This window comes from Argopecten irradians, chromosome 1 (assembly GCF_041381155.1).
Source record: "Argopecten irradians isolate NY chromosome 1, Ai_NY, whole genome shotgun sequence".
Classification (NCBI taxonomy): domain Eukaryota; kingdom Metazoa; phylum Mollusca; class Bivalvia; order Pectinida; family Pectinidae; genus Argopecten; species Argopecten irradians.
In genome coordinates, this window is record NC_091134.1 from 1,317,216 (window position 1) to 1,461,394 (window position 144,179).

At 36.6% G+C, this 144,179-nt stretch overlaps 12 protein-coding genes across 21 annotated transcripts in view; 4 read left to right on the forward strand and 8 right to left on the reverse strand.

Annotated features, from left to right (window-relative positions):
• LOC138314639 (forkhead box protein J3-like) overlaps positions 1-5,621 on the reverse strand; it is a 27,436-nt gene extending 21,815 nt beyond the window's left edge. For 3 of the 4 annotated variants that reach the window (XM_069255098.1, XM_069255087.1, XM_069255079.1), the window contains exons 1-2: positions 5,211-5,621; positions 488-562 (exon numbers count right to left, since the gene is read on the reverse strand). In XM_069255098.1, the coding sequence (XP_069111199.1) occupies positions 488-562; positions 5,211-5,567 (432 nt within the window). In that variant the 5' untranslated portion in view covers positions 5,568-5,621. The remainder of the gene's footprint in view (positions 1-487; positions 563-5,210) is intronic. The other variant, XM_069255107.1, reaches the window with a different exon arrangement.
• Positions 5,622-18,752: 13,131 nt separating this feature from the next.
• Positions 18,753-39,445, reverse strand: LOC138314659 (protein mono-ADP-ribosyltransferase PARP12-like). 5 transcript variants are annotated; one of them, XM_069255116.1, is made up of 12 exons: positions 39,117-39,445; positions 36,659-36,812; positions 34,149-34,236; positions 33,608-33,780; positions 31,731-32,496; positions 31,112-31,259; positions 30,384-30,671; positions 29,061-29,244; positions 27,791-28,008; positions 27,259-27,421; positions 26,789-26,928; positions 18,753-25,970 (listed from the first exon to the last, which is right to left on the reverse strand). In XM_069255116.1, exons 2-12 carry the CDS (start codon positions 36,683-36,685, stop codon positions 25,559-25,561), a joined length of 2,607 nt encoding a protein of 868 aa, XP_069111217.1. In that variant the 5' UTR covers positions 36,686-36,812; positions 39,117-39,445; the 3' UTR covers positions 18,753-25,558. The 5 variants fall into 5 exon arrangements, with proteins under 5 accessions (XP_069111217.1, XP_069111224.1, XP_069111232.1 ...); XM_069255123.1 differs by lacking the exon at positions 39,117-39,445 and adding an exon at positions 37,126-39,059; XM_069255131.1 differs by lacking the exon at positions 36,659-36,812.
• On the reverse strand, positions 37,526-37,909 carry LOC138308585 (uncharacterized). Its single transcript, XM_069249632.1, has one exon. It carries the CDS (start codon positions 37,907-37,909, stop codon positions 37,526-37,528), a length of 384 nt encoding a protein of 127 aa, XP_069105733.1.
• Positions 39,446-40,407: 962 nt separating the features above from the next.
• LOC138314686 (uncharacterized) lies at positions 40,408-57,476 on the reverse strand. Of its 2 annotated transcripts, none has more exons than XM_069255170.1 (7): positions 57,293-57,476; positions 55,178-55,210; positions 54,828-54,927; positions 51,774-53,933; positions 48,051-48,083; positions 47,766-47,861; positions 40,408-40,715 (listed from the first exon to the last, which is right to left on the reverse strand). In XM_069255170.1, exons 1-4 carry the CDS (start codon positions 57,348-57,350, stop codon positions 53,729-53,731), a joined length of 396 nt encoding a protein of 131 aa, XP_069111271.1. In that variant the 5' UTR covers positions 57,351-57,476; the 3' UTR covers positions 40,408-40,715; positions 47,766-47,861; positions 48,051-48,083; positions 51,774-53,728. The 2 variants fall into 2 exon arrangements, with proteins under 2 accessions (XP_069111271.1, XP_069111261.1); XM_069255160.1 differs by having other exon boundaries at positions 47,762-47,861.
• A 553-nt stretch (positions 57,477-58,029) lies between these two features.
• Positions 58,030-59,815, forward strand: LOC138308594 (proteoglycan 4-like). Its single transcript, XM_069249643.1, has 2 exons — positions 58,030-58,150; positions 58,254-59,815. Exons 1-2 carry the CDS (start codon positions 58,030-58,032, stop codon positions 59,813-59,815), a joined length of 1,683 nt encoding a protein of 560 aa, XP_069105744.1.
• An 814-nt stretch (positions 59,816-60,629) lies between these two features.
• Positions 60,630-65,894, forward strand: LOC138314700 (cocaine esterase-like). Its single transcript, XM_069255181.1, has 3 exons — positions 60,630-60,704; positions 63,646-65,187; positions 65,471-65,894. The coding sequence occupies exons 1-3, from the start codon at positions 60,697-60,699 to the stop codon at positions 65,652-65,654; spliced, it is 1,734 nt and encodes a 577-aa protein (XP_069111282.1). The 5' UTR covers positions 60,630-60,696; the 3' UTR covers positions 65,655-65,894.
• Positions 65,895-65,984: 90 nt separating this feature from the next.
• Positions 65,985-67,709, reverse strand: LOC138308605 (amelogenin-like). Its single transcript, XM_069249652.1, has 2 exons — positions 67,695-67,709; positions 65,985-66,863 (listed from the first exon to the last, which is right to left on the reverse strand). The coding sequence occupies exons 1-2, from the start codon at positions 67,707-67,709 to the stop codon at positions 65,985-65,987; spliced, it is 894 nt and encodes a 297-aa protein (XP_069105753.1).
• Positions 67,710-68,896: 1,187 nt separating this feature from the next.
• Positions 68,897-73,566, reverse strand: LOC138314707 (2-phosphoxylose phosphatase 1-like). The gene is made up of 3 exons (XM_069255194.1): positions 73,408-73,566; positions 70,838-71,110; positions 68,897-70,141 (listed from the first exon to the last, which is right to left on the reverse strand). Exons 1-3 carry the CDS (start codon positions 73,484-73,486, stop codon positions 68,925-68,927), a joined length of 1,569 nt encoding a protein of 522 aa, XP_069111295.1. The 5' UTR covers positions 73,487-73,566; the 3' UTR covers positions 68,897-68,924.
• Positions 73,567-106,962: 33,396 nt separating this feature from the next.
• Positions 106,963-108,925, forward strand: LOC138314725 (uncharacterized). The gene is made up of 2 exons (XM_069255215.1): positions 106,963-107,880; positions 108,239-108,925. Exons 1-2 carry the CDS (start codon positions 106,963-106,965, stop codon positions 108,647-108,649), a joined length of 1,329 nt encoding a protein of 442 aa, XP_069111316.1. The 3' UTR covers positions 108,650-108,925.
• Positions 108,926-110,013: 1,088 nt separating this feature from the next.
• LOC138314715 (uncharacterized) lies at positions 110,014-118,305 on the reverse strand. Its single transcript, XM_069255203.1, has 12 exons — positions 118,187-118,305; positions 116,788-116,973; positions 116,324-116,627; positions 115,606-115,773; positions 115,157-115,344; positions 114,487-114,646; positions 112,816-112,927; positions 112,426-112,576; positions 111,902-112,046; positions 111,060-111,231; positions 110,478-110,662; positions 110,014-110,115 (listed from the first exon to the last, which is right to left on the reverse strand). Exons 2-12 carry the CDS (start codon positions 116,965-116,967, stop codon positions 110,057-110,059), a joined length of 1,824 nt encoding a protein of 607 aa, XP_069111304.1. The 5' UTR covers positions 116,968-116,973; positions 118,187-118,305; the 3' UTR covers positions 110,014-110,056.
• A 4,021-nt stretch (positions 118,306-122,326) lies between these two features.
• LOC138314735 (endoglucanase E-4-like) lies at positions 122,327-131,492 on the reverse strand. The gene is made up of 12 exons (XM_069255227.1): positions 131,402-131,492; positions 130,730-130,934; positions 130,022-130,226; positions 129,571-129,741; positions 128,979-129,163; positions 127,849-128,008; positions 127,473-127,584; positions 126,953-127,109; positions 126,348-126,492; positions 125,527-125,692; positions 124,836-125,026; positions 122,327-122,407 (listed from the first exon to the last, which is right to left on the reverse strand). The coding sequence occupies exons 2-12, from the start codon at positions 130,919-130,921 to the stop codon at positions 122,370-122,372; spliced, it is 1,722 nt and encodes a 573-aa protein (XP_069111328.1). The 5' UTR covers positions 130,922-130,934; positions 131,402-131,492; the 3' UTR covers positions 122,327-122,369.
• A 7,556-nt stretch (positions 131,493-139,048) lies between these two features.
• LOC138314742 (uncharacterized) overlaps positions 139,049-144,179 on the forward strand; it is a 21,209-nt gene continuing 16,078 nt past the window's right edge. For both annotated transcript variants that reach the window (XM_069255248.1, XM_069255254.1), the window contains exon 1: positions 139,049-139,298. The gene's annotated coding sequence lies outside the window, so the exon portion shown is untranslated. The remainder of the gene's footprint in view (positions 139,299-144,179) is intronic.

Sequence of the window (144,179 nt, forward strand, 5' to 3'; positions counted from 1 at the left end):
GACTTCAAATGGTTAATTACTGGATGAATGAATAAACATTACACAACAAGTACAGAGTGGATCATGCAAGTCATGTGTGTAATATTCTTACACTTGTACGAACCAGGTAATTGATCAATAAATGAAAGAAATATCAACTGTGAAATGAAAACCACATAATTATTTAATTATCCAGATTATATTTCTTGGTTATAAGTTATTCTTGCAAATTACTGTGTACATCAATATACATATTCATTATCCATATGATATATATTTAATTGAATACATGTATATATTCACATAAACAAAATGTCAACACAATCATTTGAACTAGATATTTAGATTTCATAGATATTGACCAAATTTTGCTCGTCCATATTCAGAGAACATAATACTTAACATACATGGACACATGATTACCATAATTTAAGCCTTTATCAAACATGTTATAGAGAACCAGTACTATTAGAAAACAACAAAATGGAAAACACATCAAAATACTCACTTTTCCTGGATCGTCTTTAGATCTGGGTACTTTTAAAAAGCATTTGTTTAGAGATAAATTATGTCGTATTGAATTCTGAAAAGAAACAAAAAATCACTTTCAGATTTTTCTCACAGGATTGTTATTTATTTGTATACATGTAGTGATGTACGTATACTCATGTAGCAATTCAATTAAAAAGCCAGTGATTGATTGGGTCAGATATTTTATCATTTACATTTTTGTGACAGTGTTATTGCAACTCATTGGCCATATCATTATATATATATTGATTATGTCCCTGGTACAGAGTTAATTACATAGAAAGAAAAATATTTCTAATTTGAAAGTCTGATGTAAATTAAATAAATTCCTGTGTATAAACAGCTAGTGTACAGTCACCTTTGTTTTTGTTATAGTTTCTCTATATATATACAATAATGTTTCTCTTAATCATGTTTGCACTGTCCATATAAAACATTATATATCATCTAATGTCCAAAGCATTTGTGGAGTTTGTGTATTATGTTCCTTTTTATTACAGTCAGGGCTAGCGCTCTGGTGAACAACAAGACTGGCCTCAACCTCTTGATCTTTGCTGTATGATGTAATAATTGACCCCAAGTTGACCTTTCTACTTAGGCTGCAGTAAGTGAACTGTCATAATAATATTGCTGAAGGCTACCGACAAGGTTCTGTAATAGGCCCACTACTCTTTCCTGATTATTAACACCAAAGGTCAACAAGTACATGTGTGTATTAAACGAGTTCGAATGCATGTACATATGTTCATAGAATGACCAGTAACATTTATCATCTTCAAAGATACATACACAAAATGACAACTGTACATGCAATGGTCTGCTTAATTTATTATTACTCAGAAGTATAATTCATGAAAATCTGACAGAGCAGACTCTTTTTGCATTAATGAGGTTTTTCTCTTTTCAAGTTTTGAAATATTCTGGCTAGAGAAGCATCAAATGAATGATGACCTTATATATAATTACCGGTAAATACTGCAACACAAACAGGTTACCCCCCCCCCCCCCACTATGTTTGGAATGGGGTCCAGGCCTTGATTTGCTATATAGATTGGGGCCAATGAATTAAACTTAATCAGCCCAGGCTAATACCAGTAATACAGATAATTACAAAACAGATTGCCTTGACTATGATAGTCCTGTGCTCTACCTGTGACTTCTCAAAGTTTTGAGAAACCATAGCTTTGTAAGTGAAAATTAGTGTTCTGGTGTCAACTTATCTGCATATACTATATGTACGGGACTCGTCAAAATTGAGAATTCTCTGTATCCCTTGGCCTTTGTACATATCCCTTGGACTTAAAAATTTGAAAATCAAGTGTTCTGAGGTTGATCCTACAATGATGATATTGAAGACTGACATATATTGCATTAAATTGCTGTGGATAACCTGGTACCATACACGAAAATTCTACATTGAAGAAGTCCAAAATGTATTTTAAGATGGCAGTATTAGTGCACGAGGCCATCTTGGATGTTTGAATGAAATTGACCCAAAAAATTAAGAACACTGACATGGTTGGGGCCATATATATCAGGATCATCATAGCTAAATCTCACAGATAAAACAAGAGAAGAAGGAACTTCAAAATGTGAAAAGCTTATATATGTACGATGAACACAAATTACAGACGAATCGAGTCCGATCACCAAGTAATGTGCTATATATATGTCTATAATGATACATATGACGTCATGATGTTGTTCATTAGAATAAATCATTTAAGAGCATGAATTTTCATCGTTTTTGTTACGTTACATAAAGAATTTTATACGGATCTAGACGTGAATTTACTTAAGTCTATATATTTGATTATTCTTAAAAGGTGGATAAATAAACAATACTGACATTGATAAATTCAAGAAAATTTGTATTTTCTAACTTAATAAGTGAAACTAATTTACATCAATACAACTTGTACTAGGTGTATGTTTTTTTCTGAATCCCTTGGTCGTAATCCCTCTGTGGCAATATAGTTTGTTACAGTGAACAGATACTTATAATATGGGTTATATGTATACCGTATTCGACCCAATAAGCGCCCAGGGCGCTTAAAAAATTGATAAAAATGAAAAGGTGCTAATAAATCAAAATTATTGCAAATTATTGTGCCTGGGCAATTGAAATTGAGGCTTCAAAAAGGGGGAGGGGCGCTTATAGGGACATGGGCACTTATTGGGTCGAATACGGTATATGATTATGTCCATTGTCAAAGTACATGAACAATTATCACTCAAAGTTAGTGTTGGGGATCAGTTAAGATTTCATCATCATTGATCAGATAAAATTGGTGTGTGTCAACCAATCAATTTTTTTTTTATTAATCGGTTACTCTTCTGTTACATAATTTCTTAGAAATGTTAGTTATTTTTAATGATGGCATGAATTTTATTGAATTGAAATCAATTATTACAATTTCATATTTGGACATACCCTTAACAGTTTGTTTCAGTTTTTTTCCCCAATCTTTTAAAACGAACTATTAAAGAAAATTCTTGACAAAAAGCAAAAATACAATAATTTTCAAATTCAGTTTACAAACTTTGATAAAGTTGACTTCTAAAATTCAATATGAGTGAAACAATATGTGAAATAAAAAAGTTTCACAATATCTATGGCCGCCATTATAAAAGGCATTTTGTTTTCATACTGGCTTTATCCTGCATAGTTTTGTATCCTAATTTGTTACCAGATTGACTCAAGTTAATGAAATGATCTTTATTGATGACCCAATTAGGCCTATATGTATGTTTATTTTGTTATCATATTCTTTTAATTCTTGGTAAAGAAGGCATTGCTAAAGAGAAACGGCATAATTTCATATAAACTCTGTATTTTATAGGGAAAATGAAAGTAAAATCCCCACTTCCTGTTTTTAATACCGATCATCGATGTTGATACACCATAATCGATCAGTTGAAATTGGTTGTCTTTTCGATTAGACATTGGTTAAAATCAATCATCAGGACACTAGTTTGAGCCCAAAAAAAAAAGTTGCCATAGGTGATCAATTGACCAATAATCCATGACCAGCATTCATCTTTTATCTGTTGTGTAATTATATTATAACATACGATACAGTACGTCCAACAAAAATTTTAAAAAAATGTAGCGATCAGGACCCGAGAAAAACAATCACTTATCATGATGTTGTCCTGAAATGTTATTCCAACTTTGAACATATTCAAAACCTTCTATTGGATAATAAAATGACCATCACCTGATGGAAATATATATGTAGGGACATATGACAGTAATAAAGCATATAACACAATTAACAAGTGGATGGCCATCAGTATTAGTGTTATACGGTCTAGAGCCACAGATACCTACAACAGTACAAGTGCTATTGTATATGTGTGTAGAAGGAATATTCAGGGGTGTTAATTCATATTGGGAGAACATATTTGTAAATAAGTCTAGCACGAGATACTCTGGCCCTGACACCAGACTTGGACATTTAATATGACAGATAATGTCTGTGTGTAGAACCAATATATTGGGCCAGGTCATCTCCTATTCAGACTGAGCATCGAATAAAGCCACCTACTTTGAGAAAACGACGATGAAGAGGAGGGAAATTTTAAGTTGCGAAAAAGAAACTACTGTATTGACATAATATTAAACACAAACATGTGTATTTGTGATAAAATTGATTGCTTTTCATTTGTTGAAAATATCAAGGTTAGCGATGCTTTTCAGTTGTAATGTTTTGTAAGCAGTTTGAATCAGAGAGGACCTGGCCTGATATCAAATATTGTCAAAGAATTCCATGTTTTGATATAGAAGCCAGCTAGTGCGCTCTGGCCCTACACCCGACATATTTCTGTCATAATGTTGATGCCGGGTGTCAGGGCCAGAGGGCTATGCAAAGTCATTAGTTGTACACCATATAACATATCACAAAAAACTGATATTGTGTTAAGACAAAAAAAAAACACCCTGAAATCAAATGTGTTGATTGTCATTGAAGTATTTGTAGAAGTTTAGTAGAAGATGCGGAGCCAGGCTGAAAACATGACATGCTTTAATAGTGTGTCAACTTCCATAAGCTCTAAGGGTAATACTAACATACAGAGTCTGATACAGAGAATCTGGATATTATCAACAAAATGATTCATTATTTCCAAGAAATGTAGATATGTTGATTGGTTTAACATCCAGGATCATTAAGGGCATATGCCAGGTTTATTAATGGAGGATAGCTGGCCCAGAGAACCAAGCGAAAAACCACCAACCTGCAGTCAAAGGCTTGTGGTAATTAAATGTAGGGATGTAGATTCCAGGTAAATGACATTTGTAAAATAAACTGTACTTAAATTAACATTACATAGTTTTAATTTGAAACTGGTAAAATAAAATATGACATTTCGTGTGTTAATGTATATTGATTGAGTTGACAATATGAGCCTTTGGATCAAAATCAAAACACCTTATTGCTGTTGGAATATTTGACATCGTTCCAAATAAATATGGTGACCCAGCAAAACCATATTTTATTTTCTAGTACGAGGTGATGTCACAATCTATATTCTTCACAAATTATATGTACAGTGTTACTGTGACATCTTTATTTCGATTCCAATTAGGAGCATACCAGTAGCCTGTCTATAATCTACATAATCACCCCTTACCTGATTACCCTATTTTTTTACTAATCAGCACATTGCACAATACACATGGGCCCACCGTCACTCACCTTCCAACCATTCCCCGCCTCTTTATAATAAGGAAAGTTATCACATATCCATTGATATATTTCACTTAATGTCATTTTCTTTCTTGGCGAACTATTCACAGCAAATGTTATTAAATTAGCGTAGCTGTAGGGTGGCTTTCCATCCCTTTGCCCAGTCACTTCATTTTGGTCTAAAGTTGCACTCGTATCTAAAGGCGAGTTCGGCCCCTTTCTCAGAGCCACATGTCCACAACTTCCTTTTGCAAGTGCACCGTTTGTTGCTCCTTCTTTCCCGACGGCAGCTCCAGCCATCGCGCCTCCAACAGTTAATCTTGGAAGCCAGTCCATGGCCGTGAGAGAACTCTCCAGGTCCGCCATCTTGGTTATTTGGATTCCGTCGACCGCTTCACCAATGACGAAATCGCGTATGAATATCTATTTCATATATCGATAGATTACTATTATATTTTTGCTACATTCTATCACTTTCACATAGCTCATTACATTGAATTCAACCAAATTCGCTATTAATGCTATTTACAGTTAAATATGCTCCCAAAATACAAATGACTATTTTGTCCGATTTTCGATCGCGCAAGCGTGAGACTCTTTGCCGTCGAATGGCTTCATTACCCCCAGCAATGTTGCATAGCAGCGCAAAGTGCCCTCTATGTCATTTTCGCGGGAGATTCATCTGGTTGAAAATGAAAGTAGAGTATTTTACGGATTACGTAACGTTACATAGGCTACATGTATATATACGGCATGTCGTGCGAACCAAAAATAAATTGCAAATCAAATATTGACTAATATAATTATTATTTTTGTAACTGTCGACAATATTTGGATCGAAGAGACTAATACGCAACACAAGACTGGCTAGTTACAATTTTAGTATCATATACGTATTAGATCTATTGATTTCCTATACTAACACACAATTAATAAACAGATTTATCCTAAACCCCAAGACAGTTTCTGTATTCACATTGTATTTTGAAAAAAGAACATCTATATGAAATGTATTTTTGTATGCTACTTTTTAATTAGTCTATTGAATATTCATATGACATCAACAACTGCAGCAAATATATATTTAATAGATTTAATTAGATACGATTTATATCAATCTATATAGAGAAAAGGACATATAGATTGTGTGATATAGGAACTTATTCCATGTAAAAATATTAAAAAAATAAGGAGATAAGTTTTTATTCAGTGTTTTAAAAACATTTATGAATGTGAGTTTAAAAGTACGAAAATTATTTTAGATCTGATCAGGTAATATCTCAGTATATCACAATTTTCTGTACCATGTGATAATTTTTTTCTTGTAGATATATACATAATGCACGTTTTTTTTTTTTTTTTTAATAAATACACTGTAGAATGTCTCATACATAAACACGACACTCCTGTGCATGTCTTAGGTATACAGGTACAATACTATCTTCAATTTAACTATGACGTAACAATGACGACTTGGTAACCGACTGTTTATTTATGCTGTATCGGACGAGGTATTTTATTTTTACCGTCCGGGGTTCTCCACCGCCCCCGCATACACCTGTGTATATCTGACTGACCCAGATCCGCTGGACGTGAATTAAAGCACGCGGCAGTTCAAATACGAGGACCTACTTTTTTAAACTTCACTGCAAGTAAGGACAGGAATACGTATATACGCTGCGTCATCCCAGAATTCGACAGAACGTGTTTTAATTGTGTGTATTTCCGGTTGACAAAATGACATACTACTCAAATTCAATTACAACGCATACCCGCACAATTTTACAAATGTTACACAATTATTAATGATTAAAATGTTTTCCACATATACGTTCAGATACATTATATGTATAATCATATGCACAGCATTATAGTTACGACCCAGAAAGACTTTTTACATATTCCGATACCATGGATACCGCCCAAAATTTGCTATGGAGTATATTTGAAAGAAAAAAACTTGAATACAAAGAAACTTGTATGGTTTGAAAACCTCGATTGTAGAAAAAAAATAATTGCTCGATCTGTATTTTTTTTATTACTTGATGTATTTACATTTTTTGACTCATATGTTAAATCAAAGATAAATAGTGCTAGGGCTTATCTTCGTATTTCCTCAAAATCAAAATCATTTTTTAAGTTACCAAAAATTATATCGGCACAGTATTTCCAGCAATTCATACACTGGTAAACTCCAAATCTCTTAATCTTGCCAGAATAACGGCAGAATAGTTAATTTTTAACAAGTTTCGTCAGAATTAGCATATGTGCTTTTTTATTCAGTGTTAACCCTTAATATTAGGACTTTTCCTCAGAATTCCAATTCGATCAGAAAAATTAACTATTCTGCCGTAAAATCAACACTTTTTTCCGTCCGTCGTCGGCGCCGTGACATTCCGAGTATACGTAACAAACCACAAGTACAAGTCACAAGTTTCAGTCACAAATATAATAATCAATAAGATATTTTTTACAATATTAGTAATATCATATATCATTATAATATAAAAAAATATTATAAAGTGATATTATATTATTAATTTTTTACTTACTAAATAACTAACCATTATTTATTTATATTATTTACTTTACTTTTTATTCGTATATAGAATTACAAATGTATCCTAAATTCATGTACAATCTATACACAAATAAGTACTATTATCCTCCAAGTTTCATTACAGACATTTTGTCCGTTTTATTATGAACGTATAAACAATGTGTCTGAAAAATAAAAAATAAAAATAGTCCCAAAAACCAATAAACAAATGGCAGAGATTGCCACAAAGAAACGTCGTCAGGACCAATTACAGACTTTTAAACCAGTTTTAAATAAAATAAATTTTATTAATATATGTCATACTTTGGAACCAGTCCCGATTCTATTTTCCGTCATTTTGCTGACAAAAAGGTAAGAAAATAACATTTTCTGTGCATAAATTAAATGTTCACAGCGGATATCTAATACAATATTGATATATTAGGCAGGGGCATGGTTTATTATTTAATTACATATATGTATATATATATTATATATATATATATATATATATATCCGGGCGGGAAATGAGTGAGGGCAGACTACTCTACATTGATATGTACATTTGTTTACATTATACACCCTATTGTTGACAAATAAACTTTAACTCGCCCGCGACTCTGCCATAGCTAGTTTACCCTTCACACTGAAGGCTTGTTTGTATTGTACATGTAGTCGTGACCTATACATCAACGTTATCAGCAGGGGTCTGTCTGTATTAGTTTTTTTTCTTTACTTTTTTTTTGTGATTTAAAATGTGTTTGATAATGTTTCCGGATTTCAGCTTTATGCGAGTATCCTCGAAAGTTGTACTAGTTATACAGACATGCAAATGACACGTGGTTTAAGGATTTAAAGATTTTAAGGTTAAAATATGAAAATTCATTTTTAGTATAATTTGATCAACGTAACTGGCTTTCCCTGAATTTAGAAAACAATGGTCATAGATGACCGTATTCTTTAAGATACAATTAAAAAAAAATGTTAAAAAAAAAGGTGCCATTTAGTCGCTTTAAGAAGTTTTTGCATGATCTACCATTTGTAAAATAGTTAACACCAAAATAGGCCATGCTGATACATCTGTAGGGTATATCAAATATATTTTAGTTTCGTAATGTCAGGGGGAATGAATTCATTTTGAAACATCATTTCACGTAAGTACATTATCTTTAATGATAAGTGTTCAATGAATATGCGATTATACTGACTTGGAAGATATGCAATTTATCCCATCTGTTAGCAAGATCTGTTCGTTATTTAGAATTAGCAAAGTTCAAATCTTCCCCCAATATATAGGTAACATCTTTATTTCTTACTTTCATATTGTTCATGCTATGATTTCACCAGAGAATTTTTTTACGAAACGTATGCGAGTATAAAACACATATCCGCAATAGACTGAATCATATGTCTCTTTAAAATGAGCTAATTTTATTTGTTGTCGTTTATTGATACGCTCATCTCATTTTAAGAGACAGATGATTCAGTACATGTAGGTGTAGACTATTGGGACAGAGATAAAGTATCCACATGTAGGTGTAGACTATTGGGACAGAGATAAAGTATCTACGTATAGGTGTAGACTATTGGGACAGAGATAAAAGCATCTACATGTAGGTGTAGACTATTGGGACAGAGATAAAGCATCTACATGTAGGTGTAGACTATTGGGACAGAGATAGGCATGTACATGTAGTTGAGACTTTGGACATGCACTAATGTGGTTAAGACTATTGGGACAGAGATAAAGCATCTACATGTAGGTGTAGACTATTGGGACAGAGATAAAACATCTACATGTAGGTGTAGACTATTGGGACAGAGATAAAGTATCTACATGTAGGTGTAGACTATTGGGACAGAGATAAAACATCTACATGTAGGTGTAGACTATTGGGACAGAGATAAAACATCTACATGTAGGTGTAGACTATTGGGACAGAGATAAAACATCTACATGTAGGTGTAGACTATTGGGACAGAGATAAAACATCTACATGTAGGTGTAGACTATTGGGACAGAGATAAAACATCTACATGTAGGTGTAGACTATTGGGACAGAGATAAAACATCTACATGTAGGTGTAGACTATTGGGACAGAGATAAAGTATCTACATGTAGGTGTAGACTATTGGGACAGAGATAAAACATCTACATGTAGGTGTAGACTATTGGGACAGAGATAAAACATCTACATGTAGGTGTAGACTATAGGGACAGAGATAAAACATCTACATGTAGGTGTAGACTATTGGGACAGAGATAAAACATCTACATGTAGGTGTAGACTATTGGGACAGAGATAAAACATCTACATGTAGGTGTAGACTATTGGGACAGAGATAAAACATCTACATGTAGGTGTAGACTATTGGGACAGAGATAAAACATCTACATGTAGGTGTAGACTATTGGGACAGAGATAAAACATCTACATGTAGGTGTAGACTATTGGGACAGAGATAAAACATCTACATGTAGGTGTAGACTATTGGGACAGAGATAAAACATCTACATGTAGGTGTAGACTATTGGGACAGAGATAAAACATCTACATGTAGGTGTAGACTATTTGGACAGAGATAAAACATCTACATGTAGGTGTAGACTATTGGGACAGAGATAAAACATCTACATGTAGGTGTAGATTATAGGGACTGAGATAAAACATCTACATGTAGGTGTAGACTATTGGGACAGAGATAAAACATCTACATGTAGGTGTAGACTATTGGGACAGAGATAAAACATCTACATGTAGGTGTAGACTATTGGGACAGAGATAAAACATCTACATGTAGGTGTAGACTATTGGGACAGAGATAAAACATCTACATGTAGGTGTAGACTATTGGGACAGAGATAAAACATCTACATGTAGGTGTAGACTATTGGGACAGAGATAAAACATCTACATGTAGGTGTAGACTATTGGGACAGAGATAAAACATCTACATGTAGGTGTAGACTATTGGGACAGAGATAAAACATCTACATGTAGGTGTAGACTATTGGGACAGAGATAAAACATCTACATGTAGGTGTAGACTATTGGGACAGAGATAAAACATCTACATGTAGGTGTAGACTATTGGGACAGAGATAAAACATCTACATGTAGGTGTAGACTATTGGGACAGAGATAAAACATCTACATGTAGGTGTAGACTATTGGGACAGAGATAAAACATCTACATGTAGGTGTAGACTATTGGGACAGAGATAAAACATCTACATGTAGGTGTAGACTATTGGGACAGAGATAAAACATCTACATGTAGGTGTAGACTATTGGGACAGAGATAAACATCTACATGTAGGTGTAGACTATTGGGACAGAGATAAAACATCTACATGTAGGTGTAGACTATTGGGACAGAGATAAAACATCTACATGTAGGTGTAGACTATTGGGACAGAGATAAAACATCTACATGTAGGTGTAGACTATTGGGACAGAGATAAAACATCTACATGTAGGTGTAGACTATTGGGACAGAGATAAAACATCTACATGTAGGTGTAGACTATTGGGACAGAGATAAAACATCTACATGTAGGTGTAGACTATTGGGACAGAGATAAAACATCTACATGTAGGTGTAGACTATTGGGACAGAGATAAAACATCTACATGTAGGTGTAGACTATTGGGACAGAGATAAAACATCTACATGTAGGTGTAGACTATTGGGACAGAGATAAAACATCTACATGTAGGTGTAGACTATTGGGACAGAGATAAAACATCTACATGTAGGTGTAGACTATTGGGACAGAGATAAAACATCTACATGTAGGTGTAGACTATTGGGACAGAGATAAAACATCTACATGTAGGTGTAGACTATTGGGACAGAGATAAAACATCTACATGTAGGTGTAGACTATTGGGACAGAGATAAAACATCTACATGTAGGTGTAGACTATTGGGACAGAGATAAAACATCTACATGTAGGTGTAGACTATTGGGACAGAGATAAAACATCTACATGTAGGTGTAGACTATTGGGACAGAGATAAAAAAACATCTACATGTAGGTGTAGACTATTGGGACAGAGATAAAACATCTACATGTAGGTGTAGACTATTGGGACAGAGATAAAACATCTACATGTAGGTGTAGACTATTGGGACAGAGATAAAACATCTACATGTAGGTGTAGACTATTGGGACAGAGATAAAACATCTACATGTAGGTGTAGACTATTGGGACAGAGATAAAACATCTACATGTAGGTGTAGACTATTGGGACAGAGATAAAACATCTACATGTAGGTTTAGACTATTGGGACAGAGATAAAACATCTACATGTAGGTGTAGACTATTTGGACAGAGATAAAACATCTACATGTAGGTTTAGACTATTGGGACAGAGATAAAACATCTACATGTAGGTTTAGACTATTGGGACAGAGATAAAACATCTACATGTAGGTGTAGACTATTGGGACAGAGATAAAACATCTACATGTAGGTGTAGACTATTGGGACAGAGATAAAACATCTACATGTAGGTGTAGACTATTGGGACAGAGATAAAACATCTACATGTAGGTGTAGACTATTGGGACAGAGATAAAACATCTACATGTAGGTGTAGACTATTGGGACAGAGATAAAACATCTACATGTAGGTGTAGACTATTGGGACAGAGATAAAACATCTACATGTAGGTGTAGACTATTGGGACAGAGATAAAACATCTACATGTAGGTGTAGACTATTGGGACAGAGATAAAACATCTACATGTAGGTGTAGACTATTGGGACAGAGATAAAACATCTACATGTAGGTGTAGACTATTGGGACAGAGATAAAACATCTACATGTAGGTGTAGACTATTGGGACAGAGATAAAACATCTACATGTAGGTGTAGACTATTGGGACAGAGATAAAACATCTACATGTAGGTGTAGACTATTGGGACAGAGATAAAACATCTACATGTAGGTGTAGACTATTGGGACAGAGATAAAACATCTACATGTAGGTGTAGACTATTGGGACAGAGATAAAGCATCTACATGTAGGTGTAGACTATTGGGACAGAGATAAAGCATCTACATGTAGGTGTAGACTATTGGGACAGAGATAAAACATCTACATGTAGGTGTAGACTATTGGGACAGAGATAAAAACATCTACATGTAGGTGTAGACTATTGGGACAGAGATAAACATCTACATGTAGGTGTAGACTATTGGGACAGAGATAAACATCTACATGTAGGTGTAGACTATTGGGACAGAGATAAAACATCTACATGTAGGTGTAGACTATTGGGACAGAGATAAAACATCTACATGTAGGTGTAGACTATTGGGACAGAGATAAAACATCTACATGTAGGTGTAGACTATTGGGACAGAGATAAAACATCTACATGTAGGTGTAGACTATTGGGACAGAGATAAAACATCTACATGTAGGTGTAGACTATTGGGACAGAGATAAAACATCTACATGTAGGTGTAGACTATTGGGACAGAGATAAAACATCTACATGTAGGTGTAGACTATTGGGACAGAGATAAAACATCTACATGTAGGTGTAGACTATTGGGACAGAGATAAAACATCTACATGTAGTTGTAGACTATTGGGACAGAGATAAAACATCTACATGTAGGTGTAGACTATTGGGACAGAGATAAAACATCTACATGTAGGTGTAGACTATTGGGACAGAGATAAAACATCTACATGTAGGTGTAGACTATTGGGACAGAGATAAAACATCTACATGTAGGTGTAGACTATTGGGACAGAGATAAAACATCTACATGTAGGTGTAGACTATTGGGACAGAGATAAAACATCTACATGTAGGTGTAGACTATTGGGACAGAGATAAAACATCTACATGTAGGTGTAGACTATTGGGACAGAGATAAAACATCTACATGTAGGTGTAGACTATTGGGACAGAGATAAAACATCTACATGTAGGTGTAGACTATTGGGACAGAGATAAAACATCTACATGTAGGTGTAGACTATTGGGACAGAGATAAAACATCTACATGTAGGTGTAGACTATTGGGACAGAGATAAAACATCTACATGTAGGTGTAGACTATTGGGACAGAGATAAAACATCTACATGTAGGTGTAGACTATTGGGACAGAGATAAAACATCTACATGTAGGTGTATATTGGACAGAGATAAAACATCTACATGTAGGTGTAGACTATTGGGACAGAGATAAAACATCTACATGTAGGTGTAGACTATTGGGACAGAGATAAAACATCTACATGTAGGTGTAGACTATTGGGACAGAGATAAAACATCTACATGTAGGTGTAGACTATTGGGACAGAGATAAAACATCTACATGTAGGTGTAGACTATTGGGACAGAGATAAAACATCTACATGTAGGTGTAGACTATTGGGACAGAGATAAAACATCTACATGTAGGTGTAGACTATTGGGACAGAGATAAAACATCTACATGTAGGTGTAGACTATTGGGACAGAGATAAAACATCTACATGTAGGTGTAGACTATTGGGACAGAGATAAAACATCTACATGTAGGTGTAGACTATTGGGACAGAGATAAAACATCTACATGTAGGTGTAGACTATTGGGACAGAGATAAAACATCTACATGTAGGTGTAGACTATTGGGACAGAGATAAAACATCTACATGTAGGTGTAGACTATTGGGACAGAGATAAAACATCTACATGTAGGTGTAGACTATTGGGACAGAGATAAAACATCTACATGTAGGTGTAGACTATTGGGACAGAGATAAAACATCTACATGTAGGTGTAGACTATTGGGACAGAGATAAAACATCTACATGTAGGTGTAGACTATTGGGACAGAGATAAAACATCTACATGTAGGTGTAGACTATTGGGACAGAGATAAAACATCTACATGTAGGTGTAGACTATTGGGACAGAGATAAAACATCTACATGTAGGTGTAGACTATTGGGACAGAGATAAAACATCTACATGTAGGTGTAGACTATTGGGACAGAGATAAAACATCTACATGTAGGTGTAGACTATTGGGACAGAGATAAAACATCTACATGTAGGTGTAGACTATTGGGACAGAGATAAAACATCTACATGTAGGTGTAGAGTATTGGGACAGGGATAAAACATCTACATGTAGGTGTAGACTATTGGGACAGAGATAAAACATCTACATGTAGGTGTAGACTATTGGGACAGAGATAAAACATCTACATGTAGGTGTAGACTATTGGGACAGAGATAAAACATCTACATGTAGGTGTAGACTATTGGGACAGAGATAAAACATCTACATGTAGGTGTAGACTATTGGGACAGAGATAAAACATCTACATGTAGGTGTAGACTATTGGGACAGAGATAAAACATCTACATGTAGGTGTAGACTATTGGGACAGAGATAAGATCATGTACATGTAGGTGTAGACTATTGGGACAGAGATAAAACATCTACATGTAGGTGTAGACTATTGGGACAGAGATAAAACATCTACATGTAGGTGTAGACTATTGGGACAGAGATAAAACATCTACATGTAGGTGTAGACTATTGGGACAGAGATATAAAACATCTACATGTAGGTTTAGACTATTGGGACAGAGATAAAACATCTACATGTAGGTGTAGACTATTGGGACAGAGATAAAACATCTACATGTAGGTGTAGACTATTGGGACAGAGATAAAACATCTACATGTAGGTGTAGACTATTGGGACAGAGATAAAACATCTACATGTAGGTGTAGACTATTGGGACAGAGATAAAACATCTACATGTAGGTGTAGACTATTGGGACAGAGATAAAACATCTACATGTAGGTGTAGACTATTGGGACAGAGATAAAACATCTACATGTAGGTGTAGACTATTGGGACAGAGATAAAACATCTACATGTAGGTGTAGACTATTGGGACAGAGATAAAACATCTACATGTAGGTGTAGACTATTGGGACAGAGATAAAACATCTACATGTAGGTGTAGACTATTGGGACAGAGATAAAACATCTACATGTAGGTGTAGACTATTGGGACAGAGATAAAACATCTACATGTAGGTGTAGACTATTGGGACAGAGATAAAACATCTACATGTAGGTGTAGACTATTGGGACAGAGATAAAACATCTACATGTAGGTGTAGACTATTGGGACAGAGATAAAACATCTACATGTAGGTGTAGACTATTGGGACAGAGATAAAACATCTACATGTAGGTGTAGACTATTGGGACAGAGATAAAGCATCTACATGTAGGTGTAGACTATTGGGACAGCGATAAAGCATCTACATGTAGGTTAAGACTATTGGGACAGAGATAAAACATCTACATGTAGGTGTAGACTATTGGGACAGAGATAAAACATCTACATGTAGGTGTAGACTATTGGGACAGAGATAAAACATCTACATGTAGGTGTAGACTATTGGGACAGAGATAAAACATCTACATGTAGGTGTAGACTATTGGGACAGAGATAAAACATCTACATGTAGGTGTAGACTATTGGGACAGAGATAAAACATCTACATGTAGGTGTAGACTATTGGGACAGAGATAAAACATCTACATGTAGGTGTAGACTATTGGGACAGGGATTAAAACATCTACATGTAGGTGTAGACTATTGGGACAGAGATAAAACATCTACATGTAGGTGTAGACTATTGGGACAGAGATAAAACATCTACATGTAGGTGTAGACTATTGGGACAGAGATAAAACATCTACATGTAGGTGTAGACTATTGGGACAGAGATAAAACATCTACATGTAGGTGTAGACTATTGGGACAGAGATAAAACATCTACATGTAGGTGTAGACTATTGGGACAGAGATAAAACATCTACATGTAGGTGTAGACTATTGGGACAGAGATAAAACATCTACATGTAGGTGTAGACTATTGGGACAGAGATAAAACATCTACATGTAGGTGTAGACTATTGGGACAGAGATAAAACATCTACATGTAGGTGTAGACTATTGGGACAGAGATAAAACATCTACATGTAGGTGTAGACTATTGGGACAGGAGATAAAACATCTACATGTAGGTGTAGACTATTGGGACAGAGATAAAACATCTACATGTAGGTGTAGACTATTGGGACAGAGATAAAACATCTACATGTAGGTGTAGACTATTGGGACAGAGATAAAACATCTACATGTAGGTGTAGACTATTGGGACAGAGATAAAACATCTACATGTAGGTGTAGACTATTGGGACAGAGATAAAACATCTACATGTAGGTGTAGACTATTGGGACAGAGATAAAACATCTACATGTAGGTGTAGACTATTGGGACAGAGATAAAACATCTACATGTAGGTGTAGACTATTGGGACAGAGATAAAACATCTACATGTAGGTGTAGACTATTGGGACAGAGATAAACATCTACATGTAGGTGTAGACTATTGGACAGAGATAAAACATCTACATGTAGTGTAGACTATTGGGACAGAGATAAAACATCTACATGTAGGTGTAGACTATTGGGACAGAGATAAAACATCTACATGTAGGTGTAGACTATTGGGACAGAGATAAAACATCTACATGTAGGTGTAGACTATTGGGACAGAGATAAAACATCTACATGTAGGTGTAGACTATTGGGACAGAGATAAAACATCTACATGTAGGTGTAGACTATTGGGACAGAGATAAAGCATCTACATGTAGGTGTAGACTATTGGGACAGAGATAAAACATCTACATGTAGGTGTAGACTATTGGGACAGAGATAAAACATCTACATGTAGGTGTAGACTATTGGGACAGAGATAAAGCATCTACATGTAGGTGTAGACTATTGGGACAGAGATAAAACATCTACATGTAGGTGTAGACTATTGGGACAGAGATAAAAAACAATGTAGGTGTAGACTGGACTATGTATTGGGACAGAGATAAAATCTACATGTAGGTGTAGACTATTGGACAGGATAAAACATCTACATGTAGGTGTAGACTATTGGGACAGAGATAAACATCTACATGTAGGTGTAGACTATTGGGACAGAGATAAAACATCTACATGTAGGTGTAGACTATTGGGACAGAGATAAAACATCTACATGTAGGTGTAGACTATTGGGACAGAGATAAAACATCTACATGTAGGTGTAGACTATTGGGACAGAGATAAAACATCTACATGTAGGTGTAGACTATTGGGACAGAGATAAAACATCTACATGTAGGTGTAGACTATTGGGACAGAGATAAAACATCTACATGTAGGTGTAGACTATTGGGACAGAGATAAAACATCTACATGTAGGTGTAGACTATTGGGACAGAGATAAAACATCTACATGTAGGTGTAGACTATTGGGACAGAGATAAAACATCTACATGTAGGTGTAGACTATTTTGACAGAGATAAAACATCTACGTGTAGGTTTAGACTATTGGGACAGAGATAAAACATCTACATGTAGGTGTAGACTATTGGGACAGAGATAAAACATCTACATGTAGGTGTAGACTATTGGGACAGAGATAAAACATCTACATGTAGGTGTAGATTATTGGAACAGGGATAAAACAGTTACACGTAGAATTATTTTGTATGTCACTTTAACTAAAACTATATATTATTTTTATTTAAACGCAGACCTAAGTTTTATGTCAATATCACTTGATTTGATTTGGATTTACAATGTATAAGTATACAGCATGTTTCATCACCAGCTATTTGTCAGTAATGATCTGGGCATGAAATAAAAGAGACAATCAGGATCACATCCACATTAGTACAGATATATAACTCTGGTTACCTTGATGGTTCTTAGGTTTCCTACTGTGCAGTATGTATAAATTAACCATTTTACATGTCTTCATATTGTAAAAGAGAAGACATGTAGAGAAATTTGAAATGTTGACTGAAATGTTTGACAGCTTGTTGTTAATCAGTAGTGATTTCTTCAATCACAAAGAAACATGTTTAAAAAAGAATATACACAAAAAGTATTCTAAATCAATTTTATTTACTTAGAAAACTTTAAATAATACATCACTCAATTATTAAAAGACCAGTGGAATTTCGTTTCACTAAAAAAAAAGAAGAAAATAAAGAAGAAGAAAAAACCCTTCACAAAGACACAAGGAGCCTAGCTACCAGGCCGTCATAACAAAAGAAAAGTGTGGTTATAAAGAAGGCTAAAATTCAATTTACCGTGCATAATCAGACTTCAATAACATATCAAGCTGAAGATAATTAACCCTAGAAACAAATGGTAAAATCTTGGATATTCCTAAATAACCTCTTTTTCAACACAATATCTATAAGATATCCTCTAACATCCTTACATAACCTCAAAGCTTGATACCATTTTTGTTCTCAGATAACTTTATATATTTCCAAAATTTTCAGGGTATATGCTTAGAACTACAGCGTATATTCACTTTTGATTAATCACTTCTACAAGAAAACAAAACTTTGCTAGTACAGTTTCTATTCTAAAATAAAATCAATATTTTTTTGAGTTACATAGATACATGTAAATGTTTGTATGTTAGTTCTGTTGATATATTATATTTTACTCTATCAATGTCAGAATACATTTGTATACACTTTTATCATACAATAACAATTATTATGACATAAATCATAAATCTGCATAATGATTTCTCACAAAAGCACACAACTCTGCATAATGCCTTCACACCTCTGCAAAATAAATGTATCTACTTACAAAATTAATACAGATAACTGCATGATGCAATATATGTACCTACTCACAAGGGCAGACAACTCTGCATAATATCTCCTCACAAGGGCAGATAACTCTGCATAATATCTCCTCACAAGGGCAGATAACTCTACATAATATCTCCTTAAAATGGCAGATAACTCTGCATAATATCTCCTCACAAAGGCAGACAACTCTGCATGATACCTACTCACAAGGGCAGATAACTCTGCATAATATCTCCTAAAAATGGCAGATAACTCTGCATAACATCTCCTCACAAGGGCAGACAACTCTGCATGCTACCTACTCACAAAACAAATAACTGAATAAAGATCAGAAACAGTAAAGTTTGGTTCTGTTTGCAATATTTTATCATTTTTATGGTTCATTTGATTAGTCCTATTGGTATACATAAGCCAACACAATTACCTCAGTTATACTCTTACATACTTAACAATTTTTGCACTGTTTAACAACAGTGATTTGATGTTTTTCATGTTGGACAGGCAGTACCGAAAGCCTAGCTCATTTCTTTACAGACCCTGAGGTCGGGGTCTAATATACAGTGGATTGATACAAAGCCAGCTTTACAATTAAGAGTGTATGCTAGGTCAGGGAGGCATCCTTCCTAGACAAACTTATCAGCACAGGGACAGCATGTCTCCCATCAATGACACACATTCTTTGATTTTAAAGTCTGATCAAGGAAGCAATTCGTCCAATGTAAAGGTATTACATTACCGACAAAACACATAAACTTACTTCAGGGACTATAATATAGAAGTGGCCAAAGTCCTCTTAGAATATTGGTTGTATCAGCATGTTTGTAACCTACATATCAATTCACTGTCCAGCATTCCTATTGGTTAAATGGTCAAGTGGTCAAATATCAAATAATATGAAAATAGGGGTATGTATCTGACACGAGAATCTCCCTAACAGATAAAAGTGACCCTCCAGATCCTGTGACTGTCGACATTTTCATCTCATATCTCAACACAATTTCATTATTCTGAGTAATGCACTAGAAACCTAAATATGATGGTGAAGGCGATATTGAGAATGCCCAGTACATATAATAGGTAACCCCGTGATATTGAGAATGCCCAGTACATATGGCAGGTTAGCCCTATAGTGATCACCCAGTACATATAATAGGTAATCTCGTGATATTGAGAATGCCCAATACATATAGAAGGTTAGCCCTATAGTGATCACCCAGTACATATAATAGGTAATCCCGTGATATTGAGAATGCCCAGTACATATAAGCAGGTTAGCCCTATAGTGATCACCCAGTACATATAATAGGTAACCCCGTGATATTGAGAATGCCCAGTACATATAAGCAGGTTAGCCCTGTAGTGATCAAAATGTTGAAGAATGACCACTTGACTTTTTCGACCAATTCTTTCTATATTTTTTGTTTTTATTTCTTTTTCTATTGTTATTTTTTTATTTTAGGTGGCATTTCGACCATCCCAAAAACTAGACCAGTGTTTATATGTACATACAAAACAAAGATCAGTGAATATGTGTTTATCACTTGTTTACAACACTTATTATGATAGAAAGGTCCAGTGTTTGGGATGACTGACTGCCTTAGGTATTTTTTGGCGAAAAAAGTTAGGTATTGAAAATGGCCATGATTTTTAGGAATAAGATGAGTTTTTATATGCGATACGATTAAAATGATAAGAAATGACATAATCATCCTAAACGCACAATTATCATAACTACACAATAATTGTAATTTTTGATGAATTTCAATTCTCTAAAGAACTGCAATACAATACCTGTTGCTTGTCTTTTTTTTAAATAATTTGACAATAAAAAATATGAATTCTCTGAATTATGACTTGTTCCGTCTTTGCATATTACAGTTAAAGGACAAATATTGTGATGTCATGATTTCATGAGCGAAAATAAGGTTGTTTAAAAAAAAAATATCTAAAAATATGACATGTCACTCACAGAATGATGACTTGCAAACAGTATCTATCTGCAAGGGCAGACAACTCTGTAATATGCAAATACTGCATACAAGTTCAAGCTAACATTGATTTTTAGGTTGGAATATATATTTAGTAGACCAAATATCAAAGAAACACAATTTAACAAAGCATGACAATTCACTGACTCGTGCCCTATCTGGGCCTCAAACCCAAGATCTACGGCACCCAATCGCCAAGCCAAACATACCGGCGCCTTCTACCACTGCGCCACATCCATGTCCCCAAAAAAGGATGTTTCTATGATTAAGTGACAACACTAAAGTGACACACTTAAGTGATAGTCGGTTCGTTATACTGACATGATCACTGTGGAAATTGTCAAATTAGACTAAGGTAGACTAAGGTAAAATCAATTATCCTTTAAAGATATGACAATAATTGATGATGATGATGATATTAGTCAATTCTTGTTTTGACCAGTAGATTTACATCACATGGATATATGGTCATAATCACCATCATCGAGACTTTAATTACCATGAAGTTGTTTATGCCATGAAGTTGTGAAGATATGTGTGTATCAATATCATGGTGTTAGTTTGGTATAGGATAGGGTAATAAAGTGTATAAACAAATCCTGTTTGATTCAAAAATATTTTTACCTAGATTATCAGTTTTGGGAGAAACATGATTAAATCTTTCAGACGAACAGGAAATACAACTTTACAGTTTGAGAAGAAACAGTAAAGCACTGTTTTACTTCTCCCCTCACTGTTTTACTTCTCCCCTCACTGTTTTACTTCTCCCCTCACTGTTTTACTTCTCCCCTCACTGTTTTACTTCTCCCCTCACTGTTTTACTTCTCCCCTCACTGTTTTACTTCTCCCCTCACTGTTTTACTTCTCCCCTCACTGTTTTACTTCTCCCCTAAGTATAAAATACAAAGATTTTCTCCACACAATAGTAGAAGTAGCCTTTATCTTTGGTGAAACCAACAGGAGTTTTATTAGATTTCTGGACACCTGAATGATACAAATTAAGTTTAATGTATTACATAACCTACGTGTATTAAAAGTGATTATACAGAAAAAACTCGGACATATATATGGTTCACAGTTATACATATATTAATAATTAATATGATACAACACTATATGATCATGTTATCAAGACTTACCGGGAAAATATTCACTTCTATTGCTTTTATGTACAGCCTAGTTGATTCATTTAACATATGCTGAATAGCCTTAAAACTATTTAATATAATAAATAAGCAAATTCATGATTAATTCTTACCTTCACCGAATTATATATTAAATAAAAATTGGAATCATACTTTTTCTTCAATAATCAAGTTTATAGCAGTTTTAGCTGGAATATTTTCCAATTGGCTTCTTAGCGTCAGCGTGTCTAAATGTGTCTAATGTGTAAAATATACAACTATAAAACAAAAGAAACTTATTATTGAGATTTTTCTCTCTATATATAGCTACACAGTCACATGGTTAGTTATATCCCCATTAAAACCACCTCATCAAGTTACATTAAAGATATCCACCCAGTGAACAGCCATCAAAACGGCGGTGGTCCTATTATATTCACAAATTATCCCCCTTTGTCACTTTAATGTACAAAATATAATACATATTTAGTCAAAAACAGCAAATTTAAACACATTTATGATATTATTTACAATATATACAGCACATTATTGAGTCACATATCAATATATTTTATCAAACATCATACAATGAATATCTAGAATTTTTAAGCCTTTTTGTTGTGCAGATGGAGTTATGTTCTTTTTGAATTAGTTTGTATTCAGTATTACACCTTTGTGAATGAACCATTCCACACAGTGAAGATATTGATGAGAAAACAACATATGTACCATATAGTCTGTTATCATGTATGGATATATTTTCAAATCTTAATTTTACCAACACAAATGTAACAGACAATATTTCTGTACAACAGAAAGACTTGATAAATCGCAGACATTATATACATAGTAAAACAAACTATCACCAATAATATATATATACCTCTATGTTATATGTAGTTCTGGGCAAGGTAATGATATATACAACTTATCTAACTATCTATAAATACATGTATAAACAATATTGCTACATACAATATTTACAGCAAACAAACAAAAAACACATTTAGTCCCTTCTAATTTGTTCCACATTCATAGCGATAAAATTTATGGTATGGAGCGCTCGTCCACTCAAATTTAACGTTCTACATTTAACACATGATCAATTACCATCTACCATAAAAAGGCGAGCAGGGATCAATGTATCCTCCATCTGTATGCTCTAGGTCACTATAGCCCAGTGGTCAATGCATCCTACATTTCACCATTTATACATCCTCCATTCCAAGGCATGATAGCCAGTGGTCAAGGTATCTGATTCTTCACATCTTGACCATAGTGACCAGAGGTGAAATAATTTGACATTCTAACACTAGTTGATTTAGTAATTTATACAAAATCTCCAAAATCATTAATGTTTGATAAAGAACGGTAAAAAATCTACTGAAATCTAGAATTAATAAATCACAATTGCACAACAACCTGATATTTCAAACAGACCTTTTTTCTCTTAAATTTAAAAAAAATCTGAGGTACACTTAAATGGGACACAACTCAATTAAAATATAACCCAATATACAGATCAAATGTAGTCAAATGGATGTAGGAATATTGATAAACAAAGATTACTAGTAGCTGAGACTTGACTTAAACATAGGATTTTTTTTTATATAGAATCAGATATTACTAACAAATGACAATTGCATATGGAAATTTTGCATGATTACAAGATATTATAGAAAGTTTTACATATGAATCAAACTTATACAGGGTGATTTAAATTGTGATCATTTAAACCATCAATCATGGTTTAATATTACAAAAAGAAAGAATAATTAATATATAAATAGTTAAATAAGTAATATGGATATATCTTCAAGTCAAAATACTTAGTATATGAAATAGCCTTCAAATAACAATTAATGATAATAAACAGACTTTACTACACTTGTAAGTTTAATACATGAACAGACAAATTCTGACATTTCTGACATGTTTTAGATGTATATGGTGTACATATAATTTAAAGGATGATTATGAAGGGGCCATAACTCTATCCAAAAATATCAGATCAATGTAGATGTAATTAAAGTTTGCATTTTTCCACAAGCTTTCAGAGAAAAAGTCTGAAAAGTCTGAATATTTGCAGTTCTAGCTGGATGTGAAGCATAATTGAGAGACAGACAGATGGATGGAAAGACAGATAGATAGAAGAACATAGGGACAATCCCAGCATTGTCATGAAGCAAGGAATATTAAACCAAGTGCAAGAATAAATAGTGGGTTAAATTGTTCAAACATCTTTATTAAAAAAACCCTAATACTTTGGATAAAAGTATAAAAAAAAACCAACAAAATATAAATGTGTAAAAGTAAAAAAGAGGGAGTTTAAAGCTTTATATTCATTTCCGTTACTTTCTATACAGACATATGATAAAGATGTACAGAAAGAAAAAAGAAACTGAGAAAATTTTGTATTCTAAAACAAGCTTGATTAAGAATATCAATAAATATTTTAATTTCAATATATGTATGAACAAAGTCTATAATAATTAATAAGAGGAAACACTGATTAGTATTGATTCATTTTCCCCGGTGAATTCATAATAAATTGTTCCAAGCTTAGAAACAGGTCATCAGGGCTGAAGGTGTTCACTAGAAATCCATCAGCACAAATATATTTCCATGATGTTGGTGCTCACACCATCCATGGATGTACTAGTAGCATCGTCGGAAACCAACGAATCACAAACGATAGCTCTGTGACTTGCAGTTTCCAAGGATGTGGTAACACATGTACCAATGTAATTCCATAATGGCATATAAAATCTTAACTTACTAGTTACATCTGATCATATATGTACATTTTTCCTCAGCATAACCGTCCGTCTTGAAATTTTAAATATCAGAGTTACACCTATAATTTCAAAACTTTTTTTTGTGGTTTAATATCAAAGCTTTTAAAACATGAAGCTGATCTTACAAACTATCTACACATTACCTTTAGAGACTGTCAGACATTCAAGGCATACTGGCCTTCCTGTATTTAATCACATACTCAGGATAAACCTGGTCAAACGTGAACATGACGAAAATTCCGGGATTGGAATCGCTGTCTACACAGGAGTCATACAGTTCGAATGGATCCTTAGGATTAACCGGTGGTGGTCGGACAAATGATGACTGACCCTTGGCGTACTGACCAACAAGGACTCGGGCCAGGAACATTTCCCCTTCATTACTGTAATGATCCGCGTAGGCCGCAGATTTGGCAAAGTAACTGCCACGACCATATTTGGTGCCTGATGTCTTTCCTGAGAAGCGGAAGTCGAAGCCCTGTCGGCAGATGGCATCCACATACTGTCCGGTTGTACCATGGAATAGCTGTTTTTCATTTGGGTCCTTCTTCTTACGTTTCATTTTTTCCTTTTTGCTAAAAATGAAAACATGGTATGGTGAAAACTTCAAATGACTGAAATAAATAGAAATGCTCCCACCTCGATATATCCAACCTATACTAGTTACAGATTGTGTAAAATGCCAACCACTGTATGACAGAGGCATAACAGTGAAACTTTTGACGGCTATACATGATGCTGATATAGATCATTTTAGTAAAACTTATCAACCTAGGTGGTCTAGTACTTTCCCAATGATAACTGAACAAAAAACAATAAATAAATATTGCTGTATGATAAATGTGTATATTATGGAATGAAGTTTGTTACAGTGGTCGGTGATGATTGAGAGGCCCAGTGAGGGGACATTGTTTATATTTGTCAGTGATGTGATGGGTAAGAGGCCCCATGAGGGGATATTGTTTATATTTGTTTATATTTGTCAGTGATGTGATGAGTGAGAGGCCCTGTGAGGGGACATTGTTTATATTGTCAGTGATGTGATGGGTGAGAGGCCCCAAGAGGGGACATTGTTTATATTTGTCAGTGATTTGAAGAGTGAGAGGCCCTGTGAGGGGACATTGTTTATATTTGTCAGTGATGTGATGGGTGAGAGGCCCTGTGAGGGGACATTGTTTATATTTGTCAGTGATGTGAAGTGTGAGAGGCCTCATGTGGGGACATTGTTTATATTTGTCAGTTGTGTGATGGGTGAGAGGCCCCTGTGAGGGGACATTGTTTATATTCTTGAAGGCTGACCACAAGGCCCCAACCTTGGCGTTCTTGGAATGTTTACTGGGGTAAATGATGAATTTTTCCGTATTTCTAACTGTAGTATAGATAAGAACCCTACCTAACAAAATTCATCCAGAGCTCTCCGTTCTCCACCCGGTCTATCCCCAGGATCTGTGTACTCTGTGACATTGTCATGTAGAACAGGTCCTTGATTTTCCGACACTCATCCTTCACTGATGGTAACGCTGATTCGAGGATCTGGAGGAGAAAATTCATCTGATTGTTATCAAGATAAAATCTGAAATGTATGCAAGTTATATATAATTGGACTTTACTCCAGAAACAAGGAGAAAAGTCAGCATAACCATTTGTACAATTTTGAGTCACCACCCAATAAGGATGTTACAAGTCAAATTTTGTTAAATTCCGGCCAGTTGACATTGCAGTATCACATCAGCTCGCCTTGGTCATTTTGACCATGTGAGCTAAAAATTTGGTCCACAATTTCTTGAATTTTTTTTTTTTTTTTTAACTCAAAACGTCACCTAATTATACGTGTAAACAATCTGAATATTAATAATAACTTACCGAAACCCTACTAAAGTGTGAGCTGATACGATTGGAGAGATCAGTGTTTTGGGTACGATCAAACGCCCACTCCATGGGTACATATGACATCAGGGGCTGAGTCAACGGTCCGGTCACTATCATAGCAGAGCTGGCTCCCTGCTGGCTCTTACTCTGAGGATTTCTGGAGGATAACAAGTTTTAAACACTGAAGTAGGTTATCTGTCCGATTTAGTTTGGTTTATCTTGTTTTCTAATGTAGATTAACCAAAGTCATTTAAAGATGTCCATCTAATGCCAAAACAGAAGTCATACACTACTGTATCCAGTATAATCCAAATGTTGTACTGTTGTATCATATAGCGGTGGTATGCATGCTTAAAATGATATTTTACGCTGCTAGTCTTCACTGGTTCAGTAGGAAAGTTCAGTACTTGGCACTATATAAAGAAAGGGGTAGGTAATGATGATTTTTAGAGTACATATGAAATTGATAGCTAAAACAGTAATCTCTGCAGAAAACTTTGGTTCAAAATTTTATCTAATTACAAACCTTTTCTTTCGCTCTGCTACATCTTTCGGAGCTACAAACACAGGTCTCCGTCGAACGACCCTTTCAGTTTGATAGAAGAGATTCTGTTGTACCATCTTGTCGAAATCCATGAGATACTCGTGACCAAGGGTAGCGAAGCGGAGCTGTCCTGTGGGGTTCTCAAGGTATCTCTGTTCCATTTCTTCACTGCTGATTATAGCTTTGTATCCAGTCACATTCTGTATAATTATATCAGTTTATAATACATGTACAGCTCCGATGTTTTATGATGACTATCTGACATTTCTCTTTTTTGTTGTTTCTTGATAAAAGAGTGTGACTTTAAAAGCAACCAAACCACAAAAGTTCTAATTAACAAGAGATCCCAGAGGGATCTTGGCGCCCATCAAAGAATGATCTATGTCTGAAAATGGAAAGAGGGATCTTTTCCCTGCTTTTCAAACTTTTTCAAACTTTTTCAAACAGTCTCCATGCGAAATTTAAGACAGGTCGCTTCATTACTTTCTGAGAAACAGTGGTAAAATCTAAGATGGCAGCCGGTTAGCCATCTTGTTGACTGATGAGACCCAAAGGTTCTATGCACAACTTGGGACAAAGGGGAACCTATGCATGGAATTTGAGAGATATCCCTTCAGTAATTTCTGACAGTAGCGGTAACTATTAAAATCAAAGATGGCTGTCAGTTGGCCATCTTGTTGACCGACAGATCTCAAAATGCAATTTGCACAACTAGGGTCCTAGGGGAACCTATATATGAAATTTGAGAAAGATCCCTTCAGTACTTTCTGTGAAATAGCGGTAACTAATTTTAACTATCAAATCCAATATTGCCGCCAGGCGACCATCTTGTTGACAGATAAGTCCCAAAATGCAATATGCACAACTAGGTTCCTTAGGGGGACCTACATATGAAATTTGAAAATGATCCCTTCAGTACTTTCTGAGAAATGGCGGTAACAAGAATTTTTGAAATCGGGAAGGACAGAAGAACGGAAGGACGGACAGACGATGGACCACGGATGAAAAGTGGATTGAATAGCCCACCACCTGATGATGGTGGGCTAAAAAAGAATTGAGTCAAATAAATCAAAACCACCAATCTTAGATTTTACAATCTGAATCAAAGCAGAATGTTTTTTAAATGCTTTCAACTAAATGCTTACTGGCTCGGGAATAAAAAAATATTTTTGCTTCTTATTTTTGATATTTTTTTCATGAATGTAAATCTCCTTGATTCCATGTATGTCCTAGTCCCTGTCTCGATCTATACCTGTTCTCCATACTCGCGCCAAGCCTGACCCTCGTCTAGCCAGAACCACTTCCACTGTGTTGCTAGTGAGGTAAACTTCTCTGCTCCTGATGACGCTGTAGACAATCTCCGTACCTGACGAGACATGTTATTTTTGTCGACCCCAGTCATAGTGTCAAAGTTGAGCTGAACTACCACTGGAGGCCTGAGTGAGAGACAAAAATGAGAAAGACTTTGTAAATACAAGAGTATAGATTTCTTATTGGTCAGGAAACAGTCATACTGAAACAATAGGTATACTGAAACAATAGTTATAATAAAACAATAACAATCTATTTTTAAACATACATGGTATTTGTCAAGGCATGTAGAATAATAGTTACTGGAGAACTTTTCAGTCTGGAGGTTCCTCACCAACCATTTCAATTTTTTATGATCTTTGTTCGTAAATATTGATTACATCACCTTGTAACCATGGTGAATACTAGCCACAGTATATCTCTCGGCAGTCCAATTTAGAGAGAACTTCTCTAGCTAAATTGGTCAAGCATAAGAATACTTATTATACAGTAAACCATATTAATAACAAACCTCTGGAGCCTAGTTTGTTATACAAATATTACAGACATCTCATAGGAACCTTGACGAAGAATGACAATTACAATGTTATAAGTATGAATCTGTTGTAACCGTGTTTGTTATTACGTGTTTTACAGTACTAACGTGTCAGGAGTTCTTAATTTGATTTCTAGCACAGACAATGATTGTCATGTAAATCATTTATATAAAATCATACGCTGTATCATACTTATATCACAGGCGTCTGCTTCTGGTTTGATAAAAATATAATAATTAACCTACCCCTACTATATGAATAAGGTGAGACACTCCGATACTTTAACTGTGGAACGGAAGTGGAACTCTTCAAGCGAGCAGTTGCACAAAGCAATCTGATTGGTCAATTAATTTAATTAACCATTTAACCAATCAGATTAACTGCTTGCATGAAAGATCAACTTCCGTTCCATAGTTGATACATCGTTCGCTACTTGGATACTTTGTGTCCTAGCTGTTTTATATTAAAAAAACGTAACTTCGCGACAAAAAACTGGCATACATTGCAAAAAGAGGATTCTTAATTAAGGTACACTGATTAAATGAGCGGACACTCAATATTTTCATGAAATTTGGTTTAATTTCAAAGTGAATTGGAGCGTACCCTCAACTTCCGGTTCATGGAGTGTCTCACCTTGTTTATATAGTAGGGGTAGGATATTTTATTTTTCCAAAACCAGATGCAGACGCCCGTGCTTATATCAAGTGAGAAAGAAAATAGTTACTCACGTAACAGTCGTAAGTTTTACAAAACATTCATTCTTGTTTACATCACTGTAATTTATTTCCAGATCTACATTTAAATTCGGAGGAAGATCGACCCATTTCTGTCCAGCCTCGCGATATTGCCACTGGTATGGAAGGTTTTTGTGGGACTTGTGACAGCCTCGGCCGAATCCACATCGCCCTCGTAGATGGAAGATACAGATCTCCTTGTTAGGGTGGGCCTGTGGGGGACCTTCCATCTCTTCATCAGAACTCTCATCCTGGCTCTGTAAGCTCAACTGGGACATTTGTCTGAATGGAATAAATGACACATGCATAATTTATTATGTGTTTATAATAAGATATTTCTGGTATTTTCTTGAGATATGTTTTATGTGGAGAATTATGAATAACAAAACAGTTTTTTATATTTGATATATCCTAAAAGTACCCCTTGCTTAATTTTCTATGAAGGCATATTAATACCTCTAGCCTATAAACAGTAACAAACTTAGAAACATTCAAACGATCATGATCCATATCACTACAAAGATATTTTTCTTTCTATTTCAAAATATTTAATGTCAAGTCACTTGAAATTTAACTATGAAGCTAAAACATTGATGCTTTTACAGATGGACACCAAATCATTTTTGTCAAGAATTCATTATTTGTTAAAAGAAGTGCCTCCATTGTGACTTTGGTCACTTAGTTATTACCCTTTCTACAGCACATTCAGGCTTTATGTTTACCTTTGTGTTTGAGCAGTGGTGGAGGAACTCTGACTGCTCTGGCTCACGTTGTCTTGCAGATCTTTAGAACTCAATACAGACTCTCTTAAATCTGCTAAAATCTCTTTGGGCGCTCGTTTCAAGTTGATGCCATGTTTAGCAAGGATTTCTGTAAATTGATGAGTACTTCAAATTTCAACTTCAAGTGAATAAAACCAGAAACATGTAAAGGCATACTAAACAGGTATAACATAATGAACAGAACTTCAGCTGTATTTTGACTTAATTTATTCCAGGTTTAAATCTTAACGTTAAAGCATTTGGTCCTAAGATCCGTACCGTTACATGATGGTAAACTACTGATAATACAGACACTGCATGATTCAAAATCTGAAGTTTGGACTCAATAGATAGATTGTATTTTCAATGCATGCTATCTGATGTCTAATCTGGAACTGACCAGTACTATCTCCAACAAGTTTTTGGATAAAAATCAACAATTGATTTTTTACAAATTGAAACTTTTGCCCGTCAATATTTCCTTTTAGTAGAATACAAATTTAGTTATATGTTATAAATAGAAGATTTTACACGAATAGCCATGATACACAAAGAAAACAAAAGAGTTACCGCAACGCACCTCTGACATGTGTATTATTAATATCATGGTTCCTTTTGCATCCCTGACCAAATTTACACTGGCTCATCACGTAGTGTCGACAGATGTGGAGATACGGACAGGGTATACCTTGGGTGATATTTCTACATCCTGCTGCTCCTACATTATAAAACTTACAGATGTGGGGTAGTGTGGACTCCGTCCTGCTCTCTGAGGACTGAAACAAGTATCTTAGTTCCTGTACTGTTAGATGAGACAGCCACTGTTGCTGTAGAACAGATCTGTTATGCTGTGTAGTCAGATCATGACCAAACATACAAGTACCTTCCTGGATTTTTGAAAACCTACATGAATTTGATAACAGGTAAAATTTGCAGATATGTAACTTGTCGCAAACAGGAAAGCCCATGCATGCAGTTTTCCTTGTACAATGTTCACTACACAAACCAAGCTTAGACACAGCCTGGATAACGTCTAAGTTTGTACCCTCCTTCCTTGTGATGAGAAAATTGTTTGGATAACTTCTAAATAGCATGTGTAATTGTGGTTCATTCATCCGGGGCAAATCCCTGGCATAGTTGTAAATCTCCACTGCCAAATCGCGTACGTAGAGGGGCCCGCCTACATGACATAATAACTTGATGGCGGCCTGTACGATGGCTCCAGCTTGAATGTCATTCTGAGGGTTCGTCATTTGTGGAGGTATCGCCTGCATTTGGTGATAATAGGGGTGCGCCATCATAGCACCGTTGGGTGGAACTTCGGGCACCCCCGGGTTACCGGTAAACTGAAAGTAGCTCATGTCATTAGTGACGTCACTTCCGGAAAGGTTAATACTATCAACAGGAATCAGGAAAGTAGTACTGTCAGGATTGCTACCCGACTACATATACATGGGTAACATCTCTTAAGACAGTAGTTTAGATACAAGTTAGTGATTTTTTTTTTAATATATTTCTAAGCATATTGATCAATATTGTTGCACTTATCTTTTTCAAGCTATTAGCCAAGAATTTCTTGACAAACTCAGATTTTTTTAAACACTTGCCAGGAATGAGTCGAGTTGAATGATATACATTTTAAATTTGTATTTATATATATGCCAAATGCATTACATTGCCCACAGTTTATATCACCAAGATAATATTGAAAACAAGCAGAATGATGTATTAAAATAATCAAAATTGAAAAAGAAAAGGCGATGAAGATTTTTTTTTTAAGTTGTGATTGATACCCACTGCTGCAAAAACCCCACGTAAAATAACGAAATAAAGTTCCTCTAATAGTTGTAAAACAAGGTTATATTTCCTTTTTTTTTATCTTATAGCTATACGTTACTCTGATGGACTCGGTATTGCAATTTGAACAAATGTAATTTCGCTCCACTACGACACACTCCAATGCTGGATCGGAAATTCGTTCACCTATATTTTGGTACACGTATGTACATGTACATGTAGCTCGAGATACTCTGGCACTGACACCAGACTTAGGCCGTTTTCGATTATACGGTTTGACTTGTTGGACCTAGTTGTTCGTTTTATTAATTAAAGACGGACCTGGGGAATTTTCATTGTTTTCAGACGAGTCTAAGCAAAGCCCTCAGAGGCCTGTATCAAAATCTGCAGGTCCATCAAGATTCATACTTGAAATAATGACTTTAATCAATGGTCGAACCGGTTGTTCCGAATAAACGAAAACGGCCTTAGTCATTATGACAGATGTCGGCAGTTAAAGTCCAGATATCTCGGGCTAATGTACATGTATCAAATACTTATTAAAGGTAGAAATCATACTTATCAATTTGAAACAAAGAAAGAGAAAAAAGAATTTTAAAGTGTTATTTTAAATATTTAAATTTCACACAAACATTCATTGACTACGTTTGACCATCGTACCTCCAAAGAATGGCCGAAGTTATCCCGTATGAGCATACGTCTCCTGGAGCCTGGATGTTTTTTGAGAGTAAATCTGTCTTTTTCGTCGTTTTCGACAACTCTTTTAACGTCGGCGTATTTGAAATCTTCCAAGGAGGAAAGTTCCAAAATGTCGTCTACAAACAAATATCCTTCTGCAACGCAAGGACAATGAATGTTGTTATAATTAAATTAAGTAATTTTATATCAAAGACTGAGTTGAAATACATGAAACGATCCAATTTTGATACAAGACATACCGCCCCCGAACTTTTTAGCTAAGTTCTAGTAACCATGTGGCAAGTAGTTCGAGAGTACGAATGCATATAGTTACATATAAATGATACAATAGTGTTATGGAGACGTGCATTCCGATCAGACTGGCCAGACAATACCTAGTAGGCAAGATTTCTGTCCTCGGGTTAATGGAGAATATTATACCAACAAATTGCAGATAAGGATCTACACTTATAAGAAACAAGTGACGCAATATTACAATTTTGGGTGTCTTAAATGTACAAACCTTCCATCAACGTGAGTCCCTCATTTTCCGCCCCGTGACGTAAAAGTTTTGCCAGTGTCCTCGAGAGATACTCATCTGGGTTATCGTGCTGTCAGAGATAAATGTCAGGGTTGTAAGCTTCTAAGGTTTTTTTTTAATCTATTGGTTTTTCAGCCTACGGATATTCAGAGAAGCTAGAGTAACAAGAAAAAAAAGCATCGACCTGCTCCAATTCTTCAATGCCTCTGCAATAGGCAATCGCGAACCGTGGTTAGAAATCTCGCAATAGATTGTCAAACATACCCAGCCCCGTCCCCCACCGGAATGATATCCCAATAGATGCAAATAAAATATAGTTCCTCAAGGATAGTCTGAACCAATTCTCATTATTCCACTATCTTATAAATGAAATTCATTTTAAAGATGCTCCACCGCCGTCAGGGCATATATGATATTCATCATTCGAACAATAATTGGTGTTTAATCTTGTATATATATGCCTAAACACAAAAAATAACATAAAATAATTTATTTCGCCTTTGGTGCAATCATCACTTCATTCCATATAAGATACAGTACCACGGATTTTTTTCGGGATGCAATTAATTCTTTTTCATATTTTTAACTTGAAGTAAAATTAGAAGCTCAAACTTTTCAATGGTGGTAATGGTGTAAAGTAAGTAACTTTTGTAACTGTAGAAAAATACTAAACGTCTGCTCCTATTTTTGATAGTGAAAAGCGGTGGAGCATCTTTAAAGATTTGGTGTTGTAATAATAAACCCATCCTCAAGCTAAAATATTTTAGCTTGAGGTTGGCGTTTCTGTATAGTAATTGATGGAAAAGATACAGAAGAACAATATGATCTTTCCATACCTGTAGGACTGAGAAATATCTACCCGAGGAGGAGATTCACGACTGTCTAACCCGAGGCTTGGTGGGACAGAGTAATCTCTACTCGAGGAGGAGATTCATGACTGTCTAACCCGAGGCTTGGTAGGACAGAGAAATCTCTACCCGAGGAGGAGATTCACGACTGTCTAACCCGAGGCTTGGTAGGACAGAGTAATCTCTACTCGAGGAGGAGATTCATGACTGTCTAACCCGAGGTTGGTAGGACAGAGAAATCTCTACTCGAGGAGGAGATTCACGACTGTCTAACCCGAGGCTTGGTAGGACAGAGAAATCTCTACCCGAGGAGGAGATTCACGACTGTCTAACCCGAGGCTTGGTAGGACAGAGTAATCTCTACTCGAGGAGGAGATTCACGACTGTCTAACCCGAGGCTTGGTAGGACAGAGAAATCTCTACCCGAGGAGGAGATTCACGACTGTCTAACCCGAGGCTTGGTAGGACAGAGAAATCTCTACCCGAGGAGGAGATTCACGACTGTCTAACCCGAGGCTAATCAGTATTTCTAAGACTGTGAATATTTCAAAATGATTTAGATTCTTGTTTGTCACAGTTTAACAAGTTTAACAAAGTTTTTGACGAAGTAAAATAGAAATCTCCATTGATTATTCTTGTTTTATTAATCGTATTTGTGGTTTTTCACATTTTTGGGGAAAATTCAGAAGCAGAAAAAGGGTCATTCCCCACCTAGATACATAGTCGTAGGACAGGGAAATCTCTATCCTCGGCAAGCCTCTGGTTAGACAGTTCTGACTCTCTTCCTTGGGTAGAGATTTACCCTAGGGAGAGATAGAAAAATCTCACACCGGTAAAACTGTGAATATCCCTGTCTGGGGTTAGAGAAAAAAATCATCTGACATGTGTCTGTGAAGTGGACAAGGATATCCCCACCCTCGTGAAAGATTTTGGCCATCAACCCTCGGCAAGCCTCGGGTTGGCCAATCAAAATCTTTCTCTCGGGTTGAGATATCCCTGTCCACTTCACAGACTCATGTAAGATTCTATAAATCTCCTCCTAGGATGAAGACAAGCTAAACGAGATCTTCGTACCTGCTCAACAATAGTATGACTTCACGACAACAGTATCATGACGTCGCGGTAATAGTATGATAAGGTCACGACAACAATGAAATGACGTCACAAAGACCACAACTCTTTGAGGTCACGTCTTACTCGCTTGCATAAGTGACACGTTTATTATAGACACAAAGTGGTGCACGGGGTAAGAGAAAAAGAATCATTCACCCTCTTTTCGATATGACAGGAGATCTCAACCCTCGGGATAAGATTTTTAAGCTGTAAAACACTCGACACAGCCTCGTGTTTGACAACTCAAGAATCTTACCCATCGGGTTGAGATTCTCCTGTCTCACCCAAATAGGGGTGAAATGTTTCTTTTAATCTTTTCCCTAGCAACCACGGGATAAATCCGTGCCAAGTATGGGAGAAATCCCTGTCCTACCCTCTAGGTAGGGGAGAGATCCTATTAATCTTACCATTGATGTTTACCAAGAACATACAAGTGGGCATCTTTCCAACTATTACTTTGCACTCATACCTCATATAGATCTTTCCGACCCTTGCTTTCCCTTTAAGTAGAAGAATACAATCTGTACTTACTTGACTGCGCTGACGTCGTGCTGCCATTACTATCTCCGGTAACTACAAACTGACGTGTTAGGTGATTATCTAAAGGTCCTCATTCCATGTCCATGTCTCTTCAATAGGCAAACGAATTCGAAATGCCCATGTCTGTTCTTCAACTAGCCGTGTCCTATTAGCAGAAGAAGATTACCAATGCAATATTTTGCAAGTGCTATTAAAATCAGTGACTGCAACAAAGGTGACCCATCTTTTTGTGATGCTGTTATGATGAGACTTATACATATATTTTGTTTTTGTTTGAGAGCGAACAACACCAGAAGTAATTTTGAACTAGAAGTAGGTAATATAGCGTTATCCAGTTTGTATAGCCACAAACAGTCGGTCATCATTGAGCCTTATTTAGGCTATATTCTTTACTAGACAGTCCATCGAAGTAAATGCAGCACAAGGCCATAGGGATTAAAACAAAATCCAATACTAACCATGTTTATCCGAAGATGTCATTCAAATAAGCACGTGGCTTCAATTTACATCGACGTTCGTTGGTTGATTGTGTTTAATGTCCTTTGAGCAAATGTCATCGACGGTCTGACCTGTTTGGGTTAAGTTCAATGCTTTGCGAGGTTTTGTTATATTTGTGTTGTGTTTCATTCTGATGACGGAACTCCTGCACTTTTTCTAGTGCTATCTCACCATACCGGTAACATATAATGACAACTAGAGAACCATTATGCTGTCCGCTAAGCAAGAGCTGAAACTATACCAGTTTTATAAACTATGGTGTGTCTCGGCCAGGGAACAAAATCCAGAGCCTTCTCCACAGGGGTGAGCGTTAAACTGAAGGACAACCATGGGGCGGTGTCATGGTGTCATGGGGCGGTGTCACGGCGGTAGTTGGCGGTGGGCGTTGTCAGGGGGCGGTATCATGGTGTCATGGGGCGGTGTCATGGTGGCATGGGCGGTGTCATGGGGCGGTGTGGCGGTGTCATGGGGCGGTGTGCCATTGGGCGATGTCATGTCATGGGGCGGTGTGTCATGGGGCGGTGTCATGTCATGGGGCGGTGTCATGTCATGGGGCGGTGTCTTGTCATGGGGCGGTGTCATGTCATTGGGCGGTGTCATGTCATGGGGCGGTGTCTTGTCATGGGGCGGTGTCATGTCATGGGGCAGTGTGTCATGGGGCGATGTCATGTCATGAGGTGGTGTCATGTCATCGGGTGGTGTTTGGGCGGTGACATTGGGCGGTGTGTCATAGGGCGGTGTCATGTGGCGGTTTGTCATGGGGCGGTGTCATGGGATATGTAAAGGTTTGCTCTAACGTAAGTTATTAACAGCAAAGGTCATTTAAGGATGGTCCCTATGTGTGCGATGTGTTTCGATGGCTAATTGTATGTTTTGGGAGACTGCGGTATACCAGTGTTCAGTCTTCTTATAATACTGTAACTTTCTGTCCCTTTTCCAGCGCTATTTCACTGAAGCATGCCGCCGAAAACATCGAACAAGCACACTCGTCCAGTCACAATATACTGACAAGCGACACACCAATTGTCCCAATCCGCTGAGCGGTAAGAAGCAGGAACAGAATCTACCACTTTTATATATTTTAGTATTTTTCGCCCAGGAGACAGGGGCTTCCACACAGGTGTGAGCTCCCAAACGAAGGAAAAACTTAAGGTGGTATCATTAGGGAGAGGTTTGGAAAACGAAAGTCAGATAGCAAGAAGATAAAAGATCCTAAATTTAGTCAACGATCATGCAATAGGAACAGCAAGTACAATTCTAACACCCTACTTGAACATGTGAGGAAAAATAGAAAAGAATCTTATTCGAATAGCGTTTTCATATTCAAATACAAATCTACCGAACGAATATTCGTTGACATCCCTAGATCAGATCCTAAAGGTGGGGTTGCAAAATCCGCCCTTTGACCTATTACGATGATGTAATGAAGGCTTCAGGTGACACCAACACTCAAGCATTAACGTCCTAATAACAGCCAAACTAACAGATAATGCACTATATGGATGTAGAAAAAACCATCAAACTGAATCCATCGGTTCAACGTTCGCTTACCACACACCCGAGATAACAAGTAAGGTTATGTAGTTATCGAGTTCCAGCTGGATGGTTAACATACACCCAACACTGTTACGCTATATTGTACAATTGTTTACAGAATATGCACACTTCCGTGTTTGATATTGATTAATTGGCAGATTGATGACAGAGAGTCCTACATCTTACACTAGCGGTTTAAGTACTGACGTATATCATTAATTAGAATGCGAGTTTGGAAGAGGAAGATAGCACGAGTATCGAAGAAAACAAACGATGATCTCATTTTACTTGCCATCCGGAGGACTAGAATATCTGTGTACCTTCCCGTCACAGTCACCTGTTACAGAAGTCGTGGGAGCGAGGCGTTTACACGTCATGGACTGAGACGTTATCAGTCACTATATAAATTACTTACCTGTATCAACCATTTATCGGTGTAGCTATAGTTATGCACACCTTGCTGATGTGGCGTGGTGAGAACGTTATCACAGAGATACGGCTCCGCATATACTGTTATTAATACTGAGAGCTATTGAAACTCCCTGACCACATGACCCATTTCTCGGAAACATTCGGTAAAACGAAAGAAGGATTTTCTAAATAGCTTTTCATTCATATCACTCAGGATCATTAACACACGGAAATACATGAATTCATGTGCAGATGTACAGGTGAACAAGCGAATGTATTATCGACAGGAAGAAGGCGTTGTAGGTAGTTGTTCTAATCTGATTAAAATACATATCCCTATTATCACTACGTTTGATAAGAGGATCTGACAACATTCCATTAGGGGTCACGTTATGGTGACCTTTAAAAATGGCCAATCAAATTGCTGCTACCAAAATCTTGACTGGGGACGAAACTGTTTGATAAAGCTGTCAGACGTGTTTTCGTGTACGTAGTCATCTCGCCCAAAGAGCACAAGAAAGCTTATTGCATATATATATTGGGCCGAAATGCCAATAACAGTTGACGTAGCAAGGTGCAGAAAATGCATATAATCTGAGGTAAACGTGAAACAAAGTTCATCCGAACATGACCCCTTATAGAATGTTGTCAGATCCTCTATTGAACGGAGTAGTTATTAGGATCTTAATTTTAATCAGATTGGTAGTTGTTCGTGCATAAAGGGTACCACAATGGCAGAATGCACCCATCAACATCAATTAGTTATTTTAACGTATGCTTGAAACATAATGCTAAGACCATTCCTCGATGTTACGGAGTTAGAATACATAAAATTGTATATGTAAAGATATATGTAAAGATGCTCCACCGCCGAGAAATTGTATTTTTTCACTATCAGAAGCAGGATCAGGCGATTTAGTATTTTTCTTCAGTTACAAAAATTACTTACTTTACACCATTACCACCATTGAAAAGCTTGAGCTTCTAATTTTATTTCGAGTTAAAAATATGAAAAATAATTAACTGCATCCCGAAAAAATTCTGTGGCACTATATCCTATATAGAATGATTTACTGATTGCACATGCACCAAAGGCAAAATAATAAAAATATATTATTTTCTGTGTTAATTAAACATACATATACACGATTGAACACCAATTATTGTTTAAATAATTAATAACATTTATGCTCTGTCGGCGGTGGAGCATCTTTAAGAATGTTTGTAGGATTGAAGGCTGGTATAAGAATATCACACATTTAAACACTTGAATAAAAAGAAAATAAAAACTCAAACACATCCATCATATTTTAATATCAAACCAGGATAGTACTGTATCTCAAAACTTTGTTTGGCTTTACTGTTTTATGAAGCAAGACTAACGACTTAACCATTTGTTCATATTCACAGGCGAGCAAATACAAACATGCTTATCTGAAGTGTCCTTATTCACCGTAACAGAAGCCAGATAGCCGAAAAAACAACAGCGTGTTAGTCCAGTTTTTTCTTATCGCGTCCATTGTCCAAGCTTTCAGTACACGGGACTCTGTTGTTATCGGTGTCGTAGAACTCAACAACATCACATCCTCGACAGTAGTTAGGTCTGTAACAATGTAAAGGGGATAATATTGTCAGACATCACATTGTAGACAGTGGTTAGGTCTGTAACAATGTAAAGAGGATAATATTGTCAGACATCACATCGTAGACAGTGGTTAGGTCCGTAACAATGTAAAGAGGATAATATTGTCAGACATCACATCGTAGACAGTGGTTAGGTCCGTAACAATGTAAAGAGGATAATATTGTCAGACATCACATCGTAGACAGTGGTTAGGTCTGTAACAATGTAAAGGGGATATTATTGTCAGACATCACATCGTAGACAGTGGTTAGGTCTGTAACAATGTAAAGAGGATAATATTGTCAGACATCACATCGTAGACAGTGGTTAGGTCTGTAACAATGTAAAGAGGATAATATTGTCAGACATCACATCGTAGACAGTGGTTAGGTCTGTAACAATGTAAAGGGGATATTATTGTCAGACATCACATCGTAGACAGTGGTTAGGTCTGTAACAATGTAAAGAGGATATTATTGTCAGACATCACATCGTAGACAGTGGTTAGGTCTGTAACAATGTAAAGGGGATATTATTGTCAGACATCACATCGTAGACAGTGGTTAGGTCTGTAACAATGTAAAGAGGATTTTGTTGTCAGACATCACATCGTAGACAGTGGTTAGGTCCGTAACAATGTAAAGAGGATAATATTGTCAGACATCACATCGTAGACAGTGGTTAGGTCTGTAACAATGTAAAGAGGATAATATTGTCAGACATCACATCGTAGACAGTGGTTAGGTCTGTAACAATGTAAAGAGGATAATATTGTCAGACATCACATCGTAGACCGTGGTTAGGTCTGTAACAATGTAAAGAGGATAATATTGTCAGACATCACATCGTAGACCGTGGTTAGGTCTGTAACAATGTAAAGAGGAGAATATTATCAGACATCACATCGTAGACAGTGGTTAAGTCTGTAACAATGTAAAGAGGATATTGTTGTCAGACATCACATCGTAGACAGTGGTTTGGTCTGTAACAATGTAAAGAGGATAATATTATCAGACATCACATCGTAGACAGTGGTTAAGTCTGTAACAATGTAAAGAGGATATTGTTGTCAGACATCACATCGTAGACAGTGGTTAGGTCTGTAACAATGTAAAGAGGATAATATTGTCAGACATCACATCGTAGACCGTGGTTAGGTCTGTAACAATGTAAAGAGGATAATATTGTCAGACATCACATCGTAGACCGTGGTTAGGTCCGTAACAATGGAAAGAGGATAATATTGTCAGACATCACATCGTAGACCGTGGTTAGGTCCGTAACAATGGAAAGAGGATAATATTGTCAGACATCACATCGTAGACCGTGGTTAGGTCTGTAACAAAGTAAAGAGGATAACATTGTCAGACATCACATCGTTGACAGTGGTTAGGTCCGTAACAATAGAAAGAGGAGAATATTATCAGACATCACATCGTAGACAGTGGTTAGGTCTGTAACAATGTAAAGAGGATAATATTATCAGACATCACATCGTAGACCGTGGTTAGGTCTGTAACAATGTAAAGAGGATATTGTTGTCAGACATCACATCGTAGACAGTGGTTAGGTCTGTAACAATGTAAAGGGGATATTATTGTCAGACATCACATCGTAGACAGTGGTTAGGTCTGTAACAATAGAAAGGGGATATTATTGTCAGACATCACATCGTAGACCGTGGTTAGGTCTGTAACAATGTAAAGAGGATATTATTGTCAGACATCACATCGTAGACAGTGGTTAGGTCTGCAACAATGTAAAGAGGAGAATATTATCAGACATCACATCGTAGACAGTGGTTAGGTCTGTAACAATAGAAAGAGGAGAATATTATCAGACATCACATCGTAGACCGTGGTTAGGTCTGTAACAATGTAAAGAGGATAATATTGTCAGACATCACATCCTCGACAGTGGTTAGGTCTGTAACAATAGAAAGAGGATAATATTGTCAGACATCACATCGTAGACCGTGGTTAGGTCTGTAACAATGTAAAGAGGATAATATTGTCAGACATCACATCGTAGACCGTGGTTAGGTCTGACAGTAGTTAGGTCTGTAACAATAGAAAGAGGAGAATATTATCAGACATCACATCGTAGACCGTGGTTAGGTCTGTAACAATAGAAAGAGGATAATATTATCAGACATCACATCGTAGACCGTGGTTAGGTCTGTAACAATAGAAAGGGGATATTATTGTCAGACATCACATCGTAGACCGTGGTTAGGTCTGTAACAATGTAAAGGGGATATTATTGTCAGACATCACATCGTAGACCGTGGTTAGGTCTGTAACAATAGAAAGAGGAGAATATTATCAGACATCACATCGTAGACAGTGGTTAGGTCTGTAACAATAGAAAGAGGAGAATATTATCAGACATCACATCGTAGACCGTGGTTAGGTCTGTAACAATGTAAAGAGGATAATATTGTCAGACATCACATCCTCGACAGTAGTTAGGTCTGTAACAATAGAAAGAGGATAATATTGTCAGACATCACATCGTAGACCGTGGTTAGGTCTGTAACAAAGTAAAGAGGATAATATTGTCAGACATCACATCCTCGACAGTAGTTAGGTCTGTAACAATAGAAAGAGGAGAATATTATCAGACATCACATCGTAGACCGTGGTTAGGTCTGTAACAATAGAAAGAGGATAATATTGTCAGACATCACATCGTAGACCGTGGTTAGGTCTGTAACAATAGAAAGAGGATATTATTGTCAGACATCACATCGTAGACCGTGGTTAGGTCTGTAACAATGTAAAGGGGATATTATTGTCAGACATCACATCGTAGACCGTGGTTAGGTCTGTAACAATAGAAAGAGGAGAATATTATCAGACATCACATCGTAGACAGTAGTTAGGTCTGTTACAACATCGTAGACAGTGGTTAGGTCTGTAACAATAGAAAGGGGATATTATTGTCAGACATCACATCGTAGACCGTGGTTAGGTCTGTAACAATGTAAAGAGGATATTATTGTCAGACATCACATCGTAGACAGTGGTTAGGTCTGCAATAATGTAAAGAGGAGAATATTGTCAGACATCACATCGTAGACCGTGGTTAGGTCTGTAACAATGTAAAGAGGAGAATATTATCAGACATCACATCGTAGACCGTGGTTAGGTCTGTAACAATGTAAAGAGGATAATATTGTCAGACATCACATCGTAGACAGTGGTTAGGTCTGTAACAATAGAAAGAGGATAATATTGTCAGACATCACATCGTAGACCGTGGTTAGGTCTGTAACAATGTAAAGAGGATAATATTGTCAGACATCACATCGTAGACCGTGGTTAGGTCTGTAACAATGTAAAGAGGATAATATTGTCAGACATCACATCGTAGACCGTGGTTAGGTCCGTAACAATGGAAAGAGGATAATATTGTCAGACATCACATCGTAGACAGTGGTTAGGTCCGTAACAATGTAAAGAGGATAATATTATCAGACATCACATCGTAGACCGTGGTTAGGTCCGTAACAATGTAAAGGGATAATATTGTCAGACATCACATCGTAGACAGTGGTTAGGTCCGTAACAATGTAAAGAGGATAATATTGTCAGACATCACATCGTAGACCGTGGTTAGGTCCGTAACAATGGAAAGAGGATAATATTGTCAGACATCACATCGTAGACCGTGGTTAGGTCTGTAACAATGTAAAGAGGATAATATTATCAGACATCACATCGTAGACCGTGGTTAGGTCTGTAACAATGTAAAGAGGATAATATTGTCAGACATCACATCGTTGACAGTGGTTAGGTCCGTAACAATAGAAAGAGGAGAATATTATCAGACATCACATCGTAGACCGTGGTTAGGTCTGTAACAATGTAAAGAGGATAATATTATCAGACATCACATCGTAGACCGTGGTTAGGTCTGTAACAATGTAAAGAGGATAATATTGTCAGACATCACATCGTAGACAGTGGTTAGGTCTGTAACAATGTAAAGAGGATAATATTGTCAGACATCACATCGTAGACAGTGGTTAGGTCTGTAACAATGTAAAGAGGATAATATTGTCAGACATCACATCGTAGACAGTGGTTAGGTCCGTAACAATGTAAAGAGGATAATATTGTCAGACATCACATCGTAGACAGTGGTTAGGTCTGTAACAATGTAAAGGGGATATTATTGTCAGACATCACATCGTAGACCGTGGTTAGGTCCGTAACAATGGAAAGAGGATAATATTGTCAGACATCACATCGTAGACCGTGGTTAGGTCTGTAACAAAGTAAAGAGGATAACATTGTCAGACATCACATCGTTGACAGTGGTTAGGTCCGTAACAATAGAAAGAGGAGAATATTATCAGACATCACATCGTAGACAGTGGTTAGGTCTGTAACAATGTAAAGAGGATAATATTATCAGACATCACATCGTAGACCGTGGTTAGGTCTGTAACAATGTAAAGAGGATATTGTTGTCAGACATCACATCGTAGACAGTGGTTAGGTCTGTAACAATGTAAAGGGGATATTATTGTCAGACATCACATCGTAGACAGTGGTTAGGTCTGTAACAATAGAAAGGGGATATTATTGTCAGACATCACATCGTAGACCGTGGTTAGGTCTGTAACAATGTAAAGAGGATATTATTGTCAGACATCACATCGTAGACAGTGGTTAGGTCTGCAACAATGTAAAGAGGAGAATATTATCAGACATCACATCGTAGACAGTGGTTAGGTCTGTAACAATAGAAAGAGGAGAATATTATCAGACATCACATCGTAGACCGTGGTTAGGTCTGTAACAAAGTAAAGAGGATAATATTGTCAGACATCACATCCTCGACAGTAGTTAGGTCTGTAACAATAGAAAGAGGAGAATATTATCAGACATCACATCGTAGACCGTGGTTAGGTCTGTAACAATAGAAAGAGGATAATATTATCAGACATCACATCGTAGACCGTGGTTAGGTCTGTAACAATAGAAAGGGGATATTATTGTCAGACATCACATCGTAGACCGTGGTTAGGTCTGTAACAATGTAAAGGGGATATTATTGTCAGACATCACATCGTAGACCGTGGTTAGGTCTGTAACAATAGAAAGAGGAGAATATTATCAGACATCACATCGTAGACAGTAGTTAGGTCTGTTACAACATCGTAGACAGTGGTTAGGTCTGTAACAATAGAAAGGGGATATTATTGTCAGACATCACATCGTAGACCGTGGTTAGGTCTGTAACAATGTAAAGAGGATTTTATTGTCAGACATCACATCGTAGACAGTGGTTAGGTCTGCAACAATGTAAAGAGGAGAATATTATCAGACATCACATCGTAGACAGTGGTTAGGTCTGTAACAATAGAAAGAGGAGAATATTATCAGACATCACATCGTAGACCGTGGTTAGGTTTGTAACAAAGTAAAGAGGATAATATTGTCAGACATCACATCCTCGACAGTAGTTAGGTCTGTAACAATAGAAAGAGGAGAATATTATCAGACATCACATCGTAGACCGTGGTTAGGTCTGTAACAATGTAAAGGGGATATTATTGTCAGACATCACATCGTAGACAGTGGTTGGGTCTGTAACAATGTAAAGAGGATAATATTGTCAGACATCACATCGTAGACAGTGGTTAGGTCTGTAACAAAGTAAAGAGGATAATATTGTCAGAGATCACATCGTAGACCGTGGTTAGGTCTGTAACAATGTAAAGGGGATATTATTGTCAGACATCACATCATAGACAGTGGTTAGGTCTGTAACAATGTAAAGAGGATAATATTGTCAGACATCACATCGTAGACCGTGGTTAGGTCTGTAACAATGTAAAGAGGATATTATTGTCAGACATCACATCGTAGACCGTGGTTAGGTCTGTAACAATGTAAAGAGGATATTATTGTCAGACATCACATCGTAGACAGTGGTTAGGTCCGTAACAATGGAAAGATGATAATATTGTCAGACATCACATAGTAGACCGTGGTTAGGTCTGTAACAATGTAAAGGGGATATTATTGTCAGACATCACATAGTAGACAGTGGTTAGGTCCGTAACAAAGTAAAGGGGATATTATTGTCAGACATCACATCGTAGACAGTGGTTAGGTCCGTAAAAATGGAAAGATGATAATATTGTCAGACATCACATCGTAGACCGTGGTTAGGTCTTCTGTAACAATGTAAAGAGGATAATATTATCAGACATCACATCGTAGACCGTGGTTAGGTCTGTAACAAAGTAAAGAGGATATTATTGTCAGACATCACATCGTAGACAGTGGTTAGGTCCGTAAAAATGGAAAGATGATAATATTGTCAGACATCACATCGTAGACCGTGGTTAGGTCTGTAACAATGTAAAGAGGATAATATTATCAGACATCACATCGTAGACCGTGGTTAGGTCTGTAACAAAGTAAAGAGGATATTATTGTCAGACATCACATCCTCGACAGTAGTTAGGTCTGTAACAATGTAAAGAGGATAATATTGTCAGACATCACATCGTAGACCGTGGTTAGGTCTGTAACAATGTAAAGAGGATAATATTATCAGACATCACATCGTAGACCGTGGTTAGGTCTGTCACAATGGAAAGAGGATATTATTGTCAGACATCACATCGTAGACAGTGGTTAGGTCTGTAACAATAGAAAGAGGATATTATTGTCAGACATCACATCGTAGACAGTGGTTAGGTCCGTAACAATGTAAAGAGGATAATATTGTCAGACATCACATCCTCGACAGTAGTTAGGTCTGTAACAATGTAAAGAGGATATTATTGTCAGACATCACATCGTAGACAGTGGTTAGGTCCGTAACAATGAAAAGATGATGATATTGTCAGGCTTATTATCTTAAACCTGTTGGTATTAGACTGGACTGTACACTTTTACAGGCACTTGTCATCATATATATAAAGGCATCGTCAGAACAGTAGTAATTTTATTATACCATATATAGCAAATTTCTTCAGAATAGTAAGACACTTCACTTACCTACATTGTAAAGCTGTATTGTGAACACATGTCCTCATTCCGGCCACGTCACAAGGGTTGACATAGCAACGATACTGTCGTCTACCATCGGGACAGCCATCTATGTAGTCATCATAAAATAGTTATCAACATGCGAAATTACAGATAGCTCAACTGTTTTCGCTTCATTAAGATACAATCTTTTTTTCTATTTCTCGTTATTTCTCGAAAACATATGACAGTGTGAACTGAATTAACTTCACATAAAATATTTATTTTCATTAGTTGATTGTTAAAAAAATATACTTACCGATATAGCTTCCAATTGCCAACGATATTGAAACTGAAGTGAAAAGATTTACATAAAAATACTCTCCGAGATATATATTTATATGACTGAATTATAGATTTTAAGTTAGAAATATAATTTCCATTGCTTGTGTACAAAATGTATAATTTTGATTGGTCCGATCTTTATTTCCTTAGAAGTTGAATCATAAGAGAAGACAAAATTGTTTGGTTTATTGCATTGACCTCCTATTAAAAGCCATGGTCATTTAAAGATGCTCCACCGCCGACAGAGCATAAATGATATTCATCATTTAAGCAATAATTGGTGTTTAATCGTGTATACATATGTCTATTTAACACAAAAAATAACGTAAAATAATTTATTTCGCCTTTGGTGCATGCGCAATCATTATTTCATTCCATATAAGATACAGTGCCACGGATAGTTTCGGGATGCAATTATTTTTTTCATATTTTTAGCTTGAAGTAAAATTAAAAGCTCAAGCTTTTCAATGGTAGTAATGGTGTAAATTAGTAACTTTTGTAACTGAAGAACAATTCTTAATCGTCTGCTCCTGTTTTTGATAGTGAAAAAATATCATTTTATGAGCGGTGAAGCATTTTTAAGGACGGCGGTCCGGTAGGTGTGATATCTTGCGTGTGTGAAGTGCGAGGTGTGTGTTCTGGGAGACTGCGGTACATTCGCGTTGTATCTTCTTGTATAGTGGAACTCTTTCCCTTTGTATAGAGCTTATAAATTTATAACTGAAGCATGCCGCTGAATGAAGACACCAAGCAATACACCCCATCGGACCACATTTTACAGACAACGTGTGAACGAGTCGTCTCATTTCCTGTATCCTGAGCACTAAGCAGAAGCAGAAACTACCACTTTAATATTCTATGGTGTGTCGCTGTCAGGGGACAAAACTCAAGCGAATGCCAAATGTGAGAGACGTTAGGAAGAAGAGAACGATAATATTCTATATGTAGTCGCCTTTCACGAATCATGCAATAGGGACGACAGACATAATTCTTACGTCCTTCTTGCTCTACTTGACATAGATGACTAAAACTGAACGAAACTTTACAGATAGAAATAAAACAATGTTATGAGACCGTTCATATGTTCCATCAGTAAAGCATTAGAGAAACAATAGATAGAGGAGGGAAGCAATGTTTAACTTGGTACATTCCCTATAAGCCATCCAGGTAGGACGTGTGAATTGTAGCTGTTGTCCGTATTGCATGCTTTCATAAAATTGACTAAATGAAGGATTTTTATATTTTCTATTTATCTTAACTGGTTTTTTTTAACTGAACGGTTCCTTAAATACTGCTCACATTTGGCCTTCGGTTGAGCGCTCGCCCTGTGAGGATGACTCTGGATTCTATCACCTGGCCGAGACACACTATAGTCTATAAAAGTGGTAACTTCTTCTTCTGCTTGCCGCTCAACAAAAAGAAGTGGAACGATTGTTTTGTCAATTGACTTTAGACTATGGCGTGTTTCGGCCACGGGATATAACCCATAGACTGCTCCATAAGGGCGTGCGCTCAACTTCAATTTTGATATAAATAATGAGGTGTCAACAGAGACGTTAGGTAGAAAAAGTAATTTAGGTTAGAAAACGTTAGACTGCCGTAGTGTGTGAAACAGTCTTCAAAACTTATTGCGGACAATAAGAAACAAAAAGATCTTCCGCTGAATGTTTCACGTTTCGGATAGTCAATTATATTTCTATTTGTTTGAGCTTAGTTTTTGTGCCGACCTCAATTGAACTAAGTGTTAAAGGCTTTAAGCACTATATGGTGCGACATGGAACATGTATACATATTTGTCTTGGCTGACTTCATATACTTGAAATATAACTTTGTGTTATTTGTTTAATTGCATAAGGCATCGCGCACTTCATACACGCTACATACCACATACATAGGAGGCCCTCTTACATCACCCTGGCTTTTAATAGGACGTTAATTAAATAATAAAAAAAACCAAATGATGTAACTTGATATATGTCATTTGATAGTCATACCATTGATATAATTGTTGTGCATTGTGCCTCTTACACTGTTTTACATTATCCATTGCAAGTCTATGAAATAAATCTTCCTGCATTTTGGTATTGCGAACTTACACTAGAATTGATCACAAGTGTAATTTAAAATGAATGCATTTGAGTCTACCAGGTAAATCAACTATTTGTTATCATTCCGCCTAATTCTAACAAACATATTAATGATGGTTAAAGATGCTCCACCGCCGACAGAGCATAAATGATATCCATTATTTGAACAATAATTGGTGTTTAATCGTGTAACTATATGTCTAATTAACACAAAACATGATATAAAATAATTTACTTCTCCTTTGGTGCATGCGCAATCAGTACTTTATTCCATATAGGATATAGAGTCACGGATTTTTTTTCGGGATGCATCTAATTATTTTTTCATATTCTTAACTTGAAGTAAAATTAGAAGCTCAAACTTTTCAATGGTGGTAATGGTTTAAATTAAGTAACTTTTGTAACTGAAGAAAAATACTAAAACCCCTGTTCCTGTTTTTGATAGTGGAAAAATAATATTTGTCAGCGGTGGAGCATCTTTAACAAACCTACATAGAACAGAAAGAACATCACCTATGGTTAAATATAATTTTCATCTCAAATTTGAATTTATGACGTATGGTAAAAAGGATTTCACCAGCCCCGCCATATGCAAGACAAAGTTACATGAACCGGGAAACATTAAAACTGTTATATTTTATGACTGTTATTGATAGAACATTAATTTTATAATACACATTTGTATAGTATTCTATACACACGTCTTTTTACAGGATTTGAATTGTTCTGATATCGAATTATCGATTAATGATATATTTATTGATTATTTATTTAATCATTAAAATCGAAACTCAAAAGGGTGGAAATAGATGATAATCCATGATTCATATGTTAAGTACCATCTTGTTTACTTAGACTATAGTTAGATTCAATATTACTCTTAGGCGTTTTATATGCGTTTTTTAACTAATTCATCCGTTGTCAATATAATGACCGGTGTGGGTGTGTTGCTTGGTGTTTTTATCGGCATGATTTAGTGATATAGCACTATAAAAAGGCAACAGTTTCACTATACAAGAAGACACAACACGAATATACCACAGTCTCCCATAACACACACCACCCACTACATACACGCAGGATACCACAGACACACCATCGTCTACAAAAGTGGTAGTCTCTGCTCCTGCTTAGCGCTCAGTATACAGGGAGTGGGACGACTGGTTCGCCCGTTGTCAATATAATGTCACCGGTTGGAATGTGCTTGTTCGGTGTATTTGACAACATTTTTCAGTTATATAATACTATTGAAAGGATAATGAACTCACTATTACAACAATAATAAAAAAAACCAGAAATATACCGCTGACAATCACAACATAGACATTCATACATGCTACACAATGCTTAAATTATTTTAGCTCTAAATAGGCTGTTAACCAATTATGTCTGAGGCTATGGTGACCAGTATAAGAATCCTGTAATTTTACGGTAAGTAAGCTCCGCTATAAACTGACAATATGTAATTTTATTTTCACTTTCAAGTACTTACTGTACAACGCAGTACATTTTTGTAGTTATAATTGAAGAATAAAATATATGAGAAACCCTAGATTTAAGAAAATATATATTTGGAAAACTATTCCTGCTAGTCGGATGTTTTTACTTACCTAGCACCACGCAGCATTGTAGTACAAAACCTTTCATGATTAAACAGAGAGGAGAGGAGTTGTTGCTGGCGTCGGATGTTGTAGATATACTGACCTCTTAACACGTGATTGATAAAAATATTCCCTACTTAAACTTCTCATATTAAACCGGAAACGTAAATAGGCACAGAGACTCAAGTAGATGTTACTTATCTGTTCTCCTTATACGTATATATTACATTTATACACATGGTAGTGGTGTTTATCGAAATATGATGGTGGTCTGGCCAAATTAAAAAGAATTTTCTCTTTATTTGATATTTATACATCTTCATATAGACTTCATTCTATCCTACATGTATAAAACGTGTTGAGTTATCAGAAATAGTTTTCTTTCAATTGTAACTTCCAAATCAAGCTCCAGAATGAAAAGTACCGACGAACTTACGATATTGGTCTCTTTCTCGCGATTTGATGGTAAGTTAATATGTATTGTGTGATGCCTGTAAGAAATCCATATGTTAACCAAATTTTTCATTCTGTTCTGCTTGATTTTTTAATTCTGTTTTACATCTATCATCACAATGACGTGGCGGTACCATAATTTCATTGAGGAGGAAAACCGTTATACCCAGAGGACAACCATCGACCTACGACCTGTACCTATAACAACAACCTCAAGTAGGCATTATACCCCGGAAATAAAGATCGGGGGTTGGTGATGAAATTCAAGACTTTATGTTGATGAATGACGTAGACAGAGGTCGGCACTGTCTCCAGTATACTCATGTCTTTACATGTGTATCATAAGCATGTCACTTGTTATATACATAGGAGTGGTTTGTTCACATGTTAGAACTGACATAGTAAAGACATTCACATAAGATACAGCGTCATGAATTTGATGTGAAGCACCATTTCGGTGTATTGACAGAAACACTACGTATTCACAGTAACTATTAATTTGGCTGTGGTAGTAATAACAAGTTAAAGTTATATTTTCCATAACCGGGCAAAATTTTTATTACATATTTATTCTTCATTAATCTATTGAAAACAATAAGGTTAAATTATTTAAGCTATGAAAATCATTCAAATGGCTTCATATGGCGTATAAACGTAAGTTATAACACAGAAATTATGTACTATAAAATTGTTGTCTTTTATGCCATGTGTTTGTTTAAATTGAAACATACCTGCAGAAATCAATTTACAATTACCAATAACTGTAAACATTTTAAATGAAATTGTAGACCACAATTTAGCTTCATGGTCTGACCGTATGTACTCATTTTACTTCACTATAGAAGCAAATATAATGATTTTAGCAGTACTGCCAATAATCATTTTCAGCTCTTATTTGTATGTGTAAAATTAAAACCAATACATTGAAAGTACTGTAATTCTCAAAATGTTGGTAACTTTTGATGGTGAACCACATATCAAAAACTCATCTCGATCCGTGAGTATGAAAAATATGGCACATATAACTTTAACTAAACTAATATTCAAAGATTTAAACATAAGCGTTTGGTAATACAGTAAAATGCTCCGTCATAAAAGATTAAACAAACGATAAATCATATTAAAATACACTTACACAAAATGTAATCCCTGCAAATGCCTTAAGGTGAAAGGTATTAGATTCTAAGAAGCAAGCGGGCTTTTCTTTAACACGTAAGCTTCTTCAAACTAGAATCGGGTTGTGGCTTCTGAGCATTTAATATAGTATAGATCAAAGTTGATTTCAAAACAGATAAATAACAAATACATAACAAAGATGCTTTCCATTTGCATTTTTATTACATGTATAAGAATTCCCATGACACCATCTCCTAGAATACAATATTAACTTCTTTCAGCTTTTGATATAAGTTCTTTTGCATACCGCACCTATTATGGTGGTCTCGATCAAGGAAGCCTATAATATTTTAAATGACATGGTCAAAGCTAGATAGAAAAACATAATATATAGATTAAGTCAATTTTTTGAAAGACAATAACGATTTGATTCTAGTATACAGGTCACTGAATGGCCAGAGATTATGTGCTTTGAAGACAACTGCAGGCTTTGGTTGGTCTTTTTGTATTTCTTGTATTTCCGGACCTTCCTTACAGATGACCTTGACCCCGGTTACATCATAATAGTCCACCTGTTCACATCCATGACAGTAGTTAGCACTGAAGGCAAAAGAAAATAATTTCATAGTTAAAGTAATTAGTGTGGATGATGCTCTTGTGATGCTCTTCATCATTTTTGTCAGAAAAATATTTGTATACTTTCATTAATTTGGCCTCCTTTTAAGAAACTCAAAATCATTTATTTGAAATAATTCAAAATAACGATACAAATATTGATAACAAAATCAATCTTTTTGAACTTTTGAAAAGCAAATAAAAATAACAGATTGATACAACAAATAAAAATTGCTTTTAATGCATTTTATTTCGAGTTTCGAGTTTAATCTATAGAAAGTTCGAGTTCATAACGAAACTAGGAATTCTTTCAAATTGAACCGTTAAAACGTCAATGAGGCTACCAAAATTGTAGTCACGTTTATATCATTTTGATGTAACTATAACCTTGTTCGAGGACTGGTAGTGTGTCAAGCAATTTGATATCTCTCTTCTTTCACAAAATACACAATATGCAATTTAAGGCTTAAGGTTTCCATATCTTCATATTTACATGGAATGATTTCTCTAATTAATACGTACAAGAATACATGTCTATTAAAGTATACTCAATCCACACTTACCTAATTCATCTATCACTTAGGCCCAAGGGACAAACTTGCTTATAGCACGAACACATATTGAATCAATTAATATCACTATTTCCCTTTGTTTTTAACAAAGTTCCGGGAATCAAGACTATCTGTATGCAACAAATATATGGGGAGAATATGTTGGGAGATTGTGGTATGTAGTATCTCATTATGATATATATTTGTTCAGTGATCTATTACTTGAAACACGCTACCGAACACGGCGAATCCTGAATGACTGGAAATCATTCAATAATTTACTTACTTGTACATGTTTCATAAACTCTAATTTAAAACCTAGACTCACCGACATTCAAGTGATGGATTACTATGACAGGTTTTCCATTTAGGCAAATCACATGGACTTATAAAACAGCGAACAGGTCTTCGTCCTCCGGGACATACCGCTTTACAGAACAAACAGAAACAAATCACTGTGCTATATTCTTACATATGGGATTTAAACAAATCAATACTTGATCTTGAAATCATCTAAACTCACACTTAGTTTATAGTTTTGTTTTCTGGAAAAAGCGACCGAAAGACAGATACTTCATATGGAGATAAAGCGCATATCATTTATATTATTGATGAAAAATGATTCATTACACACTGTATTTTTCGAAAACGATATACAGAAACTTGCTTTATACTTACACACAGGTTCTCCAACGACGAACGGAATGGAAACTACCAAAAAAAGTAAAATAAATTTACAATAAAATACAGTCAAAATAATGAAACAAATGATTTATTGCAAGTTGACTTTAATACATGTAGATGTACTGGAAAAGTAAGGCCAATGATTTCTTTGATTGTAGTGCTTGCCCCTAGACGAAAAAAATATATTAAATTAAGAATAATCGTCGTTTAACATGATAAAGAAACTTAAATAAGGAAAAATGTTCTTTCTATTCTAAGGATAGTGACATATGGGACCACTCCTCGACCGACCACTGTGGGCTACATTTCAGGAAGATACCATTGGGAAAACGATTAAACCACGGGATAGGTACTAAAACGTCAACCAGCAGACACGTTATTGTAACATTGGAGGTCAAAGGAGGAATTAAGAGAGTTTTAAGATACAGGGGTCATTTAGAAAGACTAGCTTGATAATAGGAATGATTAAAACCTAAATTTAAACCTGGAAAAACAGCATGTTTTGTGTAATATTTATTTGATTTTGGTATAGCTATATCGTCTTGATGTACCGCGTTTTATAACCTTTTGTCAAGTGTTATCAACACAGAAACACGCTTCCGTCAAGAGAACGAACTGGACATTCTATTGGGAAAGTTATACAAATAACCCAAATAAGTGTTGTTGTTTTTCTCAAATACGTAGTAATTAATTGTTTACGTTTATACTCTCATCAGGAGGTTAGAACCCAAAGTCTTCAACCTTGGGAAGAATTCCGAAAGACCTTATCAATATGTTAACCTTATGTTGTTTGATTTATTAAGTTTAACGTCTGATTAACAACTAGGATAGGCCTCATATTATGTGCAGTGTATCGCTGTGTGTGTCTGTCTGTATGGTATGGGAGCCTGTGGTATAATCGTGCGATGTTTCCTTGTAATAGTAGAGGAACTATCTGCCTTTTTGTTGTGCTATCTCACCGAAGCATGAGGTCAAAGATATCGAACAAGCAACCCCACCGGTTAGAAAGAATAGAAATTATAAGACCCATTTCCTCTCACTTTACGATATTCCCGCAGTACAGGTCTAATCGTGGCTACAACTTGGGATCCTCTTTAACGTGTTTCGAACATCATGCACTCTATACACAGACTTATACTGTGTAATGAGGGACGTTTATAAACGTCACTGCGGGTTTTACACTGAAGTCATGGTAATACATGGATTGCACGTTACAATTCTATAGAAGGTACTACCAGCGATTTTTGTTTGAATTTTATTTTACAAAAGCATACAAATTGTATTTTTTTTAAAAACTTAGAATGCAAATTGTATGACAAAAAGGAGCATATAGGAAGGCCTTTGAATCATCAAAAATTATATTATATACCTTTGGCAACACTGAATTGGAATGGTTTTTGGGGCAAGAAATGGGAGAATTGTTGGAATTTTTTTTTATCTTAAAGCAGTCTTCCCTGTTCTCAGATTACATTATATAAATAGGTACATTAGTATCATGTATATTAACAGGATATAATCTAAATTATGCGTGTGTGAAGTCGAAACCAGTCAAATACACACTCGTAGTATCTGCTATAGACACTAGTAAACATAATGGCATGGTTTGTTGGTGACAGAAATATGTTCTGAAGAACCTTGTAGACTTTATTCCTGAACTGTACGTTTGTTGCGCATTATTGCCAACATGTACAAGCTAGAAATTTAATTACTCAACAGTAATATTTAAAGATTTGCCATGATGCTAGTCCGCTAAACCTGCCTATATTATTAGGCTTTTTGTCTAATAATATAGGCAGGTTTAGCGGACTACCATGATGCATACACATGTTTGATCAATTTCCTTCTGCTTAAAAGTATGATTTAAAAAAATGAGTTATAGGCTTGCAAAATATCAGTTGTTTAAAGGCTACATTAGATGGAAAATAGTGAAAATAAATAATGTTTTAAAATTATGTATTTTCTACAGATTATAGCTAACCTTAGGTATTACTACATACACCGACTTTAAATAATCGATTTAACAAAGACACATACTTTAGTATACAAGTCAGATATAGGTTTGTCATAAAACTAAAGACGAAACATTTATGGTTTTAAAAAGCTACTCACCGTATACAATAGCACAGAATAACACGAGGTCCTTCATGTTGTCCAGACGACCAGACATCAGACTAGGCAGAAAAAATCAGACGTGGCTAAATTTGAGTTTCCTAGATGAGGAAAACAGACGCAGCCAATCTTGTGATTCCCTGCATGTGTTCGTGATTGAAACTCGTTTGAGGCATGCGCAGATTAATTACTTTCAAACGTGATAGAGACATTTGTGTCAGACACACGCGAATTAGTTCTATAATTGGACTGAACGGGAAGTGGAGGAAGGTCAATCCAAGTGGGAGCTTTTTGGTCCTCTATATTTCTGTTTGACTTGTCTATAGTGTGTCTTTGTTTGCTATATTCATTATTGTATGACATATTGACGGTATTTAAGGTCAGTGTGTAAATTGTGTATCAATGATAATAGATATATCTATTATACATTTTCATCTTAATGTGTGGTTCACTTCATCCCGATGTGTAGTATAGGGGAGGTTTGTCATAAAAAACATCACCACTGAATAAGTCCTATCTTGTGGTGAAGTAAACTGAATCACGATAAAGATTGAGCGAAGCTTTGCGTGCAGATCAGATGAGGAAACAATGATTGACGTTCAGACGATTGGAAAATATTGAACGCTGTACTAATGTTACGTAGACCCGTCAGAAAGTCTGAAATAAGAAAATGCAGATATGTTTATTTAATAATGCATGTATTTAACATTTGGAATGTGGAATGTCTGGGGAAAACAATGACCGGATCGTGTTGTTGGCTGTATAAAGTAACAATAATCCTATCATGGGATACACAGCCCAAACATACCACAGCCTCCCCGACCTCTCACAACGTAGCCTACACCGACCTCACACAAGGTAGCCTACACAGACCTCACACAAGGCAGCCTACACCGACCTCACACAAGGTAGCCTACACAGACCTCACCAAGGCAGCCTACACCGACCTCACACAAGGTAGCCTACACCGACCTCACACAAGGCAGCCTACACCGACCTCACACAAGGCAGCCTACACCGACCTCACACAAGGTAGCCTACACCGACCTCACACAAGGCAGCCTACACCGACCTCACACAAAACAGCCTACACCGACCTCACACAAGGTAGCCTACACCGACCTCACACAAGGCAGCCTACACCGACCTCACACAAGACAGCCTACACCGACCTCACACAAAGCCTACACGACCTCAACAAGTAGCCTACACCGACCTCACACAAGGTCAGCCTACACAAGCCTCACACAAGCAGCCTACACCGACCTCACACAAGGCAGCCTACACGGGCCTCACATCAAAGGTAGCCTACACCGACCTCACACAAGGCAGCCTACACGGACCTCACACAAGGTAGCCTACACCGACCTCACACAAGGCAGCCTACACCGACCTCACACAAGGCAGCCTACACCGACCTCACACAAGGTAGCCTACACCGACCTCACACAAGGTAGCCTACACCGACCTCACACAAGGCAGCCTACACCGACCTCACACAAGGCAGCCTACACCGACCTCACACAAGGCAGCCTACACCGACCTCACACAAGGCAGCCTACACCGACCTCACACAAGGCAGCCTACACCGACCTCACACAAGGCAGCCTCCCGACCTCACACAGGCAGGACCTCACAAGGCAGCCTTCACCGACCTCACACAAGGCAGCCTACACCGACCTCACCGACCTCAACAAGGCAGCCTACACCGACCTCACACAAGGCAGCCTACACGGACCTCACACAAGGCAGCCTCCCGACCTCACAAAGGCAGCCTCACCGACCTCAACAAGGCAGCCTACACGACCTCACACAAAGCCTACACCGCCTACAGCCTTCACCGACCTCACTCAGGCAGCCTCCACCGACCTCACACAACAGGACCTCACACAAGCAGCCTACACGACACCTCACACACAAGACTCACACAAGGCAGCCTACACCGACCTCACACATAAGCAGGCAGCCTACACCGACCTCACACAAGAGCTACACCGACCACAAAGGTACCAGACCTTACACAAGGCGCCTCACACTCACAGGCAACCTACACCGACCTCACACATGGCAGCCTACACCGACCTCACCCAAGGCAGCCTCCCCGACCTCACACAAGGTAGCCTACAACGGCCTCACACAAGGCAGCCTACACCGACCTTACACAAGGCAGCCTCCCCGACCTCACACAAGGCAGCCTACACCGACCTCACACAAGGTAGCCTACACCGACCTCACACAAGGCAGCCTACACCGACCTCACACAAGGCAGCCTCACCGACCTCACACAAGGCAGCCTACACCGACCTCACACAAGGCAGCCTACACCGACCTTACACAAGGCAGTCTACACCACTCACACAAGGCAGCCTACACCGACCTCACACAAGGCAGACCCCGACCTCATACAAGGTAGCCTACACCGACCTCACACAAGCAGCTACACCGGCCTCACACAAGGCAGCCTACACCGACCTTACACAATGCAGCCTACACCGACCTATATTAACAGTTAGGGTCATTTAACAGCGATCTCCACGATGGTCATTTGCAGTCTAAAAATAATCGAACAGCATGTTTTGTTAATGATATAATATCAGAGAATAACACCAAGGCATTTATCATATGATCTTTTTTTAAACAAAATTTAAAAAAGCGCAATGCATTGCAGTGTGGATATATGTAGTGTTTAAGAGGCTGTGGTATATTCTTGCTGTGTCTTCTTATAATAGTCGAACCTTTATCCATTTTTATAATGACATTTCAGTGAATCATGCCGACGAAGATACGGAACAACACATCCTACCCATCACAGAACAATCTAATAAACTAGTCGTCCCACTTCCTTCCTGCGGAGCGCTAACCAGAAGCAGAAACTACCACCTAAGACTTTGGTGTATTTCGGCCAGAGGACAGAACGCATAGCCTTCTTCTCAAGGGCGAACGCCCACCTCCAGACCAAGGGCATTTAATTCCGCGCAAAAATTAATAACAGAGTATGATGAATCCCAAGTACATATCCTCTTCGAGTTGGGTATAGAATACTCGCAAGTAAGACTATTTTAGTTCTTAGATTGTGAAGGTGCTCAGTTGTGGAAAGTTGTTAATTTGTATTTGTTAAAACTTATCTCATAGCTACGGAACAATTAATGTTACTTATTACAAGAATACCTCGCGAAAAAAATCGAAACACGCAAAAATTAAAACAAAGAAAAAAACACCGATCGTCAGTTAGCGTGTAATACATTTATCTAAAACTAGGACAGATACTGTCTTATCAGATCCGGTTCACAAAGTCTATTACAACAAAGAGGAAAACCACACAATCATACTCAGATAACAGAAAGTATAATACTAATAATATTTGTCTCTAGGTGGCGCTGAACAGACTGGTAAACACACGAAGCATGAGGATGTATGTATTTGTTTAGATTCATTGTTTTATTGTAACATTTAGCACTAAGAGTGATGAGACGAATGCTTTTGGGGTTTTAATTTTTTAAACGGACAAGTTAGACGTCTGGTGTTTTGGTATGATTAACAGTTATCAATATATCCTAATTGTCCTCCGCAGGTGTCTTACTGGCGATCAGGTGTCTAACTGGCGATCAGGTGTCTAACTGACGATCAGGTGTCTAACTGGCGATCAGGTGTCTAACTGGCGATCAGGTGTCTAACTGGCGATCAGGTGTCTAACTGGCGATCAGGTGTTTAACTGGCGATCAGGTGTTTAACTGGCGATTCAGGTGTTTAACTGGCGATCAGGTGTGCGATTAACTCGCAATCAGGTATTAACTGGCGATCGATCAGGGTGTCTCACTAGCGATCTGGTGTTTAACTGGCGATCCTGTGTTTAACTGGCGATCAGGTGTTTAACTTGCGATCGGGTGTCTAACTAGCGATCAGGTGTTTAACTGGCGATCAGATGTCTAACTGACGATCAGGTGTCTAACTGGCGATCAGGTGTTTAACTGGCGATCAGGTGTCTAACTGGCGATCAGGTGTCTAACTGGCGACCATGTGTTCAACTGGCGATCAGGTGTTTAAACTATATTTCAGGTGTCTAACTAGCGATCAGGTGTCTAACTGACGATCAGGTGTCTAACTGGCGACCATGTGTTCAACCTGGCGATTCGGTGTTTAACTGGCGATCAGGTGTTTAACTTGCGATCGGTTGTCTAACTGCGATCAGGTATTTAATTGGCGATCAGGTGTTTAACTAGCTATCAGTTGTCTAACTAGCGATCTGGTGTTTAACTGACGATCAGGTGTTAACTTGCGTTCAGGTGCTTAACTGGCGATCAGGTGTTTAACTAGCGATCAGGTGTCTAACTTGGTAATCAGGTGTTTAACTAGCGTTCAGGTGTTTAACTAGCGATCAGGTGTTTAACTTGCGTTCAGGTGTTAACTAGCGTTCAGGTGTTTAACTGGCGATCAGGTGTTTAACTAGCGATCAGGTGTCTAACTTGCAATCAGGTGTTTAACTAGGGTTCAGGTGTTTAACTAGCAATCAGGTGTTAACTTGCGTTCAGGTGTTAACTAGCGTTCAGGTGTTTAACTAGCGATCAGGTGTCTAACAGGCGATCAGGTGTTTAACTGGCAATCAGGTGTTCAACTGGCGATCAAATGTTTAACTGGTGATCAGGTGTTTAACTTGCGATCCGGTGTTTAACTAGCGTTCAGGTTTTAACTGGCGATCAGGTGTTTAACTAGCGATCAGGTGTTCAACTGGCGATCAGGTGTCTAACTGGCGATCAGGTGTTTAACTGGCAATCAGGTGTTCAACTGGCGATCAGGTGTCTAACTGGCAATCAGGTGTTTAACTGGCGATCAGGTGTTAACTGGCAATCAGTGTTTAACTGGCGATCAGGTGTTTAACTAGCGATCAGGTGTTCAACTGGCGATCCGGTGTCTAACTGGCAATCAGGTGTTCAACTGGCGATCAAATGTTTAACTGGTGATCAGGTGTTTAACTGGCAATCAGGTGTTCAACTGGCGATCAGTAAATGAACATGTGATCAAGTTAAAGGCAGGTGTCTAACTGGTGATCAGTGTTCAAGTGTTAAAGTGATATAACGCGAGTTTAAGATACTTTTGCATTGTTATATGTGTATGTGTTTCTCTTTGTTGACAGCAATTCAGGTTGTAAAGATAAGACACCCTCATTCAAGTGTTATTTGATATGGCTGTTTGAATTCCTTTATTGAATTACTAAAACATCATCATAAACAATCGCCAGCGGTCAAACACTTTAATGTAGTAGGGAAATAGTCTGTTGATGTTAAGCGTTTTGGTGCTTCCTGGTATGTCAATATATATCACTGTAACCTTTTGTTTGTTTGTTTGTTTGATTTATTAACGTCCTATTAACAGCTATGGTCATGTAAGGACGGCCTCCCATGTATGCGATGTGTTGCGTGTATGTTGTGGGAGGTGCGTTTTTGGGGGACTGCGGTATATTCATGTTGTGTCTTCTTGTATAGTGGAACTATTGCCCTTTTTATAGTGCTATAACACTGAAGCATGCCGCCAAAGACACCAAGCAACACACCCCACCCGGTCACATTATACTGACAACGGGCGAACCAGTCGTCCCACTCCCGTTATGCTGAGCGCTAAGCAGGAGCAGAAACTACCACTTTTATAGACTTTGGTGTGTCTCGGCCAGGGGACAAATCCCAGAGCCTTTCTCACAGGGGCGAGCTCTCAACCAAAGGCCAAAAGTGAGGTGATGTCAAGGGAGACATTAGGAAGAATTAAAGTAATTTAGGAAGAAAGAAAAGATAAGATCCTAAATTTAGTCGCTTTTTACGATCATGCAATAGGGGCAGCAGGTACAATTCATTGTAACCATCCGATTATCTATGAAACCTTATCCGGCTGGACCTAGGTTCGTATTGCAGATGTCGTTCGTAAGGGGAAGGACGCTTTGTCTTCCGGAATCATAGGTTCGACATCATCAATGTATAGATAGATGAAATAGACATGTTGAATCCTTCCTAGTGTATTACATGCAATATATGGCCACCGAGAAATTATAGTGCTCCTTTAATATCGGAGTTCCTTTACTCAAAGGACCTGCATACTTTTGAGAATTTGATATCGTTTTACGAAATTTTATGAAAAATTTATATGAAATTTTACAGGTTCTCTGTCAAAGTACTTAAATTGGTTCATGTTATGTATATTGGTAGCTGTAAAGGTTCTTTCCACAGTTATAATCATATGTGCCGTTATACTGTAAACCAACTATCTTTATTGATTATGTTGTTTGCTAATATGAATCGCACGCGACAGAATTTTGCTTTACAGTATATGCTTTATATAGGTACTCATTTTAGTCTGTTGTATTTCAGAATATCCTTTCAATATGCTCAGCTCATCTCAGTGGTGTCCATCTTCCTACTGTCCACCATATCCTGTCAACAGACCACAAGAGTCAATACTCTTCTCGGACAAATAGAAGGTATAGTAAAAATCGTCAGAAATGAAACAGTGTACCAGTTTAGGAAAATCCCGTACGCCAAACCTCCCACTGGCGACCTTAGATTCGCCAAACCTGTGCCGCATGGCTCATGGTCCGGGGTACTAAATGGGACCAGATTTGGGCCGTCGTGTATGCAACCGCCTTATGAGAACTATATATATGACAAATTCAAACCAGATCTAGCCTTGTCGGAGGATTGCTTAACTTTAAATATATATGTGCCCAGGAATATTTCCTTGGACGCTAGTCGATCTGTGATGGTATGGATACATGGAGGGAGTTTCTATGTCGGCCAGGGATCCATGTATGATGGGTCCTACCTCGCCCTCACCGGGGATGTGGTTGTTGTAACGATCAACTACAGGCTGGGAGCTTTCGGGTTCCTTGCATCTCCTGAACATGGTATCCACGGAAACTACGGTCTGTGGGATCAACGACTTGCTTTACAATGGGTCAAGTCAAATATCGCATCATTTAGTGGAAATCCTAGCTCTGTCACATTATTTGGGCAATCTGCGGGCGGGTTTTCTGTTTCGCTGCATGCAATCCTTCCAGAAAGCAAAGGGTTGTTTCATCGCGTCATATCTGAGAGTGGAAGTTCAGAGGGTCCATTTACGATATGGCATGCTGCCATTCCTACATCTGATGCACTCATTGGACTCGGTGACTGTAATAGCAGTGAATCTTATCTAGTCTGTATGAGAAATAGGTCGGCAACAGATATAGTTGAAGGTCATCAATATCTTGTTTCACAACTACTTTTCAATACTCGCTTCGAGCTGCCATCTGGTCCTGTGGTTGACAAAGACTTTCTCCCTTCGGACCCTCATAACATACTAATGAACAAAAGTTCTGATAATTATCGTTTCTTTCAGTCTCTTGATTTTATAACTGGGAATGTGGATTCAGAAGGCTCAATATCTATTGGCATATTATCCTATTTCGATGGAGGGTTTACTACTGGTTTTAATCGCATGAATTTGGTTACATTGTGTGACTATTTCTTACCCGACTTTACAAAGTTTATCTTTCGTGAGAAGAATAGACCAGCCCTGTCCAAGATTTTGTGTTCTTTCTATGCAGCTTCGAATTCGTCTCATCAGGAGCAAAACGCTATGCATGCATATGCAGACGCCACTTTGATAGCTCCAGCGGTGAAAACTCTTTTGGAGCATTCGAATGATAATAATTTAACAAATTCATTTCAGTATTTATTTCATCGTCGTGATATTGATCCGATACCCCAAAATTTGTATAGTATCTGGACAAATGGATCTACCCATGGCGCAGAAATGGCTTACCTGTTTGGTCTTGAGGATTATCCAGCGATGTATAACATATCGGTTACACCTGCTGATGTGGATTTGTCGAGAACCATGATGAAATATTGGACAAATTTTGCTAAAACAGGGTAAGGTTTCATCTTTGTATTTTATAATGCATTTATTACTTCAGCATCATGCAATAACTAACATGCTAGTAACTGAGGATTGCTAAGAATTGTGCAATCTTATCAACAGAGATCATCTTCCTCGCGTAATTTATAGAAGCAAAATCCACTTAATGTAAAACCAGAGATACCTGAGTATACCCTATGAAATAACATACAATGCATGCCAGATCAAATTATATTTTGTTACATACAGTATATTGCAGTAGCTTTAGATCTAATTATAAAGTTTTGTTTATATCAGTGATCCGAACTCTGATGGTGTGCCGAGATGGGAAACGTATAACGTCACCAGAACGAACTACATCAACCTTGATCTAAACATCACACAGGGACAACAGCTGTACAGTTCTAGAGTCAACCTTTGGCTAAACATTCTTCCCAGGTTACTTCAGGAACACGCCCCCGGGATTATTGTTGGAAAGTGATTCAGATTAATAAAAAAACAAATGTCTTCAAATAATGCAAAAAGGAATCTTTTATTTTAAGAAATATCCTCAAAGTCATGTTTTACGCAAGCACCTTAGGGTTCATGTCTGATCCGCCTCTTCGTCAGTTCTGTGTGTTCGTGATTCAATAAAAAAGTAGATTTTACTTCGATAAGTAGCATCACATAGATTTGGATCAGCCTGGTGGCATCATCTAGATTTGGCCATGACTACAGGTATCCTCCGATATTGCCTACGCTGAAAGCATCACTTGAATTGACCTAGACATTTAATATGGTATGGGTTCTACCTAGACAAGTAGTATCACATTCATTTGGTGAATGTATTGGCTGGATTCGGCATGGCTGGTGACATTTGCTGGATTGGATAAGGCTGGTGACATTTGCTGGATTGGATAAGGCTGGTGGCATTGGCTGGATTGGATAAGGCTGGTGGCATTGGCTGGATTGGATAAGACTGGTGGCATTGGCTGGATTGGATAAGGCTGGTGGCATTGGCTGGATTGGATAAGGCTGGTGACATTGGCTGGATTGGATAAGACTGGTGGCATTGGCTGGATTGGATAAGGCTGGTGGCATTGGCTGGATTGGATAAGACTGGTGGCATTGGCTGGATTGGATAAGGCTGGTGGCATTGGCTGGATTGGATAAGACTGGTGGCATTGGCTGGATTGGATAAGGCTGGTGACATTGGCTGGATTGGATAAGGCTGGTGACATTGGCTGGATTGGATAAGGCTGGTGGCATTGGCTGGATTGGATAAGGCTGGTGACATTGGCTGGATTGGATAAGGCTGGTGACATGGCTGGATTGGATAAGGCTGGTGACATTTGCTGGATTGGATAAGGCTGGTGGCATTGGCTGGATTGGATAAGGCTGGTGGCATTGGCTGGATTGGATAAGGCTGGGACATTGGCTGGATTGGATAAGGCTGGTGCATTGGCTGGATTGGATAAGCTGGTGCATGGCTGGATTGGATAAGGCTGGTGACATTGGCTGATTGGATGTAAGGCTGGATTGGATAAGACTGGTGGCATTGCAGGCTGGGATGGGCCAGGCTGGTGACAGACGGGATTGAATTGGTAATGCGGGCTGGATTGGCGCAGGCTAGTGGCATGGGGAGGATTGTGCCTGCCTGGTGGCATTGCGGCGTGGGTTTGGACTGGATTGCGGCGTGGGTAGGACTAGACTGGATTAGAATTAGACTATTGACATTAGCCGAACCTTTGCTACAATTGTTATCACGATCGTTTTGACAAGTTAAGTCACTCTTTAAACTTTTAAACTACAGTACAAGCATCCCTTTATTTGATTTGTACTAGTAACGTATTGCTTATATGCATATGATACATGCAGCTTTGGCACACAATTAAGGTATTTTATATAATTAACTAGATAAGCAGCATGACAGAGATTTCCATGTACACAGTATTTATTTCCATTTTATCGGATGTACCTTTAACAGCCTGATCCATTGAAGTATACAGATGTATGTCAGGTGTAAGCAGATTCAAGCCAGATAATGTAAGCGGTGGTCGTATTAAAAAATGACCCAATTATGTCATCAACTATATTTAAAAATTGCCCTAAAAAGTTTCCTTTTGTTGTATTCTTGATGTTTCATGGTTTTATGAGGCTTAGAATTTGGCCAAATCTGCTGGATAAGAGTACCTAGGGAAAGAATACTGATCTTCAGTCAGTAACTGGCAAACTACTTCATGTGGCCTGGTCAAAATGTTCAAACATACTACCATAAGTCCACCATCTCTTGGCTTTCATTTCAAATCCCATCCAAGTAGGACAGTTACCAAGTACTGACCATTGGTCAGCGGTTGTTGTCCACCTTCTATACCCACCGTGCCCTTAAATGGCTATAGCTAGTTACAGTATCTACATGATGTCAGACAAAGGGAAAAGACCATTCACTTCCCATAGATCATTAATTTTTTACAACATCCATTAAGAATGAAACGTTTAGGAAAAGTAATTATTTCAATTTCATTTGAAATCTAATTCTTACGATTGCATCTGCCATTGCGCAGCGTGCGTTCGTTGTCAGCTATTCTCTTTAATCATGTTCTAAAGAACCAAGTGACCCAGAGGTTTGAAATTGATTATGTAACGTTAGCATGCGGAGATGTTACCAAATTTGTTCAAATGAATGACATTGACCTTCATTCAATATCACAGGGGTTGATTAGGCTAAAATATGTAAACAACTTCTTGACAATAACTAAGAGACCAACAGACCTGTTATTGGCCAATTAGAATACTGGCATGAAGGGCTACCAAGTTTGTTCGAATTCATTTTAATAATCAAGGGCTACCAAGTTTGTTTAAATGAATGACCTTGACCTTCATTCAAGGTCACGGGGTCAGTTGCAAGTAGGCTAAAATCTTTCAATGACTTATTCTCAACAATCAATTCAAGAGTCCAAGAGACCAAGAGTTATTAGGCCTGTGACATGCTGAGATGAAGGGCTGCAATGTTTGTTTAAATGAATGACCTTGACCTTCATTAAGTGCACAGGAGTTAAATAGGCTAATATCAACGAAATCAAGAGGCCAGGACACCTTATACATTGCATTAGGCCAAATAAAAAATATTCTTGTTTCTGGTAACACCCTTTAAAAATGAAGGGTAGGTTAGGTATGCATTTAAAAAAAAAATTTCCTCTTCATCCCAGTCTTGCAGTGAAAAACTGAAGTAGACTTCATTTAACCTTATATAAACCATGGATTTGATTCCCTGGAGACTATTTGTGTCTTAGATTCAGAGAATTTGTACCAAAATCATGGATTTTGTAAAAAACCAAAGAAATTTAGGTTATTTGTTTGCTTGAGGAAAAAACTGATAAAAAGTTTTTGAGTAGGTACTGATTTAGTAGGGTCGGTCGGGTTGCCGGTAACAGAAATATTCTTTTGTTTGGCCTTACCTGGGTCATACATAGAGCTTATGTCTGAAGTATGCACCATGATTACCAGTTAGCAGAGGAGCGTGAGGTGGCCCTTTGTTTTTTTCCCTTTCGTTAACATTGAATTATACTGAAGATGAATATTCATGCTACACGTATTGAAAATGCCTCATTGTTTACAAACCTGTGTTTAATCAATATGGCTATTTATTTCTACCAGTTACTCTATTGAACAAATTTTAATAGCAAGAGTTACTTATTACATCTTATGATGAAGTTTGATGTAATACAACACCAAATACATATAAACTTGACTTTGTTATATAAAAATATATTTATTCAGTTGTATTCAGACATTGAGTATTAAAATCAACAATATTATACCATTTCAAATGATTATCTAGAAAATATTTTAAATGATGCAGGTGACACAAACCTCTGTGAAGTTTCCTACAAAACATCAGTTCGTTTGTTCTATCCTTTCCATTATATAGAACACGAAAGAATCCCTGTGCTGGATTGGTATTTACACGTTTTGTATAAAGTTCAAACACAAACCTTGAGGCATATGGAGGCCACTTCCCGTCTGAATGAAATCCAAATATAGAAAGTAATGGTGTTAATGATATATCATGCCCTGAATATAAGAAAAATTTTGGAGAGATTTTTAGAAGAACAGTATTCTTCATTCGAATAAATATTTCAGATAATAATGGATGTAATGATAAATGAGCAAATTTTAAATATGGTTCATTTTGTGTTTTGAATTTCACGCCGTCTAAATCAACAGTTTCCCACACTTTGTCAATTAACTTTTTGTTGATACATGCAGCATTTCTTCTGTTGCATGGTAATTCCACCTGGTGACAAACTTGAGTCATCACAATATCCAAGACAGCGGCCAACCAGGGCACTTGGTGCGGCTTAATATCGTAAATATCAGCTAATTGTCGCACCAATAGCCTGTGTCCAGTATCATTACGATTGTGACTTCCTGCCATACCGTTGGATTGGAGTTTAAAAATCTGAGCTAATGGACATCTACATGTAAGTCCTGTAATCTCGGGTGAACAAAATAATAAATCTGGGGAAAGATGTACTTGAATTTTCTGTAAATCAAAATCGGGAAGAAAACCATATAAAAAGGCAATAGCACTTTGGAATGTTCTTGAGTATTCTGTACTTCTAATGTGTATATCTTCATATGAAAAACTGTCCTTGAATAGTTTTGTGAAATACTTTTCTTGGAGAAATTCTCCAATGTTCAAGTGTTGATGTGCCCCAATAGGTGTAAGTTGAGCTCCATCACAGATATTTTTATTCGGGTATAACTCCCAATTTCTGAAATCACTTTGTGGATGAAAATTGGTTTCTGTTTTCTGTAAATTATTCAGATAGCTAGTGAGCTTTTGGTTCTTCTCCAAGAATCCCGAGTCAAACTTGCATGATAACTTTGAGTTTGGGTGATTGATGATACTATGTATTGGTGAACGGTCGCCATGACGAATAATAATGTGAACAGATCTTAACTGGAACTCTTCTCCAACATTTCCTGTAAAAACAAAGAAAAAAAACCCAAGTCACTTAATAATTCTTTTGATAACATATTCACTTGTAAAATCATTCACTTGTGTATAATTATTGTTAGAGTTATTTCCCTTTACAGCTTTTCACATGAATTTCAGGAAAAATTGTTGTGTTTCTGGTAATATTGTTTTCATATCTCTGAGAATGGTGAACTGTTGTTTGAATGATGGTTCATGATTGTTTCTGATGATTACCATATTGGACAACCAACAAACTTGTCTTTAATATTTATTTATTTCCCATATATAAAACTCATTGTTTTGTGTATGATATGTGTTAAAAATGTTAGAGTTACTTCCCTTACAACTAACATATCTTATAAATCTTAGAATCATTACCAATATATTCTCTGAATAATTTTTAACATGTTCTAATTGAAATGTTATACAGGTACATGTACCCGCACTACATCAAAAATTAATTATGATATGCCTCCAAAATATATTAAATGCAGTAATGGAAGCCATAACAGTACTCATTTATTTAGACCTGTTCCATAGTAAGATATAAATGCCCCCTTCATATGAAATCAGCAAGGGACAGAATAAGTCAGATTGACATGGAAATGAAAATAAACGCTTTATATCATTACATTTCCCATCCACACAGTGACAGGGCGTAAGAGTTTCGAGTCCCCAGGCTTAATTCTCTATCATTTTACCTTCCTCACTCCTCCACAAGTCCTCAGAAGGAGGGTTACAGTACTCCTTTACTCTCCCCTCCACAGCTATAAAATTCCTCTGTGACCTAGGCAGTGTTTTCCCTGCTGTAGGCCTGTCAGTAAACTGTGTTCCTCTGTCCCTGGGGTCAGGCCGATAGTGTACTCCAGTAACATCTTCAAGCGTGGATGGAGGGATTATTCCTCTGTCGGTTTGAAACAGGTGAGGTGTCAGACGAGTCTTAGGGGTCTGTGGTAGGTCATTCAGGTAGACATCTGAAAACAAAGGAACATTCTTCACATGATATTGGTGTGTATATAATGCACAATTCATAAGGCAAATAAACTTATTGGAGATTTATCTACATCCATGGTGTACGTGTGTAATAATCAATCTAAGTAAAATCATCTGTTTATGGCTTTTGTCAGGCTATATACAGATATATTCACTCTTGGAGTGGAGGCGCAACGTCCTTTGATGTCGAAATTGTTGACATTCTCGATATTCTAATATTTTACAAAAAACACAGATATATTATTGTATTCAGATTGATGTAATAATTAACTTCATCAATTTCTATGTATTGTTGATATTATACACATATACATGTAAGCACTGGTACTACAAATTAAAATGTGGATCACTTTAGTTTTTAGCCACACATCTAAAACATTTAGAAGAAGTAACTAATAATAATTGTTATAATTTAAGTGTACCTGGTAGCATACACAGGTACATTTGTACGTCATGTATGCATGTATCTGTGAAACAAAAGACATACACTTCATCAATTTCTGCACATGATGATGATAAAGGTATGTAGGCCTATATGCTTTCCCAACTGGCGAGAATGTCTAGGTCTTTTTGCGGAGCGATGGCATCACAAGTGGATGTAACTGCTAAATAGTACATTATCTTATCGTCTGTGAAAAGCCTGACAGAGGAGGAGATACCGTCAGCAATATCATTTATATAGAATAAAAATAAGCTGGGTCCTAGAACTGACCCTTGAGGTACACCAGAATTAACAGGTACAGTGTCAGATGATTCATTTCACCATCTAGTACATGTACAACAGTTTGTGATCTGCCAATAAGGAAGTTTTTGATCCATGTATTGGTCTTAACTTGGATACCATACTGATATAGCTTATGGACCAGGAGATGGTGACTTACCTTATCAAAGGCTTTACTGAAATTCATGATCAGTACATCAGTTTGTTTAACAAAATCTACATTTTTGGAAACATCATCAACAAATTCTAAAAGTTGGGATTCACATGAGCGTTTTTGGCGGAAGCCATGCTGTAGAGGATAGAGTATGATATGTACAGGTTGGGCACAACCCTGCACATGGGTAATAGTTACCCATTTGAGTAACAGTTACCTGTTTGTAGTAATTTAATTACCCAAATGAGTAATTCTGTGAAAAGAAAACACATAATGTTGTTTTAAAAATCATTATCAAAAAAGGGCGTCATAATTTTTAGAATGTCCTACAACTGATCTAAGACTCTATGTTTCTGTGGGTGAAATATCAAATTCTGTTGTCTAACTTTGTTGTAAGATGACAATTTAGGTGCTCTCAATTGACTACAGTGTATATAGCCATCAGGGAGATTCAGTGCAAATGCCATGGTTGAATGAATGTTACCTGTGTTCTATTTTTAGCACCATAGTAAGCAATGGAGGTGGTTTAGTTTGTGACTTTTACCAAAATTGAGACAGTGAAGTTTGTCACATTTTGATTGATAATGTACTAAGTTATGTTAGTAATGGTGTCATGTCAAATTTATTATGCCCTTTTTTGATAAAAAAAAAGTTTAAAACAGCTTCATGCATTTTTCTTGCACAAAATTCTTCATTTAGGTAACTTATTGATTACTCAAACAGGTAACTGTTGTAGCGGGATTGGACTGGGGTTGATCATCGGTGACCAGGTAGCTCAGTCGGTAGAGCACTCGGCTAGTATTCTGAGGGTCCCGGGTTCGAATCCCGGTCTGGCCGCTGCATTTTCTCCTCTCCTATTACAGAATTGGCGCCCAACTAGATAACCCACGGTGGTGGTGTTTGGAAGGGTCTCGTGTGTCTTCGAGGGCGAAGACTTCGAGAAAGGAGGGAGGAGTGTAGCGGGATTGGACTGGGGTTGATCATCGGTGACCAGGTAGCTCAGTCGGTAGAGCACTCGGCTAGTATTCTGAGGGTCCCGGGTTCGAATCCCGGTCTGGCCGCTACATTTTCTCCTCTCCTGTTACACTGTTACTCAAATGGCCCATGGGTAACTGTTACTCATGTGCAGGGTTGTGCCCAACCTGATGTATGTCGTAAAGTTGTTATCATCTGTATATATGTGCATATACGGGGTACAATACATGCGTAGTTCATTTATGATTACTCGAGAATGTCCTTTACACTACGTACGGATAACGTAGCCTACAGTAGTCTATGGTGTATGCGAAAAGGTAACAGGTAGGTCTGACTTATGCTAGTTATGGCTCAACCAGTGGTGCATGACATCAACATACAACTGGCTAATCTAACGTTGCTTTTATCTTCCTTTTCGAGACACTTACTAAAATACCAATAAAGAAGGATAAATCCAGTTCCTCCAAAACAAATGGTCAACGTCTGTTTTCGCAAACATCGCATCATTTTGCCAGAGCCATCCTAATGACAATGCAACAATAATGCCGCTTACATCAACCAAAATATCTGCGGCCGCTTAGAACGTAACAAAATTTAAAATCTCCAAGTGTTGAAAGTTGAAAATAGAATAAAATTCAAAGACATCTTATATACGGTAGCAATCAGGATTATTTTTACCACGTGTACATCAGATCAAGTGCATTTTCTACACATTGCGCACTATGTCAATTGATAACTCCATTTCGTCCCAGTATACATATACATTTAGCTTTGTGATGCTCTTTGGGCGAGATGACTATATACACGAAAATATTTCGTCCCCAGTCAAGATCATTTCCATAGATCACAAGGGGCCAACTCAATGAAAATGGATGTGGTCATACACTTTCTTTTATTGTACTTGGTGGATGGACTGATGAAAATATATAACAGTCATTTTATTTTTATTTTTCAGAAAAAAAATATATTTAAATATCAGGATGTAGTTACATACTGTACTGTTTTCAAGGACGTATATAGACCAATCTACATTGTATATGACTTATAAATCCTTGCTGTTTTGGAGACTAGTAAATATCCCGATTTTTAAAATAATTTTTCAAATCTCGTATTTTCTGAAAAAAAATCACATGACTGTTATATATATTCATTAGTCCATCCACCAAATACAAAATTGTATGACAACATCCATTTTCATTGAGTTGGTCCCCTGTGCCAAAAGATCCTCTCATCAAACGTAGTGATAATAAGGATCTGTATTTTAATCAGATTGCTGAAAGGCCATTTTTTTGTGTATTTCTACTGACAACAATATACAGCATTTGAATTTGTCTGGATATCTTAATAATAATGATATTCCAAAACTATATTAGGAAGAGTCTTATTGTTTAGAAGGAGAAATTACCTATGAAGAGGCAGGAAAAACTCTAAAGCTAATGAAAAACAATAAAAGCCCCGGGTCGGATGGATTTACTACAGAGTTTTTTAAAATGTTTTTTGGGGAAAATTGGGAGAGTTTATAGTAAGATCTATTAATTTTGGTTACAATATAGGACAACTTTCAATAACACAGAGACAGGGTATAATAACATGTATTCCTAAACCAGATAAACCTAGGCATTTCATTAAAAACTGGAGACCCATCTCGTTATTAAATATTTCTTACAAAATTGCATCAGGAACTATAGCTAATAGGATAAAAACCGTTCTTCATAAATTAATAAATGATGACCAAACTGGATTTCTATCGGGTCGCTATATAGGGGTTAATACTAGACTTATATATGACATTATCCACTATACAGAGGAAAACAATATACCCGGCATGCTCCTGATGATTGACTTTGAAAAGGCATTTGACTCAGTGTCCTGGCTATTTATTGAAAAGGTTCTGCATTTCTTTGGTTTTGGTAATAGTATTGTAAACTGGTTCAAAACTTTCCATAATAATGTTCATTCAGCTATAAATAAGGGGAGGGGGGATATTTCATCTTTTTTCGATATCAGGAGGGGCTACCGGCAGGGGGACCCTATTGCACCATATCTGTTTATTCTTTGTGCAGAAGTCTTGGCTATAAAAATAAGAAGTAATAGAAATATAATAGGTATCAATATTGAAAACTGCCCCATTTTATTATCGCAATATGCGGATGACACATCACTGATACTTGATGGTTCTGAGCAGTCACTTAGGGAATCGGTAATTTTGCAGATATTTCAGGTTTGAAAATGAACATTGATAAAACTCAGGTCATTTGGATCGGTAGCAAAAAGTATAGTGAAGATAGTTATTTACCAGAGCTTAATTTACAATGGGGTAAGACAAATTTACGTTGTTGGGAATCGAATTTAGTGTAAATCTTCACGAAATACCAAAATTGAACGTTGACAAAAAAACTTACAAAACTAAAATCTTTAATTAAAATTTGGAATAGAAGATCATTAACACCTATTGGAAAGATTAACATTATCAAATCATTGCTCGTTTCTCAATTTAATCACCTTTTCATCTCATTGCCTAATCCAGATACTAAATTCATAAACAAACTTAATTCAATTCTATTTGATTACCTGTGGGCTTGAAAGCCAGATGAAATAAAGAGGGAGATACTTACTCAAAATTATGTTGATGGTGGTTTGAAGATGATCAATCTTGTTGCTTTCATAAACTCACTTAAACTTACATTGATCAGAAGAATTTATCAGAGTAATGAGAAATGGCAGATCTTCTTGCACATTGTAGCTCGGAATATATTAAGATATGTATAAAATATGTATAAATCTAAAAATGAATTCTGGATTGATGTATTCAAATCTTGGTACTTATTAAATTCAAAATACCTTGAGAATGTTCTGGAGAAAAACATTTTGAAAGCTCCTATTTGGTATAATAGTGAAATCAAGGTAGGAGGGAAATCTGTCTATTATAAACATTATTACCAGAAAAGCATTTTTTGTTATAAATGACATAATAAAGGAGAGTGACAAATTATTGTTTTACACATTTGAGGAATGTATTAGAATATATCGAGTAAACACAAATTTTCTACAGTATCAAGGTCTTGTCGCATCGGTCAAAACTTTTATTGCATCATGCAATTTACACATACAGGACATTTTTATCCCTACATACATCTCAATTTACAGATTTTTCTTAGGGATAATAAGGGTTAAAAATTTTCTACAATATTTTTGTTAAATCTGATATGATACCATCCGGCACCAGAAAGTGGAATGCTACATTTGACAACATAGGCAAAGTGACCTGGTGTAAAATACATCAATTGCCCTTTTGTATAACAACTAATTCAAAGCTTCAGTGGTTCCAATATAGAGTAAATCATCATATTCTTACAACTAACTCATTTTTATCCCAAATTGGATTAGTTGTCTCCCCTCTATGTACATTTTGTAACTATGAACCAGAATCAATAACTCATATTTTATGGGAGTGTGAAGAAGTGCAAAAATTATTATGTAGTCTTGATACACTATTGGAAGCCCTTTTAATCCCCTTTTCAGTGGCCTTCTTCATCGTAATATTCTTCCCAGTAACAGATTAGATAATGAAATAATCATAATCATCAAACAGTATATTTACAGAACAAGATGTTTACACAATTCATTGAATATAAATGCTCTTGTAAACATAATAAAAATCAAGTATATAATTCAAAAATATATTGCCTATGGTAAGGACGAAAATAATAAGAGTAAATTTGATAAAGAATGGAAAAAAATGGGATTCACTTATTAATTTGTGATACATGTATTTTAAAAATGTGCATTTTATAGTTATATTTTTTTCTTTTACCACATATTTTTTCTTTGCTACCAGCTTTATTTATTCATAATTCAATTTCTTTATAAAGCCCTCCACAAAAGCCGAAGTATAGATATCTGTTCTTCATTTTCCATTTTTTGTTTCTCGTCGCTACCATCTTGTCTTCAACTATCTTTCCCTTCTTATAACCTCTCTGCCTTTTTTCTATTTTATTTTCTTAAATTGGAACATGGGTGTGTGCTCTTTTTCTATACTTTCCACTCCGTATGGAATAAAACTACTGTTTTGCAGTGACTGCGTCAATTGTATAACTTATAGAATTTGTGTGTATATAAATCTGGTATAAATAGTGGTGACGCATGCATGAGTTTGTAAAAATGGGTATATGGTCCTACTTGTTATTGTAATACCTATTGTGTGAATCAGATGGGTAAGTGAATTTCTTGTACATGTAAGAGTGAGAGTAAACAAGTTGATAGTTATGATATTTGTAAATTGCAATGATGAAAAACCTGAATAAAAAGAAAATTATATTTTTTTTGTATTAGAAATAGTATATGGATTACTCTTATCTATAAAAATGATATATTCATTATGTAAATTGCATATCTTTAAAAATACAAGGAAACTAGCTCATTCAATGAAAAAAAAACCCCAAAAAACCCAAGGATTGCTAAATTCATTTCTTTATTCCTCCAAATTGGAGTGTTACATAAATTGAACAATAATAATGAACAAGATAAAGAAAAAATTAAATTCGAAAGGTTAATATACAAGAAAAATGAATAGAAAATGGCAAATACATAGATCTATATATACAATGTATGTATAAGCATTTGTTCACATTCACAAAAAAGAAAATTGACTCAAGGTTTGAAAAGAGACTGCTATGTTAAATATTTTACGATTGCATATAATAAAATAGACAGTTACATATAATATCAGATTAAAACAAAAACATCGTATTGAAATGTGAAACTGAGGCCTTGTCAGCTAAAAAAAAAAAAACAACAACAAACCAACAACAAAACAACAGCCTTCACGTATAAAAGAGTTATATTGTCATCACCAAGAGATAGAGCAATGTCGTCTGATGGACAACCTAGTATGGTAGTAATTTGAACATCTCTTTTAGCTTGGTCTAAAGTTACATATACATGAACTGGGTAAGCATTTACTACGTTGGTATAGAAACTATCTCTGAGTGAGATTACTTCAGAACTGTTGCAGTCTAAAAGACAGTGGGCGATAGCGTCTTAGGCAAATAAGCTGCAACTAGCAAAATGTAGTTCGCAGTCAGGTGGAATAATCCATAGCTTAGAGACTCGTTTACAATTTTCAGCTAAATTTGGAGATGCTTGTGACAAAGAATTAGACTCAGAAGCTGTTCCCATTGTTTATTTTCTTTTGCAAATAAACCATGTTTTACAATATGCTTCCATATTAATTTATTTGGTATATAGGTAGAAGTATGACTGTAGTTCGTATTTATGGAATAAATACCATATATCGGGTATATACCCTCTTTTGGACTTGTAAATACTGAAATACATATGATATAAACGTATTTGTCGGGACCATGTCAGAATAATTTCATGCAAATTTCAGCCAAATTGCACCGGTAGAACACAAGAAGTTCAAAACCTGTTTTAAAGATTGCTGCTGTGGCGGCCATCTTGGATTCAGGATCGACACAAAAAATAACAACTCTTTGTCGGGACCATGTCAGGATCATTTCATTCAAGTTCCAGCCAAATCCGGTAGAAATCGAAAAGAAGTTCAAAATGTGAAAAGTTTACGCACCGCGCACGGCGGACGACGACGGACGAAACATGATGACAATAGGTCATCCTGACCCTTCGGGTTTGATGACCTAAAAAAGCGTAATTTGCATTGTGCAACATACGTTGAGATCAATGACAGACTTAACATACCCAAAACGATATCAGATCTAGTACGAATTTGGAAGTTTTGCATATGTTTCACGTAAAGATGGTGGGTAGTCTCTAAGCGACATGAATCGTTTGAGCGCAACAGGAACCAGAACTCACTGCCAAATAGCGCTCTTGAAAGAACTATAGATTTGTAGAGTTTCAGTCTTGTTCTTCTGGATTAATTTCCCAGACTAAGTAAATCAAATAGTTAGATAAGCGTGTCACATTTTTCAAAGATGAATTTATGACAAAAAACAATATTTGTTACAGGAGTGACATGCTCAAACTTAATTAGTAAGAAAACGTTGCTAGGATAACTTATCAAACACAATTGTTCAATTAATAATACCCAAACTATGTGTCGTGTTTAAAACTGTCTCGTGCCACACCGGTACAACCAGTATTAGAAGGTGACACGTTTATTGCAGTCACAGACTTATGAGATGAGTTAACGGTGAGTTATAAACATTCTCAGTGTTTGCTTTGACTGTGACCAGGGTATGTATTGTCCAATGTAAATGACACAAAAAGTCATTTCATCAGACGAAGACGAATGGGAAACTCGCATAGTCCTAAGTCTTCCGTGTTCTACTGGGAACGAGCTCTATCGTAATGCTAGACCAATAATTCCCGAAATGAGATTTACAGTTTGTATGTAGACATTAAATGAACAGCAATTGATGAGTCACAGGTGCTGTACACTGTAAGCTGACAAAAGAGCACAACGAGAGAAAAAAAAACTGTCTGTCATTGTAGATAAGCTAAGATCAAAACATACACGTTACATACATCGACATGGCGAGAGGAATGACCTTGTTTGGAATCTACTAACCGTAATGTACGAATCGTCATACTACAGTCGTGCTATTCGCGGGGCTGTAAATCACGTGGCTAATTTCAAGAGCCCCAATCCTAGAACTAACAGCATGTTAGCGCTGAATGTGTCAACGCGGTGTCAGAACAGGAGGTACGCGCTGCCGGGATTCGCGAGAGTATGATAACTAACCAGGAGCCACCTCCATATCAGAATGCAAAAATTTATACGTTCAAACAAACACGTAAATGGCTTATTAGTTATTATGGCATTGTTGTGGATAGTACTTTTAAAACGTCGAGTCAAACTCAATCTGATTAAAACACAGATCCTTATAACCACTCCGTTCAATAGAGGATCTCACAATATCCCAAAAGGGGTCACGTCCAGATGACCTTTATACCACGTGTACTTCCTAGCAAATGCAGTTTCTACACCTTACAACATCAATTGAAAATGTCTTTTCGCCCCAGTATACATATACAAGATGGCTACATACACGAAAATAATTTGGACTGCTTTTTCAAACTATTTCGTCCCCAGTCAAGATTCTGGCAGTGCCAATTTGATTGGCCATTTCAAAAGGTCATCTTGACGTGACCTCTAATGGGATGTTCTCAGATCCTCTTATCCAACGTAGTGATAATCAGATTGAGTCAAACTTTGAACGTAGTAAAATATTACTGTAAAAAGACCAACTCTACTTTTTTAAAGTACAAATTAGCCTAGAACACAAGACCAACTCTTCTCTATTGAAGTACACACGTGTGACATGAAACCCAGTTGATTGGGTTCGAAGAGTACTAATCAATACTGGAAAGTGTACCACAAATTAGCTATTAGTTTAATTAGCAATATGGTGTATTGGCGATGCGACTCAGTAAACCAGTCCTCAGAGTTAGAGAAACACGTCTTGTCCTACCTACATACCAACACTCACACTCAATCTTTCGTGAATTCTAACGATTTTTATGCAGCTACATCTAAATTGAAATTACCCCAAGACATCATAGGGCATGTTTGAGTGTCAACATGTCGTGCCGAATCAACCAGGAATCTTCCTAAAACCCACATGTCACTGCAACCCAGTAATTTTCTGGAAACTAATAAAGTTTTACGCATTTCTTGATGCTTTTTATATGTTTTTCGCATGAGTTCTTGCATTTCCAAAAACAAATGTGAAATGTTCTGCCAGGATTTGCATGACTCCTATATTCCTCAGCATTATAAATTATACGTAAAACAGACTTTGGTAAATTTCGCTGTGCCAGATCTCAGCAATCACGCAAAATAGCAGCAGAATGATAAAATCAATTTCAATTGAAATGTATCCTCTGTAAATTCAAGATAAAACCAACTGGTCAGAAAGCCTACTTGATTGTCTAACGGTCGTGTACTAAGGCAATATAGTGTATAAATATAGTATACGTCCATCCCACAAACCAGACATTCTGTTTTACCATTGTTCAATACAATTCGGTTCTATTACGATTTACGGAATGGCTCTTGGCCTAAATGCCAGATTTCGCCCAACAGCATTAATTATCATTGTCTTGCCTAAATTGTCTTCAAATAATGTCAAAGGCCAACATTTTGTTTTTGCGTGTAACAAAAGTAAAGAAAAGCCAATCTCCAGGATACTAAGCAAGTTCCCTCTTTTACAGCGTATTGATCAGATTTTTATACACTGGTACTTATCAAGAACGCACTGTAAGACTTTGGACCCGGATCTATAATTCCCATCATCAGCGCTCCGTTGAATTCAATCCTATTCGGCATGATCCGACGCGCTATCCCAATGGAACCCGTGAACTTGTAACTGGTAAATGATGCCTCATCCCTAGATGATTACTGGTGTGATCAGAACATCGATGCCAAGTGATAATTTTCAAGATGGGAATAGCCTTATCACGACTTAATACAGAAGTAATAACTCTAATTAGAGAATAATAACTTAACCAAGAAAGTGATACCCACACGTCATAAATGGCCCGCTGATTTGCAAGGAGTATTTGCTAGCTGATATCTTTGGGAATTGCCTCTACACGTCTTAAAAAAGTTTCTACAGACGTAATAGGGAAATCGTTTAGTTTAGATTTTATTTAACCTTCACCAGTTAAGGTTAAGTAAGGACGACCTCTCTTGCATGCGACATGTAGGCATGTGGTTGGTGCAGTATTGGAAGCTGTCGTTTGATCTGTGCTACATATGATATCAAATGAAAAACTTGATGTTCTCTCCCAGGGTAAAGTGGTCTCGTGCACCCAGAGACTCTGGACAAAGGTTTTCTTGTCTATCTTATTATTGCATGCAACTGTTAAAGTCTATTGCAAATTTCCCTCTATGACGCGGAAACTCGTTTGATGCAGCGTTGTTGTTCTAAGCTATACGCTTTGCATTTTTTATTGACACATTCATTCTTTTTATAAATCCATTTGTATTCGTTCACCAGAGGGAAATTATACAGTTTTAATGTAAGTTGTTTTATTTTGTATCTATATATTGTTCGTCAATATCTATCAGACATTGAAAACGAAGGGGACAGTGCGCTATACAACATCCTGTAAAACTTCAATTACGTTTATTATATAACTCGTGTTGTCTAGAGGCCTCTAACTTAAATTTACTGACACGTTACCATGATTAATGTGATTGAAACGTCGAAAACACCATTAACTTGTCTAAGGTATTTCTATCCTTCGAGATCTCAGAGATAGATAACGTCATTTATACCCAAAGGCATGTTCTAACATTTATGGGACCAAAATGATGCATTATTTCATGACAATCGATTTGTTGTTTACATGTTTTCCTCCCCATTGATAAGTTTTTTAGTGTTATGATTTGTTGTTTATTTATTTTTCCGCTGGTTTCTTTCTCCGATGGTTATTCAGAATTATATAATTACTCTCGACCAACATAATTTGCCCACAGCTTTTCCTATGCTAGTTTTCAACAATGACTGTAGAGATTTGGTTTATTTTGTTTTATATCCGTTAACATAAATGGCTATTTCAGGTGTCATGGTAAGGATGGGGAGGAAATCGAGAAACCGGAGAATCCGGAAAAAAGTAATCAACCATCGGTCAGATTATGACAACTGCTCAACATGTGTTTTGGATGATCAAACCAGTGGTGTTTATACTGAATACATGAATTATAATTACTACCGCGAGTTGACATACAATAAAGACCACCTTTATTATTTGTTCATTACACACTTACACCTCCTATGTACTGTGACACTGCTTTCGAACCTGTGATCCTGCTTTCGAACCTGTGACCCTGCTTTCGAACCTGTGACCCTGCTTTCGAACCTGTGATCCTGCTTTAGAACCTGTGACCCTGCTTTCGAACCTGTGATCCTGCTTTCGAACCTGAGATCCTGCTTTAGAACCTGTGACCCTGCTTTCGAACCTGAGACCCTGCTTTCGAACCTGTGAGCCCGCTTTCGAACCCGATTTCCTTATCTATAAAGCTATCGCTATAGACGTAAATTTAATTAACCAAATCAAACCGTTCACTGATTCCAATTGCAGAAAACATGAAATAGATGTTGTCAATATCTCATCACGCATCATAGGATGAACAAGGCATTCACCTTATATAGTAAACGTTATACAAGAACGGAAACAACTCGTCTTTTTTACACTATGGCTAGTCTTCGAAGGATGATCTAGTAAGAAAAACTCGAAAAAACCCACTAGTGAATGATCTATACATGAGTCCGTTACACCAAGCTAGGATGGTCTGGAATGTTCAATGGCTTTACCATGTCAGCTCATTATCGCTGTTTCTTTCCTTTGATCCAGACGATAATGGATGCTCTAAAACGTTAGTCATAAATACAAACAAGGTTCAGTATTCTGTATTATCATTTAAGATAAAAGGAATATATATGCGTGATCGGATATTACTTTTCAACCCCAAATCATACAAATTTTAGACAGGAAAAGAAGTGAGTAGTGGACCCTTATCAGTACAGTGTGAGTGGGATATCTGTAACTCTTCAATACTACTTCCTGTTATCACAAGGACAACCATACACACGCAATACGAATACAAATGTCATTTAGGGATGTCTTTAAGTTATCTAACCAACCATTGTTGTCGGAACCGATGTTAGGTAATCTATTGTTTGAACACTAACCCTAACCCTAACCCTAGTGTCATAACTGGAGAATATCTAATGGGATTTATCAAATCTGGCATTTCATTATTTGTTTTTCAATGTCATTGCATTCCTTATTTCATGTATTGTGATATTTGATGGTCTAATGTAGATAAGGATACGACAACGTGATATTATATAAATTACAACTTTGACATGGACCATATATATCTGATGTCTGATGATATATTTATTTTTTGTGGACAAAAACTATTCGATTAAAAGGATATTGTTTGTTTGAACTAAATCAATTTAGGTTGATTTTATAGCATCATTCTTAATGAAGTGAATTATGTAATTGAAGATTTATTTAGTTTTTAACTTTGTACTTTACACATGTACATGAGAACAAGGAAGATTTGACATAAAATATTAGAAGCATACTATGATTCGGGAGAAATGGTCGTTTTGATTTCAAAAGAAATTGAATTGATATAATTTGAAGTTAAAGGTATTAAGGGTGCAAAGATTAAATCAAAATACGGTAGGTGTTGTTGAATGACATCATATCGCCTTCCAAACGATCAAAACGATCCACGACCTTTAATAATCAGGCGGCAATCGTTCAGAGATCAATTCTGTGTCAAAATACATTGTACTTTTACGAAAAGTTCTTAAAATGGCGAATTAAACATAAAACTGAAAATTATTGTTTTTTTCTACAATCGAAGGCAACAGTAAAGGAAATGTCTAAAACGATATTATCAACACCGCAAAGAAAAAGTAGAATTTTAGATAGATGCACATGGGAATTGCCCACCTGGTTTTCGATTTAGGTTACATAGTTTAACGTTCTTACATGTAAATTATACACTAAAATGAAAATACGTTTAAAATGATCTTATTTTGGAAGAGATCCTCCCAAACGAAGTTAAAATTACTTCAAGTAGTTGATAATTACAAATTCACACCTAAAAGGAAAGAATACCATCGTTTGGTACACTAATAAACACACGGTTGATTATATTGCGATACTTGAAAATTTTTAAGAACAAAAATACATGTATCATTGCAAAGACACATTTCTATTGTGGTTTAAGAATGGTTTACCTGATATACACGGGTAAAGTAGATGATTAAACATTGATATACTTACATATGCCAACCAGTAGTAGGAACCAAACACCCAGACAAGCTAGGGTGTGTCTTCCAAGCCAGCCCAAGGCCAGGTACATGGTCTTTATTCGGTAGCGAACTTTGAACATTCTCCATACTGCCATTATCGAACTGGAGACAAACGCCACTACTTCCTTTAATTTTCCCTTCAATGGATGTAATTCGATAATGACGTCATTATGCCAGAGGTTGCCTCACTGTAATTTGATGAAAACAATACATCATCACCAGTTTGATTATCATCATTAAAATGCATTAGGTAACCGATAGTCCGACCTTGTCTCGCTGTCACTGCCAGGGAACAGTTACTGCTGCAATGTTCAAACTGGGACAATGCAATAGATGTGATAGGATCAGCGTAGGGCATGTGCATTCTCAGATACCATAGTAACAGCGTCCTCACGTGACTACTACAATACCAAAATAATTGTCACAATCGCCGTTCTGTAGAGAAATACTATCGTCCTTAATGTTTCTCACATCCTTATGGTTTTCCGGGTTCATTTGATTAACAGATAGATATTTAAGGAAAAAAAGCTGTCACACGGCCACACATGGATATCATAATTGTCACACACATGGGAAATGCGACGTGTAATGCTTCACTGGTGCTCTATCTGAAAGTGGTATTCCCTCAAACAGACTCAAAGACCCATGTATAATTGTGTTTTAGGCAATAACGCCATATCGTAGGGGGCCGTAGTGGCCGAGTGGTTAAGATGTCTCGACATATAACCACAAGCCCTCCACCTCTGGGATGCGGGTTCGAATCCCATGTGGGGCAGTTACCAGGTACTGACCGCTGGTCGGTGGTTTTTCTCTGGGTACTCCGACTTTCCTCCACCAACAAACCTAGCACATCCTTACATGACCCTGGCTGTTAATAGGACGTTAAACTAATAAAACCATAATACGCCATATCGTACGTCATTCAATTTCGAATTAAGTCATCGTGATGAGAATAAATTGTGAGCCTTGACATAATGTTGTAATTGTACGAATGGAACCACAGTAGACACATTTATGGCCATGCAATTACGCGATAAAATGATTTCAAACATATACTCGTCATTTTGATCATGTGTTGCTGAGAAAATAAGAACAATAACTTACCTGCATTATATTTAACTACACATAATATTTCCTGTTGTTGTAAAGGCTAGACAACCGTTTTCACAAATCCCCATTTTTTTATATGTCTATTACATGCTCCGTATATTAAGCGTAATGTCACGTTCAGTCCGCCAACAGAATTATTGAGTCTAGACCTTCAATAGCACCTGGCATTGTTGACGCTCTGTTGTGATTGTCCAATCACTCACGATAGTTGTAACTCCTTGGGTACCATTAACATGTATTGGCGAACGTAAGTTAAATCGCATTACACCACTTTCATCCATTTTTGCCCCAATTAAGTAAATAATCCATAAATTGCAATCATCAACTTTTTTATAACTATATTCATGTTGCGTTACATAGCGTATACGTTGGTAGCTATTTGGATCTGAACGCGGAGGCCATCCTCATGGATACCGATAAAGGTTACCCAGTCTGGTAATACTGACATTCCGATAATCCTATACTCACACTGGTGCCATTTCAGACTAGGAAATAGAACAACTGTTAACAAAATCTCCTTTGGGAATACGCTCCAGTAAATAATTGCTTTTGGTTACTTGTTTAATTCGGTATGAAAAATTAAGTCCGCACGTTGGGAGAGACAATGTTCTTTAATGGTTTAAGGGTTTGAAAACCCAGAAATGCGAAGTACATGTAGCATATACATTGTGAATCGATTTAGTTCCTCAAACCAATTATGTCAATTCAAACTAACTCATCAGTATTTTCTGTCTTAATTTAAAAGCAGATACCAGTTTATGTATTCTCCTTTTCTATACAAATATATATGTTGTTTACACTCGCTATTGGTTAATAGTCTTCGTGTTTGGGTTATGGTTTTGTAATTTCACTAGGCTTGTTCACTATACGCAAATACTAGCCGAGTTTGTTTACCATGACTGCATGGTAATATTGAACCTTGACCTTGCGTATGAAAGTGCTCAATGCAAGTTATAGAGACTACTTTTTTAAAAGAAACACACGGTTTTCTTTATATTTTAACGCACATTACATATATAGTGTTGTTTTTCATAGAATTTTGGAAAAAGGTAAACAATATATTTATTATATTCATATATAATACAAACATCTTTTTAAAGATGCTCCACCGCTGACAAATGGTAATTTTTTACTATCAAAAACAGGAGCAGACGATTTAGTATTTTTCTTCAGTTACAAAAGTTACTTACTTTACACCATTATCACCATTGAAAAGTTTGAGCTTCTCATTTTACTTCAAGTTAGAAATATGAAAAATGATTAATTGCATCCCGAAAAAATTCCGTGGCACTATATCTGATATGGAATGAAGTAACGATTGCTCATGCACCAAAGGCGAAATAAATTATTTTATGTTATTTTTTGTGTTAATTAGGTATATATATACATGATTAAACACCAATTATTGTTCAAATGATGAATATCATTTATGCTCTGTCGGCGATGGAGCATCTTTAAACTAACAATGATATTATAGAAACGGGGAAAAATATCCCAACGTGCAGTGCATTCATTTTTGTTCAAAATGATGGATGTCAAATGTAACAATTACTTGTCTTTGTCATTCGATCAAGTCTTTGGGGCGGGCGGGCTTGATGCCCTCTGACTGAGGTCAGTTATAAAATACCTCTTGTCCTTGTTCTTTGAGACTTTAATAATGTGCATTAAAACATGAATCGCTAGTAATCCACGTGTTGATAGTTGCACGTCATAATAAATACATTATATCCATCGTACACAAGTGAAGTTGTTCCCTGTATATCGACGAATCTACCATAGATTATATAATCACATAGCTCCCAGGGATGTATTATTGTCAAGTCAGACGACAATCTATAACACATTGTGCTACTTGAACACCGGTGTTTTGACAACTTCGGCAACCTCCAGTGTGTAAGCTTGCGTCAGCTTCGCCTTGCTGCACAATAACAATCACAGAGTTAACACATGTGGCTGATTACAAAAACTTTATGTAATAACGCTATATATTAACTTCTACTTAAAATAAATACATATTTAAATATAGGATAGGATTAAGTAAAATTAATTCTGAAATATATTTTGTTTGTCATGTTTATTTAAACTGAAATGTTGAACTCTTTTGTCGTCGCGGATGAATAATTCTACCTTATGTGAAGGTCCATCATAGGCTGTTCAATTGTATAAGCTCCTCCCACTTTTGACCGAATTTAATTGAATAATTACGTCACTTTCAAATGACAATTTTATTGAATAAAATATGAATAAAAAGTCGTGTGAGTGTAAATATAGGGATTGGATTTCGCTTTTATGTAAGTCAATCTTGTATGGAGCAATTCCTCTAAGAATATATTCAGTATGGGGCGCTGGGCTACGCCATAGAACATATTCTTAGAGGAATAACTCCATAATATAACTGTCACGCGGTTTATGACAAGAGTTTTTTCTGACATTTGTGGTATTATTTATTTGTTTTAATCTACTCGAATATACTTAATATTCTAAGCTTTGAAATAAAATACAAAGCTGCATTTGAGATAATTTAGCCGTTTCTTTATAGTGATATATTGATTTAACATATTTACCTGTGTTTCTTTTAGCTTATCCTTCTTAAGGGTTCCTTCTTAGCACTTCTCAATACCGGTAGCCCTTGCGTCAGTTAATTAGCGACTATTGTATATCAAGTTTATACTAAGTGCTGTTTACATGTTTGACAAACTATACAAGACTGGATATACGTTTCTACATCCAGAAACATAGAAGGCCAATAGTATCGGAGTTTAAGTGCACCATGTGTACGATTGATATCCACGTGTACACCTCCAGCATGGCTATCGTGAAATGCCTGCATGATGTTTTGTCTGTATTATTTTTGTTTAGATTAAGTGCTGTTTACTTGTTTGTTCCTGTATGTTTTGTATATTATCATTTTGTATTACTTGTATATTCACTTTTAAGCCTAGGTTTGGAAGTGTAGAGTTGGATATTTCTCCGCTCCGCACCCGACTGTAATGAATCAGTATATAGAAAAAATCATCTTTGAATTATCCTTTTTTAACAGACTACATTAGAGCTATTTCCCAAATACACTAGCTATAGCGCTGTGAAATAAGCATGAACTTATAAGCATAAAAACGAAATCCAATCCCTGCATGGTGCACGCAATCTTTTGTTGACTCGTATCTTTAATTTTTCAACCAATTCCTGCTCTCATTCCCCCAAAGTATAGAAAACACAAACCGCCTCACTAACCAATAAAAAACCCTTTCTAATAATGTCAAAAACTTAAACTTTAGGAATTAGAAAATATCGATCAGCTTGTCCTTTGGCCTATCAAATATCAATGCAATAGTTCGCTTTCGTGCAAGTCGTCGTATTTCTGGCAGTCTTGTATCTTTAACAACTCCCATGGAAATCATAAAACAATATCATATGATATAGGTATGTCCGATTATGTCGACCTACAAAACCAATCCGAGCACCTCTCCCACATCTGCTAACCTAAGCCAGTTATGGTTTGTTACAATAAGGTCAGTATTGCTATCTCCATTGTTAAAGACTAAATAATTGAGTAAGGTCTCTTAGTCTCTATACAGTGTTACATGAACGACGGATGGTGAGCAGGACCGCTGTATCAAGTAGGTAACGAGGTCGGGCTAAAGACAGGATATATCACATCTGATTGAAGTCACTTATTGCTAAAAGTGAAGTTAATGGTAAATCCTGAGACTATGTAGCCAATATATATGTGTTGCAATTTCCATCCATGACTTTCAATGCATAAAATATACGTGAAATATTTCCGCCAGAAGATCGAAGTCGACTTTGGGTACATCGTAGTGGATACTCAGTAAGCTTTTCTGCTAATAAAACCTGTACTTATTAATATAATTATGTACGAGAATGTGCCCCGAGATATCGATCTGACAAATATTCAAATAGATTAGATATTTTAAACCATTGGTAGCAGTCATAATTCAAATAAGATTTTAATAAGATTAACAAAAACACAAGCTAAACGAACTGCCAGTAAATTACCTGCGACATTACTGACAATTTCTGTTTCGAAAAAAATGCATTTAAGGATCTTCCCTGGCGAGTTTTTCGTCTTGAACCAGGGATCACCACAGGTGAAAATTTTATGATGGAGGAGAGTTCGTAATGATTTTTTTCACTCAAAATATTCACGCGCGAGTTTTTTCCTAAAAGATATTTAAAAACACACAATTAAATGATATCAAAGTGATTTTTTCCTTTGCAACCAAAACTATTTAATAAAAGTTGAATTTATTTCTTATATCATTAGTTATTATGACAAAACTTTAACAATCGCTAATAGTGGAGCAGCTAAGCATAAAAATCGTTCAAAGTTTGAAGAAAGCATGGGACTTTGCACATGGCTTCTTCATGACATAAGGTTTCAGGAAACAAATGGACTCCAAAAATGATTTTCAAAATGGCTTCAAAAACAGTCCAAGTCTCGTTTTAACTTAAGTCAAATAGTTGTTCTTCTGATACAATTTGTACTTCTATGATAAATTGAATTTTGTACACAAGAAGTTTTCAGAAATTACCTATTTATTGGCCATTTTGAAAATGTGTGCTTTTTACATTTTATAGAAAGTCGTTTATCTCTTTTTCTACTTTAAAATTTTCACTTATGTCACTTATTCTACGACAGTTTTAGTTATAAAAAGCGGATTTTTGCTGTATATATGTTCACTGTTATAAAAATATTCAGCATTTATATGTGAAATCATAACTACGTTTAAGCGTAGTTAAAGTAACTTGAATTTTAAAAATGAGGAAATGCTGAAAAATAACAAATAATGTAATGGGACAAAACACAAGCAAAATGACTCCCAATTTTTATGCCGGGTTACACATACCTTAAATACATCAGATGACGCCAATGCTGGGCGGTTCCCTCATCAGGTGGATCCTCCTTCCTTAGACGTTTCGGCGCGTTCCACGACTTCCTCCAGAGGTGTGCCGGCTGGGTTGATCAGGCCCAACCAGGGACCGGTCGGCTATCGCATCCGCTTGGTGTTATTGCGGGTAGTTGTCTTATTTCTGCCTGTTCATCACCACGGGCAGCGATGTCTGTCTTTCTGCCATTCGTCACCTTGTGGCTAGTACTGTTGCTGGTGACCAATCCACTTCTCCTCCCTCTTCCTCCATATCCAACTGGAAGCAACTTCTAACTGCCTGCTAACTGCTGCTATCAGGTTCCTCCGGTCTGCTCCGGTTACCCCTAACAGGCGTAGGGCTCTCTATAATGATTGACCAGGGAAACCCCTACATCCGACCTCTATCATGTCTTCCATCCTCGATGTTGGAATTCTTCCACCAGCTGCTGGTATTTCTGCTGCTTTCGTTCTTTGGTCTCCTCCATCGTGTCTTCTCATGGTACTGTGCTACCTTTTTGCTCTTTTAAGTTGCAAAATTTTATTTTAGATGAAGTTAATCATCAGAACGTTGCGCTTGAAGCTTAAATTTATCAAAAATATTGCAAAATGGTGTTGTAGGTATTGTGATCTTGAAAATGTAGGGGGTAGGGACAATGTATGTTGCTATTCTAATCTAAATTAATTGGGAGACAAGGTATAATTATTATGTTTTTAAAGAAAATACTGGTTTTCTCAATTCAGTTCTTCACATATTTAACAGACAACTGATAACTTGGAAGACAGCTTGTCAAAGCAAGGAACTATAAAATCACCAATAGGCTATCTTTGATTCACAAAATCATAATCAAGCACACAACCATACGATTTCCCTTCCTTGTCAACCATCGTATGATGAACTCTTTTCAAAAATGTATATAGGAAAAAAGTTATTCATAGGAAATTATGTCTACTCAGCAGAGAAAATCCGTGTATCAAACACCGACAAAGAACATGGTGTATTTCTAATGTGGACAAATTACTACACTAAAACAGTTTGTTTGCCTATTCCAAATTTGCATATTACAGAGTTATCTGCACTTGCGGGTAGATATTGATTGTGACGTCATGTGTTTGCGAGCGTAACGTCATACTTTTCGGAGAAAACGACGTGAATTGCGCTCACAAAACAATGACGTAACAATCGATACCTACCCGCAAGGGAGCTAACTCTGTAATATGTAGAGACGGAATTACTCCCAATACCCTGACAGTATAAAAACCAAATCAAACAGATACATCCCATTAGGTCAATACACATCTCAGGCACTTCAATGCTGAATACTAAACAAGACGTGAGGACCATTATTTGCAATGTACCGAACTCCATTAGCATCCTTGCATTATTACACTGGCTGGGTACTCGGTTCGTTTTATCGTGTACGTCAGTCATAACTATCAGATTTAAGTTAGTATTGGAATACTTGTCAGGTGATACTTAAGTTGACAATACATTGTTTTTTTGGATTGGTTAGTACCTGATTCTGCTGTTGAAATCCACAAGAACAAAGTCTGGTTAGGATATGCCACAGTTCGATGATGATATTATTTAAATGTGATTCAGCAATTGAGATCCACTTATTAAGAAATATATAAGTAACTTTCGTATACGGATCCTAACATCAATATATTAATGTATTTAAAGCTGACAATGCATTGTTTGGTTGATTACATAAGACTCCTGCCATTTCTTTTTGCGAAGAATTTTAGCAATATCTTCACTATGAAAAATTACATCTCTTCGAACGCCGTAATACAGTATTCAGGCTAAAGTGGGACTAATTCCGGGTGTCATATACGAAATGAAGGTTTTAGCAGAGATGGCAAATGCATTGTAAAATCCACAGACAGATCCGTCAAAATCCGAATCTAGAAATATTGGCATTTAGCGTATATCAGAATAGCTCCGGGCTGCCAAAATATTCGTCTACATCCATATATAATATCGGCGTCTTCCAGGACATAATTCAATTTCAAAGCCGCCAAACATTACCAAAGTAGGAAATGACATTATCCGTACCGTTTTGTATCAATTATAACCGACAGAAGTTTCCAGCTGTGTTGACGCCAAACTTATCGATGTCCTACTCTATGTTCCAAAACAGATTCTGTTTCGCACCGAAGCTAATATAAATGGAATCCTTCCAAGGTCTCTCTGTCAGTTATTAACGATTAAGTATCTTTTTACAGCTAATGAGTATGCTGACTGCAAGCCTCCCGCATCGAAAACTACGTCAATTTTACACTAACGTAGCTAAGAGTAATGGGGAAATAGGCAAGATCGACTTCCATCTTGGTTAATTTTCTGTCGTATACGGATCGTTATCTTTCAATTACAGTAAACATTTAATTTAACATCAGCTAATTGGTGGGATTGCAATGAATCAGCTTTTATGTACAAAACGTGGATTTTTTTGCTGATACTTTTTTCTGTGCAGAAGAAGAAGCTTTCACATCGACTATATTGTTTAGATTACGCATTAATAACTGTACATATACCTTGAACCGTTGAATCATCTCATCATTCATTGACTAATGAGTACTGGATACGACAAAACAAAAAAACCATAAAGCAGAGGAATCGAATGAGATGTACAATAGAGTCATTAAGTCTATTGACTGGTAGTTAGGTATAACTTCCTATCTAAAACAGCTCAGGTCATTTACGGACGGTCTCCCCTGTGTGTGATGTGGTCCGTGTGCAGATTGTATGTAGGATTAGACAAGCTGTGGTATTTCTTCGGTACAAACCAGGAGGGTAGAGTACAAGTAGTGTTGTTTTATCAAACTTAAGTGTTTTCATGGAAGCTAGTGGAAACTGTGCGTTTCCATTAGTGTCTAAATTGAAGTGATTTACTATCAGGATATATAACGCATAGCAATAGCCCTGTTCAGACTATATAGGTTCTATAGATCAGTAGATATATTATTCTGGGCACATCGACCTTCCCCCAATTCAAAAACAAATCGCAAGCATTTAAGAGGGAGCTACATAAGTCAGTGGTAGAAGTCAACTGGTCAATCAGTTGTTGATACCATAAACAATGAGCCACGTAGCACACATTTATAGTGTCCACAAAATTCATTTTAATAATAAAAACACATGCTGTAACTCATGTTATAATTGGTTTACTAAGTGATACGTAGTGTTGGACACGACATGTTGTCCCCTATTGTGTGATAAACTGGTCCTCATAGTCCGTTTATTTCTAATCTATTTTGAGAAATAATATCCGAATGCAACAGGGATACGCTTTTCGATTACAGCTTAACAAGACGTTAATAGGACTTTTGCTTCGTGTGCCTCCATCATCCACATTTGTAAGATATATATCAGTTAGACAAATGTGCCATAAACGTGTTTACCTAAAATGAAATGTTTTGCCAAGACACTGCAATATTTCTGTAGACCATGTCGCGTTTTGAAATGATTCATGAAGCCATTGGAATAATGTCAATCTGTGAAGAGGTTTATAGAATACATACCAGTAAATTAATATGTACTCTGACAGATTTTCTTTCAGACTATTAAATCATTCGAATACATATAAAGCAGAATAAATCATATATACACTTTTGTTTTCCATTTACAATCAGATTGAAATGACACAGAAAACATGTTTGAACTGCAGCCTATTTGTGTTTTCATAATGGCAAACGCCCACTATGAATAATTTATCGCGTCACAAGTGGTTGTTAGTTTTCTATATAAGGTAATTAGGCATGCAAGTGTTAATTGGTCGGTTAAATCAATAAAGTAATTTTCAAAAAGTGTTACTACAACAACAATAATCATCGAAACATTATGCAAAAATTAACGTGTTTCTTGAAGGATTAAGATTTTTGCGATTGAACGAATTTAGACATAATATAATATTCAGCACAATTATGACCTGCAGGTAAAACATTTGCGCAATATCACAATTGGCGACTAGCATTGTTTCTTTTCTCTATATATTAACTTACTTTCTTCTGTGTAACGACATCTTCATGTCTTCTTAACATTGAGTTAAGCGGTCGCCTCTGCAAGAAAAGACTATGAATTCGGTCTCCTGGCCGAAAACACAGCATAGTTTATAAAATGGTAGTTTCTGTATGACCTGTTGTCGACATAATGTGGCCGAAATAGACTTTATTCAACCTTATATATATATATTTACCATGGATGTGATTCCCAGGGGATTATACAGATAAGTGTCTTAAATTTACAGAATTTGTGCAAAAATTCCTGTTTGTGCAAAACCAAACAAAATTTAGGTTGTTTCTTGTTTGCTTGAGGACAAAACTGATAAAAAGTTTTTGAGTAGGCACTGATTTTTACATATCAATTGTCTATTGAATACAAAATAATGAATTTCTCTTCTCAGACCCAACCAGTAGAACAATAGTCGTGATTGTGTGCATATTCTACTGTACATCCAGATTTCTGAATGTCTGGAGCTGTTGATGAATACTTTATGATGGTGTTGTTTTGTTTTATGTGGAAATAATGTGTTTCGTGAGATGCAAACAATTAAATTTTACCTAAATCACGACTACTGTTCTGCCACAACTACTGGTTGGGTCCCAGTAAGTATATTAATAGTCTTTTTGAAGTGATAAATAAGTATTTGACAAGGCGTACTGTTATAGAACTCGAAGATACTTCTACCAGTGGTCCAAGAGGACCTGAAGAATAATAGACTGAGGAAAGTGGTGTGTGACCACACTACTTGTCCTGGTCAGACTTGACCCACAAGGAAACAGGATTGTAAAGAGAGTGTAGAGGAGGGCAAGAGCCTGTATTACACATACACACACATCCCCAGTTTCGGTTTTAAAAATACTATTGTATATTATATACATATGCTAACGCAATCACACGTATAACTTTTAACCATTTATGTAAATATTACCATATATCTATATAAGCCAAATATGGCTTTCCAATGATGTTGGACTGATGAGATACTGATGAGATCTCTGGTGTAACAAGTGTTGTAGAATAATTAGTGCCGTATTTTTCTATCATTATTATGTACAAGAAAATATACTTTAACTCTTCCAAAAAACATCAACGCTGAATACAGTTGAAATAAAAAAAAAATCCCTTTGTAAACATTTTTTTGAAACGGGCCGTTTTGACTGGGTCCGTTTTATTAATCTGTTCGTTGTCTTGAATGTGATGCGTGCTTCAGTGAGATAAAACTATAAAAAAAGGTTTAAATATTACAACACAATTATACCGCAGCCTCCAAAACCATAGACACAACCAACCAACTATGTGCACAATTTATGGGCAGGTTTCAAAACAATACAGCATTTTTTTTTGTGGAATTACCCAAGCGATTGAACTTTTGGCGTACCGAACCAACCAATACTGAAGCAGCACCGCTCTTCACACAACGACAGTAAGCAAACACAATAAAAGTACATGTACCTTATCCAAAACGATAAATCATTCTTTGAAATGTGACCAGCGTGCACAAGGAATGACAGCAACAAGTTTGTAGATCAATAGTGTCTTAACGATACCTGCATGGGGGTGTTCAACCCGCCCGTCCTTCTCAAAACGTAGAGTGCAAGCACTTATAAACACAATAACACAAAAACGTTTGTTATTATGTGGAAGCATGCAACGATGATTAATATAATATCACTTATGGTACTATTCCTCAGTTGCTGTATCAAACTAAAAGATAATATCGTGAGAAAGTTTAAGACATAATTCACTTATAAAATGCCTGAATACGCCAAAAATATCAGATCCAAAAGAAGGCCGATTTAAATTTGTTTACAAACAACATTTTTTTTTGTATAAAATCACTAATAATTTATGTAACCATCGAGGCCTATGTCCAATCAGTCAGAAGATTTCATTCATCGGATGACTCGGATGCGTCAGTTTCTGTCAAATGCTTCCTAAAATTCCTAAGTTGTATTAGAAATTGGTTTAGATAGTGTTATCGGCGTTGTGTTGGACATATATTGGTTCTATGTTCATGATTGTCATTATCTTGACCACCATGTCGTTGTTGATTATAGGTCAAGGGCTAATTCATTTATCGTCATAATCAAATACGAGTTAGGACTAATCATTTGAGATCTAAGTAACAAAATATCAATGTATCAGTCTTGTGACGTCGAGGGCAATTGGATTATTGCATGAAGCAGGATAAATAAAACAAGGCATGTTGTATATCGCAAACAACTATTTTACTGTAGCTATGCATTGCAGGGAGCCAAAGGTAGAAACACATATTCGGTGTTATTATACAATTCTTCCTATGTTCAATAGACATCCTTATTCCTGTCTCTAGTTTTAGCACTGTTACTTTATGACAAGCACACACACCATCGTGAAGCGATACTTATGAAGCGCAAAAGGAATTTCAACAATTAAATATGAAAACGTTTCAACAATCTGAATACTACTGTGTTCTGCTATTATGTTTACTTCCATATTCTGGCCTGTTTTAAGTATGTGTCCTGTCTCCAATCCTATCAACAGCTTATCACTTGTTTAAGGAATCTATTTTTCCCTGTTGACAGCATTTCGTAAAGAGTTTATTGGACACTGATCTTCGTCTAACAGACACTTACTTCCGTAACTCAGTAAGGCACAAATTCCGGCGAATCTATCTTTATGGTGTTATACAGTTATGTCCCCAAAACAGTCCTTAAAACGAGATGTGTCATCATCAACCCAATTTAGGAAAATGTAAAAGGTTAAAGTCAAACGGACAATGCCAGTGAAAAGGTTGAGATTAATGTTTATGAGCCATGTTTAGCCTTTACCAGCTCGTGGTATGAAAACCTTACAAAAACATATTCAACCTTAGTATATTTGCGTTAGTTTTTGTATAAGGAACGACATTTGATAGTTGGGACTGAGTTAGTCTTATTAAACCACATTCCTGCAGTTTGGAATGACAATGGTTTTGTTTCTCGTTCATAGCAGATCTTCAGAGTCTCGTTAATTTGTGAATATATGAGTTGATATGATAACAGAAAAAAAGTGTTTATTAAAATCAATATACAAAAAGTTTCGTGGAGCTAAGTTGAACGGATTTTGCAGTATCAGTTCGGGTAACGATATTGTTTGATTACATTTACGTCCTCTTAACAGTCAGGGCCATGTAAGGATGGCCTCCCATGTGTGCGATGTGTAGCGGAAATGAAGTGCGCGGTACGTCCTTTGGGAGACCGTATTGTATAGTGGAACTCCTGCCCTTTGTACAGTGGCAAACCAGTCGTCCTACATTCCGTATGCTGAGCGCTTATAGACTATGGTTTGTCTCGGCCAGGGGAGAGAATCCAGAGCCTTCCTAACAGGGGCGAACGCACATAGGAAGGCCAAAAGTGAGGTGGTGTCAAGGGAGACGTTAGGAAGAACAAAGTTAGTTAGGAAGAAGAGAAAAGATAAGATCCTAAATTAAGTCGCTTTTACGATCAAGAAAAAATTACAACTGGAAAATTTCTAACGCCCTACCTGCAAGATCATGGTAACAGAATCATATCAAAACTATTAAAAAGTATCAAATAGCAAATAGTATAACTAAGGCACTAGCATAATATATACATTTTTTCCCATACAGCTAACTAAACCACGTCGCTATCCATACAGGTTCCCTCAGATTACCCAATCACTTTTAGTGATACTGATCACATGATTGGACTTCTCAGTAAAACACAATGAACACAAAATTGAATGGAAAGCAAATTAAAAATATGTGAGGACATTTAAAAAAAAAAAATTTTTATTGCCTCAATCACATTTATAACATACATATTTACTACGTGGGAACAAGTTAGTAATAATGTACAATGTAATAATCACTTGTTCTTTTCTCACTCTACCGACGTTTTCATCTCTGAACCAATGTGTTCACGATGAAAGGTTTAGAAGTCATACCTAGATGGAACCACTAGACACATGTTAAAATTGAATTCCGATATTTGACCTTCTGAACTATGGCCTGATGACATTGCACTGCCCTAAGGTAAAAGCGATTCACGATTCAAGTTGAGAGTTATATTTCTTTACTTCTAAAATGTCTTCTTAGTATTACCACAAAGTCATTTACTTTCAGACCAACATTAAAGTTGTCTTCTCGCATAATGAAACTATTGTATCTTTTTAGTGCTATATCACTGAAGCATTGGGCTGAGGACAACAAATATCATACCCGATCCTGTCACATAAAACGGGCGAACCAGTCGTCCCACTCCCTGTATGCTGAGCGCTAAGCAGGAGCAGAAACGACAATTTTTATAGATTATGGTGTGTCCCGACTAGGGATATATACCAGGACCTACCTCACAAATTGTGCAAAATTGTTCAAAAAGTTCAAAAATTGCAAGTTGAAAAAACACAAATATACCGTAGTTTGAAAAAAAAACCTCGTATACATTTCAGATAAGCAACAAACCACATACGTACACGGTATAATAGTTCACAGTGGTTTGCCAGTTGTCAGTATAATATGACCTGTTGGGATGTTTGTTGCCTTTAGTGGCAAACACAACACGAATATTTTGCCTCCCAAACATAGAATTTCACACACATTGCATAAATGGAACTAAACAAAACCAAAACACGACTAGTAAGTGTCATAGTACTCTAACCCAGCTGATGTTGTAGTTTGTGCACTGACTCTACCAGCAAACGATTAACGAAGGAGAGGCTTTGGTCTGTGTCCCGAAGGATAACCCGTTTTAGATTAATTGGTACCAGGAAAGATGGCAAGATCGGTGTACTCCAGGACAGCAAAATAGATTAACAAGTATGCGTCAATGGAGCTGTGTGAAGTCCTCAGGGTGTTTGTGTTTTGTACTAGTTTTATAACGGGGCTTCTAACAGGGATAGCGTGATGCTGTTACATAATAAATATCAGTTTTGAGATATTACGCTGGCGGTTTGGTAAATCGACGAGAAGCCGCAGATTTAATCTGTTCTATTTTCCTATTTGTCATTAATTGATTGAAATGGTTGAAATCGTACCTTCCATCATCTCATAAATGTGATATTCAGTTCGAACACATGTCCGTATTGCAACATAACACACACAGAAATTATTTTTTGGAAATGCCCTTAACATTGCATTTGGACACATCCTCGATGATTCAAGGTGCAAAAATATTAACAGGTGATACAGATAATGTAACTAATACATATTTATTCTGCAACTTTTCCATATACTGACGGATAACTACTACCGGATAAACTTGTGCTTTATCCGTCAATACGATCACGTGAATTTGTTCTACATATGACAGAACATTTTCTACCTTGACCCCGAACTCTGACCTTCCGGTGAATGAAACGTCATTCTGTCCTGTCACATTCACAGTAATGACGTCATTTTACAATATCTAAAATCTCCTATGACGGTGTCGTATTTTTCTTGGCTCTTGGCGAAGGTATGTATTGTGAAGTAATTCTTTGATGGGTATTTATTGTTTTTTGAGTATTTTCATATTGTTTATTGCGATATTTCATACTGAATCGAATTACTGGTACTGTTTGCAATTGCGATTATATATTTCCCACGGTAGACAAAAAGGAGTACACTTTCATTCGGTTTAGTGAATGATTTTTTCCCCCTGCTTCAAAGAAGCGTCTTGCTTCGAGCGAAACCAAATAAATAACTGGCAATTTTGAATGCCATAATGGTTGCAGGATAAACAGAATACACGGTTTGTATCTTACAACACAAGTCTTATTTTTGTGCTCGACATCCCAGCTTTCCTAAGTCTTGCATAAAAATAAACCTTTTTTTGTAAGATATTAACCATGTAATCTATATATATGAGACATATGAAATATTTGAGAACGCTAAGTGACCTCTCACAATATGCAGCGCTTATAATCCCTATACCCCTTCATGGACCTCATATCGATATGAATACTTTTCAACGAAATGTGTCTTAAGAGGACATGTTCCCGGGCTATACAAACACTTCTAAGTAGATAATGTGAAGAATATTACTTGTTTACTGCTATTAAAGCTATATTATAAAGATAACCCGCAAAAAGGCAGCGATGGTACTAATGAGTTTCATTACAAAATAATCTAGGCAAATGATGCAATTCGATTTAAATGTGTCACTCGACCATACATACTCTACTAGATAGAAATCACAGTATATATTTAGTTCAACTAGTCCAAAAGATAAGTTAATATTGTATCATGGTTTGGCTTTCGTTCTCTGCCCGTCGACAGATAGCGTTTCCTTTGAAACGCCTTGAGTTCTGAATATATTCATATCGGGGAAGTATAAAGACGTCTGTATAGCCTCTACGAAATCATCTAATAAAATTAATTCAGAAACGGGGATACTTTTGAATAATTGTAGCATAAAGTGCAAATGTCAATATTGAAATCACTTTTAGTCATATATATATACTTGGTTCCAGATTATGGAGAACATTATTGAGAAAAGAGAACAAATTTTGGATAAATGGATAATTTACATTTTCTATGAATTGTTTTTGTCATAATTATTTCAATACTCGGATTATTAATAAGACATTGAATTAAATTGACACGGTGCAAACCAATCAAAATAACTGCAGGCATCAAAAAATGCTTCAAGCCTATGTCGATTTCCCTGAATAAATCCATTTGACCTTGGTTTAACAGAAAATACTTCACCTCACGACATGTTGAGGTGTAATATCTGCATAGCCAATGAGAATCTGGAGATAACGCAATTAGTAAACACAATAGCTAATGTAATTGTAAACAATAAATGTGAGTATTAGGTTACACATGGTGAAAACTTCAACACCAGAGCAATGAACAATGTCTTGTGGAGTGGTGTCGCTCTGTGTTACAGAGGATGTTATCAAATTATACGATCTGATAAACGAGTGGTATTAAACTAATCCCTCTTAATAGTCGTTGCCCTAGACTACAGATTTACAACACACGTTTAAAGATGCTCCACCGCCGACAAAGCATTAATGATATTCATCAGTTGAACAATAATTGGTGTTTGTTCATGTATATATATGTCTAATTAACACAAAAAATAATATAAAATAATTTATTTCGCCTTTGGTGCATGCGCAATCAATACTTCCTTCCATAAAGGATATAGTGACACAGAATTTTATCGGGATGCAATTAATTATTTTTCATATTTTTAACTTGAAGTAAAATGAGAAGCTCAAACTTTTCAATGGTGGTAGTCGGGCAAGGATGGCTAAAGTCGGTAAAAATGGTGTTAATGTATCCAGTATAATTTCTTATGAAATGGAAAAATAAAATCTCTCGCCAAAATCTGTTTGCATACGAAGAAATTAATTTAAAGTATAGGAATCTTAAAACGTCCTCCCGGCTGACTATGTCCGTGGTTAAATTTACACGCAGCCTCGCTTTCAATGCTTTCAACTTTCCTTTACTTTAATGGTCAGAACTGGGAAACGTAAGCAGAACTTGGCCATCGTATTAATATGTGAGAACTTTTGGAAGGCCAATGAACGCATTTAGACTGGTTTTCTTTGCCCGACTATTCACTTTAATGGTGGTAATGGTGTAAAGTAAGTAACTTTTGTAAATGAAGAAAAATGCAAAATCGTTTGCTCCTATTTTTGATAGTGAAAACTTACCATTTGTCAGCAGTGGAACATCTTTAACAATTTGTCATATTAAAAGAGAATGAACTTATCGTATCTAGATAGTAGCATATTTTCCGTCAACAGGGTTTGTATTTGCACCAGTTTGAATTTTAACGTATCTATAACGACATACAGAGAACATTAGGGAGAGACTGTTATATTTAAAACATTGTATACGGGAAGTTTTTTTATCTCTTTGGAATGTAATCAAGACCGATAGCTCATTCAAATGCAAGGATACCTTTACCCTATCCAGATTGATCCACAAACACATATCCAGGGGAAATGATTATATCATCAAAACATTCTTTTTAGTGTCTACCCTCCTACTTCCACATGTTACTAAGTTTCAATGACATGTCGGACTTACATGTTTGTATATCATGTAAAGGATTCATACCAGTAATGAGAAAGCTGCTTCATTGAGTAAGACCATCAGACCATGGTTTTGACGATTTAGTTAAAGAGTTCTCCCCATCGATAGTACACAGAAAGCTGGCAATTGTTTAATGTAACTCGTCGAACGAAGATGTTTAACTACTAGATCATAATTATGTTTAAAATTAAACAATATACATTTAAGACGACAATTGTTATGCTTATATCTTATTTATATTTAAGTGTTATCATGGCTTCATAAAATCATTGCTACCCAAATTGACATAGTGCATGATTGATGTACATGTGCATTTTTGATATATTTCGTTATTTTAAAGAAAAGGCTACATCAGACTTCAAGCGCTCGTGCTTGTAAGTGAAGATTTGGGTCCCCCTCCATAGTCTCTATATTGTGATAGTTTTGATCCTGCTTAACGTTCATTATAAAGGGACTGGAACGACTGGTTTGTCCGTTGTCAGTATAATGTGACCGTGAGTTTCATTATCACAAGGAGACACATACCGCAACCTCACAATACATCATCTATTTTCGTCCTAAGGTGATCCTGGCTGATAATAGGATGTTTAACCAAACCAAAACAAACCCACTATTTCATAGTCACGACATATTTCTATCTGCTCCACCGATATCTTTTAAACATGATGGATTATAAATATTGTTATTTGAGCGTAAATTATATCTTTCATAGATTAGATTATTTATGCATTAATGCAATCATCAAAGTAACTCTATAGTAATCATGTACAGAAAATGTAATTATAGAAATAATATTTAATCTCTAGCTACACCGTTGTATATAGTAGCCACGCCATGGACACTTGCCCATTTATTGCTATCTATTTCAGCTTGAGTATGGATATGCCTATTTTCATTTCATAATTTTGCAGAATTTTTTACGGATAAAGGGAAGCAACCTATATATACAGTAGTTATTTTCATACCCAAAAATAGCCCAATAAGTAAAAGTTTTTTTAAAGTTATATTACAGTAATTCCCATACTTACGAATCAAGAGGAGTTTCTATTATGTTATTCACGACCAAAGTTACCAACATTCTGAGAATGACAATACTTACAATGCATATATAAAGTTAAAATAATGGCTCAAAATAAATTTTGGTAGTTCTATATCATGAAATAAATGTCTTTACATCTACAGTACAGTAGAGTGACTACACACAGTCAAACCAAGAATCCAAGCTATTGTTTACTTTTTTCCCCATTTTACAGCGATATTAGTAATGGTTAGTGGCTTCTTCTTCAAATACGTTTTCATCTTAACATACATTTGGCATTACAACAAAAGCTATTACAATGCATACCTGGTATAGTCTGTATTGTTGTTAATCATTCATGAACATTCATGAATAATTCATAACAAAAATAATGTAAAAACACTTTGAACTGTAACAATTTTTGCCTCATTGATTACATTTTCATGGAGTATACCTGTGAAGTAATCCTTCTCGTTACTTTTAAGAGCGTCATCATTATTATCTTTCACATTTGGATTCCATTTCTCTCTGACCGAAGCATTTTTCGGCCGCCATCTTGTTGCTAATGACGTAAGCCGTAAAACGATAACTCTTGTCAAAACCAAACACGAGATTCTACTAACCTTATAGATGATAAATTGGACATCATGTGACGTCGTTTTTACCAATAGGAATACAATATTATTCCTCCATGAGGAGGAGGATTATCCCGATAATAACTTTTTGCTCCCGTACAGTCAACTAAAGATAATGCTTTCGAGATAGGATTACTTCGAATTCTATTTCTTAAAATATAAGTCATTTCAACAAGAACTACAATATATCTATTATCGTGGTCACGTTCAGTAGTTTAGTACAAATACTATAAATAATATGCATGTTGGCAAGGGATATACTTAATTGAATGACAGCCAGGCGAGAGCAATTATTTTCAATTTTACATCGTTAGAAATATTTTTGAAATCGTATAATTAAGATAAATGTCACACACGCACACGCTACCATGGCAGTAACACAGCATTTAAAGTGAAAAAAAACCTCGAGATTGATTGATGACGAGATTTGCAGCTGTCGTAAATGTTTACGCAGAGTTTGTATATGGGTTTCATTTAGATCTGGATTGGCTTTGTTTTGGCAAAAGTTACAGATTTGTAAACACAACTGTAAAACAAGTCGTCGCTGTTTGAAGGACTTTTTACATTGTGTAATACCGGTATTGTAAGTAGTTTTACTATTAACGCCAATCAGAGTCAAGTAGCATGACTTAAGAAGACGTTAATATGGAATAAAACATTAAATAAAGAAATAAGTTGAAAAAATATCTATTCATTCATATGTGCCCTGTTTCCTTCCTTATGTGTCAATTTTGGTACTTTATGCTCCTACGTAGCGCTCAGCATAGATGGAGTTTGACAACTGGTTTGTCCGTTGTTAGTATAATGTGACCGATTGGGGTGTGCTGCTTGGTGTCTTCTGTTTGTAGGACGATGATCTAACCAACAGGCAATCATTGATAAATATATTTGGGAATATCATACAGCCATTCATCTTGTATGCTATTAAATACTTAGTTATTTCCTGCGTCGAAAATAAAAATGTGAAACTTCTGTCCAAATTCACACAAATTCTGCAGAAAAAAATAGAATTTATTCTTGTATATAATTTGGTTTGGTTTGGTTGTTAGTTTTAACGCCCCATTAATACTCAGGGTCATTTAAGCACGGCCTGTCGGTATTTGTGTGTGAATATATATGTATTGGGATGCTTGGGTAGAGTCGTGTTGTGTTTCCTTGTAATAGTGAATTATTGTCCCTTTTATAGTACTATCACAAAACAAATACACTCCACTCGTTGACGAATTTCAGTTTAGAAAACAAACCAGGAATGGGAGGACTTTGGTGACATTGACCTAACTCACATTTATTTGCTTGTTTTCACATTAAGTACAATTAGAACAAAACATAAATTTCATTTGTTGTTTGACCGCTGGTATTACAATAAACTCTAAAATGTAACGTTTAGAATAGCATTCAGTTTGACCCGACCCTTCGGTATCTATGCTGACCACTGATACCTCTCCGTAGTATCTGCTTTTGTTTCCAATTGGAACGCTACTTTTAGCAGGAAACAAAGGTAGATTGTAATTAATGTAATTCATAAACCACATACGGACAGATCGTATGATTTATGGCGTAGTAATCTGGCCAGTCAACAGATGTTTCTCTCGATTGTAACCAGGGAGGAAACCGAACCCTGGCTCAGAACATCAAACGGCACGAACCTGTAACCAAAGCTACAACGTCACACCTGTCAACCTGATGTAAAATAAAGCGTCTTGCAAAGGTTTTTGATAAAAATAACCAGTGTATTTAGGACAAGGTGTCACCGTATCTTGGGGCCGATACTGGGAAGATGGAGCATGAATATATTTAGTGGAATATAACCATAAAAGATGGAAAGGAGTTGTTATTTTGTGTAAGCAGCAGGATGAGATACGTGGCTTTGATGGTTGTCTTCTACATCATAAATGGGCAACAACGTAGGTTATCTATATATCATTACTGTTTTCTAATTAATTTTATCATATAATCCGCCTGATACCCAGTGATTTCGCCCGTGTAATAATTTTTTGCAATTGGACTAGTGTAATATGACCTGGAGCGATTTTCATTGGCTGGGAATTCATTGTGACGTCAAACAGAACAAATAAATGACGTCTGGAAAAATGACGTGACGTCAGGATGACGAGGACGGCGGGACAAAATTTTCAGCCTCTGATTGATTTTCGGAATACATTTAAAGTTAACTTCTTTGTTATGTAGGTATTTGTAGATATGTGATAAAAAGTATCTTAAATTTGTCTTCATTTCATATGAGATTTTATATACTCGTCTCGAAGATTTAATTTTTGCTCGCCAAGGCTCGCAAAAAATAAAAACTTCTTAGACTCGTTTCATAAATTCTCATATGAAATGAACACTCATGTAAGATCATATATGTATCTTGAATAGTTTTGAATCAAAAAACAATAAGGAAAACCTTATGGCATGCCATTAATAAATTAATAGTATGTATGTGAAATTATACTGTATATAATGTCTTATTTCCAGCTCATACCAATATGTTGGGAAGGGACTTCGTTCTATCATTTAACCGGAATGCGTATAGAAACGACACCACGAGGTTGCGGATAATGAACGATAAAAAAGACCAGGTCACCGTCACTGTTTATAGAGCTTCCGGGTCAGAGGTCACTAAATCAAATGAAAGGTCTGCAATCATTGAACATCACCTCCGGACAACCTGCCAACAGACGTTTACCACTGGAGACTGCATAGTACGAATAACAAGCGTCCAGGAAGTTCGGATGACAGTTCTCGATATTATGGACGGGGAGATATTTTATTTCGTGATCCCACTTGATAAAGCTGGAAAAGAACATCTTATTTCTACTAGTTTGATGTACGGTAACTTCACGTGTGATCTCATAACTATCTATCCAGCAACTGAATTCTACTTCTCTGTCGACAGCCATACTGATGTAACGTTTGCGAACAAATCACGATTTTGTAATCATGGCAAATGTCATGTTCCGGTTCAGCACGAAAACGCTTTGTTACAGCTCAAAAGTTCAAAGGACATGACTGGAATGAAAATGACAAGCAACAAGCCGTGTGTTATGTCATGCGGTGGTGTCGTATCCAATGGACGGATTTTTACAAATCAGCTTCCTTCCATAGGGATGTACGGCATATCATATCAAACATGGCCGACCCAATTTCAAGGTTTTGTAAGTCTGACGTCACGATGCAATAATACACATGTGCACGTGCATGGATCATCAAATCAAACCATCGACCTTGACCACGGAGGTCACACCGATGTGACTGTGTTAGCACAAGAAATCGTTATGATATCAAGTGATAAACCAATAATGGCGATACAGATGTGGAGCATGCGCGGTGTCATACACAGACTGACCCTACTTCCGGCCGCCACAGTAAACCATACTTGTGCGGATCACGTGCAACCGACAAAGGTACACATAATTGTCTATGTTTGATTAATGCATTTAAACGTTCGAATACTGATATAAATTTATTGGTTTTGATTTGAGAATCGATATTATTGACACTTTTATTATTTAAGACATCCTTTTTTGCAATTTTGCAATAAAAATATTTTATCTTTAGCCGGTAAAACGGTATGTATTATTGGAATTTCAGCGATTATTTGATTTATAAGAGCACTCAAGTTTTCTCCCTTGTAGTTGCTTTCTCGTTCACGGATGACAGCATTTACAAACTGATATAACACTTAAAATCTTAAGAATTTATGTTGCATGACAGACGTCTGATGTTTTATGAAGCTAATAAATTTGTTTTGTTTCCATACAGTCACCTCTATGCCTGTGTCCATGTCCAAACACCGCCAGTTATTCATTGCCTGCCGACCTCGACAGCAAACTTCAGAAGCTACGGGAACTGTCTGTGAACAAGTCGGCCTTGTCATCTACCCGTAGGAGGAAACACAGTGCTTACGACGGTCGTACGTCGGCCCAGGGGATTGGCATTGTCGGTGTGACGCTGCTGTGTGTGGTAGTGATATTCATTATAGTCCTAGACATACCGAACTTGTTAGAACAGTATCAGGCTATCCGACAGAATCTCACTGGAAATGCATCTGGTCATTTTGATGAACAATGCGCTCCGAGGTTTCTATGGAGACGCAGTAAGCTTATTCACGTCCTCAAATCTGAATCCAGTGCAGCCATATCAAATGCCGATACGGACAAAGGAGATTGTTAGTATAGTAAATAACAGATTTACGATGTTTTGATAATCTTTATTTATGGTAGAATATTATTGCATACGACCTTTGCACAAACTGCTATATTTAATCTTGAAGACACTATTCCAGAAATATTGCGAAAAGTTTTTGTCGTTTGTAAATAAATGCAATGGATTTAAACAGGTGCTATGATAATTTAATTTGACCCAGCATTCTTCAACAGGGAGTTCCGCCATTGCAAGAAGACTTAACAAGAATAAACCGCAGCTTTCGAAAATAATCATTCAAAACCTCAACACATTTTATCCAGGTGATGTCCTTAAATGACCTAAGATGTTGATAGGACGTTAAAATTAATCAACAACCAACCCACATAAACTAGTATAAACTACCAAATCCATGGCACCAGTAACAGTTAGTCGATAGACCATTATCTTTAAGACTGCCAGGTTTATATTACAACTAAAAGGTCAAACGTTTTCAATGTCATGACGGCTGATTTTTAAAACTATTTACAGGGTTTTATAACGGAGCGTCTGTCTACAACTGGCTAAGTGTATGGTTTGTTCAGTTTACACGTTTTAAGAACTTTGTTTTTTGTTTGACTAGTTAGTTTCTTTTTATTTGGCAAGACATCATACCCTTTATCTTTCTACAGAGATTACATTAATCTAGTTTTTTTTTTAAACTCGATTAATATAATCTTAGTAGAATAAAATCTAATATATCTGTAAAGGGTAGAATATCTTGCCAAATAAAAAGAAACGTGTGCATCGCTTCCAGAAGACTACAAGAAGATACAAAAAACCGTTTCTTTTTTTTTGCAATGGTTTTCTTTCATTTTTTTTATTCAATCGGCATATAAAACCCGTATCTTAATATCTTCTTGTAGACTACTGAAAGCGATGTAAAAAGAATAAATATTTACCGATCAGTTATTTTGTTGTCTGATAGTCAGTATCGACTATTGCCCGTCAACAATTACAATTTTGAAATGTTTCCTCCATATGCATAGGTAAATTGAATGTTTTCACTGGTGACTATTATCATTTGAAGGTTAATATGTATGAATCCAGCTAAACTAGCAGGTACCCTTACTAGTACTTTCATTACTTAGATATTATAGAGCAACTTCGAACTAGTAGATTCAATGTAAACATTTAGTCTTATTGGCTTTATCATTGCTTTGATCATATTACCGTTTATTAAGCAACGGATTCACAATAAAATAATGGTAATTATGATAAACGTGATATATTGTAGATTTAAAACTTAATGGTTCTGCAATTTGTTTTTTTTGTAATATTCACGACAAATAAAATAAAAAAAACTTATATATTGTGTAGTATGAATTGTGAAGTACAGATTAGGAAATACATAATTGTTAATTGTTAGACAAATAGATTTTATTTAAAAAAAAAAAATTAACATTTGGCGTTAGGTGAGCCTGGGAGCTGTCCACGAGTAGCCATTGATGAAAGACCTGACAAGTAAAGGAAAGCGAGTTAGATTTTCGCAATTAATAACCTACCGTAAAAGCCTGAATGTTGAAATCATTTGTTTTAATCGATACACATAACAGAGTGTACATGCATCTTTATACTAATACGTTATGAATCAAGTAAACGTAATATCTCGAGTTAATTAGATACAACTCGACAAAGCCTTTTACGAAAAACACGTGGCATCTGGATAAAATCTGCTGAAACTTGGAGTTGAATGTATTATTTCTCTTGAACAGATGATAATTTACATCATATGTGTTTTGACTATATGTTTTCCTTTGACATCTCCCTTTCTAAATGAACATTCTCGAGAGAAACTAGAATAGAATATGAATAATACCTGCGAGTGCCGACTGGAAGCCAGCGTTGTAGTCACAGGTGACCTCATTCTTAGTGTAGTCGGATCGCTTGTCGGCGTAGTTATCTCCCTGGTCTGGTCCGCCTACCAATGCTCCCTTCAGGACATGTGGGTTAGGGCCACCACTGTTGTAATCGTTCCAACCGCAACCAGCGCCGGGACAAGAACTAAAAACCGGCAAGGTATAACAAAAATATTAGTTAGTGGACCATGAACAGTTTCTGTTATAACCGCATGCTGGTTGTCGTTGCACCGTCCACTATCTATATTATGTGATGATGATTAATTAATAATACATGTCCCCACCTCCTTACCGAAGGAAGACGAATGAGACGTACATGAATAAAATTATAATTAAGTAAGGTGATTTAGAAAATAAAATATGGTTTATAAGTTGCTGGACGCGCAGTACAACCGCATCAGACTATAATGAATATTTATCAGAACAAAAACCATATCCGTTACGACTTCATTTTTACATTATGTATACGTACGTCTTAAATCAGGATGAGAAATTTGCTACTTATGTGATCTATATATGTGCAATAGAATACGAGACTTTACCTTCCTCTGTGATGAGGCTGCTTGGGATAGTTGTTACCGAATCCGATTTCGAAACTCATGTGTTGTCGGTTGTCACCGAGAATGTAGTTGATCTGTGATAGAGCGAACTCTTTGTAGTCGTTACCTCCTACGCCATCTTCGGCCGCCATCAGAGCAATAAAGGCAGCGTTCGCTGTACACAGAAACAGTGTATGTACAGGGTACATTGCGTGTCCAAAGTGAATTTCTGTTAGTCTCATTTCATTGGTCATTACAAATGCAAAATATGCGTTTACAAAAAGAAGTGAAAATGAAATTCGAAATAAAAGAAGAAGTCGTCTTTTTCTAGGTGTGGATGTTTCCCTGACATGATGTAACCACTCGGTCAACGCGACCCCTAAACCAGTCATTTTAACTGTACCGCAACCCCTAAACCAGTCATGTTAACTGTACCGCGACCCTTAAACCAGTCATGTTAACTGAACCGCGACCCCTAAAACAGTCATTTTAACTGTACCGCAACCCCTAAACCAGTCATGTTAACTGTACCGCGACCCTTAAACCAGTCATGTTAACTGAACCGCGACCCCTAAAACAGTCATGTTTAACTGTACCGCGATCCCTAAACCAGTCACGTTAACTGTACCGCGACCAATAAACTAGTCATGATAACTGTACCGCGACCCCTAAACCAGTCATGTTAACTGAACCGCGACCCCTAAATCAGTCATGTTAACTGTACGGCGATCCCTAAACCAGTCATGTTAACTGTAATACACACTGGACAAGAAGCAAGTTTTCTAATTTGATACTATATATGGGGATGTTATTAAATTTCTATTATTTCAATTAATGAGATATACCAGCATATCTGAGACTTCCCCACTGGTCCCTCCAGGCCAGTCCACAAGGAGTGTAAGTGATTCCGCCGCCGGGTTTGTAGCTGTTGACAAAGGCTTGAACTGGTGCCTTATACTTTTCCTCTTTTGTCTCTTCAAACAAGAGAAGCTGGAAAATGAATTGGACTTGAATGGTGAATCGATTTATATGAAATCAATTTAGGTTTATATATTTGTAAAGATTTATTTATAGAGTCATTCTTTTAAATGAAATTTATTTCTGCTATGTATTTGATGTAGGTATTGCTTGATTCCAAATCAACACACAACGTCAGTATCCATGTTGTTACATCAGGTGCCATTGATGCAACACACCAGCCGCCATTCAGAATACTGCATTCGCAAAGGAAAACAAAATTTGAACGATCTATAACAGTCTTAATAGAATTCATCGAAATATAGTTATGAGACATTAATAATAGTAAGTATGGTAATGATAATATGATGGCAACTATGCAACAAAGTATGTCTCTCGACAAACAACTGACCTGGCAGGCTACATTCTTATCATCCCATGACAAGGCCCAGCTGGTGGCTCCATCGAAGAATCCCTTGGCGTCATCAAGGTAGTGTCCCTCTTTGGTAGCTTTGTACAGCCACATAGCGCCCTCGCACAGTTCATCGTTATAACCAGATGACCTGATATTGATAATAATCACGCTCAATTTCTTAGGAAATGTTTCCATTAATATGGATAGTAAAAATATGTTTTACATTTTGTGTATTGTTTATGTCATTTTCAATGCCATATAGCTCCATCAATAATGAAAGGTTAAGTTATATTTCAATAGACACTACTTTATTGGAGATAAAAACCAGAATACAAAATTACCGTATTATTGTAATGGGATTGCAATTCAGTTTTCACGAATACGTACCCGTAGTAGCTCTGTGCATCAGGAACACTTTGTGAATATATTCCCTTGTGGTTCTTAGCAAAGTCGTATAGACTCTTGGCAGCATTCAATAGCTTTGAGGAGTAGCTTGCATCTGCAATGCAAATATTACATATTGTTTAGTTAAATTACATGCAGTTTAATTTTGTAAAGATGGCCAGGATTTAAGTTATAACGTGCAGTTATTTAAGGAATAGGTTTTGATTTTTATTGAGGCTATGAGGCTATAATGATAATGGAGCATGTGTAAATTATGGAACTCCGGCAAAGCCGGGTTACATAAAATCGCCGGGGTTACATAAAATTTACACGGGCTCAATTATCATTAAACCCTCATAACCTCAATAAAATCAAAACCTATTCCTTATATTTACAGTTTTTCACGCAAATTAATATTATTTATTCTCGCTAAAGTTGCATATTTTTTATTAAACACCCATATTTTTTTCTCTCTCACGTCATCGTCAACTTATTCGATTGTACAGCTGATCGGAATAAAGTCATTCATATGTTACCACCAAAAGTGAGGCCATGGCCCCACGTTGCTACGCCTACGACTATTCCTGTAACAATAGAATCGCCGCACGTGTTGTACTATCATTATACACTGATAATGATAATAATAGAAAACAGGTTTATTGAGTCCACGTTAGTTCAAACTGTAAATATTACAATTTATAGCACCTCGGACAGAAATGTCCCCAAATGATTGGCGGAGAGCCGTCACGTGGTGACCTCCTATCGCTTTATAGAGGGTCAATCAATTTTATTATGGTGCAATGTGGCGGTTCTCGCCCTCGCTTCAAAATTTAAACACATATCTTCAACTAAATATACCATATATATTTTACTTATTAACTTTTGATGTGAAATTATTTTTAAAATCGTTTTGACACTTCAAATTACATAAAATGCATTTTTTAAATACGAGTTGCTTCCCCTACGCCAGTTTGAAAGTTGATGACGCGGTGAAAGACAAACGTAAGAATCTAAGCGTTTTCGTGACTGCGATCGTAAACAAATGGAGGGGTCCGATCTATCATCCCTCACTCTACAATTAATTTATCGGTATTACTTGAATTGATTATCTCAACGAGAATGCAGAGATGATCATGGAGTCTGCACTATAAATGTTGGATGAATGTTTGTGTCACATTTGTTTGTAATGCTTTCAATATACAACCAGTCTAGGAATGTCGAATTATTGTGTATTTATGAATTATTCAGTATTGTTCTTCGGGTTCCTTATACAGTGATTTGCAGAATCCGGAAGGAAATACATAAATAAATACGTAGGCCAAATATTAAAAAAAAAAAACCCGATCGTTTGTATACTTCGCCAACTTGATTCAGGTTTGATTTCAGACTCGTGAGAAAACAAATAGAAAATAAAGATCTAATGAAACAAATGGTCCTCGATGCGATAAATTCGTTATATAGTCAATTCTGACCCCCTATAAAGGCATAGAGGGTTAGTAAGAAGTACAGGAGGCTCGGGCTACGCTATCGCCCCTATAAATCTTACTGGCCCATTTTGCCTTTATAAGGGGTCAGTAATTGACTATATAACACTTTGTGATTAATTATGTGCATTCAAAATCAGCTTTCTTTCAACTAATATTACAATACCAAAGCCTCCTATTTGCTGATTACCTCTCTCTTTAAAAGCAATAGATCCAGCGGCAAGGGCAGCAGCGGTTTCCCCTGCTACGTCACTTCCGGGTCGTCCTGTGTCTACTTTGTACGCAGGTCTGCCCATGTTCATATCTTCTGGGCGGCCCCAGACAGCGTGGTCTGCTCCACCATTGCCAACCTAGGCATAAAACATTGTCAACCTAGACGAATATTGCCAACATTGCACATAACACATTGGCAACCTTGAACATAAAACATAGCCAATCTAGACGTGCATTTTCAACACACAAGAAGCACAAAACAGACAATAATCAGAATGAAGCAATTGAACTTTAGAGTCGATTCTTTGCCTTGAATAATTTTAAAAGCACCTTTCAAATGGTTGTGGTCGTGTTAAGTTTGCATTACCAAAATTTAGGGTCACCGGATGTTAAATTGTGCCATTCCTATGAAAATGCGCAGGTAAATTATTGATATTTTAACACTTCCATGTTCTAAAGGTAGATCCCCTTCATGTAATTTGTTTGAAATGCAACACTAATTACAAATACACGTATGTAAATGAAGTGATTGCAGGACATGACACTTTACAGGGCGATACATTACTGTTACTTCGGATTTCATTAACATTTCCATCAACCTCTTGAGCATCAATAATTAAGCGTGGAATTCTAAGACAGCCGTTTACCTGGGCGTAGTATACATTCTGGCTAGGCTTCCAGCATTTCAGGAAGTAGTCAAGGGGCCATTTGATACAGTCGTACATCATGTCCAGCTGACCAGCAGCCTGGTAACCATCCTTCCACCTGGCCAGTCCCCAGGCCAAAATGGTTGTAGAGGATGCCATAGGGAAGTTGAATTTGACGAGATCTCCGGCTGTTAATACGAAACGTATATTTGTCTTATTTTAAATGACACAAAAAAAAAAAAAAAACTGGAAAGGAAGATCCGAAGGAAATTAAGAAATAAACGTCATCTTATGTAGTCGGGTTTCCCTATAAATAACCTGTGTGCAATGACTTTGTGTCATTTAAAGAAATGTTATCATTAAATTCTGATTTGTACTGAAAAATATTCGGTCGTGATAAATGTAGACAATTTGTCTAGTATTGACCCCCTCCCCAATATAATGCTTACCATCATACCACCCTCCAGTTAAGTCTGTTCCCACGTCACTGCCATCGCCCAGGGCAGAGTCGGATCTCCATGGAATCGGGTTATTGGATGGGAGTCTGCCGGATCGCTGGGCATCATAGAAAAGGATGGACAAGCCGAGAGCGTTTCCGTAGTCATACTTCGTTGATGCTATAATACGGTATAAGAAGCTTACTTATTTGACATGTAAGTAATACATGGACAGAAACCTAATTAATTAATAAATTATTCATTAAACACACAATACTAGCAGATGACGTAATTCGAGGTCAATTTCATGTTGTTATGGTTAAACAAGTAATATTTTTGTTTAAGCATTGTTTCATAAAGGCAATGACACTTATTGTTGTCTGGCCGTTTTATACTAATTTATACAGATAAGTCGACTGTTTTGAAAGCATTGGTCTTTCAGTAAATACGTGCGCAAAAACTGGCATTATTTCATGATTTCAAACTGAATGCCACTATCTTAAAAACGACACCTGATCCAATTTTGATATTTATAGTAATTAAGAAGGTACATGCATGCCAAATATAATGTAAATTATTATATATATTATGCACAAGTGGCATAGATGATTTGTGAATTATTTATATCTATTTTGGTCAACGCCTTTCCTTAAATAAAAGTGAAGCTTTATCAGAATAGAGAAGAATACAAAAGATGAATAACAACGTCAAGTATAATGTAAGCACTTACATCCGAGCGATGAAGTTCCACCAGAAATAGGTGTTCCAGATCCACCTCCACCGGATGATCCACCTCCACCGGATGATCCGCTGCCACTGGAAGAACCTCCTCCAGAGGAACCTCCACCGGAACTGCCGCCTGCATCCACGCCTTCCACGAAGACTCTAACTGGACCAGCGTGGTCTCCGGGCGCGCGTGCAACAAAGATTACGTCAAGGCTTGAGCCACCATCAATATCACCGACACCAGCCACGTTTTGGACCACGTATTCCTGGTTGTTGTTTGATGTTGATAGCACAGAGGCCTTCCAGATCTACAGAAAGAGTAATTTTACGATGTTGTATGCCGTGTTCACGCAGCAAAAAAATCAAAGCTTATTGACTGTGATAAGCAAAAATTCGTCAACAAGCGATAGACAGTGTGTTTATAAAACGTTCCTCCATGTTTATAGTAAGTGTCGGACGAATACTAACCTCGACTTTGGTCACAGGTTTGGAGAATTGAAGATGGGCTTTCCAGCCATGTAGAGCGTGATCAGGGTGAATTGTGAACGTTCCCTGAAAGCCTCCGGGCCACTCATTGGTTATTTGGACGTTGGTGGCACCACCAAATACCAGGACTACGCTAGCTGCTAAAACTAGCAGACGCAACATCCTCAACTGAAAATTGAATTCGAGTTGCATGGTAAAATCTTATCTTTTGGAGTGAATACTGTAGGTTTATTATGTTTAGATAAAATTCCAAGAGGTGAATGACTTTGTAGTAATATGCCATTTTCATGATGTCAAAGGTAATTCTTTTAATAACATATGTGGTTCTTGCCGTTTTTAGCGTTCTTTAAAGGAGTTTTTGATGCATGCTGACAAGGAGTTCATTAGTTAATTCCCGAAGGTCGACCTGGTGATATCCCTAAGTTGTTCGCGAGTCCCGCCTCAACTATAACAGTTTGTTTGCAGGATTCTCGTCAGATGGAATCAATGAAAAAATGGGAAAACGGACCGGTCGTCTCAACATGACACAATGAAATTGTAAAAGACTTTTAGGTTGGATAGACAGAAGTTTTTTAAGCGCATAGTCATGCAGTTACAAGTATCCTAATGTACACTTCAGAGGAAGTTACACCGGAGGGCTTTTATTAAATGGTAGTGGAGAAACAAAAACACAAAAAAAAAATAAAAAAAAAATATCGAAATAATTATCGTTTGTTCGTCTTGAAGTCGGCGAAGAAAATGAGGTCACAATTCCAAGTGACAGCTCGGGGATTAATATGGAAGTTGCATGACATATGACGGTGTTGTTATATGTTTTAAATCACACTATCAATATCCAAAAGTATATTGAAATATTCGATACAAATATATGAACTGTTGTTGCAAGATATTTGACATATTTCAGGCTGCCAACGTCCCCATACATCAAGCGCGGATTGTAACCAACTTTAGTGAAATGGAGCACAGAAAGCATTACCATTGAGAATGTATAGGGATAAACTTAAATAAGAATGACAAACAAACGGACTGACGTAAGTTTTGAGAGTGTGGCAAAATATCTCTCCAGAATTCAAAGGAACGCTTCAATTGTTTAACTCGTTTTCAAAGAGACGATGAAACTTTATAGTTACTGAGGGTATACTTATTAAGAAGTATCGGTTTTTATTCCTTCGTTTTCGAATCAGTATATGATATAACGATGGAATTACCATTAAACGACGAAATAATTTTGCTGACGTATAGTTTGGACAAGTAAATCTGTTCTTAATTGCATTAGTTTTTGCGAAAAAAAAACCCGAAATAAACTTAAAGCTATCTTAGTGTACAGATATGTTCCCAGGTTCATAGAAAGTCATGAATCATAAGATTTGCGAGTACTTACGTGAGATGTGACACACTCCAAGACGACGGCTACACAGAGACAATAAGGCCTTCACCAGCACAGATATATATAAGTTGTCGATGTCCTTATCTAATGGAATTCTTACGTTGCATTGAAAAGTTGAAGATCTAGGTCGTTTTATCAGTTGATAATGATGTCCTTTAATCGCCTACATAAGAATGAACAAACTTGTCCGGTACATCCAGGTCCCAACGACGGTTATATACCAGTACTCGAGGAGAAAGTTTCAATCAGTGCATTAAGTACATTATGCCCATCGTCCTTTAGGTTCATCTCTTATGTTTACTGATGTAAATTTTAGCTTACTTGTATGATTCTTTTGTCTCTTTGTGATAGGTTCCACTGTATAGTGTAATACCACTGGAACGGATGCTGCGAAGGGAATTAACGTCTCGGACACCTTTGTAGTCTCTATTTTTTCCCTTACATGTCTATTTTTTCCCTTACGTGTCACTATTTGGCTGTTGAGTTGAGTGTTCGTCCCCACGAGGAGAGTTTTGGGTTCTGTACCTGGCCGAGACGCGCCATAGTCGGTAGGGTAATAGATTGTGCTGCTACATTGTACTCAGTATACCCTGTGAATACCGGTTCGCACGTTGTCAGTATAATAGGACCGGATGGGGTGCGTTGTCAGCAATCATAAAAGGCAAGAGTCCTACATTTATAAGAAAACCTAACATGGATTTACAGCAGCCTTTCAAATAATACAGACTTTCACACACATCTGTGGTCGGTTGGGTTTATAGTTACAGCTTCAGGCATGGAAAGACGGCATCCTCTTTATGCAATGTGTTTTGTGTCAATGGCTATTGCGAGGATTGTGCTGGGTCTACTTTTAATAATGAAAGTACATTGCATACCCGTGAGTCCGTTCTAAAATGTCCTTAGCTGATATAAGTTATTGGGCGTTTAACCTAATCAATCAACTACCCAGAACATCGAACATCAGCTGTTCAAATTAGGCTGTCTATGGGGGAATTCTGTAATTACTGTTGCCTAAGCTCTAGGTGCTCAAATATAATGCTTTAGAATCTTAATGCTCAAATGAAAGCAAAAAGAGGGGTATTACAAGTCTTTGAAATCCGCAATATATTTTGTGTCTACACTTAGTCTACTTATAAGTTTTAACTCTACCAAATATGACTTTAAAACGTAAAGTAGCTTGCTTCTTGTAAACTGCAGTCTCCCAGAATTACACACCATGCAATGCACCCAACCAACACACCACATACACAGGTCGTCCCTAAATGACTTTACACACCACATACACAGGAGGCCGTCCCTAAATGACTTTACACACCACATACACAGGAGGCCGTCCCTTAATGACTTAACACACCACATACACAAAAGGCCGTCCCTTAATGACTTTACACACCACATACACAGGAGGCCGTCCCTTAATGACTTTACACACCACATACACAGGAGGCCGTCCCTAAATGACTTTACACACCACATACACAGGAGGCCGTCCCTTAATGACTTTACACACCACATACACAGGAGGCCGTCCCTTAATGACTTTACACACCACATACACAGGAGGCCGTCCCTTAATGACTTTACACACCACATACACAAAAGGCCGTCCCTTAATGACTTAACACACCACATACACAAAAGGCCGTCCCTTAATGACTTTACACACCACATACACAGGAGGCCGTCCCTTAATGACTTTACACACCACATACACAGGAGACCGTCCCTAAATGACTTTACACACCACATACACAGGAAGCCGTCCCTTAATGACTTTACAAACCACATACACAGGAAGCCGTACCTTAATGACTTTACACACCACATACACAGGAAGCCGTCCCTTAATGACTTTACACACCACATACACAGGAGGCCGTCCCTAAATGACTTTACACATACACAGGAGGCCGTCCCTTAATGACTTTACACACCACATACACAGGAGGCCGTCCCTTAATGACTTAACACACCACATACACAAAAGGCCGTCCCTTAATGACTTTACACACCACATACACAGGAGACCGTCCCTATATGACTTTACACACCACATACACAGGAAGCCGTCCCTTAATGACTTTACACACCACATACACAGGAGGCCGTCCCTTAATGACTTTACACACCACATACACAGGAGGCCGTCCCTTAATGACTTTACACACCACATACACAGGAGGCCGTCCCTTAATGACTTTACACACCACATACACAGGAGGCCGTCCCTTAATGACTTTACACACCACATACACAGGAAGCCGTCCCTAAATGACTTTACACACCACATACACAGGAGACCGTCCCTAAATGACTTTACAAACCACATACACATGAGGCCGTCCCTAAATGACAAACACACCATATACACAGTAGGCCGTCCCTAAATGACATTACACATCACATACACAAAAGGCCGTCCCTAAATGACTTCAAACACCACATACACAGGAGGCCGTCCCTAAATAACATATGACCACATGTGTATGTAGTATTTTAAGAATTGGTCCTGAGTATGAAAGAACTGGTTCTTATTAAGATATTGTTTTATTGTTTTTCAATTATTTAGTCTAGTCTCATTCGAATCAGATTGCAAAAGAACTGTTTATTATTATAAAGGTATTATTTTACTGTTTTTGATTATTTTATCTTGTCTTATTAGACATAGTCTTGGTAACAAAGATCTAAAACATACATTTTTTTTAATAAATACTGACATATTAACTAATAGTAATAAATCAGCCGGTCAGTGAAAGGCAGGTGTCTTGTTACTATGCCCACACACTTTTTAACCATATGATTCATCCTTGCTTTAGTCTGACCTGTTATGTAAGTATTTCCAACAAAATTACCAGGATATCGATTGTTACTGTTATATTCTCCCTAACACCAACGCTAACCCTTATTTTCAAATTACACACGTCGTACAGGTCTATGGTATTGACGTAAACAAATGGCTGTCATGTCGGAGCATTCGAGATGGCGACCAAGGTCACGGGGCGGTACCAAGCAGTTTGATTGACAGCTGGGCATGGCTATCCGTCAATTGCAGCACTGATTTACTCCAATTGTACCTAACTGGTTCCATCGTCTTACGACACATAGAGATTACCGTAGCTTTACTAACGACCTTGACCTAGGTCACCAAAACATAAAGCGATAACATTTCTCAGTCTCAGAGTTTAAAAAATCGTGAACAGAGCAGGACGTTTGGGCTCCTCGACCATGTTTGTGCTGTAACATCATTCTAGACAATGGTGTGTGCCTCTGATAAGGTAATATAAAACTGTAGCCTGGAAAGGTTATACTCAAAATAAGGTTTTAGGTACTAACAGCAATGTTCAAAGTCACCGAATAAATGTTAATTTGTCTTTTTTTCTTTACTAGAGAGTTCGAGCGAAGAAACCTTATAAACAAGCAAGCTCCATGGTTATCATGTGCCTTAACTGGGTGAAAATTTTGTCATGCTAATTTGTCATCAGTAATTTATTGAAAACCACCATTTTTAATGAATTTAGCTGTGAAATCTTTCCAATGGTCAGATAAACCTATAAGATGCTTTATAACAACACTTTAGTTGGTAAATAACATATCAAAAATTCTTCTTGATTATTGAGTATGAAAAATACAGCATATAATTCTTAAAGAGAAGCCTAAAAACGAGAGTTCACACCTACAAAAAACGTCTGTTTTAAATAGAATAAGCCGTTGGTAGGTCAAAAGCTAAATTGGTTTTAAAAATGGTTTACAATGTAAATGATTAATTTCATTGCTTTTCATACTATATCAGACTGTCTGATTGGCCGACTTTTTTTCGTCATACCTCAATGAAGAAGAAATCCGAGAATGGTGCGAAAACACGACGTTAGCGTTACGTTAAAATATAGACATCATTGCGTATTGGTTTGGGAAAATATTCCCTTGGAAAATCACTGGAATCGTATGTTTAAACGTATTTTATTGTTTCAAGAAGTCACTAATTTTTAATTACATCAGGCTGTGAAATTTTGTCTGCAAACTTTTGTGAGAATCCGCTATGTTTCTAAACTGGGTGAAATTAAAATAGTGACATCGATACTTTCATAAATAATCTAATAACTCTTTTTCGGTGAATAAATAAAAGAGTAAACCGACTGAAATTTTTAACGAATTTATTTCAGCAACATAGATGTTTCTTTTACGGTAATTGATCCGACATGGCAAGATGTCTCAGACCTGAAATATAAGGGAAAAGTGTTAAAATTAGAAAAGAGAAACAAAAATCGTTCTATAAACTAAAGAAATGATATACATTCACACTCAAATAAATATTTTACAGAAGGTTAATATGGTTACCATTTTTGCAAAAAAGTTCTGTATTTATAGTCCCTAAATATTACAAATACAATATCATCGTTCATTATAACAAAACCAGGTAGGATGTGCTGGTTTGATTTATTGGGTTTTACCACTCTCTTATCATATTCAAAACAATTGGCCAATTGGTTTTCAATATCCGGAAACTAACAGTGCCAGACATATTGGCCAACTGTGGATCAAAGATGTGCCCATGACGCAAACAAAAGTACGACAAACAATAGCAGACCCCTACGGTCAAACAAAATAGATAAAATAGCAACCTGTACGGTCACAAAAAAAACGATAAAACAAACAGACCTACGGCAAACAAAAGTACGAAAACAATAGCAGACCTGTTACGGTCAAACAAAATACGATAAAGATAAACAATACGTCAAAAAAGTACGTACGACCTGTACGTCAAAAAAAGTACGATAAACAATAGCAGAACATACGGTCAAACAAAATGTACGACAAACAATAAGCAGACCTGCTACGGTCAAACAAATGTACGATAAATAATAGCAGATGCTAATAACAAAAGTACGATAAACACGATACAGACCTATAACAGTCAAATAAAAGTACGATAAATGTACAAAATACAGACCTGCTACGGTCAAACAAAAGTACGTACGATAAAATAATAGCAGATATGCTACGGTCAAACAAATGTACGATAAACAATACAGATACCTGCTACGGTCAAACAAAAGTACGATAAACAATAGCAAATGCTACGGTCAAACAAATGTACGATAAAAATAGCAGACCTGCTACGGTCAAACAAATGTACGATAAATAATAGCAGACCTGCTACGGTCAAACAAATGTACGATAAACAATAACAGACCTGCTACGGTCAAACAAAGTACGATAAACAATAGCAGATATGCTACGGTCAAACAAATGTACAATAAAAATACAGACCTGCTACGGTCAAACAAATGTACGATAAACAATAGCAGATATGCTACGGTCAAACAAATGTACAATAAATGATAACATACCTGCTACGGTCAAACAAATGTACGATAAACAATAGCAGATATGCTACGGTCAAACAAATGTACGATAAACAATAACAGACCTGCTACGGTCAAACAAAAGTACGATAAACAATAGCAGACCTGCTACGGTCAAACAAATGTACGATAAATAATAGCAGACCTGCTACGGTCAAACAAATGTACGATAAACAATAGCAGATATGCTACGGTCAAACAAATGTACGATAAACAATAACAGACCTGCTACGGTCAAACAAAAGTACGATAAACAATAGCAGATATGCTACGGTCAAACAAATGTACGATAAACAATAGCAGACCTGCTACGGTCAAACAAATGTACGATAAACAATAGCAGATATGCTACGGTCAAACAAATGTACAATAAACAATAACATACCTGCTACGGTCAAACAAAAGTACGATAAACAATAGCAGACCTGCTACGGTCAAACAAATGTACGATAAATAATAGCAGACCTGCTACGGTCAAACAAATGTACAATAAATGATAGCAGACCTGCTACGGTCAAACAAAAGTACGATAAACAATAGCAGATGCTACGGTCAAATAAAAGTACGATAAATAATAGCAATAGCCTGCTACGGTCAAACAAAAGTACAATAAACAATAGCAGACCTGCTACGGTCAAACAATCGTACGATAAACAATAGCAGACCTGCTACGGTCAAACAAATGTACGATAAATAATAGCAGACCTGCTACGGTCAAACAAATGTACGATAAATAATAACATACCTGCTACGGTCAAACAAAAGTACGATAAACAATAGCAGATATGCTACGGTCAAACAAAGTACGATAAAACAATAGCAGACCTGCTACGGTCAAACAAAAGTACAATAAACAATAGCAGACCTGCTACGGTCAAACAAAAGTACAATAAATAATAGAAATGCTACGGTTCAAAAACAGTCAAATAATAGAAAGCCTGTACACAGTCAAACAAAATACAATAAACAATAGCAGACCTGCTACGGTCCAAAAAAAAGTACGGCAGACAATAGCAGATATGCTACGGTCAAGCAATACATAAGATAAACCCGCGTCAAACGACGATAAATGATAGCAGACCTGCTGCGTCAAACAAAAGCTAAACCTGCTACGGTCAAACAAAAGATAACGATAAACAATAGCAGACTTGGTACGGTTCAAACAAAAGCAAACCTGTTACGGTACAAACAAAAGTACGATAAACAATAGCAGACTTGGTACGGTCAAACAAAAGCAAACCTGCTACGGTCAAACAAAAGTACGATAAACAATAGCAGACCTGCTACGGCAGATTGGAACCCGGCATTATAATCACATGCGACCTCGTTGTTGACGTAATTTGTCCGGCTGTCGGTATAGGAGTCGTTTCCATCAGGACCCCCAACCATAGCTCCATATAAGGTATGTGGGTTAGCCTCCTTTCGTTGCTCTGCTTCCCAAGAGCAAGGCGCGGGCATCATCGGGCAGGAACTGTATAACATACAAGGGGAAGCAGTCTATCCACGTTATCACCATGTACACAGCGATTTCCAGGCCCGCTTCAGCCAAGGAACTGTGCTGTTAACGTAAATTATTTAAAGTGGTGACACCGTAATATAAGAAATTGGCCAAAAATCTACACTGTCTTGAACGAAATAGTTTTATAATATATATGGAATGGTCTTGCGTTTCCAGCGCGCCAAACCGCAAAACAATGGGTTCAGTAAATTATAAATGAAGTGGGCCTGAAAGTTGACGATATTGTTCACGCGTCTTTCCCATACTGTTATCAAGTAGCAAAATAGCAGTTGGTTTGGAATGTAACCCTTAAAACATTTATTATTTGCATGTTGTAACATACAATTTAACTGTAAATGAATACCCTAATGAAATAAACGTAAAAAAAATACAACATCGATATCAAATGATTTTGGATTAGATTAAAATATGCATTCAATTAAATCCAAACTGTTTGTTTTAGATCTACCCACCTTGCCCTATGGTGCGGTTGTGTAGGGGGATTGACACCGAACCCAACTACAAAACTTCTTCCGGTGTCGCCGAGAGCGTAATGGATTTGGGACTTTGCCCATGCGCGGTAATTGCTGTTACTTACGCCATTATCAGCCGCTAATAGAGCCATAAACGCCATGTTTGCTTTAAAAATAAAAACAACATTTAAGTGACGTTTAGAATTACAACTTTAGTGTTTGCAACGATTACATTTGTAAAGACTTCTCTTTAAGGGACTGTGTCACCATTATCTGTCAATCTGATCACCCCAACTTCATTTCACGTTTCATGCCGGACGATGTTTTCGCGAATGACAGTATAATGTTTACTTGTGGTTAAAGCATTTTCATGGAATTGGTAATTGTAATATCCGTAATGACAATAGCCCCCCCCCCCCCCCCGCCCCTCGTCAATCGCACGTGAAAGTAAGTTGGTTTATATTATAATTTTTTTACTTAGTTATATTGTTATTCAATGAATCGTGACACAGACCAGACTGTCTGGGCATTTACTTTACAAGATAGTACTTCAAGGACTGTATTCTGTAAGTTTTTTGATAACCGGACAAATGAGTTTTTCCAAAACATATTTTGCAAGTTGTGTTTTGCAAATTTGTTATGTAATACAATTATAAGAAAATTTTGTTCCTAATCCGATCCATATTTATATTTTTCACATTTCTGGTATCCTATTCGGACAACGTGTTATTTATTGATTAATATACCATTATAACGATTTGGAGAGGTGTGCATTATACATAAGTGATATGTTAACACGTGTTGTGTTTGATCATACTCACACGAGTATCTGAGTGAACCCCATTGAGACCGAAACGCCAGTCCCTTTGGACTATAGGGCACCGTGCCGCCAGGCAGCCAGCCAGTAAAGGTCGCCTCGATGTTATCTTTGTATTTCTGTTCCCCAGTGATGTTATAGAACAAAATCTAGCAATGATATCAGAATAGTAGTATTATTATCATATATGAAAAACGTGACAATGTTCTGTTTATTTATATATAATTAGGATCCCGAGATGAGGTATGGATGCCCTATATTAATCAGTTTGGTTATTAAAATAAAATTTTCAATAGTTTAAATAGTTTTAAAGATATTAATTATAATCAGTTGATAATGTAGACATGGCAAATCTGTAAGGTCGTGAAGTTGTTAATAATATTTTATTCAGTTTTTCTGTACTGAAATACAGATAATTTCCGTAAAGAAAGAGTATGAATCGACAACCAGTGCTAATTAAATGTAATGATATCTCAGACCTATGAAAAGGAAAGTATATAGACATGAAATGCTTCGACTTCTCTCTAGAACGTTTATTTGCATTAAAACGCTTGCAATTTGCACTGAATCTATGATATTTTTATTACTTTTATTCGTGTGAAAATGTACCTGACACCCTGCGCCCTTGTCATCCCAAGATTGACCCCAGTCAGGGTCAGCTACATCCGGGTAGTATGTGTTTGCGTAGGTCAAGTACGAACTTTTGTTAGTGGCCTTGTGTAGCCATAGTGCTCCCCAGCAAAGCTCATCCTTGTAGCCGGAAGATCTGTTCATACATAAACACAGGAACTACATTTTAATAGTAATATATCGGAGCTAAGAACTTAATTTTTAGCCATATATTCTATCTACACAAAAGATAATGTTTTTATTGCATTCAGCTCATATTGGGGTAATTACAAATATAAAAACAAACAATTGTTGAAATAGGAAACGAACAGTACAATTATGCCATTTTTCAAAAATCTTACTTTGGTTTAAGCATGCTTCCATACGTAAATTATACTCATTATGAATTAGAATATTAGAATCATATCTGAATATATCAATAGCCACATCAGAGGAAACTGATAAATTGATAAATATCTTCTCGTTTTAAATAATAAATAGCGATCCTCTGTAAATATACTTATAAAAGTCGGCGGCCTGAGGAACACTGTCACTGTATATTGCCTGGTATGTCACGGCAAATTGGTATATCTCTTCTGCTGTGCTCAGTAGCTGTGCAGCGAACGTCGGATCTGATGGCAGACGAGAGAAACAAGTAAAAGTTCACAAGATTTATTTTTCACTTTATTTGAATTCGCTGAAAACACTGCATTTTGTTCATAACAAATTTGAATATTGAGGTCAAAGTAACAAGTTCACAAGATTTTAGATTGTTTTCTAGTGAACGCATTGGAAATTACAAATTAACGTTAAATGGTAATAGATATCTATACGTCTATGTTACTATCGTTTAAACTATATATTAATAAATCTAACGAATTGTGTAACCACTTTACCTTTATCCTTGAAAACCAAATAACCAGCAGCCATTGCAGCAGCATATTCGCCAGCTACGTCACTTCCGGGTTTCGAGGAGTTGACTTGGAATGCTGGTCTAGCCATTGTCATGTCTTCTGGTCTGCCCCAGGCGGCATGGTCGATGTTCCCGTCTCCTACCTGTGGTCACATCAACATTATGTCTTAATGGTTGGAAACACAATTAAGTTGTTCACATTAAAAGCAATATTGATGTAAACGTATATACAGTATTCTAACGGTTACTTCGTCCATGGTACCAGTGTACATTTATGTATGAACGGAAGGGTATAGTATAATCGTTAGTTGTTTTTGTATCGTCACTCGTGAATATCGAAGCTGGATGAACGAAACAGGCATAGTATACAGGTCGGTAAAACATCAAATATCGGCATTATTCGTACATACAAATATGTTAAACATTATAGACGCCCTCATAACATGTATATTAACAAATTCATGAACATAATTTTGAAAATAATATTAGCAATATGTAAAAATCGAAGTGCAATCACTGAATTGAATTGTGTTTTCGGAGGAAATTGCGTTTTCTCCCGTTTTTCCGGAAATATGTATCCAATACAAGAAAAAACTTATAGAATAAATAAAATTGCTAAAAAATATCCACTATCCATTGTTTCATTTGTCTTAGCAAGTGATCGAGTACCGCCATACAGACTAGCAACTACGAAATTTAAAAAATACTATCCACTTCCGTTCAAACACTTTGTGGTACCGCGTCACGTTTTGCTTTAGAAGAAGAGTCTTGATTTTGTTTCCTGGTCTAGATACGCCATAGTTTTTATAAGGGTAGCCAAAGGATAGCTGCAGTAATTCCTATTCAAGATGACGGTGCTATAAAAACTATTTTTGTCATTGAGATCTAGCATGAATGTCGTAAAATAGTTATTTCTGTGATAAAGCACTCTCAAAAGAGTTCCACAGTCACAAGAAGACACAATACGTATATAGATCATACGGGAATACCTTCCAGAAATGGCCTTGGCTGTTCAAAGTTTAACCTAACCTAAATCAGTTTTGTGACACAATTTGATTGCACTAATCTTAAACTGCTATTAATGCTTATCACAGTTTACCTCTCAAAAATTACCTGAATGTATAACTCGGAGGTATTAGTATGAGCCTTGATCATCCACTCGAGAGGCCAGCGGATACAATCGTACATATATTCCGTCTGATTGGCGTCCGTGTAGGCATCGGGATACTGGAGGAAGCCCCATGCTAACAAGGTCACGCTGGCAGACATTGGCAGACCGAATTTCACCAGGTCTCCAGCTGTATAGTACAATAGTTACTCCATAGACAATATTCCAAACATAGATTTTACAAATTCTATAATCTAGAACAAAAATAGCTTTAGATGTTATTAGCAACGAAGGCTACCACCAATATGCGAATTACAATGTTTAGAATGAATGGAATCAATTTTTACAAAAAAAGGTAATTAAAACTAATACTTTACAATATCTCTGGAAATCATTATATTTATATTAATTTATGTAAGCACACTTAGTCAAATTACAAAGTCAAACATGGGTCAACATCTTCAATTTAAATACATAGTAGTTTACATTTCACAATTTAACTCTAAATACATTTTATTTTTTCATTTATGACAAACATTTTTTTGTTTTGAAGAAGATATGTTACTCGCGATGGCAATGACTAAATAAGATCCATACCATCATACCATCCTCCTGAGAGATCTTCACCCTTCTGTCCCTTATCGGACAAAGCTGAATCTCCCCTCCATGGTATCCGGTTTGTGGGAGGCAGTTTCCCCGACCTCTGGGCCTCATAGAACAGTATGGACTTCTCTAGTACTTCATTATAGTTGTATTTAGCACCCGGAACTAAGAAAAAAATGTTGATATTGAAGTAAATGAAAAGGAGTAAGTTTCTCTCACAACTTTTAAAAGGTCTCAATTGCTTTTATGAACAGCTGGGGAGTCTTGCCGTATAACACCTTAATATCGCTATCAAATCAATCAAATCTTCTGAATAAAGTTTAAATTCCATATCATTACCTGATTGTAATTTGATTTAAGAGGGAGTTATAACAACCAGTAGATGAACCCAAAGATTAAAAGTGTAATGGAATGTTTACTAATTCGTATAAATATTACAATATACCCGTTGGGACGGGTGGTACCGTCTGTCCATCATGCCCCATGTTAAGAAGAGTTCCATTCCCGGCTGGAGCCTTTTTCCCTGAGTAAGCCGCCTGGACGGTGATTGTCAATGTTTGACCGACATGCTGTATGGACGTGTAAGGCTTACTGACCAGTGTGTAATTTTTGTTGTCTGTAGATACCTTTACAACATCCCCCATCCATTCCTGACAATTAAAGTATGCTTTTTGTATATAGACTCTTTACATCTGCTTAACGATATTGGCGCTGGTAATATTGAGCAACTGGCAGAAGGGAACAGATCTCAGAGACTACGTCCTCGGTCGATCATTTTTCTTTGGTCAATAAAAACATGCATCGACCCCATCTAAATGATATAATTGTATTTGATGCACCTTAAAAACAAGTAACAAAGCGTTGAGATAGTTTTCACATGATAGTATTATAAATTGCGGGTGTACTGTTGAGGTAATAGGATAGTAAATCTTAAGGATATTTAAATTAGTATTATTTCATTATGTTAACACATTTTCAATTCGTTGCATTTTGACACACTAAAACTGCCGTTCAAAACGAATGTGCCTTACAAGTTTACCTCAATTCTACATTCATTTCAAACCCAAGATGATAAACCTCCGTGTATCTTAAGGATTTACATTATCATCAGTGAGGGTTATACATGCATGAATACGTTAGTCAAAATTTTTACCGTCATTCCCGTGACTGGCGCGTCAAACCGGAGAAGTGCCTCCCAGCCATCTATTTCTTCCGTAATACTGAAAACGAAATCCCCCTCAAATTTCCCGCCCCAGTCGTTTACGTTAGTCATAGGGACCACTAGCGCACCCTCTCCAGTAACCAGGAAAGCCGTAAAAAGGACAAGGATCTTAGCGGCGTCCATAGTGAGTGAGCGTCTGCAATAACATCGATATGGGTAGTGAGAAACAATGGCCGAAAAACACCACTGTTAAAGTATTATCTTGCTTAAATGAATGATGATACATTTAACGTAGCTTCATGTTATCGCATACCTCTGCAAATTAAAGTTTTTAATTTATTATTAATACCAACTGGAAAAATAAAAAACACGACTTTTGCTCAGTTCATGTCAACCGATGTAGTGCAAAACTTTCAACAGAGAAATATACAACAGATGTGTGTCGGTATTTAACCCAACATTCACAAAGACGTTATTTAGAAGAAAAAAACACCTAGATATTAATTCCTAAGCAGGTACATTAACTTTGATGGTCTATTTGTTAAATATGATACTATCCTTACTTCAATGTACACAAACATATCCTATAATGTAAATGTGAATTGGTTAACGTTGGTTTATTAGTTTAGCGTCCTATTACATTTGAATTAAAACTGTTCTTACCTTCCAAGTCCTCTGTCCTATCGTTTACCAGCAATTTTGGCAACTTTATCTAAGCAGTTTAATATATAGGCCACGACGCTTATTGGAATGGTAACGGATGGCTATATAGATAGTCTGATTTTCCTGTCAATTTTAGGTCAACTGTTAACGATAGAGGTTATATTTGTTGTAGTATTTAAGGGAAAAAAGGAATTTTCTTATCAATTTTGATTTGAGTGTTTTTATCATATGTCAATCTTGCTTATAAACCAGAAACGGTTTTTTTACCGACTTTAGCTAAACTAGTGATATTTTACAATCCCATATATCATTTCTTAGGTGTTCTTTAACATAACATAAGTGTCTGCATCGAGCCAAACCTTACGTATAACTGTTGAGTTGTAAATTGTATTTTGGCAAATAAAAGAAGTCCATAGGGTTCAGAACATATGTCTGTCACCAAATAGCCATGCCACGATGTTTAATAGTGTCTATACCATGTGTAAACGTTTGTTGGACCGGATTCGACTTTACAAAAGCATGCACATCATGTCCCTTATGACAATATCATGTAAATGACAGTTGTAGATTTTATCATTCAAACAGATTAACTGTATATAGGACGTAAAGTCTGATGTCCCAATACATAAATCAACCAACCTGCCACAAACGGTGTTATACCGTCACGAATTACTCATCAATGTCAAAATATTTCCAAATAGTTCACTTACAACATAAATAGTACATTAATTTTAACAAAACGTGTATGCCTCTGAATCCCCAGCCTTATTTAAGTACTATGAATAGTAAGGAATGTTTATTTCTGATCGACCAATACGTATTTTGTGGGAATATTCAATAAGATGCTGTTAATTTGATAACTCTGAAAGTTGTTAGAGACGATGCGAAGTTTGATGGAGTTTCGTCAGTATTGGTTATTTTAGTTATAAAACAAAAGCTCTGATCGAATCGCTTTCCTGACGAGGAGTAGCACATCTCTTCTAAACCTTCTTTGTCAATATGCAATAACATATATAAACATACTCTATCTATTCTCGGCCACAAAACCACCCAAAGATGCAAACTGAGAAGACTGTTGTGACGTTTAAAATGTTTGAATTCCGAGGTAAACAGCCTACATACGTGGAAATTTATACCGCATACCGCGAACAGATTACTTAACACCATGTTACGGAACTATGTCCGGCTTACGTTAACTATTTACACATCTGTCCATACTGATAAGTAGCTGGCCTCGACTGCCAATGTCAGAGATATTTACATGTGCAAACATCTCTATTTGAAGCGATGGCCATTTGAACTTTCGCTATCACGTGATCAAGTAGTGAAAGTTATTGGTTATACAACTGTTAATTACTTATTTTGTTAATGAATGTAAAGATCAATAGTACGCTGTTTATGATTAAATTGTACACTTCTTCTTAGAATGTATCTAATTCTATTTTTAATTTGGTTTTTTAAGGTCATCTGATCGTGCGTCAGGATGATCTGACCGTGCGTAAAACTATTAATACAAAAGCCTACTCCTCCTAAACCCTTGAGTGAATTACAAGGGAAATTAAAGGGAATTTTGTTTTTAATTCTAGCTTTAAAATCCTACTCCTACTTCACCCTTGGATGGATTTCATCCATATTTGGTATGAAACATCATTGGGGAAAGACAATCATTTTTTTTATATAAATGAGTTAGTTGGGACCCCTAGGAGCAGAGGGGCCGGCCCGAATAGGGGAAATTTTCTTATTTTTGGCTTTAAAATCCTATTCCTCCTTCATCCTTGGATGGATGACAACCATATTTGGTGTGAAACATGTTTGGAAAGGGTAATCATATTTTATTTAAATGAGCCTGCTCCGACACCTGGAGGCTGAGCGGTGGGGCCCCAAAAGTGGAAATTTTCTTATTTTTAGCTTTAAAATCTTATTCCTCATTCATCCTTCGATGGATTTCATACATATTTGGTATGAAACATCATTGGGGAAAGACAATCATTTTCTATTTAAACGAGCCTGGTAAAATCCCAAGGGGCTGAGGGGTGGGGCCCCAAATGGGGAAACTTTCTTAATTTTAGCTTTAAAATCCTACATCCCCTTCATCCTTGCATGGATTTCATCCATATTTGGTTTGAAACATCAATGGGTAAGGGCAATCATATTGTATATATATGAGTAAGGTGTAACCCCTAAGAGCAGAGGGGCGGGCCGGAATAGGGGACATTTTCTTAATTTTAGCTTAGATATCCTACTACTCTAATTTTAGATTGAAAATCCTAATCCTCCTTCATCCTTGGATAGATTTCATCCATATTTAGTGGGAAACATCATTGGGGAAAGACAATCATTTCTTATATAAACGAGTGTGGTCCAACCCCAAGGGGCTGAGGGATAGGGCCCTAAAAGGGAAATTTTTCATAATTTTAGCTTTAAAATCCTAACTCGTCCTTCATCCTTGGATTGATTTCATCCATATTTGGTTTGAAACATGATAAGTGAAGGACAATCATGTTTTGTATAAAGTTATGTATGAGTTAGGATCGACCCCTGGGGACAGAGGGGTAGCGCTCAGAAGGGGGAACTTTGATGAAATTTGGCTTTAAAATCCTTCTCCACTTTAACCTTTGAGTGGCTTTATTCCATATTTAGTATGAAACATCATTACAGAAATACAATTATATTTTATATATAAAGATTTTAGTATTCCAAGATGACCACTGACCCACTTCCTGTTTTCAGGTTTAGGTCTCAGATCTAAATGAAAATTGGTCTTCAGGGGTTTTAAGGTATGGCCAACAACATGCAAATACTTTCGTAAAGATTTTGGTATTCCAAGATGGCCGCTGGGCCAACTTCCTGTTTTTATATTTCGGTCGGTGATTTCAATTAAAATTAGTATAAAGAGTATTAAGGGATGCTGATTGTCGCTGGGCAATCCTCCTGTTTTTCAAATTTTTTGTCTGCAATTTATTGAATATAAAAGTACCTCAAAATTTCAAAATGTTCAAACACTGTGCAACTGCATTCTTGATATGTTGCAGATGGGGATAGGGAGAGAAAGGGAGAGAATCATTTGGTGGATTAATTATTCCCCAAACGACCCTCTCCCTGTTGTATTGGTGTCTATTACAATAAATGTTTGTTTTAGCTTTAAAATCCTACTCCTTCTTAACCCTTGAGTGGATTCCATCCATATTTTGTGCAAAACATCATAGGGGAAGGACTGTCATATTTTATCAGGGGCGTGGCTCATATGGGGAAATTTTGATGAAATTTGGCTTTAAAGGCCTACTTCTCCTTAATCCTTGAGCGAAATTAATGCATCCATATTTTGTATGAAACATAACTGGGGAAGGACAATCATATCTAATAATAATGAGTTAGGTGCGATCCTTTTGGACAGAAGAGCGTTGGTCAGAAGGGGGAATTTTAGGTGAGGACAATAATATTTTATAAAGAACCGAGGTATTGTAGACCTATGGGGGTCTACAATACCTATGCTACATGCCATTATATTATTGTGCGCGGGTGTTAATGCTACATCCCAAAAATTATTGTGCGCGAGCGTTAATGCTACACCCCATACATTATTGTGCGCGGGTGTTAATGCTACACCCCATACGTTACTGTGCACAAATGTTAATGCTACATCCAATTTTTTATTGTGCGCGGGTATTAATGCTACATCCCATACATTACTCTGCACAAATGTTAATGCTACATCCCATACATTGTTGTGCGCGGGTGTTAATGCTACATCCCATACATTACTATGCACAAATGTTAATGCTACATCCAATACATTTTTGTGCGCGGGTGTAACTGCTACCGCATTCGACCCAATAAGCGCCCATGTCCCTATAAGCGCCCCTCCCCCTTTTTGAGGCCTCAATTTCAATTGTCCACGCATAAACAAAGACCAAACTATACAAAACTGTAAAGATTTACAATAATTTCATCTGATTAGCACCTTTTTTTCATTTTTTCAATTTTTCGAACGCCCTATGCGCTTATTGGGTCCGAATACGGTATATCCAATGCATTATTGTGAGCGGGCGATAATGTCCACATCCCATACATCATTGTGTGAGGGTGTTAATGCTACACCCCATACATTATTGTACGAGAGTGTTAATACTACACCCCATACATTATTGTACGAGGGTGTTAATGCTACACCCCATACATTATTGTACGAGGGTGTTAATGCTACACCCCATACATTATTGTGGGCAGGTGTTAATGCTACACCCCATACATAATTGCACGAGGGTGTTAATGCTACACCCCATACATTATTGTACGAGGCTGTTAATGCTACCACCCCATACATTATTGTACGAGGCTGTAAGTGCTACACCCCATACATTATTGTACGAGGTTAATGCTACACCCCATACATTATTGTACGAGGGTGTTAATGCTACACCCCATACATTATTGTACGAGGGTGTTAATGCTACACCCCATACATTATTGTACGAGGGTGTTAATGCTACACCCCATACATTATTGTACGAGGGTGTTAATGCTACACCCCATACATTATTGTACGAGGTGTTAATGCTACACCCCATACATTATTGTACGAGGGTGTTAATGCTACACCCCATACATTATTGTACGAGGGTGTTAATGCTACACCCCATACATTATTGTACGAGGGTGTTAATGCTACACCCCATACATTATTGTACGAGGGTGTTAATGCTACACCCCATACATTATTGTACGAGGGTGTTAATGCTACACCCCATACATTATTGTACGAGGGTGTTAATGCTACACCCCATACATTATTGTACGAGGGTGTTAATGCTACACCCCATACATTATACAGTTGTACGAGGGTGTTAATGCTACACCCATACATTATTGTACGAGGGTGTTAATGCTACACCCCATACATTATTGTACGAGGGTGTTAATGCTACACCCCATACATTATTGTACGAGGGTGTTAATGCTACACCCCATACATTATTGTACGAGGGTGTTAATGCTACACCCCATACATTATTGTACGAGGGTGTTAATGCTACACCCCATACATTATTGTACGAGGGTGTTAATGCTACACCCAATACATTATTGTACGAGGGTGTTAATGCTACACCCCATACATTATTGCGTGAGGGTGTTAATGCTACACCCCATACATTATTGTACGAGGGTGTTAATGCTACACCCCATACATTATTGTACGAGGGTGTTAATGCTACACCCCATACATTATTGTACGAGGGTGTTAATGCTACACCCTCATACATTATTGTACGAGGGTGGTGTTAATGCTACACCCCATACATTATTGTACGAGGGTGTTAATGCTACACCCCATACATTATTGTACGAGGGTGTTAATGCTACACCCCATACATTATTGTACGAGGGTGTTAATGCTACACCCCATACATTATTGTACGAGGGTGTTAATGCTACACCCCATACATTATTGTACGAAGGTGTTAATGCTACACCCCATACATTATTTGTACGAGGGTGTTAATGCTACACCCCATACATTATTGTACGAGGGTGTTAATGCTACACCCCATACATTATTGTACGAGGGTGTTAATGCTACACCCCATACATTATTGTACGAGGGTGTTAATGCTACACCCCATACATTATTGTACGAGGGTGTTAATGCTACACCCCATACATTATTGTACGAGGGTGTTAATGCTACACCCCATACATTATTGTACGAGGGTGTTAATGCTACACCCCATACATTATTGTACGAGGGTGTTAATGCTACATCCCATACATTATTGTACGAGGGTGTTAATGCTACACCCCATACATTATTGTACGAGGGTGTTAATGCTACACCCCATACATTATTGTACGAGGGTGTTAATGCTACACCCCATACATTATTGTACGAGGGTGTTAATGCTACACCCCATACATTATTGTACGAGGGTGTTAATGCTACACCCCATACATTATTGTACGAGGGTGTTAATGCTACACCCCATACATTATTGTACGAGGGTGTTAATGCTACACCCCATACATTATTGTACGAGGGTGTTAATGCTACACCCCATACATTATTGTACGAGGGTGTTAATGCTACACCCCATACATTATTGTACGAGGTGTTAATGCTACACCCCATACATTATTGTACGAGGGTGTTAATGCTACACCCCATACATTATTGTACGAGGGTGTTAATGCTACACCCCATACATTATTGTACGAGGGTGTTAATGCTACACCCCATACATTATTGTACGAGGGTGTTAATGCTACACCCCATACATTATTGTACGAGGGTGTTAATGCTACACCCCATACATTATTGTACGAGGGTGTTAATGCTACACCCCATACATTATTGTACGAGAGTGTTAATACTACACCCCATACATTATTGTACGAGGGTGTTAATGCTACACCCCATACATTATTGTACGAGGGTGTTAATGCTACACCCCATACATTATTGTACGAGGGTGTTAATGCTACACCCCATACATTATTGTACGAGGGTGTTAATGCTACATCCCATACATTATTGTACGAGGGTGTTAATGCTACACCCCATACATTATTGTACGCAGGTGTTAATGCTACCATCACCCCATACATTATTGTACGAGGGTGTTAATGCTACACCCATACATTATTGTACGAGGTGTTAATGCTACACCCCATACATTATTGTACGAGGGTGTTAATGCTACACCCCATACATTATTGTACGAGGGTGTTAATGCTACACCCCATACATTATTGTACGAGGGTGTTAATGCTACATCCCATACATTATTGTACGAGGGTGTTAATGCTACACCCATACATTATTGTACGAGGGTGTTAATGCTACATCCCATACATTATTGTACGAGGGTGTTAATGCTACATCCCATACATTATTGTACGAGGGTGTTAATGCTACATCCCATACATTATTGTACGAGGGTGTTTAATGCTACATCCCATACATTATTGTACGAGGGTGTTAATGCTACATCCCATACATTATTGTGCGAGGGTGTTAATGCTACATCCCATACATTATTGTACGAGGGTGTTAATGCTACATCCCATACATTATTGTACGAGGGTGTTAATGCTACACCCCATACATTATTGTGGGAGGGTGTTAATGCTACACCCCATACATTATTGTGCGTGAGTCTTAGTGCTGCATCCCATACATTATTGTACGAGGGTGTTAATGCTACATCCCATACATTATTGTACGAGGGTGTTAATGCTACACCCCATACATTATTGTACGAGGGTGTTAATGCTACACCTCATACATTATTGTACACGGGTGTTTATACTACACTCTATATATTTTTGTGCGCGGGCGTTAATGCTACATCCCATATACATTATTATGCACGGGTGCTAATGCTACATCCCATACATTGTTGGGCGCGGGTGCTAATGCTATACCCCATATATTATTATGCATAAAAACTTTTCAGGAAAAAAATATATTTAAAAGAAACCTCAATAAGAGTCATTTTGTGTAGGCGTGATTTTAAAGTTATAAATCATTGTCATAACAGGTATATACAGAGGGACAGGCGTCTGTACAATAAAATCTTCCTTGTCGGATACAAACAAAAGACGTTCCAATAATAAAACTAGGTCACACAGTACTCTTTATTGGGTGTCGAATGTGTGCATTTATGATCCTTATAACAAGGAAGTTTAAATCTAGCCAAGGGAATACGGGGGAATTTATATAATTCGTTAATTTGTTATTCGCCACTGTAATAGGTGTAACATGTGCATTTATCAGGAACGGCAATACTTGTAAACAACCAACAAGTGTCTAGATGAGGTAATAGCACATTTACTTAAATATATGAATCTACGTTGAGGAACTAGGCGAGCTACGTACACAACTCTTAGCTAAACATTACAGGTAAGAGGAACTGTCTTTTTCTTTAATTTTTAACAAAGGAACCACGTGCACGTCCGGTTTTTTTTTATACGAAAGACTTCTACACATAGTAATGGAAATATATAGATTTAGAGATGCATGTAATTTGTATTTCAGCCTAAATTGACGTGATATAGTTTACATATATGTAGCTATTCTTGTGACAGTTTACTCATTATTATGATGTTGCTCTCTGTATATCTTATTGACATCACTGATGAATTCTACAAAGGTATACAATGTCATCTACGTAACTTGATTAGCTTTGGGTAAGACCACCGCATACAACGTCGGCATATTATAACATTGGGCGAATTAGCTGCAGTATAGTACAGCTCAAAAGACTTCTACACCGAAAATGGTGTTGTCCGGCCGAACGGGTACACATACACGTTCTATAGGCGAACAAGTCTGAAGAACATCTTTTTGCAAACAAAGCAGTCTAGCGAAAATTTGAATTTGTACGTTTATTTCATTTTGATGAAGTTTTTTTTAAAGCTTATGAATGTTCATTCCAGTATCCATTATTAGAGAGTAGTACGCCAAGATGTTATGGTATATTACTTGTCAGTGATACTATCGATCTTCATGTACATTTGTGCACCGGAGTTGAAAATGTAAAAAAAAAAGAAGTCAAACATTGGTTTGTTTACATTAGTGGATCAGATGTATACAGTTCTGCGCTTCTTTGGAATTTTCTATCAAAATGATATAAATAGTTACAATTATTAACCGGATTTTCATTTCGTCATTAGAGTTTCCCTAAATTACGAAATGTTCCATTCTAAATCATTGTCGACTCATTCGTTTGAAACAGTGGATATTTTCTGAAGTGTTATCACATTTCGATCAACTGTCCAGTTTGATGTATCGTGATGTGACATGTATACATATGTACAATCTACCATGCCAGGATGTATACCGGGCCGTCACGGGAAGTACATACTAAACACTTCATTTACACAGCTATTAACATCGCCACCCCCGCTCGCTGATTCATGCTTTAGTACTCTGCGTTATTGATTTTATATTCTGGAAATATTTTTAAAAAAAATATCACACACAAAAATATGTAGTCAGTCACCAACGCCTTAGGGAATTTTTAACTCACGTGCAAATACAAATGTGTATGCATTGTGTCAAACAAGTAAGGAAATCGACGCGCGTTAGACAACACACACGTATTGCAGTACACACGCACGTCAGATGTTGGGGTTTTGTGACCCAGCTAAGGAATCTGTCCCATCTCTTTTGCTAATTAGATCTAGTTTACGTTTGTATTGGATATTCAAAAAGTCGCTACGGTGGCTAAGTTTTGGAATAACATTTTGTATCTGTTCAAATTATAGGTAATACATACATATTTGTTTTTAAATGAAAATATCTATAACATCATAAGGATATAAAGTAGGTCTATTCCGTTTTTGCATATTACAGAGTTAGCTCCCTTGCGGGTAGGTATCAATTGTTCCGTCATTATTTTGTGGGTGCAATTTACGTCGGTTACTCATAAATGTATCACGTTACGCTTGCAAAAACATGACGTCACAATCAATAACTAACCGCAAGGGCAGATAACTCTTGCAATATGCAAATACGGAATAGTTTTATGTCACCTGTTATTTTAATGTTATTTTAAAAGCTGTTTGTTACGAATTCTAAAGTCTACATTTAATATGATATAAGGACTTGCGAACGACGAAACATAAGTTATCTCCCCTACATAAAAATATTGGCTCACATTATTTGGTTGGTATATGTATACAAATTGCGAAAGTAAAATATACTATCAACAAAACGATGGAATATTAATTTGATGATTAAACATGCTCCACCGCCGACAAATGGCATTTTATCACTATCAAAAACAAGAGCAGACGATTTAGTATTTTTCTTCAGTCACAAAAAAATTACCTACTTTACACCAATCCACCATTGGAAAGTTTGAGCTTCTACTTTTTTTTTCAAGTATGAAATATGAAAAATAATTAATTGCATCCCGAAAAAAAATCCGTGGTACTATATATATCCTATATGGAATGAAATACTGATTGCGCATGCACCAAAGGCAAAACGAATTATTCAATATTATTTTTTGTGTTAATAAGGCCATATATATACACGATTAAACACCAATTATTGTTCGAATAATGAATATCATTTATGCTCTGTCGGCGATGGAGCATCTTTAAGCAATTGTATTTCAAACATGTTTTGGTGAAAATCATAAAAATTTATGAAATTATCTACCGAGGTACTTGTACCTGAACAAAGAATCCCATTCAAGGGTAGTTCAAGTTCATGTATTTTTTTTTAATACAATTAATGTTCTGTCTGTAAGGAATTTTCGGTATTGTTAATAATGTAATCTACTAATGTGTGTGTACCACCCAATAATTTTTTTTATATAAAAACCTAAATCATGGAGTCAGTAGCAAGCATATATAACGCTGTCCGTTTTAAAACGATTAATTATGATTTTGACGTACTACAATGAACAGTATTTTGATGGGACTTAGAAGTCGACACACACCGATGTTTTTGCTATTTCTACAGAGGACGAATTTGACCATTTACCTGTAATTATGGTAACATGTTTTTTTTAAAGATATGCTCCACCGCCGACAGATCATAAATGATATTCATCATTTGAACAATAATTGGTGTTTATATATGTCTAAGTAACACAAAAAATAAAATAAAAAAGATTATTTTGCCTTTGGTGCATGCGCAATCAGTACTTCATTCCATAGGATATAGTACCATGGAATTTTTTCGGGATGCAATTAATTATTTTTCATATCTTTAACTTTAAGTAAAATTAGAAGCTGAAACTTCTCAATGTTGGTAATGGTGTAAAGTAAGTAGCTTTTGTAACTGAAGAAAATTACTAAATCGTTTGCTACTGTTTTTGATAGTGAAATAACACAATTTGTCGGCGGTGGAGCATCTTTAATGTTCTTATATGTATCACTAGGTTCTATCCGGTTGTAGCAGAGGACAAGAGTAAAATAGTGATACAGTTCCGGAGAGAAAGATATAGGCTAGAAAGTTGATTTCATCTTTTAAGATACAAAACTAATCATAATAATTTATTTTCGGAAAAAATAAGGGTATTGATGAATAATTATTATGATTTTTGTCTTTTTAGATTAACTTAGCATTAATTTTTTATAAATGTTTCAAAACCGCTGCGAAAAGAATGTTTGTAGATCTGTTCAAAAGAGTATATGTACATGCCCTATATATATGCTCTAGGATAACCATATGATCTAAATTATTATGAAATAAATTTCCAATTTACATAATAGTATATGCTTCTGGGTATATGTGTTTTGATTTGATATCCACATAATTATGTACTTAATAACGGTTGAAAATTCAGCCATATAATCGTAGGGTACTCTATGGAGTGACGTAAACAACAGTGAGCTAGCTTCCAAACTAAGTTACCTCCCTTGATTTTATTATCAAGTATTTAGTTTTCTGATTTTAAAATCAATAGAATTCAAAGTCAATCTTTGTGCATATTTTATATTTAAAATATAGTATAATTTGCCTTTACATTGATAAATATTTACATATTGGAATCATATAAAACCAATTGTAATAAAAACAGTTATAATAAAATTGACAGAATACGTATGTAAAATAATATGAAGATTCAGAACAGCCAAAGACCTTGATTAAATATTACGAATAATACTAATATTCATCGATGTTTGGGACTGTGGTGTTGTAATGACACTTCACGATATACGAATTTAAATTAAAAAAATGGCGTTCTTTCGTGGCTGGATACCTGATAATCACTATACATGCATGTAAAAAAATACCAGGATTTTACAAAATTTTGTGTTCATGAGGGTGAATATCCCTATAGTCCGCCAAACCCGCCTTTATTATTTAGCTATAGAATATCACTATACTCAATATCCATATGTGAAAGAGCTTTTTCTCTCGTATCTCTTTCGTTTGTGTTCTTCATAGTAAACCAGTGATAATAGAGGAAAATTACGCAAAATAGCGATGTCAAACAATCTTCTTCCGATATGTTCAGTAAGTTGATAACTCCGTGTAATAAAGAATTTAGGATTGTTTGTAACAAAAGGTTACTGGAAATCTAAACATTATCAACAAATAATACCTTCTTTTGTTGACCTCGATGGTAATGATATCATCACTGATGGTGTTTAGACTAAGCTAATTGTATACTTCTGATGCATTACGCTGTAAACGATAAAAACATCTTGATACGGGCATATTCTTATATCACGCCCGGGTGATCTGATTTGTATTTTTTTAATCTTGCATATGATATATAAAACTACTTCTAGTTTCATAATATTTCATTAGCAGCGTAATACAGACTTTTAATTAGTCCAAATTCACATGCAGACTCAGTAATCCACATTCTAAGGCATTGTGGTGAAACATTCCCCGGACTTTTGATATATCCACTGTGATTATCCGTTATCTGTTGCCCAATGATTTGATTGTCCAATAAAATTTATTCAAATGCAAATTAAATAACCCGAGGGTTTTCATAGAAACTGTACATTATAGTTCAAGTGGTTTGTACCCAGATGTACAGATCTAGAGGTGTTCATAAAAGTGGACATTTGGGTTGGTGTATAAATCAGGCCATTAAAGTAAATATGTTGTACAACAAAAATATACCCTAGTCATAAGTTGTCAATTTCATTTTTGTTTCCTTTCTCCGCTTTTCCAAGAAATGTTCATAGCATAAACACTATTGTTATTATCATTTATTATTTTTTTTACAAAAAACATCCTGTTTCATACCCCCGTTATTTACACTCGCGCAACTCTTTCCCTAATAAAATAGTTACAGACAACCTA

Bases quoted from the DNA above. Each gene is read 5' to 3' on its own strand.
- LOC138314659 (XM_069255116.1), bottom strand. From the start codon at position 36,685: ATGGCAGCACGACGTCAGCGCAGTCAA. The intron at 29,245-30,383 runs GTGAGTAACTAT...TCTCTCACTCAG, and splicing joins GTAAAACTTACGACTGTTAC to GCCTCCAGTGGTAGTTCAGC. The intron at 27,422-27,790 runs GTTTGTAATTAG...GTTATCCTCCAG, and splicing joins GTAGCAGAGCGAAAGAAAAG to AAATCCTCAGAGTAAGAGCC.
- LOC138308585 (XM_069249632.1), bottom strand. From the start codon at position 37,909: ATGACACCGCCCTATGACACACCGCCCAATGTCACCGCCCAAACACCA.
- LOC138314686 (XM_069255170.1), bottom strand. From the start codon at position 57,350: ATGTCTGGTCGTCTGGACAACATGAAGGACCTCGTGTTATTCTGTGCT. The intron at 54,928-55,177 runs GTAAGTATAAAG...TGTTCTGTAAAG, and splicing joins CGTCGTTGGAGAACCTGTGT to CGGTATGTCCCGGAGGACGA. The intron at 53,934-54,827 runs GTGAGTCTAGGT...TTTTGCCTTCAG, and splicing joins AATCCATCACTTGAATGTCG to TGCTAACTACTGTCATGGAT.
- LOC138308594 (XM_069249643.1), top strand. From the start codon at position 58,030: ATGACCGGATCGTGTTGTTGGCTGTATAAAGTAACAATAATCCTATCA. The intron at 58,151-58,253 runs GTAGCCTACACA...CACACAAGGTAG, and splicing joins CTACACCGACCTCACACAAG to CCTACACCGACCTCACACAA.
- LOC138314700 (XM_069255181.1), top strand. The intron at 65,188-65,470 runs GTAAGGTTTCAT...TGTTTATATCAG, and splicing joins ACAAATTTTGCTAAAACAGG to TGATCCGAACTCTGATGGTG.
- LOC138314707 (XM_069255194.1), bottom strand. From the start codon at position 73,486: ATGATGCGATGTTTGCGAAAACAGACGTTGACCATTTGTTTTGGAGGA. The intron at 71,111-73,407 runs GTAAGTGTCTCG...CTTTGTTTTCAG, and splicing joins CCTTCTTTATTGGTATTTTA to ATGTCTACCTGAATGACCTA. The intron at 70,142-70,837 runs GTAAAATGATAG...TTGTTTTTACAG, and splicing joins CTTGTGGAGGAGTGAGGAAG to GAAATGTTGGAGAAGAGTTC.
- LOC138314725 (XM_069255215.1), top strand. From the start codon at position 106,963: ATGTTGGGAAGGGACTTCGTTCTATCATTTAACCGGAATGCGTATAGA. The intron at 107,881-108,238 runs GTACACATAATT...GTTTCCATACAG, and splicing joins ATCACGTGCAACCGACAAAG to TCACCTCTATGCCTGTGTCC.
- LOC138314715 (XM_069255203.1), bottom strand. From the start codon at position 116,967: ATGTTGCGTCTGCTAGTTTTAGCAGCTAGCGTAGTCCTGGTATTTGGT. The intron at 115,345-115,605 runs GTAAGCATTATA...TCGTATTAACAG, and splicing joins AACTGGAGGGTGGTATGATG to CCGGAGATCTCGTCAAATTC. The intron at 110,663-111,059 runs GTAAAGTCTCGT...GCCGGTTTTTAG, and splicing joins CAGCCTCATCACAGAGGAAG to TTCTTGTCCCGGCGCTGGTT.
- LOC138314735 (XM_069255227.1), bottom strand. From the start codon at position 130,921: ATGGACGCCGCTAAGATCCTTGTCCTTTTTACGGCTTTCCTGGTTACT. The intron at 125,693-126,347 runs GTGAGTATGATC...TTATTTTTAAAG, and splicing joins GGGTTCACTCAGATACTCGT to CAAACATGGCGTTTATGGCT. The intron at 122,408-124,835 runs GTCTGCTATTGT...CTTATATTTCAG, and splicing joins GTTCCAATCTGCCGTAGCAG to GTCTGAGACATCTTGCCATG.